The sequence below is a fragment of the Amblyraja radiata genome, chromosome 8 (genome assembly GCF_010909765.2).
Source record: "Amblyraja radiata isolate CabotCenter1 chromosome 8, sAmbRad1.1.pri, whole genome shotgun sequence".
NCBI lineage: Eukaryota > Metazoa > Chordata > Chondrichthyes > Rajiformes > Rajidae > Amblyraja > Amblyraja radiata.
This window is the reverse complement of record NC_045963.1, coordinates 26279401-26423579: the sequence shown is the minus strand read 5'-3', so window position 1 is coordinate 26423579 and position 144179 is coordinate 26279401. Positions and strand designations below refer to the sequence as shown.

Genomic DNA, 144179 nt, shown 5'->3' with positions numbered 1-144179 from the left:
ATGGGTGGACAGCCCCGGGGAGTGACAGGGGAAGAGACTAACCCGCGCGGCACTGACTGGCAGGAGAAGAGATCGATCTGCGCGTGCGCAGTTTTTAAGATTTTTAAACCTCGCTAACTTTTAGGACATTCAACCGATCGGAAAGAAACCTGGTGCAATCGCAGCACATGAGAAAGGTGAGTGAACTGGCAAAAAATCATAGCGCTATCGCGAACCATTTTTGCGCAAATAGAAAGACCACCGAACCGGAAGATAACAAGATCAGAGTTTTAGTTATGTTTAGATAAATGTTGCCTGACCCATTGAGTTACTCCAGCGCTTTGTGCATTTTATGTAAACCAGCATCTACAGTTTGTGTAGGAATGAACTGTAGATACTGGTTCATACCGAAGGTAAACACAAAATCCTGTAGTCAAATCAGCGGGTCATGCAGTATCTTTGGAGAAAGGGAATAGGTGATGTTTCGGGTCGAACAGGTTTGAAGAATGGTTCCGACCCGAAACATCACCTATTCCCTTTCTCCAGGGATGCTGCCTGACCCGCTGAGCTTGTTAGGATGCTGAGCTGAGTTGGATGATCAGTCATGATCATATTGAATGGCGGTGTAGGCTCGAAGGGCCGAATGGCCTACTCCTGCACCTATTTTCTATGTTTCTATGTTATTAATATTTTGGTGAATTGATGCCTTTTAATGTATATTCAATAAATGATGCCTGGGTAAATGAGAATGACGTAGAAATTGGTTCATGTAACTGTTCCACACAACAAGCACCCAAGTTTCCAATATGTTGCATGCCATTTGTTCTCACTTTAACTTGTAATTAGAGCATCTGGTGAGACCCATGAACAGCTGTGATTCTTTTCATTAAGTATTTGCTGCTCATTCCAGTGAAAACCGATGTTCACTTCACTTTCAGGGATAGTGTTAATGGATTCATGGTAAGTTACGTCGCAAGAGTACTATCACAAAAGATGCCATAAAGTTATACAGCAAGGAAACAGGCCTTTTGGCATCAACTCATCTATACCGATTAAGATGACCCTTCTAAGCTACAGCCCCAATCTGAAGAAGTGTTCCAACCCAAAACTTCACCTATTTCTTTTCCCCAGAGATGCTGCCTGATCCACTGAGTTACTCCAGCACTTTGTGTCTATCTTTAATTTAAACTAGTATCAGTCCCTCCTGCCCCATCTCATTTGCCCGCGTTTGCCCCATATCCCTCTAAACTTTTCCTATCCATGTACCTGCCCAAGAGTCTTGTAAATGCGGTGAAAGACCCTGTCTAAATTATCTCCTCTAGCAGCTCGTTCCATTTACCCACCATCCTCTAAGTGTAAAAGTTGCCCCTCAGGTGCATTTAAATCTAGCCCCTCTCTCCTTAAACATATGTCCTCTTGTTTTTAGTTCCCTGGGTAAAAGACTGTGCATTCACCTTATCTATTCTATTCATGATTTTATACATCTCTAAAAGACCCCCCCGCAGCCTCCTGCACTCCATGGAATAAAGTCCTTGCCTGTCCAACTTCTCCCAAAATCTCAGCCCCTCCCCCCCCCCCCCCCCCCCCCCCCCCCCACCCCCACGTCCTGGTAACATTCCTCATAAATCTTATCTGCACACTTTCCAGCTTGGTGGCATATTTCCGATTGCCGAATGACCAACACTGAACCCAGAACTCCAAGTGTGAAGTGTGGCCTCACCATAGTCTTGTACAACTGAAACATAACGATCCATCTTCTATGTAGAAACAAGGAACTGCAGATGCTGATTTACTCAAAAAGACACAAAATGCTGGAGTAACTCAGCAGGTCAGGCAGCTCACCAACCTCTACAGATGTACCGTGCAAAGCATTGTATCGGGATGCATCACAGCATGGTTTGGGAACAGCTCCATCCAGGACAGCAAGAAATTGCAGAGAATTATGTACGCAGCCCAAACCATCACACAAACCAAACTCCCTTCCATTTACTCCATTTACACTTCACACAGTTTTTGGCAAGGCCACTAGCATAATCAAGTCTCACCCTTCTTCTCCCCTCTCCCATCAGGCAAGAGGTGCAGAAGTTTGAAAATGCAAACCTCCAGATTCAGGGACAGTTTCTTCCCAGCTGTTATCAGACAACTGATCTATTTTATCAACAACTAGATAGTGGTCCTTAGCTCCTATCTACCTAATTGAAGATCCGTGGACTATCTTTAATCAGACTTTACCTTGCACTAAATGTTATTCCCTTTATCATGTGTCTATACCTGTGGACATTGTCTTTCTACTGACTGGTTAGCATGCAATAATAGTTTTTTTACTGTACAATAAACGAAACTAAAAAATACATGCTGTTAAAATTGTTTTTTGCATGCAAGTTCAGTACAGAACATTCTTTCGATAGTGATCCCAAAATCTCCAACTTTGATATTGAGGCTTAAGTAAAACCACTTCCATTGCGAAATGGGCAATGCTTACGGTCACGTAAAATAAGTGTTTGGCTAAAAATAATTTTGATTTCACCTCAGCATTGGACAAGGACAAAGACAAAGGACATTTATTGTCACATCCAGTGAAATTTTTAGTTACCATGCAACACACAAATAAGATAAACACACTATAGAATTTAACATAAAACATAAAACATCCCCCCACAGCGGAATCAACGTTTCCCACTGTGAGGGAAGGCAACAAAGTTCAGTCCTATTCCTTATGTTCACCTGTGGTCGGAGCCTATTGAGGCTTCCACAGTCGCCGCAACGGCAGTCGATGTTTCAGGCCCTCTCACCGGATGATGGAACTTCAGCGTCAGAAGAACAATCTCAGCGGCCTGGAGTTCCGAATCGGCCACTTCCTACCGGATACTCCGGCTCCCGAAATCCACAGGCCGAGCTGGGCGGAGCTGTCCTTGTTGAACTGTCCGTTGATTGCAAATGGAATCATGACCTTTTACAATACTGTAATGATGGGATGTGGAAAAGATCGAGGTCCCAGACCAACAATCATTTAACTGAAGGTAGTGCAGTGGTAGAGTTGTTACCTGACAGAGCCACAGACCCGGGTTCAATCCTGAGGACGGGAGCTGTCTTTACAGTGTCTGTATATTCTCATGGGTTTTGGCTATGTGCTCCGGTTTCCTTGCACATCCCAAAGACATGCAGGTTTGCAGGTTAATTGGCTTGATAAAATTGTCCCTGGTGTGTGTGTGCCAGTGATGGTGCTAGTGTGGGGGGAATCGTTGGTCGGCGCAGACTCAGTGGACTGAAGAGCCTGTTTCCGCGCTGTATCTCTAAATTAAACCAAAGTAGAAGCAAAGAACTGCAGATGCTGGTTTATACCCAAGATATACACAAAGTACATAACTCAGCTGGTCAGGCAGCATCTCCGGAGAAAAAGGTTGGCTGACATTTTTGGTCTGGACCCTTCTTCAGACTGAAAGTTGGTGGTGGAGGGGGGTGGGGGGTGGGGGGTGAAGAGCTAGAGGCGAGATTAGACCAGCACCAATTAGGGTTGGCCATAAATGACTTCAGGTAGGGTAGTGCCTGGTAGGCCCATTGTTGGCTAGGGTAGGTGTGATCTCAAGAGGGATACAATGTGGCCGACTGTGGAACTGGTTAAGTGACTAGGGTGGAGGAAGGGGGCAAGGGGGAGCGGAGGGGAGTATAAGTAGCATTGATTTAAAATTTGAGAACTCAACGTTCTTATTGCAGGGTGATAAGTTACCCAAGTGAAATGTGAGGTGCTGTTCTGCCAATTTGTGAGTGGCCTCACTCTGGGTTCCGTCAGGATAGAGGTAATAGAGATGGAAAGAACAGGCCAACGAAAAAGAAGTTGCAATCTTAAGGATATAAAGTGCAGAAAAAGATAAAATCAATCGTGTGACATTCAGGACGAAATAGTCTGACAACATTCAATATTTCAGAATACACACGGAGAATGGCTAATTATGGAGATATCGAACTTTTGCTGATGTTCATTTTCTCTGCTGTTGTGCTAATAAATGCCTGGCACCTTTTGGGAAAAGCCCAAGATTTACCCCCCTGTAGGTTTGCACTTTGGCACGTTGCATTTCCAAATGTACACGTCCCAACCTGCTGACTGATTCCAGTGGCAATGTTTGAGTCTGAATGTGGTGTAGCGTCCACTTGCAATGGGGAATCAGTTCACAGATTAAATCTGACCACTAGCCCACAGTGCCGCAGCTGGTAGGGCTGCTGCTTCACAGAGATCCGGGTTTGATCCCGACCTCGTGTGCTGTCAGTGTGGAGTTTGCACGTTACTCCTGTGACTACGAGTTTCTACCGGGTGCACCAGTTTCCTCCGACATCACAAAGACGTGCAGGTTTGGAGGTTATTTGTCCTCTGTAAATTATCTCTAGTGTGCCGCGGTGCGGATGTGAAAGTGGTAGTATGAACAAGTAATAGAAGTGGTATGATCAGGTGATCGATGGTCAGTTTGGGCCTGTTTTCATTCAGTTTCTCAAAACTAAGACCCATCATTTCTCTGGAGATTTTACAAGAAGAATACAGAAATGACATCTTTCATGAAAAATCATAAATCTCGTGGGCTCAAGACTCAGACCTGGAATGCTAACCAAGATGCTGCCTCACTTCCTGAGATTTTCCAACATTTTCAGACATGACTTTTAATTTTGTTTTTGCAGTAATCTTTTCATAGTGTTTAAGTGTGGGGCAGGCTTTTATTTTTACACAGAAGGTGGTGAGTGCCTGGAATGTACTACAGGGGTTGGTGGTGGAGGCAGATATGATAGTGGCATTTAAGAGACTTTTGGATAGGCACATGAACATACCTTGCAGGGAATGGAGGGATATGGATTATGTGCAGGCAGATAAGAGTTGGTCTTGTTTACTTGAAAGGGAAATTGAGGTCAAACCCAATGATGCTGGACATTGAGGGCAGAAACCAGAGGGAAACTACTCAAACAAGGGAAGGAATATAATCTGAAGAGGCCACATGAGTGGCAAGGGTATTTTCTCTAAAAAAAAGTCCAAACACTGCTGAGTATGACAGTCAGAAGGGTCACGATCCAAAACATCACCCATCCATGTTCTCCAGAGATGCTGCCTGACCTGCTGAGTTACTCCAGCACTTTGTGTCCCTGGAGTATGACACTGTAAATTGTATAGACATTCAGAATGCATGGAGAGTTTTTGTTTTGTATATATTTTTAATTTTGAATAAAGTTTAGTTTTGAAATTAAAAACAATTGTTACTCATGCGAAGCATCTTCGATCAAGATGCAGGAGCCAGTCACTCCAATGTCTCCATGAGTATGCTAATGTGCCATCATGCAAAAATGACAATGTAATTCACCCCTCTAATCACCCCATCACCAAATTACCCAAAACATCACCTGTACATGTTTAAGAAGGAATTGCAGCTGCTGGAAAATCGAAGGTAGACAAAAGTGCTGGAGAAACTCAGCGGGTGCAGCAGCATCTATGGAGCGAAGGAAATAGGCAATGTTTCGGGCCAAAACCCTTCTTCAGACTGATGTGGGTGGGGGGGGGGGGGGAGAAGAAAGAAGAAAGGAAGAGGATGAGCCCGAGGGCTGAGGGAGAGCTGAGAAGGAGAGGAGACAGCAAGGGCTACCGGAAATTGGAGAAGTCAATGTTTATGCCGCCAGGGTGCAAACTGCCCAAGCGGAATATGTGTTGCTCCTCCAATTTCCGGTGGTGCTCACTCTGGCCATGGAGGAGGCCCAGGACAGAAAGGTCGGATTCGGAATGGGAGGGGAGAGTTGAAGTGCTGAGCCACCGGGAGATCAGGTTGGTTAATGCGGACCGAGCGGAGGTGTTCGGCGAAACGATCGCCAAGCCTACGCTTGGTCTCACCGATGTAGATCAGCTGACATCTAGAGCAGCGGATGCAATAGGTTGGAGGAGATGCAGGTAAACCTCTGTCGCACCTGGAACGACTGCTTGGGTCCTTGAATAGAGTCGAGGGGGGAGGTAAAGCGACAAGTGTAGCATCTTTTGCGGTTGCAAGGGAAAGTGCCCGGGGAGGGGGTGGTACGGGAGGGAAGGGAAGAATTGACCAGGGAGTTACGGAGGGAGCGGTCTTTGCAGAAGGCAGACAGGGGGGGAGATGGGAAGATGTAGCGAGTGGTGGGGTCACGTTGGAGGTGGCAAAAATGACGGAGGACTAGTTGTTGTATGTGACGGCTAGTGGGGTGAAAGGTGAGGACTAGGGGGACTCTGCCCTTGTTACGAGTGGGGGGATGGGGAGAGAGAGCAGTGTTATGGGGTATTGAAGAGACTAGTGAGAGCCTCATCTATAGTAGGGGAGGGGAACCCCCGTTCCCTGAAGAATGAGGACATTTCCGATGCCCTTGTGTGGAACACCTCATCCCGGGCGCAGATGCAGCCTAGACGGAGGAATTGGGAGTAGGGGATGGAGTCCTTACATATGACATTGCCCAGGCTTTCATCCGACCAGGATGCATCATGAGCAAGGGGGGCCTACTACTATCTATTACTCCAGCATTTTGTGTCTACCTTCGATTTAAACCAGCATCTGCAGTTCTTCCCTCCAAAATTCTATGTTCAATACTCTAACAGATGAAGGCTAATGTGCCAAAAGCCTTTTTGACAACCCCTATCAACCTGTGATAGGGTCATGGGCCTGTTTCCATGCTGCATATTTCAATCAATCAATGTTAGCTCACACTGCAATCTGTATTTTTAGCTCTCATGATTCTATAGACAACACTTATTTTTTAATTGAAAATGATTTAAAAAAATGACAACCAATTTAAAGAACCTTTATATTGTATATGAATTAAATATCTATATGATTGATTTAATCTTAATTACACTTTCATTTTCTCCAGCTCTTGAATTACAACCATTTCAAATTTCCACATTTAACATTTATAGTGCCGCCTAATCTTCTTGTCTGCATTCACCAGATTGCCTCACTTTCTTTGGAATATATCGAATCAGGGTAGATGTTCAGATGACAGATCAAACCAATCCTTTTTTTTCGCAATAATCAGAAGAATATAAGAAATTTAAACAGAAATAGACCATTCAGCCCTTCTGCTCTATCATTTAATTTGTTCATCTTTTACCTCGGCATCACTAACCCCAATATCATTTATTTTCTTAATGTCTAAAAACCTATCAATCAGTCGCTTGATCAAAAGGCATGGGAATTTGTATCTTGGAATAATGGTACTTGAATAAATTGTTTTGAAAGGTGCAATTTTGCACAATATTGTAATTAAACATATGAATTGACAAAGTTTAGTTAACATTTCAATCAATCAAAATCAAATATCAAAACTTTGTGATGCAAAATAGTTAAATAACTGACATTTTACAGACTTTTTTCCACCCACAGATTTGGGCTATTCAATAAACTTAATTTTTGAATTCAAACGCAATATAGTCAGAGAATTCCCAATAAAAGTTGGGAGGTCATGTTGCAGTTAGACACGACATTGGTGAGGCCGCATGTAGAATATTGTGTTCAGTTCTGGGAACCATGTACTAGGAAAGACGTTGTCAAGCTGGAAAGGGCGCAGAGCAGATTTACGAGGATGTTGTCAGAGCGGCTGAGCTATAGGGAGATATTGAGCAGGTTTGGACTATTCCTTGGAGCGCATGAGAATGAGTGGTGATCTTATAGAGGTGCACAAAATCATAAGAGGAATAGATCAGGTAGACGCAGTCTCTTGCCCAGAGTAGGGGGATTGAGAACCAGAGGACATAGGTTTAAGGTGAGGGGGGAAAGATTTCATAGGAGTGTTTAATAAGGAACTGCAGATGCTGGAAAACCGAAGGTACACAAAAATGCTGGAGAAACTCAGCGGGTGCAGCAACATCTGTGGAGTGAAGGAAATTTCCTTCGCTCCATAGATGCTGCTGCACCCGCTGAATTTCTCCAGCATTTTTGTGTACCTAAGATTTTATAGGAACCTGAGCAGTAACTTTTCACACAGAGAGTGGTGGGTGTATGGAACAAGCTGATAGAGGAGATAGTTGAGACAGGTACTATTGCAACGTTTTAGAAATAATTAGACAGGTACAAGTTTAGAGGGATATGGGGCAATAGGACAAGTTTAGAGGGATATGGGGCAAACACAGGCAGGTGGGACTAGAGTGTAGATAGGACATGTTAGTCGGTGTGGGTAAGTTGGGCCGAAGGACCTGATTCTGCACCATGTGATTCTATGACTATAACTTCAAGCTGAACAACTTATTCTCTGTTTGCAGGCCCGACAATTTGAAATTTGAGTCTGTAATGTTGAAATGAATATGCCAGGTAGCAAGCAACCAAAATGATTAATGCAGAGGAAAAAATAATTCAGGAGCCGTGGACTTAATTAATATGTCAGTCTGGTCATTAACAGCATGGTTGGGTGTCAGAAAATGTCGTTGAACAATCCAAAGTACCAAGTATAAAGAATATTTAGTTCAGTTCCTCAAGATAAGTGAGGCTGGTGAGCTGTGGAATGGAATTCATTACTTGCTTCTCTCAGTGTCAGGAATGTTTGAGATCACATTAAGTGCACAAACAAGGAGCAACCCTCAGTGATCTGACCAATTTCACCATTGCACCCACGTCAATACACACCACTTTTCCTCTATGGCATTAAATAGAATCAGTAATTAATCCTTGATTTAGTTTAGTGTAGATTTTGTTTAGTTTGATTCAATTTACCCGGGCCAAAACTCCTCAACTGGCCCACTGGCTGGGCTTTGTGTGCAGTCCAGCACCCGTGCCAACTCTTCTTTCACCCAGCCACGGCCTAGTCGGTCAACGAATTGCCGTTGGGAATTTGTCCCTTATTTTGACCATTTGTCCCTTATTTGGGAGTGAGAAAGTTGGCAACCCCACCTTTCAGTCTTCTCCATTCCAAGGAAAACAAACCCAGTCAATACAGACACATGAAACTGCATATGCTGGTTTACAAAAAAAGGCACAAAGTGCTGGAGTAAGTCAGCAGATCGGGCGTGTCAGGACCTTTGCCAGTCTGTTCATGTACACCAGAGAAGCTGCCTGACCTGCTGAGCTACCCAGAGTTACTCCAGCATTTTGTTTCTTTTCTTCCATTCTATCCAGTCTCCCATCATAACTGAAACATCCATCCCACTAAACATCCTGGTGAATCTCGGCTGCTCACTCTCGGAACATCCTTCCCATCCTCAGGTGAGCAGAACTGCAAACAATATTTTATTCAGCTGTACCTGCTCATATCCTCTGTCCCAGCAAATAAAGACCAGCACCCTATGTACCTTCTTCACCACCTACTCTATCTGTGCTGCCAGCCTCAGGGTTCTCTACTTGTACACCAATATCTCTCTGTGCTTCAACATCCCCTGAGACTGACCATTCATTGTGTATGGACGTCAAGGAGTTTAGATAAATGGCTTCCAGAATAACAAGCAAGTTCAGCATTTGGTGTCCTGAAGGAAGAGCCGTAGGGTTCTTGCACACGGCCTTGATTCAGGGCCTCCTCAGTGGCTCAGTGAGCTGCCCCAGGGCTATGGGCAGTAGAACCACCCCCCCCCCCCCCCCCCCCCCCCCCCCCCCCCACGCAAACCCCATTCACATTTGAGATGAGGTTGGGTAAGCTCTGACTATTCCTTGTAGGTGAATAAGGAGTGAAGTGTTTTGGTGTATATCATGAGGAGAATAGACAGATTATTTTACCTGGAGTGGGGAAATCAAGAACCAGAGGACATGGGTTCGAGGTGAGGGTGAATTTTTTTAAATGAACCTAATGGGCAACCCTTTCACACAGAGGGTGGTGGGTCAGTCGAGCTATCCAGTATGTAGCTCAGTATAGCTAGCTATCTAGCTATCCAGTATGTAGGTCAGTCGTTAGCTACCTAGCTATCCACTATGTCACCCTCTCTCATCCTCTCTTTCTCCTCATTTCCCCATCCCCTCTCCTCCCCCTCTCTTTCCCCCCTCCCTCTCTCCTCTCTCTCTCATTTCCCTAACTTCCCCTTTCCTCACCTCCACACGTCCCCCCCTCTCTCCTCCCCACAGAGTCGGATGGCTTGGAGTGAAGACGATGAGCTGCTTCAGGTGTTGAGGCAACAGAGAGACTGGGTCAGGCAGCAGCTCAGGTACGGACACCTCTGATACTCTGGAGCGCTGCTGGCTACGTTATTTGATCGTGGCCCGGGTGAGATTAAAGAGGGCGGTCACGGTGGCGCAGCGGTAGAGCTGCTGCCTCACGGTGCCAGAGACCCGGGTTCCATCCCGACCATGGGTGCTGTCTGTACGGAGTTTGCACGTTTTCTCCCCGCGTGGGTGGGTTTTCTCCCCTGCGTGGGTTTTCTCCGGGCACTCCGGTTTCCTCCCACACTCCAAAGACATGCGTACAGTTTGTAGGCTAATTTAGTTTAGAGATACAGCGCGGAAATAGGCCCTTTCGGCCCACTGGGTACGTGCCGACCAGCGATTCCCGGACATTAACACTATCCTCCCCCCACCTCCCTTTCTCCCCCCAAGCCAATTAACCTACAAACCTGTACCTCTTTGGAGCGTGGGAGGAAACCGAAGATCTCAGAGAAAACCCATCAGGCCCTGGAGATTTATCAGCCTTCATTCCCATCAGTCTACCCAACACCATTTCCTGCCTAATGTGGATTTCCTTCAGTTCCTCCGTCACCCCAGATCCTCTGGCCACGAGTACATCAGGAAGATTGTTTGTGTCCTCCATAGTGAAGATGGATCCAAAGTACCTGTTCAACTCACCTGTCATTTCCTTGTTCCCCATAATAAATTCACCTTTTTCAGTCTTCAAGGGTCCAACTTTGGTCTAAGCTTTTACTATCCTCCTTTATAATCTTGGCTAGCTTACCTTCGTACCTCATCTTTTCTCCCCGTATGCCTTTTTAGTTATCTTCTGTTACTCTTTAAACATTACCCAATCCTCTTGCTTCCCGCTCATCTTTGCTATGTTGTACTTCTTCTCTTTTATTTTTATACTGTCCCTGACTTCCCTTGTCAGCCACGGTCGCCCCTTACTCCCCCTTGGAATCTTTCTTACTCTTTGGAATGAACTGATCCTGCACCTTCTGTATTGTTCCCAGAAATACCTGCCATTGTTGTTCCACTGTCATCCCTGCGAGGGTATCTTTCCAGTCAACTTTGGCCAGCTCCTCCCTCAAGGCTCCATAGTTCCCTTTATTCAACTGTAACACTGACACCGCCGATTTACCCTTCTCCCTCGCAAATTGTTGTTTAAAACTTACCATATTATGGTCACTACCTCCTAATGGCTCCTTAACCTCAAGTTCCCTTATCAAATCCAGTTCATTACACATCACTAAATCCAGAATTGCCTTCTCCCTGGGAGGCTCCAGTACAAGCTGCTCTAGGAATCCATCACGGAGGCACTCCACAAACTCCATTTCTTGTGGTCCAGCACCAACCTGATTTTCCCAGTCTACCTGCATGTTGAAATCTCCCATAACAACCGTAGCATTAACCGTAGTACAGCAGCAGCAGCAGAAGTCAAACGCTCCCGCTGCAATTTCAAAGACGGACCGTCAGGTAAGTGAACAGAAGTCGGCTTTCCTTACCGAAAAAGAGCCGGCTGTCTTCTCTTGCAGAATGTCCACACTCAAGACAAGACTTTCGAAGAAATCTGCCCCCCGTCCAACTCCGCAAGAGGAGAAGGGGGGGCAGCAACAGGCGGTAGGAGCGCTATCCGGGCGCTCCGCTATCCCCGACACCGAGCCGAGTCCAGCTCCGCTAACGCCTGAACAGCGGGCTGGAGGCAAAGCCAAACGGAAGAGCAACCGGCCGGTGGCATCCGACTCGTCGGACGGGGACGTCTCTCCACCCAGGAGGGGGAGGGACAGCCGCCTGAGCCGCATGGAGCGGCTCTTGGAGCAGGTGCTCCAGCAAGGTGCACCCCAGGAGGGGAGCTCTTGCAGAGGGAGGTCAGGCACTCCCTCTACAGTGCCTCCTGCACTGTCCATTGCATCCTCCTTTCCAGAGGATAGCTTTGGGGACCAGGACTGGGCTGGTCCAGAACAAGGGGTTATGGCTGAAGATTTCGGGAGTATGCAGGGGGTGCAGGAGCAGGAACAGCTGCTTGGTGTAGTGGGCCGCTACGTGTCAAAACCCCGTGCAGGGGAACCGCTAGAGGCAGCCAAATCTGGGGACACATTGGGGCAACCATCCGGCACCACGAGCTAAAGCTGCAGCGGATACTCCGACTATTGACAGCAGGCATCACTTCGTTTGCTCATTCTATAAACAACACCGAGATGACCACCAATCAACAGGATACACTCGCGTTGTTGTGTAACACGCAGTTTGAAATTAATAACCTGCGGAAAGAAATCATCAAACCTGCCATCAATCCTCGATTTGCCGGGCTGTGTAAAACACCAGCCGATGAGCCAGACAGGCTGCTCTTCGGGAAAGACCTACCTAAACGCATGAAGGACATGACCGAGGCCTCAAGAACTCAAGGCCTCATGAAGGCAGGGTATAAAACGAGCAAACTGAAAACACACACCACCAAGTGGCAGCACCCCGCCGCATCCACCAGTAAACATCTGGTGAAAGCTCGGGGTCCACTTACTTTCACCGTAAGTCTTTTTTAGACCAGGGCCCAGAGCGGACCCCATGGAAAATGCGCCAACCCCCAACAAACACGCCACATCAGACACCTCGCAAGCCTCGTCCGACCAAAGGGAATCAGAGGAAATACCCGTAACCATGGAGGTAGGTGGGTCTGGTTCCTATCAACTTTTGGGAGGTGGAGGCTTAATACTAACAGGAGGTAGATTGCACCAGTTTAAAGCAGCATGGGAGTCTATCACGAGTGATCAGTATATACTCAATGGCATTAGTGGATACAAAATACAGTTTATATCAGGTAACTTGCCACCAGTTCAGCATTTACCCCAAAGGGTATTCTCCCTCTCAGTAAAAGAGAGACGAGAAGGACAAGTTGAACTGATGACACTAGTTACAAAGGGTATCATTGAAAAAACAAAACATGAACCCTTGGAATTTGTATCAAACATATTCACTAAAACCAAAAAAGATGGTGGATGTCGCATAATCATTGACTCAACATCCCTAAATATGTTTGTTGAGTATATACATTTCAAAATGGAGACATATGTTACTGCCAAACAACTGAATTCCAAAGGACACTTCATGGCAAGCATTTATCTTAAAGATGCTTACTATCTAGTACCCATATACAAGGATCATCGCAGATACCTAAAATTTATCTGGATGGTACAAAGCATTGCCCTATGGGCTAACTTCAGCCCCAAGATTATTCACCAAAATATTGAACCCAGCCATGGCAATACTAAGAAAACAAAAACATATTGTCATGGCATATCTGGATGATATTCTGATAGTAGGGAAAATGATGGAATTGGCTGTGGCAGCAGTATCAGCTACAAAACAGCTCCTCGAAACTCTGGGGTTCGTCCTACGTCCAGATAAATCTAAGTTGAAGCCATCCACTATCATGGACTACCTGGGCTTCACAATTAACTCAGTGCAGATGACTGTTACCTTGCCAAAGGCAAAAATGGTTGAATTAGCACAATCATGCAACAATTTAATGATCAACGAGCGACCAACTATTCGACAAGTAGCAAGAGTAATTGGGGAAATGGTAGCAGCATTTCCGGCTACACAATTCGGACCTTTGCACTATCAAAAAATTTACAGAGAGCAAAGGTACAGGCAATAAAACGACATACAGGTCACTATGATCGTGTCATGAACTTACCCACTGAAGCAATATCAGAGCTACAGTGGTGGGCAGAAAACGTTTGGCATAGTTTCAGCCCTATCTTTATCACTAACCCTACTTTAGTTACTCAAACAGATGCCAGTGCTCAAGGCTGGGGAGCGACTAACTCCATATCCAGCACAGGTGGTAGATGGACTAACCTAGAGTCATCATTACTACTTACACTGGGCATTAACTATCTAGAGATGTTGGGCGCCTTTTATGGTTTAATAGCATATGTATCTAATATGCAGCACTTGCATGTTCGGTTACAAATTGATAAATACTACGGTGATGGCTTATATTAACCATATGGGTGGCATAAAATCATTATCATGCGACAAATTGGTCAACATGATTTGGCAATGGTGTGTCGAAAGACATATTTGGCTATCAGCTACTTACCTACCAGGTAAGCTAAACACCCATGCCATGAGAAAATTAAACGCCTGGGTTGCAAGTTTGAACAGACCTTACCTGGAACTGGGATTGTCCAAACAAACCATCACCATGTCGGCATCCCTTCGAACATCCACCAAGAGGCAGTACTTAACCAGCATCAAAAAAGGGAGAAGTACTGCCAGGAAACAGAGACAACATACGCAACAGCTACAGCCACCAACATACTGGAGTTCCTGGCCTATCTACACCACGATGCAGGGATCAGCTACAGTGCCATCAACACAGCGCAGAGTGCTCTTTCTGCTTATCTCAAACCAGCGCCAGGACAACAGGCGATGGGATCCCATCCACTGGTGGTAAAACTGATGAAGGGCATTTACAATATCAAGCCCTAAGCCCAGGTATACCCATATTGGGATATCAGTGTGGTCCTGACATATCTCAGGGAATGGCCACCAGCCAGATCCCCCGGCCTCGAGCAAGCTACACTAAAGACGCTCATGTTGATGGCACTTGTATCCGCTCAGAGGGTCCAGTCACTACTCCTATTGCGACTGGACAACATGATCACAGCTCCAGACCAGATCTGTCGTTATCCAGCGACTGATCAAACAGAGCAGACCAGGAACACCTAATCCAGTCGTGGCTTACCCACCAGAACCACGGTTATGTGCCATGACCCACCTACTATCCTACATAGACACAACCAAAATATTCGATGGAGATGAAAAGCCTTGTGGGTCAGTCACAAAAACCTTATGGTCGGGTGACGAGCCAAACCATTGCGAGATGGCTCAAGCAGGTGCTAGAAACTGCTGGGATAAACACTAACATGTACAAATTTTATTCCACCAGGACAGCATCCATGTTGACGGCTAAAGAATGGACATGCCTATAGACCACATCCTGGCTACAGCAGGATGGTGGGGGGGGAAAAGACCGTTCAGAAATTTTATAATAAGCCGTTGGCAAAACCTGGTTTATTTGCAGTAAAGATTTACGAACTGCAAATATTTAATTTAAGCCCAGGGGAGCAACTTAATTCTTTGTTGTTATTGTTTAAAAAATACCATTGTGTTTTTCTACAAATAGACTCATTGGTTGATTACGATAACACTTCCTCCCTCAAGAACTTCGGCAGTGAGTGAAATGAAACTGTTACACGGTTTGAAATCACAGAGCTTTGAAATCTTCACGTAGTCACTCACGTGACTCCGAAGTAAAATAGTAAGATTAAACGAGAACTTACCAGTTTGAAGTTTGATCTGTATTTTATGAGGAGTTACGATGAGGGATTACGTGCCCTCCGCTCCCACCCTCATTATATGGATCAAACTAATAAATTGATGTCTCCTTATCTTTACTATGTTTACTTCAAATAACTGTGTCTATCTGTGATTCCACACCGCTGCTTGGAAGTATGCCGCGCCTGCGCACTGAGCGGGTTCTTCACGTAATCCCTCATCGTAACTCCTCATAAAATACAGATCAAACTTCAAACTGGTAAGTTCTCGTTTAATCTTACTATTTTAACTCGCACCCTATATCCAGGCTACTGTTTGGGGGCCAGTGGATGTCACATTCGGGTCTTTTTACCTTTACATTTCCTTAGTTCTATCCATACTGATTTAATTTAGTATAATTTAGTGTAGTTTAATATACTTTATTGTCACATGTACCGAGGTATAGTGAAAAGCTTTTTGTTGTGTGCTAACCAGTCAGCAGAAAAACAAAACATTATTACAATCGAGCCATTTACAGTGTATAGATACAAGGGAATAACGTTTAGTGCATGGTAAAGCCAGCAATGGTCAATCAAGGATAGTCCGAGGGTTACCAAAGAGGTAGATAGTAGTTCAGCACTGCTCTCTGGTTGTGGTTGGATGGTTCCGTTGCCTGATAACAGTTGGGAAGAAACTGTCCCTGAATCTGGAGGTGTGCGTTTTCACACTTCTTAGTTTAGAGATACAGCACTGAAACAGGCCCTTCGGCCCACCGGGTCCGCGCCGACCAGCGATCCCCGCACATTAACACTATCCTACACCCACTTGGGACAATTTTTCCATTACCAAGCCAATTAACCCACAAACCTGTACTTCTTTGGAGTGTGGAGGGAAACCAAATATCTGGGAGAAAACCCATGAAGCCACGGGGAGAACGTACAAACTCAGTATAGACAGCACCCGTAGTCGGGATCGAACCCGGGTCTCCAGTGCTGCAAATGCTGTAAGGCAGCAACTGTACCGCTGCGCCACCGTGACCGCCCGGTCACCGATATCTTTTGCCTGATGGAAGAAGGGCGAAGAGGGAGTGGCCAGGGTGCGACTTGTCTTTTGATTATGATGCTGGCCTTGCCGAGGCAGCATGCGGTGTAAATTGAGTCAATAGAAGGAAGGTTGGTTTAGGCTGCGTCCACAATTAGCTGCAATTTCTTGCAGTCTTGGATGGAGCTGTTCCCAAACCAAGCTGAGATGCATCCTGATAAAATGGTGCATCTGTAGTGGTTGATGAGAATTATACGGGACATGCCAAACTTCCTAAGCCTTCTAAGGAAGTAGAGGTGTTGGTGTGCTTTCTTGTCCGTTGCTTCAATCAATATGTGTGGTCGTGGGGAAATTGTGGGTGATAATGACTCCTAGGAATTTGAAGCTTTCAACCATCTCTACTTCGGCACCATCTTTACAAGCTGGGGTATGTGTGCACCACTTCACTTCCTGAAGTCGATTACCATCTCCTTTGTCTTGCTGACGTTGAGAGAAAGGTTGTTGTCTCGATGCCAGGACACGAGATTCTCGATCTCCTTCCTAGACTCCGTCTCATCATTATTTGATATCTGGTCCACAATTGTCTGCAAATTTGAAAATTGAATTAGATTTGTACATGGCTGCTTAGTCGCGGGTGTACAAGAAGCGGGCTGAGAACGGGGAGCACCCTGTTGAGGATTATCGGCGAGGATAATTTGTCCCTTATCTTCACTGATTGGGGTCTGTTGGTCAGGAAGTCGAAGATCCAGTTGCAGAGAAGAATGCTGGCACTAAGTCCCGCGAGTATGGTGATAAGCTTGGATGGCGTAATAAATAGCATTAAAGGCTGAGCTGTAGTCTATGACTAGGAGTCTGATGAAGGTGTCTCTCTTATCCAGGTGTTCTAGGGATGAGGGTACACAAAAATGCTGGAGAAACTCAGCGGGTGCAGCAGCCTCTATAGAGCGAAGGAAATAGGTAACGTTTCAGGCCGAAACAACTTCTTCAGACTGATAGGGGGTGGCGGGGAGAAGGAAGGAAAAAGGAGGAGGAGAAGCCCGAGGGCTGGGGGATGGGAGGAGACAGCGCGAGGGCTGAGGAAAGGGGAGGAGACAGCAAGGGCTAACAAAATTGGGAGAATTCGATGTTCATGCCCGCAGGATGCAGACTCCCCAAGCAAAATATGAGGTGCTGTTCCTCCAATTTCCAGTGTTGCTCACTCTGGCAATGGAGGAGACCCAGGACAGAGAGGTCGGATTGGGAATGGGAGGGGGAGTTGAAGTGCTGAGCCACCGGGAGGTCAGGTAGGTTCTTGCGGACCGTGCGGAGGTGTTCGGCGAAGCGATCGCCCAACCTCCGCTTAGTCTCACCGATGTAGATCAGCTGACATCTAGAGCAGCGGATGCAGTAGATGAGGTTGGAGGAGATACATGTGAACCTCTGTCGCACCTAGAACGACTGCTTGGGTCCTTGAATGGAGTCGAGGGGGGAGGTAAAGGGACAGGTGTTGCATTTCTTGCGGTTGCAACGGAAAGTGCCCGAGGAAAGGGTGGTACAGGAGGGAAGGGAAGAATTGACAAGGGAGATGCGGAGGGAGCGATCTTTGCGGAAGGCAGACATGGGGGGAGATGGGAAGATGTGGCGAGTGATGGGGTCATGTTGGAGGTGGTGAAAATGACGGAGGATTATTTGTTGTATGTGACGGCTGGTGGGGTGAAAGGTGAGGACTAGGGGGACTCTGCCCTTGATGCGAGTGCAGGGATGGGGAGAGAGAGCAGTGTTGCGGGGTATGGAAGAGACCCTGGTGCGAGCCTCATCTATGGCGGAGGAGGGGAATCCCCGTTCCCTGAAGAATTAAGACATTTCACATGCCCTGGTGTGGAACGCCTCATCCTGGGAGCAGATGCGGCGTAGGCGGAGGACTGGGAGTAGGGGATGGAGTCCTTACAGGAAGCAGGGTGGGAAGAAGTGTAGTCCAGATAGCCATGGGAGTCAGTGGGTTTATAGTGGATGTCGGTCAGAATGAGTTCTAGGGATGAGTGCAGGGCTGGGATGATGGCATCGTCCATGGACCTGTTGTGGTGGTAGGTGAATTGCAGTGTGTCAAGGCCACTGGGTAGACTGGATTTAATGCATTCCATGGTTAAGGCTGCTGGGTAGACTGGGGTCAAGGCCGCTAGGTAGACTGGGGTCAAGACCGCTAGGACGCTTCAGTTGCCTGACAACAGCTGGGAAGAAACTATCCCTCAATCTGCAGGTGTGCTTTTGCAAACCTCTGTATCTCTTGCCTGAAGGGAGAGGGGAGAAGATGGAGTGACAGGGGCGAGGCTGGTCCTTGATTACGCTGGTGACCTTGCCGAGGCAGCGTGAGGTGTAGATAGAGTCAATGGAAGGGAGGTTAGTTTGCGTGATGGACTGGGCTGTGTCCACAACTCTCTGCAATTTCTTGCGGTCGTGGTTGGAACTGTTTCCAAACCATGCTGTGATGCATCCCAATAAAAAATGATAGTCTCTCTGTTAGATTACTGGACTGCATGTTTGCATCAGCTTCCACAAAACGAGACCTGGCTTCTCTCTACTTGATCCCACTCCCACACAAGTCTGGCTGCAAATAGATGGCACAGGAATAGGAATTCATGCCTGTGGTATCCATGGCCACAATCATAGCTATCAGCATTAGCAGTGATACCGAGAGGATACAGCCATCTCCAAACTTCCCTGTTAGCAGATGGGGCTGAGGAAGAGGAGGCTCTCAATAAAGAAAGAGCAAGAAATCCATGGACAGGCTCGCATAATCAGGAAATCCTCACTCAAGCTTATCCGAGTCATTAGTCCTGGAAATGATGACCTAAGTGTGATGGAATCCATTTCTTAACTCACCATAGAACCAATGACAAGGCAAAACAATATAAAAATGGAATCAGCGTATATCATTACTGGTGATTGAAAGAAATGCAGGCGTGCACCCATTCACGCTAATTCTATGTCATCACATTTCCACACCAAGGGTAATTTTACAGAGGCCAATTAACCTACAAACCCACGTGTCTTTGGGATGTGGGTGAAAACCGGAAACCCACACGGTCACAGAGAGAACATGCAAATTCCACGCACCCGAGGTCTATCTAAGATCAATGGTTTCTTTATTACCACTTACACCAATGTATAGTGAGATTTTCTTTTTGCACCCAGATCAGTGGGATTATTGCCTGACATAAATACAATCCCTGGTCCCTGTCGCCGTGAGACGGCAGCTCCACCAGCCGGGATATCTTCACATTTTTACACAATTACGATCCCATAGATTTCTGTTCACACAATAGACTTGGAAACAAACAGCCATTACAATTCAGGTTTGGCAGCACTGCCGGTGAGATCCCACATTGTATCTCGAGTCTTGAGGTGGTCCTGGAACACAGCTGAAGAATCATCTCCAGCGCTACATTAGCGCCTCTACTGAGAAAGATTATTGGCAACATTTTAACAATAATGATAGGTTTTACTGTAACATAGTGGAAGATCCCAGTGATATTCTCCATGCATCAAATCACCACTGGTTTCATAACTGTAAGGTATGAAGTTACATACAGAAAACACACTGCTTCAAGTGACTCTACCCACAGTGATCTGGGTAGAAGCGCCATCTGCCTATCAACCTATCCCCCCCCTGCCATTACCTGTAACCACCTATCACTTGTAGATACTGGTTTATATCAAAGATAAAACTGCAGATGCTGGTTTATATCAAGGAAAGACACAAAGTGCTAGAATAACTCAGCAGGTCTGGAAACATCTCTGGAGACAAAGGATAGGTGATGCTTGTGACTCTCTGAAGAAAGGTCCCAACTAAAAATGTCATCCATCCTTTTTCTCCAGAGATGCTGCCTGACTTGCTGTGTTACTCCAGCACCTTGTGTCAATCCACCTAATCCACGAAATATCATCTGTCCATTTCCTCCACAGATGCTGCTTGACCTGCTGAGTTTCTTGAGCACGTTGTGCTTTGCTCAAGATTCCAATTTCTGTATTTCCTTGTGTCCACAGCAAGTGTCAGTCAGGGTTACAGGGCAGGTGGAAAATGGCTGCAGGGTCTTCGGGTGGGGAGGTAGGACAAGAAACAGAGAGAGACGGAGCGCGACGGAGGGGGGGGGGGAGATGGAGGGAGACAGAGGGAGACAGGGAGAGACAGGAAGAGACGAGGAGAGACGAGGAGAGACAGGGAGACAGAGAGACAGAGAGACAGGTGAAAGATCTGGTGAGCCCAAATATTGCTCATAAATTCCTTAGCTCTAGGAGCAGAATAAGCCCATCACGTTTACTCTGCTATTCAATCATGAGTTATCTTTCCCTCTGAACCCCATTCTCCTGCCTTCTCCCCATAACCCCTGACACGAGGAGAGACGAGGAGAGACAGGGAGACAGGGAGACAGAGAGACAGAGAGACAGAGAGACAGGTGAAAGATCTGGTGAGCCCAAATATTGCTCATAAATTCCTAAGCACTAGGAGTAGAATAAGCCCATCACGTTTACTCTGCTATTCAATCATGAGTTATCTTTCCCTCTGAACCCCATTCTCCTGCCTTCTCCCCATAACCCCTGACACCTAATCAGAGAACATTTGCTGGAAATGAGCCAATGTCCCTCACAGTGGGATAGGGAAGGCTCTTTTTATTCCTCTCGATAAGTGTGCCGTTTTGGAAGTATCATTGAGAACATTGTCAAATAATAACATTGAACATGATTATTACTGCTACAAGTGTAGGAAGTACTGCACTAAATGTTGTGTTCACCTACTATTATTAGATTAGATTAGATTATTGTCATGTACACCAAGGTGCAGTGAATTTACTAATTCACACAATGCTGACAGAGTAATCTGGTGATAAATACAACAATAAATATAATGACAAAACAGCAGAAAGGGACAAGATTGTTGTGCAAAATCTGAGCAGTGCAAAAGAATATTAAAGTACAACAAGGGAATAACCAGATAAAGTAGGAAAAAGAGAGATTATCTGAGAAAGGTTGCTTGGCCCACTAAGAATGTTTCTCAACAGGTCACATTTAAATGAGGGGCAAGATTTAATAGGAACCTGAGGGGCAACGTCTTCACACACAGGATGGTGGGTATATGGAACCGGTTACCAGAGGAAGTAGTTGAGGAAGCGTTTAAAAGAAACTTGGCCATATGGATAGGAAAGGTTTAGTAAGGTATGGGTCAAACAAAGACAATGGAATCAGCTTAGATGGGGCATCTTGGTCAGCATGGACGAGTTGGAAGAGGGGGCCTGTTTTCATGCTATATGGCTCTGTGACATACAAATTGCATGGTCATAAATACATTGGCAAAAGCTAATTCCATGCACTGTTTCTCTGTCCAAGGGGACTTATCCAACAAACCACATGAGTCTTCACCAGCAAGTGAGAATTCCATTCCCCAGTGGAAATGCTCCGCTTCTTCTGTGATTCTGCACAGAATGTATTCCAATTATAAATCAAAATGACATAGATTTGTCAAATGGGTTATAAGACGTTTAAATTAGAGGAAAAAAACATGCAGCAGCTAATAGGACAAATGTGCTTGGACACACTTAAAACCACAAGATTCATTTTGATTCATCTTATTCATAATGTGTGTTGGTATGAATTACATGCTGATAACCTGGTTTATAGTCATTTTGCTTTTGAAACCATTTATCAAGCCATCTGTTTGAGTTTGAGTTTGAGTTTTAGAGATACAGCGTGGAAACAGGCCCATCAGCCAACTGAGTCCATGCCGGCCAGCATTAACCCGGTACACTAACACTATCCTACACACTAGGGACAATTTACAGAAGCCAATTAACCTACACATCTGCACATCTTTGGAATGTGGGAGGAAACCCGAGCACCCGGAGAAATCCCATGCAGTCACAGGAAGAATGTACAAACTTCGTACAGACAGCACACGTAGTCAGGATCGAACCTGGTCTCTGGCGCTATAAGGCAGCAGCTCTACCCCTGCACCACTGTGTCACCTATCTGTTGTGGGAATGTACCTCAGGAAAATGTTTCCATTTCATTTGTTCACAGGACATGGATATCATTAGCAAGACCAGCAGTTACTATCTATCGCCAAACGTCCCACATAAACCACAAAATGTGAGAGCAACAGCAGGTCAGCCAGCATCTGTCGGGGGGAATGAACAGGCGATGTTTTGGGTCGGGACCCTTCTTCAAACTCTGTCTGTCTGTCTGTCTGTCTGTCTGTGTGTGCGCGTGTCTGTCTCTCTGTGTGCGCATATCTGTGTCTGTGTGCGAGTGTCTGTCTGTCTGTTTGCGTGTCTGTCTGTCTCTGTGCGCTTGTATGTCTCTGTGCGCGTGTCTGTCTGTCTGTATGTGTGTCTGTGCGTGTGCGCGTGTTTGTGTGTGTGCGCGTGTCTGTGCGTGTGCGCGTGTTTGTGTGTGTGCGCACACTAAAGGGCTTTTCTGAACAACCTTCCAAGTGAGAAAAAATAGAAACCACTAAACAATCGCAGGAACAAACGTGCCACGGCCACGGTGGTGCAGGATAGAGTTGCTGCCTTACAACGCCGGCGACCCGGGTTCGATCCTGACTACAGGTGCTGTCTGTACGGAGTTTGTACGTTCTCCCCATGACCGCGTGGGTTTTCTCAGAGATCTTCAGTTTCCTCCCGCATTCCAAAGATGTACAGGTATGTAGGTTAATTGGCTTGGTGTATGAGTAAATTTTCCCGAGTGTGTGTAGGGTAGTGTTAATGTGCGGGGATCGCTGGTCGGTGCGGCTCGGTGGGCCGAAGGGCCTGTTTCCGCGGTGTATCTCTAAACTAAAACAGAAATACAAGCATGGAAATCATTTTTATTACCATGCCAACTTCAGAAAGAAAAAACATCCAAAATTAAGTGTCCTCCTATTGCAGCCATGATATTTCATTTCTTTCATGTGGTGGTTACATTCAGAGTCATCTGTCTCATCCGTGCCGGGAATGGAATATGCACTGAACACGCAACTTTGAACAAAATACAAGAGACTGCAATAAATACAAATATCTCTTCCTTGATAGGCAAAAGGAACAACTGGATAATCTAGCACTGCCCTCCCTTATCATCCAAGGTCGCCAACCAGGTTTTGCAAGTTATAAATTATCTTACGGTGCCGATGGTGATGCATTCCCATTTCTGGAAGAGTGATACAATTTTCCGACATCCACTGCTTGAAAAAGATTTTCATGACTTTATTTACAAAAACCTGGATCTCATTCTTGGACCAATCTATCTGGACTCCCAACCAGCAGAAACAGTTTATCTCTTCCTCCCCTACAACCTCCTCTTAAAACTATAAACGCTTCTATCAAATGACCATGCACAAGGAGAACTGCAGATGCTGGCTTACAAAACAAAAAGACACAAAGTGCTGGACTAATGCCCCTGTCCCACTTAGGAAACCTGAACGGAAACCTCGGGAGACTTTGTGCCCCACCCAAGGTTTCCGTGCGGTTCCCGGAGGTTAGAGGTGGTTTGCCGGAGGTTGCAGGTAGTGGAAGCAGGTAGAGAGACTGACAAAAACCTCCGGGAACCGCACGGAAACCTTGGGTGGGGCGCAAAGTCTCCAGAGGTTTCCGTTCAGGTTTCCCAAGTGGGACAGGGGCATAACTCAGCGGGTCAGGCATCTTCGATGATCCAATGATACTTTATTGTCACAGGTACCTAGGTACAGTGAAATGCTTTGCTTTGCATACAACCCGATAAAATCATATAGCAGACCTCACCCAGGCTGTACACAAGAATCGCCACGTTTCTGGAGCTGACAAAGTTACAAACGTTCACCAAACAGTCTCTGGAGAACATGGATAGAAATTTTAGTTTAGTTGATTGTCACGTGTACCGATGTACAGTGAAAAACTTTTGTTGCGTACTAACCAATCAGCAGAAAGACAATACATGGTTACAATCAATCCTTTTACAGTGTATAGATACATGATAAGGGAATAGCGTTTAGTGCAAGATAAAGCTAGCAAAGTCCAATCAAGGATAGCCCGAGGGTCATCAAAGAGGTAGATAGTAGTTCAGCACTACTTGTGGTAGGATGATTCAGTTGCTTGATAACAGCTGGGAAGAAACTGTCCCTGAATCTGGTGGTGTGTGTTTTCACACTTCTATACCTTTTTCCTGATGGGGGAGGGGAGGAGGGAGTGGGTAGGGTGCGACTCATCCTTGATTATGCTGCTGGCCTTGCCGCGTGAGGTATAAATAGAGTCAACAGAAGGGAGGTTGGTTTGTGTGATGGTCTGGGCTGCGTCCACAATTCGCTGCAATTTCTTGTGGTCCTGGATGGAGCTGTTCCCAAACCAAGCTGTGATACATCCTGATAAAATGCTTTCTATGGTGCATCTGTAGAAGTTGGTAAGAGTTGTAGGGGACGTGCCAAACTTCCTGAGCCTTCTATGGAAGTAGAGGCGTTGGTGTACCTTCTTGGTCACTGCTTCAATATGGGTGGTCCAGGAGAAGTTGTTGGTGATAATGACTCCTTGGATTTTGAGGTTTTCGACCATCTCTACTTCGGCACCGTCAATGCAAACTAGGGTATGTGCACCGCTTTGTTTCTTAAAGTCGATCACCATCTCCTTTGTCTTGCTGACGTTGAGAGAAAGGTTGTTGTCTCGACACCAGGACACAAGGTTCTCAATCTCCTTCCTGTACTCTGTCTCATCATTATTTGATATCCGGCCCACAATGGTGGTGTTGTCTGCGATGGGGGACTTCTTCAAAGTAGGAAGACATTAAGGACATTTCGCAGTGGGGCAGTAAAATGTAGACACATAGAACTTTAGACAGTGGCTTACCATCTTAGTCTAAGTTTAGGTTTATTATTGTCACGTGGAATAAAGTACATTGAAAATTGTATCTGAAGGAATGCATCCAAACATTCCATAATTTTGCCTCATACTTTTATCTTTAAGAGTCCACGTACCAGACAAAGATTCTTCTACCAGCTGCATCAACTGATAACATTGCAACCACAGCAGCAGCTCAGGTTTCATTGAACCAAATAAGGGATTCACAAACATTCCATGATCAGGATTAAAATCAGTCTGAAGAAGGGTTTCGGCCCGAAACGTTACCTATCTCCTTCGCTCCATAGATGCTGTTGCACCCGCTGAGTTTCTCCAGCATTTTTGTGTACCTTAAAATTAAAGCTACCCTGTGGCTGCTAAAATACCTCAATGATACTTTACCTACTATTTAGGTACAGTGAAATTCTTTGTTTTTGCACGAATAAGATGGGAGTCATGGCAGAATCAGAATAATACTTTATTTGCCAAGTAAGTACAACATAAAAAGGAATTTCATTTGCCAAGTCAGTCATACAAATAAAAAGCAACAGAACACCCAAAACACACTTTAACATGAACATCCACCATAGTCACTCCTACACATTTCTCTCTGTGATGGAAGGCAAAATAAAGTTCAAGTCCCTTCCCTTTGTTAGCCCACGGTCGGGGGCCTCGAGCCCTCCGTTGACGGGACGATCTTGACTCCCGTAGCCGGCGGCGTTCGGGCCCTCTGCGTCGAGGCAATCAGCTCCTGCATCGGGAGGAATATCAGCTCCCACATGCCGGCAAGGGATCAGCTCCGATGTCAACTCCACGCCCCGCGGTGGGGCTCACGACAGTCCGAGGAGGCCTCCAGCTCCATCGATAGAAGGCCGCAGAGTGCCCGGAGAATGTGATCCGAAAATTAATCACATCTCCGGCGAGGTAAGAATTTGACAAAAAAAATCCCTGATCCCCTACCCCTTCCCCCCATATAATAAAAACCGGAGAACATAAAAACAAACTTTTAACAAACACTAAAAAAAATTTAAAAAGATGAAAACACGAACAGACTGCCGGCGGAGCAGCCATCGTACGGCGCCCCTGGTGTTCTTGATATGGTAATTTGCAGTCAAAAGTTCAATAGGTGAAGCTAGTGTGTTTTTTTTAAAAGTTTAATTACATCTTGAATGAGAGAAGCTTGAATTATGTATAAAAGCAGAGGGAATTGGGGATGTGGGTTTATGACATTTTAAAGCAGTAATTCAAATTGAACACGCTGCCGGGGGGTGGTGGTTGAAACAGATATGTCAGATATATTTAAAAGACTTTTGGATAGGCATGTGGATATGCAGGGAATGGAGGGACATGGGTCATTTGCAGGAAGATAAGTGATGTTCTTGGCATCATGGTCGGCACTGACATGGAAGGCTGAAGGGACTATTCTTGGGCTGCAGTTTAGACTTTAGAGATACAGCACCGAATCAGGCCCTTCGGCCCACCGTTTGCACGCTGCCCTGCGATCACCCCGTACACCTGCACCATCCCACACACCAGGGAGAATTTACAATTTACAGAAGCCAATGAACCTACAAACCTGCACGTCTTTGAAGTGTGGGAGGAAAGCGGAGCATCCGGAGTAAACCAACACGGTCATAGGGCAGACGTACAAACTCCATACAGACATGAATGAATGAATACTTTATTGTCACACGTGACAAGTCACAGCAAAATTCTTTGCTTGCATACCTAAAGTGTGCTATAGTTGCCGGATAAAGGGCTCTTACAAAGTTACAAAGTATCTCACACCAGGTTCATCTTTGTTCTCCACCCTTCCCCCTCCTCCTTGCAATCCCCCCATGCCGGGTCCTCCATTGTTCTTGCCCCCCCCCCCCTCATGGCGATCCCCCCACGTCGGGTCCTCCTTTGTTCCTCCCCCGGGCAGCGGCATCCTCACTCCCATGGGATCCGTCCTCATCCGCCGCTCAGCGCCCTTATCAACCCCAACATCGACCTTTACACTATTGCTGCCGGGTCCCCACTTGACTCCTCCGTTGAGCCACGTCAGGCCCCAGCCCAGGCTTCGTCAACTTGCAAAGCTCCACCTCCGACCCTCTGACAGCACCCGTAGTGGTTTCTGGCACTGTCGGCTGCAACTCTACCGCTGCGCCATGAGATGGTACTGTTCTACGTTCTAGTTTTAGTTTAGTTTAAGAGATACAGCGTGGAAACTGGCCCTTCGGCCCACTGAGTGCACGCCAACCAGTTCTATGTGCTCTTTAGAGTTTCTTTTTTTATAAGAACAATACCAGAGCTAGTTGACTACTTGAAATAATATCAGAGCCAGTTAATTACTTTATAGGATTGGTAGGAAATACTTGATAGGAAATTAAATTTAACATCTTTTGCAAAAGTAACCTTAGAGTTGTACTGTAGCAACATTTCACAGTGTCAGTTGATGGCCATCACACCTCGTGCCAACAAGGTTTTGGATTCAAGTGGCAGAGCACAGACTCTGGCACATAATCAAGGCTCATGCCTGAGTGAGGAAGTCCTGCTCTACTGGAAATGCCAACTTTGAGATCAAACATTAAACCAGAGACCCGTGTTCCTTCTGACACGACGCAAGAGAATTTCTGAAGCAGTGTTACAGAGTTCTTCCGGTGATCTGATTAATATCATTCTGAAAGTCTGGTCATTATCATCGTTAATGTTGTGCAGTACTGTAATTCTTTGCCTCTCTGTGACTACTCTTATAGAATCATACAGTATGAAAACAAGCCCTTCAGCCCAACTGGCCCACACCGACCAACGTGTCTCGCCTGCCTGCGTTCTGCCTTCGTCTGGGCCATATCCATCTAAACCAATTCCATCAATGTAACTGTCTAAATGATTCTTAAACGTTGTGACAGTATTTCACTGACCGCAAATCATTTTGGCTGTGTTAAAGGATGAAAGCTACTCCATAAATATAATTTTTTTTCCTTGCGATTCAATTTTTTTTAACAAGACAAGCTGAAGAAGGGTCTTACTCCCTAAAATTCCTCTCAAGCCAACACATCCATCCATCCATCAATATCACGCCTTGCTCGATTCCAAGTGCAATCCTTAAAAGCACTCCTGAAATAAAATGACATTGCAAATTAACAGTTAGAAAGTTTCTGCTCGTTATCAGCACAAATTGTCCTATAAGTGCATTTTAGGAATAACCAGATTATTGTCAAGTCACACTTATCAGTCCATTTGCAGTGCAGAGACAGTTCTTATCACATGAATACTTTCTCCCAGAGAAGCAGCATTAAACTCAAGGAATCTGCAGATACAAGCAATGGATATCATTAAAATAAACAAATTCAACATCACGTTTCCAAATTGAAATTGCAGAGAATTGCGGACGCAGCTTAGACCATTACAGAAAGCAACATCCCTTCCATTAACTCCATCTACACCTTGCGCTGCCTCAGCAAGGTCAGCAGCATAATCAAGGACGTGTCACACCCTGGTCACCTTCTCTTCTCCCCTTTCCCATCAGGCAAGAGGCAGAAAAGTGCAAAATCGCACACCTCAGATTCAGGGACAGTTTCGTCCTAGCTGTTATCAGGCAACTGAGCCATCCTACCAACAAGTAGAGAGCAGTCCAGAACTACCATCTACCTCATCGGAGATCTTTAATTTGACTTTATCCTGCACTAAATGCTATTGACATTATTACCTTTATCATGTATCTATACACTGCGGATTGCTCAATTGTGAGCATGCGTTGTTTTTGCACTGACTGGATAGCATGCAACAAAAGCTTTTCACTGTACCTCAATACTCATTACAACAAACTAAACTAAATATTTACAATATTGAAATTCTAATTTAAAATATTAGTTTTATGTCACAACTTCTTTTTAAATATTCAGGCTTCCAACTACTCATTGGGATATATGGTAGTATATATCAGCTAGTATTAATTTAAATATTAACTACTTTAAAAATGGACAAGTATTTCTTTGCAATAACCATAATACAATTTCTTACATATAACAAAAGCTTCACAATTCAACACACTATTCCCATTTGTGATAAACAATTTTCCATATTTTATCAATTTATTTCCTTTAATAAGACAACGCAAACGGGTTTAGCAATTTTAGTAATGGGATTAGTCAAAGCAATAATTTTTATCCTGATCCACTGAAATACCAGTGGTGGCAGACCAAATGCCTGCCCCTCTTTAATGAGGTGTCAATTATTCTCATCTCAGTAAACATGTTCTCTTTTAGTTTAATTTAGAAGTACAGTGTGGAAACAGGCCCTTCGGCCCACCGGGTCCGTGCCAACCAGCGATCCCGGTATACTATCATCATCTTACGGACTACGGACAATTTACAATTCTTACCAAAACCAATTAACCTGCAAACCTGAACATCTTTGCAATGTGGGAGGAAATCGGAGCATCGGGAGAAAACCCAAGCGAGGTGTCACGGAGGAGGTACAAACAGCACCCAGCACCTGAAGATAGGATCGAACACGGGTCTCTGGCGCTGTAAAACAGCAACTCTACCGCTGCACCACCGTGCCGCCAGTGTTTCTCCTATTGCCCACACTTCTGGCTTCTTCTCTTCTTCATTCAAGGCTCTCTTCAGCTTTTTCAGTATTCTCTCCTCCACCGTACCAGTTTGCTTTGACCACGACTAATCAACCTTCTAATGACGTCTATTGGATTTAGCACCCGCCCTCTGCAATCCCGTATTTGATAATAGATGGCGAAAAATCAATTAAAGCATATTTGCTCAGAACAAAGAGTCAATAACATGTGCATCGTTATTTGTGATTTTAATCTAAGAGTGTACGGATATTTAGTCGTATTATTTCTGAGCGTTTTATAAAGGTTCTGATCAGATGGAAAAGGTGTCACAGTGAATCTCTTGTCGACAGGATTTTTGTTAACACTAAATTAATACATCAAAACAAACTGACTGGTGATAATATCGCTGCAGGAAATGGACTTCAACTGTAGCTAAACAGGGTTGATTGGGTAAAACAAAGGCAGAGTGGAGTTACTGTAACATCTTGGCAGGCTATTAAAACACATAATTGCATGATAAATATGTAACGAGTTTTTGACTGCTTTCCTGCTTCAAATACGGCTGCATATATGAAAATTAAAAAAAAACACTGCAGATGTTGGAAATCAGAAATAAAAACTGAAAATACTACAAAGACCTAGCAGATCAGGCAGCGACTGTGGAGACAGAAACCGTGCTAACATTTCAGTTCGGAGATCTTTGCCAAGACTTGGAGGGGAAATATATTCGTTTTAAAGTACAGAGAAGGTTGGGGAGATGGGCAGGACAGAGAGAAAATCTGCGATAGGGTGAAGTTAGGGTTGGCATGGGAATAAAATGGAAAAATAAAATAATCTCTCAACAAAAATACCAGGAGGATCACAATTCATCTTTATATCTTAATGCATCTTTTAATGCAATTGTACCAAACATTCCCTGCTCTGAAGTAGATCCTGCGACAATAAAACAAAATTAATTAATGAGTCTTGCCTCTTTTAAGAAAAGCATCTGAATTGTTTTAATTTAAAATGAAGAAAAGTTGGTCAATTAGTTAATGGGGTAACCAGAAGAAGAAAAATTGAAGATAATCTATGAGGAGGATGATAAGAGATTAAGAATGCAGACAAAATGGTTCAATGGCTCTTTATTGTTGCACACGCACTGCACAGTGAAATTCTTTTTGTACAGCTTACACATGCACGTCATCATATTTTGGTGCCATTTACACCAAAAAAAAGTCCAGTCCACGTACTGGATATAATGGAGCACCCCCGACCCAGGTAAGCCCCAGACTGCTGTAGGGCCTCCTCCGCAACCCGTGAACCAACGTCTCTCTCCTCCCGCCTTTGTGTAAAAGAATGCGAAAGGGTGCAAACTGCAGAACTGGACAACATGCCTAGCTCAGACTGTGCGGATATAGAGAAAAAAAACTGAGCCAATATCATAGACAAATAAATTACAACATAAATCATCAGTTCTGATGCAGACAGAGAAAGCTAGTTACCTGAAGGATTTGATATTGAATACCAAAGGCTGCAAGATGCCCAGTTGGAAAATAAGGTACTATTTCTAAAACATACGCTGAGTATCATTATAACTAAAGACCAGTGACATATGGATCAACGTGAGGATAGACACAAAATGCTGCGATAACTCTGTGGGTCAGGCAGCATCTCTGGAGAACAAGGATTGGGTCGGTACCCTTCTTCAGACTGAAAGTAGAGAAGAGAACTGGAGGTAAGAAAAGGTAACTGAAAGTAGATGTTGATTTGGTTTAAAGCTTTTATCTTCAAGGCAGCATTCCCAACGTTTGTTATATTAAGGGAATGGCAATGTTTTATCCATGACAATGATATGTATCATAAACACTCCACATAGAAATCGAGGAGTAAGTACTTAACATTGCATCCAGTTATTCATTCAAATTTGCAGAACTATCATGAGAAATTACTTTTATTTGTAATATAAATATTGGTTAAAACATATCAGTGGAAGCAAGAAACCTTGAGATGTCAGGGAACTGAGACAAGGTTTCCTCACCCCAAATCTCAAGAGTCATATGCCCTGAAATAGATCAATGAAATTCTTACTTGCACCAGTTTGGGTGGTTAAGAACCCAATAGCATGAACATTAATAAACCCAATTTTAGGTAACTTCTACAGACACCTTCCTTCCCCCTCCATTTATCCCCCCCACCCTTACTTCCCACGCCCCCCCCCCCCCTGTCCTGCCCATCTCCCCAACCTTCTCTGTACTTTAAAACAAATGTTTCCCCTCCAAGTCTTGGCAAAGATCTCCGAACTGAAATGTTAAGGTGGAAAAGATTTAATAGGAACCTGAGGGGTAGCTTTTACCACACAAATGGCGATGGGTGTATGGAGGTGGTAGTTGAGGAACTATCGCAATGTTTATGAAACATTTAGACATGGATGGGACAGGTTTAGAAGGAAATGGGACAAACACAGGCAGGTGGGACTCGTGTAGATGGACGCAAAATGCTGGAGTAACTCAGTGGGACAGGCAGCATCTCTGGAGAGAATGGGTGACGTTTCGGGTCGAGACCCTTCTTTAGACTGATGTCAGGGGAGTGGGCGGGACAAATAATGTAGTCGGAGACAGTAAGATTGGTGGGAGAACTGGGAAGGGGGAGGGGATAGAGAGGGAAAGAAAGGGCTATTTGGAGTTAGAGAAGTCAATGTTCATACTGCCCAAGCGAAATATAAGGTGCTGTACCTCCAATTTGCGCTGGGCCTCATTCCTCCTCTTATCTTCTAGTTTTTATTCCCCTCCCTCACACTCATTCTGAAAAAAGATCTCGACCCAAAACATCACTTATCCATGTTCTCCAGAGATACAGCTTGACCTACTGAGTTACTCCAGCACTTTGTGTCTATCTTTGATGTAAACATAGTACTCAGTAGATAACATAATACACAACAAGTAGTTAAATAAATTTAAAAAAAGACATAGTGCAAAAACAAAACAAAACAAAACCCAAAGTCCCTAGTGCAATCAAGGTAGTTCACAGTTCGGAGTTTAGTTGGAGTACGTAGTGTTCAATAGCCTGATGGTTGTTGGGAAGAAGCTGCTCCTGAACCTGGAGATTGCAGTTCTCACTCCTCTCTCAGCTTGAAAACAAGCATGAGCTTAGAGGAAATCTCGTTCAATCATTTGCTTTTCATTTGGAATTTTGTGAAGGAAGGCAACTCAATTCTTCATCCTTTGGCACACTTATATCATCAAATATTACTATAAACAACCTGAGCACAATCAGCTGAGTTCACTTGCATTTTCATGTGTTCAATCCACTAGCACCATTTGAATTGAACTTCTAAATGGAACACAGTTGGAGAAAACCTTGCTTAACAAAAAGGATCCATTCAAATGGTCACAATTTGTAGGAGATGAATTAGGCCATTTGGCCCATCACGTTGACTCCGCCATTCAATAATGGCTGATCTATCTTTCCCTCTCAATCCCATTCTTCTGCCTTCTCTCATAACTCCTGACACCCTAACTAATGAAGAATCTGTCACTCGCTACCTTCAAAATATCCATTGACTTGGCCTTCACAGCCATCCGTGGCAATGAATGCCAAAGATTCACCACCCTCTGACGAAAGAGATTCCTTCTCATCTGCTTTGTAAAGGTATGTCTTTTTATTCTGAGGCTATGACATCTAGTCCTAGACTCTCCCACTAGTGGAAACATCCTCTCCACATCCATTCTATCCAGGCCTTTCACAATCCAGTAAGTTTCAATGAGGTCCGCCCTCATCCTTTTAAACTGACAGCAAACCTGTTACACACCAAGTTGAATGCAAAACTCATGTGTCATCGCCCGTATGTTTCCAAGGGCACTGGTGGAAGTTTTCAATTGAGAGAATTTGCAGATTCCTACTCCCCTAATGGCAAAATGTAATAGATGTTCACCTTAGAGGCAAAGAGTCACTCAGCATGGAAACATGCCCTTCAGCCCAAATTGCCCACAGCGACCAGCGTGTCCCATCTACACTAGTCCCCCCAGCCTGCGGGAAATATTCTATCAATGTACCTGTCTGAATGTTTACGTTTAATGGGTGATGATTATTTTACAAATACAAAGCATGGGCAATTTTAAACAGTAACAATTTCAATTTTAAATTGTATTGCATTCAGTGTGTACTTATCAATGCCAAAGGAATGCATAGGAAGGAACTGCAGATGCTGGTTTAAACCGACAATAGACCCAAAATGCTGGAGTAACTCAGCGGGATCTCTACAGAGAAAGGAATGGGTGACTGAAGAAGGGTCTGGACCCGAAACGTTACCCATTCCTTCTCTCCAGAGATGCTCCAGCATTTTGTGTCTACCAAAGGAATGCATATTAGAGTGTTTTGGCAAGAGAAATAAAAAAAGCACTGTAAGTAAAATTTATTCAGATTTCAGGACATTTTAAAAGCTTTCACGTGGTTAATGTATAAGGATATAAAGAATGGTAAAGCATGTTGAAAGATTGTAATATACACTTGCAGATGCCCCTTCATTTTAGGCTTTGCAGTTTACCACATTGACACGATTTACAGATTAATAGATCGGTATGAAAACTTCAAACACCGAAAGCTGGTGTTTCTGGTGTTTACCCCTGCTAGATTATTTCTGCCTCTCCTCTGAAGCAATACCAATGATGTTCACGTAACTAAAACAACGGTTTATCTCTGCTGCGCACAGTTTTCATGAGGCCCAAACACACACAGCAGAGATCTCGGTGGTTTTATTTCCCTTTTTTTGCCTTTTGGCTCAAGGTCATTTCACCAAAGTTTGGGTGAAATCTCTGCAGGTGTCACCTGTGCCAAAGCCCTCATGAGCTAACTCGACAAAAAAATTCCCTGTTTGTGTGGGCTAATTGCTGCCAAATATTGCAGTGCTGGCAATGCCAGACGCCCGGCAGATGACGAAAACTTCCAGCTCGGTGTGACACCATCATAATCTTGTTCGCTTCCCTACTTTTACGGGTTCCTTGTTCAACCTGACCTTTTGGAAACTTTATAAATATCCAAATGCAAAACACCGGAGGACCTGTTTAAAAAGACACTTGCGCATAGCACGTCTGGTCCCAGATTGTGGATACCCGCGCTTTACAACTCTCTGCTGTTCAATCCTCAATTTTACATCTTGGATTGTAAATCACAGAATGTAAATTGCATTATTTTTTTGACGATTGTGCATTTTTTTGCAACGCGAGCAGTATTTAGATTGGACGCGTAAAATACAACGGCGGTTCTGCACTCCCCGATATATGTTCTGCGAAAATTAACTGCATCAACGAGCAAAGGAGACCAAACATTAAATGGATCGGTCGTTACAATTGGTTTGCAAGACAGATGTTTGCAGTGAGTAAGGGAAGGAGGAGGGGGAAGGTGGGGGACGAGGCAACTGCATTGCTTTTCAACTGGGCAATCGTGGGCATAGACGGTGACTGTATGTGTCTTCTGCAACATGAAACATGCTCGTTAGAGCAGAGCTGAGGAGCAACGGTTTACCTCTGTGCTTCTGACACAACCCAGATCACCGCAGGCATTCCCTGACAGATTTCTGGAATTACGGCATTCCCACCAACTCTTCCACTGGTGTGTATGTGTGAGTGTGTGTTTGCATCGAGGATGAGAGGACAGTTAAAATAATACCGACACAAACTCCTGCCATTGACAAAAATCAAATTACAGACACATTGGCTTCGAGTCACACATGATCCGCACAACGGGACATTAAAGGTGGCTTCACTTCAATTTAGCTCTTTTTATTTGGTCACCCCAAACATTTTTTTTCTCCTACAAAAAAAATGTAGCGGGCAGTAAAAAATAGCCGAGCAAATTAATTGAATATGAAATCACTGCAAACAGAGCGAACAGCGTGCATTTGGCGTCAGCGCATCAGTAAGTGCAGTACAACACTAATACCATTGATTCAAATGCGGCTAATATAAATCCACGCGTGGAAGGTAGGAGGAAGGGTAGAAGGTGTTATTATTTAGTGCACGGATAAAGGGTCTGGGGGAAATGAAATTAATGATCAACTGGGTTACTTACAGTCCGCAAGAACTGGATTTCGTCCTCTCCCTCCCCCGCCTCAGCCATGACTGCAGGTTCCGGGAGCCCGCTGCCCGTCCCCTCGATTTCACACACGGGCTCCTTCTCAAGCGCAGAGCAGAGCTGCAAATCCTCTGCGCGCTCCCTGCCGCTCCGGGGATCGCCGCCTGTGCGCGTGCACGGCAGCCGACGCGCGTGTCCGCTCGTGGGCGTGCGCGCGCTCTACCTTTCCCCCTCTCTCTCGCCCCCCTCCCCCTCCCCCTCCCCCTCTCTTTTTCCCCTTCACTCTCCCCTTCCCTTTCTTTCCTCCCCCCATCTCTCTCCACCTCCCTCTCTCTCTTACCTCTCTCTCTTCCCCTCTCTCTTTCCCCTTCACTCTCCCCTTCCCTTTCTTCCCCCCCTCTCTCCACCCTCTCTCTCTCTTACCTCTCTCTCTTTCCCCTTCACTCTCCCCTTCCCTTTCTTTCCTCCCCCCTCTCTCTCCACCTCCCTCTCTCTCTTACCTCTCTCTCTTTCCCCTTCACTCTCCCCTTCCCTTTCTTTCCTCCCCCTCTCTCTCCACCTCCCTCTCTCTTACCTCTCTCTCTTTCCCCTTCACTCTCCCCTTCCCTTTCTTTCCTCCCCCCTCCCTCTCTTCCCCTATCCCCCTCTCTCCCCTCCCTCCCACTCTCTTCACTCTCCCCCCACCTCCACCATCTCCCCACTCTCTCCCCCTCTTTCCCCCATCCCCCTCTCTCCCCCACCTCTCATTCCCCACCCCCTCTCCCACACTTCCTCCCCTTTCTACCCTCCCACCTCCTCTGTCTCTCTCACTGTATTTTTTAAAGTTTTGTCACAATGTAAACCTGTGTGGTGCAAGTACTGTGCCGAACCGTGGAGAGGAGAGACCTGCAGCGCAGGTAGGTAGAAGTCCTTGTGAACCACCGCAGGTCCTGACATTGAATCATGGTATCAACACACACACACACACACACACACACACAATGTGCTGCAGTAACTCAGCAGATCTTCCAGAGATGTTGCCTGACCCGCTGAGTTACTCCAACACTTTGTGCCTATCTGCAGATCCATGTTTATCCATTGAATCTTGGCATCATGTTCAGTACAGACATTGCGGGCTGAAGGGCCTGTTACTGTTTAATGTAGACACAAGGAACTGCAGATGCAGGAATCTTGTGTAGAACACGATTTAATCTGACTGAAGATGGGTCCTGACCAGAAACATTGCCTACCCATGTTCTCCAGAGAAGCTTCCTGACCCGTTGAATTACTCCAGCACTTTCTGTACTGTTCTATGTTCTATGAATAACATGCCCTTGTTAGAGGGGTGAAAGGGGGCTGGAGGGAAGGGTGTGGAGTTAATATTGCAACTAGATTGTTTAGTTTAGTTTAGAGATACAGCGTGGAAACAGGCCCTTCGCCCACCAAGTCCATGCCAAACAGTGATCACCCGTACACTATTTCTCTGTTACACACTAGTGACAATTTACAGAAGCTAATTAACCTACACGTCTTTGGAATATGGGAGGAAACCGGAGCACCAGGGAAAACCCATATGGTCACAGAGAGAACATACAAACTCCATAGAGATAGCACCCGAGGTCAAGATTGAAACCGGGTCTCTGGCATTGAAAGACAGCAGCTCTACCGCTGCGCCAATGTATCACCCCAAATAGATCGATCTGAATATCTGAGTCTCCTGCACTTCGGAGTAGAGAATTCCAAGGTTCTATTTCCCTCCAATTCAAGATATTGCTCCACAATTCAGCCTAAAATGACAGTTTACTTATTCTGACAATGATCTCTGGTTTCTGAAGAATGTTCCAGAACACAATCGTCGCCAATCTATTCCTTCCACAGACGCTACCTGACTCGCTGAGTTACTGTGTAGGAAGGAACTGTAGGTTTATACCAAAGATAGACACAAAATGCTGGAGTGACTCAGCGGGTCAGAGAGCATCTCTGGAGAAAAAGAATAGGTGATGTTTTGGGTCAGTACCCTTCTTCAGACTTTAGTCTGAAGATGAATTCTGACCCATAAAGTCACCTACTCTTTTTCACCTGAGATATTGCCTGACCCACTGAGTTACTCCAGCAATTTGTGTCTATCTGCTGAGTTGCTCCAGCACTTTGTGTTTTGCTCAGGATTTCAGTATCTGCAGTTCCTTGTGTCTCCAGTAAGAATTCTGTAAAGAGTAGGAAGGAATTGCAGATGCTGGTTTTCACCAAAGATAGTCACAAAATGCTGGCGTGCCTGTCCCGCTGTTACTCCAGCATTTTGTGTCTATCTAAGAATTCTGCAAACGTCAATGGGATTGTCCCTCATCCAACTGCAGAATATACCCAATTTCTCATCATATGGCAAATCTACCATCTCTGGAAGTAATCCTTGGCAAAACTGTACACTATTCTCCGGGTCTGTCCCATCAAGGCACTGAATACAGCCAAACCCCATGTTACAGCAATTTGGGGAAAAGGGAGATTCATCCTTACGAAATTCATAAATCACTCCCAAGAAATCTGAGACACGGAATAAATGTTCCTTCTCATGGAATTTACAGTTCACATTTCTTGATACATACACAAACAATGTGTCTTTGCGTTGGGAAAAATACCCATTGCAATGGAGGCCTGATGTTGCAAGTAATTCATATTAATGTAAATCCTTTTTGTTCTGTAACACTTTGTTAAAACAGCTTTGAAAAAACAAACACTCATTACAGCAGTGAGAAAAATGTCTGGCCATTTTGTGTTGGGTGCACATTAACCACTTCATGCTACCTTAGCAAGACCACCATCATAATCAGGAACAGGTCTCACCTCTTCTCTCCTCTCCCATCAGGTCAGATGTACAAAAGTGTGAAAACGCACACCTCCAGATTCAGGGACAGTTTCTTCCAAGCTGCTATCAGGCAACTGAACCATCCTATCACCAACTAGAGAACAGTCCTGACCTTCCTCATTGAAGACCCTTGGACTATCTTTAATTGGACTTTACCGGGCTTTATCGTGAACTAAACATTATTCCCTTTATCGTGTATCTGTACACGGTGGATGGCTTGATTGTAATCATGTAACAAAAAAGCTTTTCACTGTACCTCAGTACACGTGACCGTAAACTAAACTAATCTACATTCAATGTGTATTTGTCCAGGAAAACGTAAACTAAATTAACGTACATTTTAACTACGTATTACAAAAGCCTACCTATTTATTATTATTCATATTTATCATAAAATGTTGGTGTATATGTCCATAATATATGAATGTTTGTAAAAATCTTTCCATGTCTTTGCCTACAATGTCCAGGAAAAGCTCAACTGAATTAACTTGAACTTTAACTAAATATTAGAAAGCCTATCTCTTTATTCTTATTCACAATAATCAAAACATTCTTGGGGATTTGTGTCTGCACTAGAAGACAATGACTTATGGGTTTACTGTATTCACAAGTGTTTATGCTTAAACATTGCTGACACAATCCTTTGTACATAGTTTCACAGGTCACATGTATCCTTGTTGGACTGGTCTTGTATACCTCCTAGTGGCTGTTTGGAATGTGGCATAAGCAATTGGGATCGGCTGACCTAACGTGTCCTGAAGAGGATACCAGAATATATTGTGGGGATTAAAATAAGGCATAAAGACAATGATGATTCAATGACTTTGGACAAAGGACAATGACTTTGGACTTTGAATAATGGAGCCAATAATGGCGGCACCAGCATGCGCAGTATGCAAAGCGTATTTCACTGTTGTTACATTTGGTGACAATAAAGCTGTTGAATGGTTCAATGTTTTTTTTTATTGTTACGTGTACCTAGGTACAGTGAAAAACATTTTTGGCATACACATCAGTGCAATTGTTGCCATACATAAAGACAATCCCCAATTAAGTACCCCATTCATGGAAACAACCCACTGTGCCACATGCAATAGTCACCAAATTTCCGTGCCCTTTTACAGTCCAAGCTGCAGCTGGCCATAAAGGCCTGTTGCAGCCATCACCTCATTCAGATCGCCAGCGAGCCATGATTTCTCTTGTCTCCGGGCTTTCAGCCTTCATGCCTCAGAAAGCGCCTCCTGCAGCCGACCTTGCATGCGCAGAAGGCTAGACCACCCCCCCCCCCGCTGACTCTCTCATCCTTCGTTCGGGAGCGAGCAAGAGACGAGCCTTGGACCCATTGTCACCATGACTGCACAAGTTCAATTATCTCAGCTTTAGTGTTTAAGTCTTGGTCTTAACTTCTAATCAAGACAAACCATTTTGCTGTGTGAATTGATTGAAAGATACACAACATGGAAACGGGAGTTTCAGCCCACCGAGTCACCATCACCCATCGATCACTTGTTCACAATAGTTGTGCGTTATCCCAATTTTGTACCCACTCCCTACATACTAGGGGCAATTTACAGAGGTCAATTAATCTACAAACCCGCACATCTTTGGGATGTGGGAGGAAACCAGTGCACCTGGAGAGCAGGTGGGGTCAGGATTGAACCCGTGTGTCTGGTACTGTCAGGCAGCAGCTCTACCAGCTGGGCCTCTGCACCACTGGGCCACTGCACCATAATAATAGTCTTAAAGGACAAGTTGCTATCGAAATTGTCCTGATTTAAGAACAAAACACAAAGTGCTGGAGGATCTCAGCTGCTCAGGCACATCTGGATGCAATAGACAGGCGACATTTTAGGTCGGGACCCTTCTTAAAATTGATGAGTGGTCCTGATCCAAAATGTTGTCTATCCATTCCCTCTACAGATGTTGCCTGACCTGCTGGGTTTCTCCAGCACTTTGTGTTTTGCTCAAGATTCCACCATCTGCAGTTCCTTTGTGTCTCTGATTTTAAGAACACCTGGTTTCCAAAAGTCACAGGGAGAAGGTGCAAACTCCATGCAGACAGCACGAGGTCAGGATTGAACTTGGGTCTCTGGCACTGTAAAGCAACAACTCTACCGCTGCGCCAATGTGTCGTCCCGGCGCGCCTGCTCCAACGATAGAATCCAACATTATGACTAAGAAATGACCAGTGATCTTCCACCACCATTCTTTGACCAGCAAATTAGCATTTGAGCAAGAATCCAGACTTTCTTAAAGTAGTTTTCTGCAGCTCAATGTGGAACTGCTGGCATTCCTCACAAAACTGTTACTTTGCTACAAAATAGGCACAAAATAGTAAAACATGAATGTCAGCAGGAAAGAGAACAATTTAATTTATATCTTGTGATTCACAGGACATCCAAAGTTCTTCGCAGTTAAGGGCCTGTCCCACATAGGTGACTTTTTAGGCGAGTGCAGGAGACTCTGCGCTCGCTTCATGATCGCCACCTGGTCGCCACATGTTCGCTGGTGGTCTCTGGTGAGTCTCCTTCATAGTTGCGAGGAGTTCCCGCATTCTGGGAACTAGTTGCGGCCTCAGAATGGTCGCCGCAAATTTTTCAACATGAAAGAAAATCGATAATCCTGTAGTTGTAGTGGGGTCGCCATGTAGTTATGGGTAGTCGTAGGTAGTTTTAGTTAATCGCCTTTGCTGACCGGGCATTTTCGTTGGTTCATTGGGGGGAAAAAACGTAAGCACAAGTTTTCAGAACCAAGGGTAACCAAGGGTAATGTTAAATGTCCTCCAAGCTTCACAGTTGTGTATCTCTGTCTTATTAAAACTTGTCTGGCTTCTTAAAAGTGTCTCCACTCCTTCTCCCTCCCCTTTCCCCCTCCCCCTTCTCCCCTTCTCCATCCCGTCTCCCCCCTTTTCCCCTCCCCACCCTCTTTTAAAGGACTTACCGTACACTGTGCTAGCCATCCTATCCTTCCTGTTCATCGTGGTGTGTGTCTGTATCACCTTGGCTTTGTGAATTTCAGACAGTGCTCCCTCATGTTCCCTGGCCCCAGCGTTTGCAATGTGTGCGCGCGTGTGTGTGTGTGTGTTCCACTCTGACTTTTGAACCAAACACAGTCGGACCTAATAATGAAATTCTTACTTGCAGCAGCACAACAGATATATAAACATGTGTTCAAGAAGGAACTGCAGATGCTGGAAGATCGAAGGTACACAAAAATGCAGGAGAAACTCAGCAGGTGCAGCAGCATCTATGGAGCGAAGGAAATAGGCGACGTTTCGGGCAGAAACCCTTCTTCAGACTGATAGGGGGTGGGGGGGGGCGGAAAGGAAGGAAAAAGGGAGGAGGAGGAGCCCGAGGGCGGGGGGATGGGAGGAGACAGCTCGAGGGTTAAGGAAGGGGAGGAGACAGCAAGGGCTAGCAAAACTGGGAGAATTCAACGTTCATGCCATCGGGACGCAAACAACCCAGGCGGAATATGAGGTGCTGTTCCTCCAATTTCCAGTGTTGCTCACTCTGGCAATGGAGGAGACGCAGGACAGAGAGGTTGGATTGGGAATGGGAGGGGGAGTTGGAGTGCTGAGCCACCGGGAGTTCAGGTAGGTTATTGCGGACTATAAACATAAACATGGTATTCTGTAAAGCTCATAGTAAACAAAAAAAATGTTCTGTATATATTGAGCCAGAAACCAAACCATGGGAATTTCCAAACAATTGGACGGTAGTGTTAGTGTGTGGGGATCCCTGGTCGGTATGGAATCGGTGGGCCGAAGGACCTGTTTCCACGCTGTATGTCTCAACTAAACTAAACTGGGAAAACAGAATTCACCAAAGCATTTGAAAGGTCTTCTCTTTTAACCCAACGTGTGTCAATTTTAACAAGGTAATGAAACTGATTTTTCTCCAACAGATGGTTGGATTAAGTCATAATTTCACTCAGTGCAAAAGCAAACTTGCCTTCCTGCCAAGACTCTGCAGATGCATTCCATCTCGTCACCCATTATGGCCTTAGTCTCCAAGGAGATAGCAAAGGATCAATAATCACAATTGCTGCAAAATAGTGTAGATAATTGTGTTTTTCATGTTTGTTGCATAAGGACAATTTCAGCAGCTCCTGTTTTCAGTCGATGGTTGACCCACGACCTGGAATACATTCTGCACTCCGTCTTCTTTTCAATTACCGGGATAACAGGTGAATTTATTCACTGAGATATCACTCTGTTCCCTACCTCGTTGCCGCAACACAAATTGCCTTCTTATAAACTCTACATTGAGCATAAAACATACATAGAACATAGAGAAGTACAGGACACAGGGCGGCACTGCGGCACAGCAGTAGAGTTGCTGCCTAACAGGTTCAATCCTGACTACTGGTGTTGGCTGGACAGAGTTTGTATGTTCCCCCTGTGACCGCATGAGTTTTCTCCGGGTGCTCCGGTTTCCTCCCACGCTCCGAAGACGTGCAGGTTTGTAGGTTTACTAGCTTCAGTAAAAATGGTCCCGAGTGTGTTGGATAGAACTAGTGTATGGGTGATCGCCGGTTAGTGCGGACTCAGTGGGCCGAAGGGCCTGTTTCCAAGCTGTCTCTTTAAACTAAACTGAAAGATAGGATTAACAGGGCAGCACCGATTATATGATAGAAATCCAGCTGAACACTGGGGGATGTCAAGCTAGTGGATCTTTCAGAGTAATTTTCCAAGTGGCAGAGCACATCAGTAAGTGAAACCCCAGCTGACCTGAACAACCTTGACAACTCAAACCCAGGAAGTCTCTGGGAGATCTGACTGACAACATCCCTTAAAATGACCATTGGAGGCAGATTAACTCAGCCGACTGTGAGAAGTAGCAAATCTATCATCATCTAACTATATTACAGCCTGTGATATACCTTGTAAGTATTGATCACCAGTTAGAAACAAGGAACTGCAGGAGCTGGTTTACATTAAAAAAAAGTCCCAAGGAGCTAGCATTACTCAGCGGGCCAGGCAGCGACAATGGAGAACCAGGATAGGTGACGTGACAGGTCGGGTTTCTCCTTCCTCTGAACTACAATCAGCTTTCAGGGAGCGCCGGCAGAGGGCGCTGTGAACAAAGAGGGATCCGGTGGCGGGGTGGGGATAGAGGGGGTCAAAATCGAAGAGGGACCAACATGACTCTCACGAGTACTTTTGTCACATTGTTGGCACTGGAAATGTGGCGACTCTTTGTGTACTATTTGTATTGTATGCAAAAACAAAGAATTTCACTGTACCTAGGTACATGTGACAATAGAGGCTCCAAACGTGGGAGCCTGCGGACTTAACATCGTGGAGCTCGAGGTTCCTTGGTTAGGGATCGACTTCAGGAACTCCAAATGCAGGAGCTTCGACTGCCCCGACGCGGGACCTTCGATCACCGGCTGTGGGAGCTCAAGTTCAAGTTCAAGTGAGTTTATTGTCATGTGTCCCTGTATAGGACAATGAAATTCTTGCTTTGCTTCAGCACACAGAACATAGTAGGCATATTACTACAAAGATAAGTGTGTCCATATACCATAATATAAATATATACACACATGAATAAATAAACTGATAAAGTGCACATAACAGAAAATGGGTTCTTAATAATCAGAGTTTTGTCCGAGCCAGGTTTAATAGCCTGATGGCTGTGGGGAAGTAGCTATTCCTGAACCTGGTTGTTGCAGTCTTCTACCTGAAGATAGCAGGGAGATGAGTGTGTGGCCAGGATGGTGTGGGTCTTTGATGATACTGCCAGCCTTTTTGAGGCAGCGACTGCGATAAATCCCCTCGATGGAAGGAAGGTCAGAGCCGATGATGGACTGGGCAGTGTTTACTGCTTTTTGTAGTCTTTTCCTCTCCAGGACGCTCAAGTTGCCGAACCAAGCCACGATGCAACCGGTCAGCATGCTCTCTACTGTGCACCTGTAGAAGTTAGAGAGAGTCTTCCTTGACAAACCGACTCTCCGTAATCTTCTCAGGAAGTAGAGGCACTGATGAGCTTTCTTGATAATTGCATTAGTGTTCTCGGACCAGGAAAGATCTTCAGAGATGTGCACGCCCAGGAATTTGAAGCTCTTGACCCTTTCAACCATCGACCCATTGATATAAATGGGGCTGTGGGTCCCCCTCCTATTCCTTCCAAAGTCCACAATCAGTTCCTTGGTTTTGCTGGTGTTGAGGGCCAGGTTATTGCGCTGGCACCATATGGACAGTTGCTCGATCTCTCTTCTATACTCTGACTCATCCCCATCAGTGATACGTCCCACAACAGAGCTTCTATCGCCCCGACTGCGGATGGTTCGACTGCTCAGACCACAGGAGAAAAGGAGGGAAGAAGTGCGCTGTGGTGGATGTTTATGTTAATTTTTATGTAGTTGTGTGTCTTGTTGCTTTTTTGGTATGACTGTATGGCATATCCAATTCCTTGTATGTTTTTACATACTAGCCTAATAAATTAATTACAATTACAATAAATTACAATTAATTACAATTGAATCAGTCTGGAGAAGGGTCCCGACCCAAAACCTCACCTATCCATGTTCTCCAGAGATGCTGCGTGATCCGTTACTCCAACATTTTGTGCCTTTTGTTGATCACCATAAACCTGGCCTTCATTTCCCTTAGCCAACACCTTTACTTCTTCAATAAGGCATTGATCTTTCCTTGTCATTCAAAGGTATCTATTGGGGGAGGGTAGATAAGTTAAAGGAGCTATTCATAAATACTGCCATTAAAATCCCTTTCTCTTTTACATTTTTGGATGTAGTCTGTGGGAGATCGTGCATCTCTATTTTTATGTGAAGTATTTCCCATCCATCAGCAATGTATCCCCCACTCTCCACTTGGTCTCCGTTCCTCCCAGTGTGGATGGTGTTCTGTGTTAAACTACAAGGAAGGAGTGATCAGAATGATTGTTCAGGGTAGATAAATCATTTTAGTCTCCTACTATGATTTACGGTTCAGATATTTAATATATCTCAAAACAAGGTTGTGCATAAAAAAGACTTACTCTCAAATAAGATACAGTTGCGCAGCAGTAGAGTTACTGCCTCACAGTGCCAGTGACTCGAGTTCGATCCTGAATATGGGTGCTGCCTGTATGGAATTTGTACATTCTCCCTGTGATCCACATGGGTTTTCTCTGGGTTTCCTCACACATCCTAATGTGGATAGAATGGATGTGGAGAGGATGTTTTTATAGAGAGTCTAGAACTAAAGGTCATAGAATTAAAAGACGTTCTTTTAGGAAGGAGATGAGGAGAAATTTCTTTAGTCAGAGGGTGGTGAATCTGTGGAATACTTTGCCACAGAAGGTTGTGGAGTCGAAGTCAGTGGATATTTTTGAAGCAGAGATAGATTCTTGATTAGTGCGGTGTCAGAGGTTATGAGGAGAAGGCAGGGGATTGGGGTTAGGTGGGAGAGATAGATCAGCCATGATTGAATGGTGTAGACTTGATGGGCCGAATGGCCTAATTCTACTCCTATGACTTATGACCTTATGTAACGATAGATACCATTACAACATTTTCAAGGCATTTGGACAGGTACTTGAATATGAAAGGTTACCAAGTAAATTGGCCTAATACAGGCAAATGGGATGAGGCACCTTGGTCGGCATGGGTCAAGTCTGTTTCTATGCTGTACATTTCTATAATTCTATGATTAAAATGTTATTGCTGAACATAGTGAGTTCTTTAATAATAGAAGCACCACTTCTGCAACTAGTAAAGACATTTTAGGAGGAACAACTCCCCTTAATTGTTGCAGTGAACCAACTTTTTCTTGGCATTGGTTTATTATGGAATGTTTATTATAGAGTGTGGAAACAGGCCCTTCAGCCCACCGAGTCCACGCCGACCAGCGATCACCCCGTACACTAGCACTATCCTATACACTGGGGACAATATACAATTTTTACCAAAGCCAATTAACTTACAAACCTGAATGTCTTTGGAGTGTGGGAAGAAACCAGAGCAGCCAGAGAAAACCCATGTGGTCACAGGGAGAAAGTCAGTATAGACAGTATCTGTGGTCAGGATCAAAGCCGGGTTTCTGGTGCAGTAAGACATCGATTTTACCACTGTGCCATCGTGCCGCCACATGTTTTGTATAACATCTTTAACATACAAATCTATTTGAGGCCAGCTTTTGACCTTTACAAATTTTATTCATGTTCTGAATATACATGTCTGCAACATAATGCTTTCTGAGATCAATCAAATTGCCACTGACCAAAGTTCAAATAGTGATACCTGAAAAAAGTGCTGGATTGTAGTCCAATGAATATAGTTTTATATTAATTGATTTATATGAATATATTGATCTATATTCATTGATCCCTACAGATCAGGAAGCATCTCTGGAGGATATAGATGAACGGCATTTCGGGTTGAGTCCCTTCTTCAGACTAGAATAGCAACCAAAAGAGCCATCACCTTTGCTGCCTTGGAGGCAAATAACTTTCATCAACACACATTTACAAATGTATATATTACTGCATAAATTATAAACGAATACAGGTCCACCACCAATTTTCCAGAAACTGATAATCCAGCACCTCCTTTAATCCGGACAAAATTACAAGAGCGCATTTATGATCTCCAGGATTCCCCCCGAAAATGTAGCACCTAGGCTGGATGAAGCCACCATCTCGACCACCTTGGGTGTGCAACTTTTGAGAGAGACAGAGGCAGACAGAGAGAGAGAGTGATGCAGTGTGTCTGAGAGACAAAGAGAGAGAGAGAGAGAGAGAGAGAGAGAGAGAGAGAGAGAGAGAGAGAGAGAGAGAGAGAGAGAGAGAGAGAGGAGAGAGAGACGAGAGAGAGAGAGAGACAGACAGACAGAAAGAGAGATAAGAGAGAGAGCTATGTAATCACTGCTGCATTATATATGAATGATTCAGACATGATAATAATGAGAATGACCAGAAGCTCAAAGCACTGGCAGTCTGTGCTCATGGCCCTTCAGGCAAAGAAATGCTAATATGTGCAGGAATTTAAATGTGACAATTTTTCAAGAGACACATGAAAGAACTATGTATAATGCAGATATCCACTTATCTATATATTGAATGTGGTTATGTACGATGAGGGAGCCGTCTCCACTGAACCACACTCCTGACCCAAGTACCACAAAGAACTATTGAAAATTTTGCAACAATTACAATTTATATAGTACAATTAACATGTTGAATTGTCATAAGGCACTTTCCAGCTTTCTTTTCTCCCTACAATCAAATGGAAGATGGGTCCCGACCTGAAACCATGTTCTCCAGAGATGCTGCCTGACCCGCTGAGTTACTCCAGCATTTTGTGTCTATTATTTTCGGTGTAAACCAGCATCTGCAGCTCCTTCTTACACGTGTTTCATTGTCATATGAACAATGAAATTCTTACTCCCCGCCCCCACACCTCTACAATTAGTCTGAAGAAGGGTCTCGACCTGAGACCTCACCTATCCACAGTGGTGGACTGGGTCTAAAAACATTGGTTGCCAGGAGACAAAGGGGGCCCACTTGCCATCGGGCAAGCTGACACCCTGGCCAGTCCGCCACTGCCTATCCATGTTCTCCAGAGGTGCTGCCTGACCTGCTGAGTTTACTTTGTGTCCTTTTGACCAAAGATCCTACAACGAGCTACAGGATCTTTGCTTTTGACAACCTCTAGCAACTAGTTGCGGCGGCGTCTTCTGGGCAGCGGGGGGCGCTGCGGGTGGAGGTCCGGGTGCCGAGGGGCGACATCGCATGTGGCGGCGACCGGCAGATGTGCGGAGATTGAACGGTGAGGTGAGAGTTTCACACGCGGTGTGTGAGAGGCGGGGGGGCCGGGGACTGGGGGGCCGGGGACTGGGGGGCCGGGGACTGGGGGGCCGGGGACTGGGGGGCCGGGGACTGGGGGCCGGGGACTGGGGGCCGGGGGACTGGGGGCCGGGGGACTGGGGGCCGGGGGACTGGGGGCCGGGGGACTGGGGGCCGGGGGACTGGGGGCCGGGGGACTGGGGGCCGGGGGGCCGGTGCTCCTTTGTCAGCAGCAGCCGGGGCCGCCGTCCTGTCGGGACAGGGACAGGGACAGGGTCGGCGGCAACAGCCATTATTTAGCATGTGGTCCGGGGACAGGAGATGTGGGGGCTGGAGATGGGGTGGAGGCAGGGGAGACGGGGCTGGAGTTTGGGAGACAGGGGGATGGGGGGCTGAAGTTGGGAGACAGGGGGTTTGGAGATGGGGAGACAAGGGGGCTGGAGATGAATAGACAGGGGGACGTGGGGACTGGAGACAGGGGACTTGGTGGCTGGGGATAGGGGCAGGAATAGGGACTATAGAGCTGGGGACCAAAGATCGTAGATGACCTACTACGGCTTTTTCGCCGAGTGAACCATCTTGCTCTAGTATCTTTGCTGGGGACCGTGCACTGGGGTGGGGACTTGGGGGTGGGGGCAGGAGATGGGGCGGGGACAGGGACTGGGGCACATAAAGATCTTTTTTTTTTAATGTTTAGGTTATCCGGTTATTTTTGTGACTGCAAGCTAAAGATACAAAAGACTATGTTACAATGCACAATAGAGTATCATTACACCACTCTCAATGGTAGCGATTGCTTTGTCAATTTCATTGGTCGCACATGGTGTAACTGACAGCCTGTGTTTTTAAGAATCAATGATGTCTGGTTACTATGCGGAGGTTACATGCAAACCGTTTTTTTTTCCTAGACAAATTCTTATCAAGGCAGCTTTTTTTTCTGCCTTCTATAGTAACTTTCAAGGGTTCTCTTTTTCCCAATTGAAATTGCATTCTAACTAATTTAGCCCATATAGAGTCATACAGCGTGGAAGCAGGCCCTTCGGCTCACGCCGACCAACATACACTTGTCCCACCTGCCTGTATTTGGCCCATATCTCTCCTATCACTGTATCTAAAATCTTTCTTAAATGATCTCAACTATCTTCTGGCAGCTCATTACATATACCTATTGCCATCTACAAAAAAAGATTGCCCCTCAGTTTCCTGTTTAATCTTTTTCCGTCAAAGTTAAAAATGCGAATAGTTTTCCGTAATTCATCAATTGAGTTATATTTGATTTGCATTATGGAAACATATGCTTCAGCTGAACTACCTATACATTTAAATAACTGAATTAGCAGCCTGACTGGACCAGAATGGCTTTTGGAGAATTTAAGCTCAAGACATTAAGTAAATCTGGAAGCTGCTTGAAAATTTCATCCAACAACAGTGGAAAGAGAAATAATGGGAAAGATCCAATCAGAAATGGAAAGGTAGAAAGCAACTGAATTAGAAGGTAGAAAGCAAGTTAGTTTTAGGACATGGGAAAGACGAAAGTAAGTCTTTGTCGGCCATTTTTAGTTGAATAAGTGGATGTTGTTCGTTTCTAGAAGCCATTGTCAATCCAGTATTGAGAAAACGTGGCTAACGGCGACACAGCGGTAGAGTTGCTGCTTTACAGCGCCAGAGACCCTGGTTCGATCCTGACTACAGGTGCTGTCTGTACGTAGTTTCTATGTTTTCCCCATCGGGGTTCTCCTGTATCCTCCCACACTCCAAAGATAATTGGCTAATTGTAGGATAATTGGCTTTGGTAAAATTGTAAGTTGTCCCTAGGATAGATCTAGTGTACGGGATGATCGCTGGTCGGCACGGGTTCGGTTGGCCAAAGGGCCTGTTTCCCTGCTGTACCTCTAAACTTAAAGTCTAACATAAAGTCCTGTTAGTTACTTAACTTGTGAACTGGTGTCTAAATTTGAGTTGCTACAGCTTATTTGTCAGCTTATTTGACAGAGTGACAAACTGGAGCCAAGAGTTTAGAATCGTTATTAGAAGTGAAGTGGAAAACCCAGCACAAAGCTGTCGGGAGAGTCTGAGGATTTTAATTGGATGTCTCCTGAAAGTTGACAAATGGGTTCAACAAGGTTAAGAAATTGAATTCATGGGTATCTCTGAACAGAACAAATACTGGACATGGAAGTAGTGGCTATCTTCAGTGCATATTTGTAAAGAAGTGTTATCGACACACTGTGACTTTACTTCTTTATTACATTCATACTGTGGCATTACAGAGAGCACTAGCTGTACGTGGTCTGTCACGGAAACTAGAGAGCGATATGTGGGTGGGGAGGTTGTAATTATACTTGTGATATGGGGAGTGGTTAGTAGTGATGAGGTAACTATATTAAGGGTCACATGCATATGTCATCTACATCCTTCCCCTTGGAAACGAAAGACAAACAAAGTAGTGACAGGGCGACCACGTCTCATGCGCTGACAATCAAATGAGTAGAAATGGTTAAGCAAAATCGCCATAGCGGACAGGCGGCTTGACAACACGTCCCGACCGGGTTCGCATCTCGCCATCTCCCCTCCCTGCAGGAACAAGTGGAGGCAGTACGGCGACAGGTGCAGACGGCTGCACTGGAACAGGTGAGCCGGGCGGGGACGGAGAAGACAAGGGCAGAAGGGCATGAGGGGATGCGGGACTCGCAGAGGACTGCGCGCGGGCAGGTGAGGGAGGGTGAACCGGAGGAGGAGCGGACGGATAGAGCTGTGAGGGTAGAGACCGTGGCATGCGAGGAGCGATGGGCCGAGCATCGCCTGGAGGCTGAAATTTCAGCGGGGGAGCAAAAGGATCTGCTGGTGGTGGTCGCGGCTCGTTGACAAGCCGCAGATGTTGGCGGGACCGGCGGTAGATGGTTCCTGCATGGTCGACGAGATAGGACCGAGGCGACCCAGCAGTGGCGACTACGGTAGCGAGCCGGGAGTGACCGGTGGGGGTCTGCATGCGGACAACTTGACCGGGGAAAAGGCGCGGCAGGAGGCGGCAGGACTTGTCATGGGAGCGTTTCTGAACATCGCGCTTAAGGGCAATGCGCTCCTGAACAGCAGCGGGCTTGAGGACAGAGGGGACGAGTGAGCGCTGGGCCACCGGGATCGGTGGTCTGGTAGTGCGAGACATGAGCCGCTGAGCAGGGGAGCCCATGGCAGGGTCACGGGATATGTTGCGAAGGTTGAGGAGGGCTAGAAAGAAATCAGAGTTAGACAAACGACATTGTTCCAGTAAGTTCTTTGCACTGCGAACGGCGCGCTCGGCCAGACCGTTGCTTTGCGGGTACTCAGGGCTGCTGGTGTAGTGGCGGAAGTTCCAGCTGGTTGCGAAAGCCCGAAACTCGGAGCTCGTGAATTGGCTGCCGTTGTCCGACTGCAGGCTGGCCGGGGTGCCAAAGGTAGAGAAATGGCGGCGCAGCTTTTCGACAACGGCCGAAGAGGTGAGGGAATGCAGCTGGTCAACCTCGAACCAGTTGGAGTAGGAGTCGACTAGTACCAGGAAGTGTTTGCCTCGCCACTCGAAAATGTCAGTGGCAACCGCCATCCAGGGCAGTTCGGGTGTAGCCTGCTGCAGAAGCGGCTGTCGTTGCTGGTGGGGGGCGAGGCTGTTGCAGGTGGAACATGAAGAGACCCTCTCCCGGATGTATTGAGCCATACCAGGCCAGTAGAACTGGCTCTGGGCGTGAGACAAGGTGGCTTCGGCCCCAGGATGACCGTTATGAGCGGCCTGAAAATAGTGGTCGTGCAGAGCAGCAGGCACTACTACCTTGTGTCCTTTCACAATCACGCCGTCGTGGAGTACGAGCTCATCACGGACCAGGAAGTAGGGCACGGCGCCAGCCGGCAGAGCGGAACGACGGTCGGGCCAGCCCTGCTGGATGATGGCAGCAAGCTGTTGCAGGGCAGGATCATCGGCAGTGTGCTTGACCAGGGACTTCATCTGCTGTGAAGGGACAATATTGACATTGAGCACCATCAGGTCAGACATTTCATAGGGGTGGCGATCGGTGGATGTTAGCGGGGCGCGGGATAGCGTGTCGGCCACGAACATGTCTTTGCCTTTCCGGAAAACGACTTTGAAAGTGAAACGCTGGAGCTGCAGCATCATGCGCTGCAGGCGGGATGAGGCAACATGGATCGACTTATTGAGGATGGTGACAAGCGGCTGGTGATCTGTTTCGATGGTGAATGTGTTGCAGAGTATATAGTCCTCAAATTTTGAGTAGGCAAACACCACGGCCAGTAGCTCCTTCTCGATCTGTGCGTAGTGCTGTTCGGCAGGGGTCATGGTACGGGACGCATAGGAGACTGGCAGCTGCAGGCCGTCATGGAGCTGCAGGCAAGCGGCACCGAGCCCGAACTGAGAGGCGTCGCAGGTGATAATAATGGGACGTTGCAGGTCAAAAAATTTAAGTGTGGGGGTACTGATCAGCTTGGACTTAAGGATGTCGAAAGCTTTTTGGTGTTGAGGGAACCAAGCCCAGGCCGTGTCCTTCTTTATCAAATCCCTCAGGGGTGCACTCAGCTCGCTGAGGTCGGGGATGAACTTCCCCAGGTAGTTTACCATGCCCAGGAAACGTTGCAGGCTGGGCACATCAGTGGGTGATGACATCTCGGAGATGGCAGCCGTTTTCTGTGGGTCGGGTTTCAGCCCCGAGGCTGTGAATACATGTCCAACATATGTGACCTCGGGGACGCGGAATCGGCATTTCTTGGGGTTGAGTTTCAAGTTGATCTTCCGGGCCCGGTCTAGGACTTGGCGGAGGTTGAAATCGTGCTCAGCGGCATCCTTACCGTAGACCAGGATGTCGTCAACGATGATGGCAGACGGTAGACCGGCAAACAGTTGCTCCATTGTCCGTTGGAACACCTCGCTGGCAGAGTTGATTCCGAATGGCATTCGGAGGAACTTAAATCTGCCGAAGGGGGTGCTGAAAGTTGTCAGGTTGGAGGAATGCTCGTCAAGCGGTATCTGCCAGAAGGAGCTCTTGGCATCGAGGACAGAAAAGATTGTGGCCGGACTAACCTGTGCAGCGACGTCCTCTACTGTTCTCATGGGGTAGTGCGGGCGTTTGATGGCAAGGTTTAGGTCTTTGGGGTTGATGCAAATGCGTATTTCGCTTTTGTCCTTTTTCGCGGCAACAACCATGGTGGAGACCCACTTGGTGGGTTCGCTGACCGCCTTTAGGATGCCCATTTTTACCATGCTGTGCAGCGTCGATTCTACTTTGTCCCTCATGGCGAAGGAGACACGGTGTGGCGCACGGACCACTGGCACGACCTTGCGGTCGACGACAATCTTGTAGTTGTAGGGCAGCTTGCCCAGCTCGTCATCAAAGCGGTCAGGATATTCAGCCAACGGGTCCATTAGGGCTTGCACCTTGTGGATGTCACGGTGGAAAGAGACCAGGCCCAGGTCCTGGCATGCTTGGTTGCCCAACAGGGTAATGCAGTTGGAATCGAGAAGATAGAAAGTGAGGGGCCGAGAGGTGTCCAGTATCTTGCAGCGCAGAGTTGCCTTTCCCACAGGAACAAGCACCCCTCCCCCGTATGCATGCAAAGTGGAGTGATCAGAAGTAACTTGCTCATTAGTCCTAATCTTTTCGAAGAGGCCTGTTGACATAACATTCGCAACAGCTCCGGTATCTAACTTAGCGGTGAAGGTCGAGTTATTCACAGTTACATGAACTGAAGGGTCTGTTATCACTGCAGGTGCATCCAACACAGAAAAAATGCTGGTCTCCCCCTGAGAGGACCCAGATTCAGATACAGGGAAATCGTCGAGATGGTACTGGGAACCGAGCTCGCTATCAGTTTGCTCCAAGTTGTTTAACATACGCCTTGGAGCAGCAGGTGGCTTCCCACGGGAACGGCAGGCAGCAGAAAAATGGTTGAGTTTCTTGCAGTAATTGCACGTTTTGCCCAAAGCAGGGCATACATTGTACTGATGAGTGGCAAAGTTACAATTGGGGCACCTTTGCTGGGAACGTCCCCCGGGAGCAGTGCCGGACCTCGGGGGTCGTGGCGGGGTAGGGTTCTGTCGAGGGCGGGTAACGCTGGCAAAGTTAATGTCCTGATCAGCCGGTGACACTGCCGTAGTGACGGCTTCGGCTAAACGGCAGGCATGCATAGCCTCGTTGAAAGACAGGTCGGGCTTGCGCAAAAGTTCAGTCCTTAGCTTTTCATCGCGGAGACCGTAAACCAGAAGGTCCCTGGTCAGCTCCTCGGGGGTCAGCGTCTCAAGGCGGCACCGTCTGGCCAGGTGTAGCAGCGCAGCAACATAGTTCTCAGCAGATTCACCAGGGCGCTGACGCCGCCCGAACAGTTTGAAACGTTCTAAAATACAATTAGTTGGAATGTCGCAAATCGCGGTAAACTTAGCCAATAAACATACCGGGTCCCGAACAGATTCACCCACATCGTAGACGAAGAAGTCTGACCGTGCCAGGGCATCGGGACCAGCCAGGTTAAGGAGTAGAGAAGCTTGGACGGCTGGAGTAGCGGCAGGATGAGCGATTGTGACATAGTGGTCGAAGTCACGTTTAAAGACATCCCATCGATGGGCAATGTCTGCATCGAAAACGAGCACATCGTGTTTGCGGCAAGAATTGGCCATAACGAGGAAACAAGGAGGGGGTAACAGAAAACTGGGGCAAAATTAAATAAAAACCGATAAACATGAGGCGCAAGGGGTAAGAGTTTTGACACCATGTAAAGAAGTGTTATCGACACACTGTGACTTTACTTCTTTATTACATTCATACTGTGGCATTACAGAGAGCACTAGCTGTACGTGGTCTGTCACGGAAACTAGAGAGCGATATGTGGGTGGGGAGGTTGTAATTATACTTGTGATATGGGGAGTGGTTAGTAGTGATGAGGTAACTATATTAAGGGTCACATGCATATGTCATCTACAATTTTCTAGTTGCAAGAACAAACATCAAAACTGAGGGCTACACAGTTGTGCCGCTGATAGAGCTGCTGTCCTATAGTGTCAGAGACCCGGGTCCAATCCTTTGTTTTCCGTTGCTTTGCCATCTAAGGTTACAATAATATTGCTTACCAGCAAATCTATATTGGGGATATACAAATAGAAGTCATCAGTTGGTAAATAAGTCTTCAGTAAGTGTGTGCAGAGAGTGTGCCCAATTAACATGAACTCTGTTGATTCATTAATTTAAATTTGTCAACATAATTAAGCTGTCTGCACACAAGGCAGTTAATTGTGAAAATAGCAACTGTTTGCACGGAAATAGGCCCTTTAACCCTCTGTCTCATGCCAACCACTGCCCTTTTGTAGTAATCTACAGGGCGGCACAACTGACCCAGGTTTGGTCCTGATCCTGGGTGTTGTCTGCGGAGTTTGCACGTTCTCCCTACGACGGCTTGGGTTTCCCCCGTGCTCCGGTTTGTCTCCTATATCCGAAAAACGTGAAGGCCATTTCCCCCAGTGTGTAGAGAGCGGGATAGTTGGATAACGTAGAACTAGTGTGGTTAGGACCCTTCTTCAGACTGACAAACACCTGTGATTGCTGTGGATGCCATGCTGTATCTCAAGAGTGTTGCATTGTCACATGTCCAAAACAGAACAATGAAATTCTTACTTGCAGCAGCACAATAGAATATTTAAACATAGTACTCTGTACGCACGCATCTGTTCCTTCATTCCTTTCAAGGAATAATATGGAGGAACATATTTAATGCCTGTTCCTCCATTCTTTTCCAAGGCATGTGGCAGATATTAATATAGTTATACTTGACATAGCTGTGAATAATCTGTAAATGGCCAGAGTGGACAGGGCTAGCAATTGGGCAGGAAATTATGATATTTTAGAAGATGTGTCTCGGATACCTAGTATACCTGTCTACCCTGAGCAAATGAGTGGAGTTCAACAAAAAATATCTCAATGGGAAAACAGATTTCAGTTTGTGGGGGAGAGTTATGGCAAAAGGAATCAATGCAAAAAAAAGCTCTGGGCTCAGGAATCACTCGAGAGATGCATCCAGATATAAAAAGAAACAAATAAAGTAAATGAACCTATCTATAGATTGTTTTTTTTTTACAGTAGTTTGATAGGGGAGCTGCATATTCTTTCCAGAAAGAAGAAAGGATGTAGGATACAGTTATATCCATTTCGAGTTATACTTGTTTAGATTTTAGTTTGAAGATACAACGAGGAAACAGGCCCTTCTGCCCACTGAGTCCACGCCGACCAGCTATCACCGCATACGTTAGCACTATCTTGCATACATGGGACAATTTACAATTTTCACCAAAGCCAATTAACCTAGAAACCTGTATGTCTTTGGAATGTGGGAGGAAACCAGAGCACCCGGAGAAAACCCACACGGTCACAGGGAGAACATGCAAACTCCATACAGACTGCACCCGTAGTCAGGATCGAACCTGGGTCTCTGGCACAGTATGGCATCAACTCTACCGCTGCGCCACTGTGTTGCTAACATAAACAATAGATATCTGGTGACGATGTAAAAGCAGATCACATTTGTAGGGTGAAATTATTGCACATAATAAGTAGAGATATTTAAAAGTACCACAAGTACCACAAAATTGCAGCACTGTCCTTGGAAGCAATGAATGTAGAATAAATAACATTAAATAGTTATTGAAACATCCCCGATAAGTTAATGGCATTAATTAAGAATTAAGCCATTCGGCCCATCAAGTTTACTCCACCATTCAATCATGGCTGATCTAACTTTCTCTCTCAACCCCATTCTCCTGCCTTCTCCCCATAACCCCTGACACCTTTACTAATTAAGAATCTGTCAATCTTGGTTGACAATCTACAGACAAATCTGTACGTTTTTAACAAATTCCGTTCAGTTTAGTATTTGAACAATAATTGGAAATGTTTACAAATACGTAAGCATTGTAAAATAATGCTGTAACATAATGACACAACTTGATAAATTGACCTGATTCTTCCATCCATTCAGACCTATCAAATGGGTTAAGAAAAATTCTATTAAAGGACAACATTTTTCATCAGATTAAATGTGTTTTCCGGCAAAGTACTTCACAGTAGATTTGTTGCTTGCCATTGGAATAGATGAGTGCTCGAAAGATGCATTGTTGCTGTCATCTCACATCAAACCGAGCCTGTACTTGCTCACAAGGAACTGCGAGCACTGGTTTACAAAAAAAAGACACAACGTGCTGGAGTAACTCAGTGGGTCAAGCCACATCTCTGGAGAACATGGAAGAATCAAATACACAGGACAAGATGTTAAGAAGTCCCTTGTGCCAATAGGTGGGGAGCATTTCACGACATTCGCCGATGTCCGCCAGCATCCTCCAGTCACGGGCCCTGCATAGGTTTTCTTCTTCTGATCTGGTGGAAGGATGTTTAGATGTTTTCTGTCCTTCTCGGACAAAGGTTGTTGCTTGCTCTCGGAGGCAAGGAGTTGGTCGCACACCGCCTGTTCTCAAGGGCTGATGCCAGGCTTTTTAGTACCTGATTATGCCGCCACGTATATCTCCCTTGCGTGAGGCTGGTCTTGCAGCCTACCATGATGTGTTTGAGGGTCGCTGGAGTTGGGCAGAGGGCACAGGTTGGATCCACTGTGGAGGTTCTTTTGTGATGGAAGCACGTCATATGTCGCTCTGATGATGAAGCTGATCTTGCTTGCTGCCATTTCCCATAGTTCTTTCCAGCTGATCTTCCTCCGCTCCACACCTTCCCACTGCATCCATTGCCCCTGTTTGGCAAGAGAGACCGCCTTTGCACTTCTTGCGGCCTCCTCCTGTCGCCGCACCTCCCCGACCACCAATGTCCTCCGCTCTGATGTTGTGGCCTTTCTCCAAGTTGGTTTACTTGTCGTAAGGCCAAAGCCTCCTCTTCCCTGCTGGACTTGCCCCACGATGTCTTTGTGCTTCAGGGCTGATGAAGCTTGCTGTACTGCATCAGATGGTGTCCACTTCCGGCCAGTTACTAGGGGCGGCGCAACAGCACTGATGGTCTTGTCTCTAGAGTCCCTCAGTGTCATCTGGAGTCTTACTTTAGAACACTTGTATTCCTCTGTTAGACTAGTGAGAGGTAGTTCCAGAACCCCTTTGCCATATAGGCCGATGTTAGTTAGACATCGTGGGACCCCGAGCCATTTCTTCGCGTATGAAGTTATGGTTCGCTCCATCTTCTCCACAGTTATTGGGGCTTCATAAACGGTCAGTGGCCACATTGTCCGAGGAAGGAGTCCAAACTGTAGGCACCAGAGCTTCAGTTTCCCAGGCAGTAGGGTCTGATTGATGTTCTCCAGGCCGTTGACAATTTCTTGCCTTAGTTGTTGCACCTGCTCTTTGTCCTTGAGACTTGCGTTGTACCATCTGCCCAGGCTTTTAACTAGCTGCTCAGACACTGTTGGTATTGGGTCGTCACCGATGCAGAACCTTGTGTCTCTAAGCACCCCCTTGACTATGGAGATGCTTCGAGATTTACTTGGTTTGATTTTCATTCGGGCCCACTTGATGTTCTCCTGCAGCTTTCCAAGTAGCCGCATGGTGCATGCTGCAGTAGTGGTTAGTGTTGTCATGTCGTCCATGTATGCCCTGATGGGTGGCAGACGGAGCCCAGCCCTGGTTCGTTCACCGCCCACCACCCATTTTAAGGCCCTGATGATGACTTCCATGGCCATTGTAAAGGCCAAGGGTGAGACTGTGCAGCCTGCCATAATGCCTACTTCCAAGCGCTGCCGTGTTGTACTGAAGTCAGCTGTTGTGAAGCACAGCTGAAGGTCTTGGAAATAGTTCTTGACCAGTGTGGTGATGAGTTCTGGTACATGGAAAAAGGCAAAAGAGTCCCAAAGGAGTTCATGGGGAACTGAACCAAATGCATTGGCCAGATCGAGGAAGATCACATGTAGGTCTCTCTTGTCCTTCTTAGCTGCTTGGATCTGGTGCCAGATCATGCTTATATGCTTCCTGCTTTCTGTACTGATGTATCAATGTACTTGTTTGTTACCAGATAGGTGGACAGCCTTTGTGATAGAATGCTGAAAAACGTTGAGGAGACATATTGGCCGGAATTGGCTGATGTCTGACGCATCCTTTTCTTTAGGTATTAGCACGCCGCCGGCCCTTCGCCACGCCTTAGCTATTGTTTGCTTCTTCCACACCACCCTCATGAGCTTCCATAGAAAGCATAACACATCCGGTGCGTTCTTGTAGAGCTTGTATAGCACTCCGTTTGGCCCTGGAGCTGATGCTGCTCTTGCTCGCTGGACAGTGTTCTCTACTTCTTTCCATCTCGGAGGGCTGGTGTCCAGGTTGAATTCAGGTGGTTGAATAGGCGGGATGTCATGTGGGATGACTAACTGCTCATGCCTTTTCGTGTCTTGGGCCTTTTCCAGGTGTTCCTCCAATTCCCATTTTGATGTTTTCAAAGTTCCACTTTTTTCCTTTGCGAAGAGGTCTTTGATGAACTTGAAAGGGTCTTTGTAGAACCGTGTTCTTGTGTGTTCTTTCTTTTTGCGAAGTTTCCTCAAGTTCTCTGCTTTTCGCAAGGTTGCCAATCGGCTCTTGATGTCCTCTTGGAGAAGCATGAGACCTTCTCTGCGTCAGTTGCTTTTTTCCATTGCTTTTTCAACTCTCCTCTGATTAGCCTCTCAATCTCCTGCTGCCTCCTGGACTTGATTGGTGTTGGTAATTTCTTTCCACCTCTCCCTTTACTCACCCCAAACCGTTCTTCTCCATAGCTGTAGATTGTGTTGCCCATCCTTTCAAGCTTTTCCACTGCTGTGCCCACTTGTTGCTCCAAGATATGTATACGGTCACTGTTGACCGTCTCCCACTCTTTCTTTTCAACAGCTTTGGGCCATTTCACTCCAGGTTTGTGCCCTTTGATCTTTCCCTCCAATGGAGGTCTTTGTAGTTGTTGCGTGGGCTCCTCCACCGGCATTTCTGTGCTTATATCACCCTCTTCAGTGACATGGGTGCTGATGCTCTGCGAACCTTTGGTTTGAGTCCCGTCGCTGTGCTTCACTCGACTGATATGACTGGTTGCTTCGTATGCTTCGTAAGAAGTACTGGTCAATGCGAGGCCCATGTCTCTGCTCTCTCAAGCACTTTTTCTTCCCTTGGTGGATCTTCAAGCCCTTCACTGATGTTAGAAAAGAGACATTTTGGGTCTTGAGAAGGGTGCCGACCCGAAACGTCACCTATCCATGTTCTCCAAATATGCTTCCTGACCTGCTAAGAGACTTCAGCACTTTGTGTGGGGTTTTTTTGCAGAATAGATTCACAGGGATATTGCCAGGACTGGAATGCTTGATTGTGTGCAGAGGTTGGATAGGCTAGGGATTTTTATTTGCCTGGAGCATTGGAGGCTGAGGGGTAATTAGCATATGCAGTTCCCTGTGAGATAAGGATGTTGGAATTGTGAAATGTGAAGCCAGAGGAGGAAATCAATGTGGGAGGGAGCAGGGGGAAAGGAAAAGAGAGAAATGGGTGCGCATCCAAGGAAGGTGGGGGGTTTGTTTGTCAGTTAGTTACCTAAAATTGGAGAAATGAGGTGGGAGCATGTGGCGTCACTGGCAATGGAGGAGGTGCAGGACAGAGAGGTCAGTATGGTCCGTCTTGGTTTGCTAGATCTCCCTGCTGCTAGCCATTTTAACTCGCCCTCCCATTCCCACACTGACCTTTCTATCCTTGGACTCCTTCATTGCTAGAATGAGGGCACACGCAAACTGGAGGAGCAGCACTTCATATTCTGCTTGGGTGTTCAACGGAATGAACATTGAATTCCCTATTTTAGGTAGCTAACCAACAAACGCTCCTTACCTGACCCCACTTGGATGCACACCTTTTTTTTCCTTTCCCCTTCCTCCTGTCCCCTTCCACATATATTCCTTCCTCTGGTGTGCATTTTGCACCTTGTCTATCCTTATACTTTTCATCTGGCATTTCATCTCTGACCTGTGCTGAACCATCTGCCAATCAAAACCCCTCCTCATCTGTATCCACTTATTGCTTGCCAGACGCTGTCCAACCCCACCTCTCTTCCAGATTCTCCCCCCCCCCCCCCCCCCCCACTACAATCAGTCTGGGGAAGGGTCCTGATCCCAAACATTACCCCTTCTTTTTCACCAGAGATGCCGCCTGATTCACTGAGTTGCTGCAGCACTTTATGTCTATTGTTGGTATAAACCAGCTTCTGCAGTTCTTTGTGTCTATATCCTGACAAGTACTTGCTCATTTAGATCAATAACATCTGATTGCACCGTTTCAGATGAGACGAGGAAAGTTATTAATCCCCCAAAGAACATCTGAAAGTAGATTATCTTGTCACATTTCTGCTTCCGTTGTGCACCCGTCTCCAATTTCTCCTCTTACGCCAGTACACCAGAAGTACATCTCTGGCTGTAAAATGGTTTGGGATGGCTCTGAAGGGGACGGAAGTGTCTGAAGAAGGGTCTTGACCCGAAACATTTCTCCAGAGATGCTGCCTGACCCGGTTCATTACTCCAACACTTTGTATCTATCTGAAGGAGGCATTATTGGTGCTATGGAAATCCATGTCCTTTGAAATAAAAAGGATCTTTTAGAAAACAAACAACAAATTTAAGTTATTAAAAATCAAGTTGTCAGGCGAAGAACATGAACTAATTTTTCTTCTCCCCACTTGTTTTAGGAAAAGCAGGATGACTTCTTTAGCCTATCAGCTGAAGCGTTTGGCGCTCCCCCAAACTGATTCAAGTCTTTTCACTCGCAAAGAAGTAGCATCATTGTTGTTTGACTGCAAGGAAGCTGCTACTATTGACAGGGAAACTTTCTTTGCCATAGGTAAGTGCTGGATACATCTACATTGCCATTCCTCAGCATGTTTATCCTGGCAGTTGTTACCACTGTCATCAAACATGGCACAGATTATAGGTAGCACTTGCCAGTTTATCACTGTACTACAAATCCACCTGCAGCCTTTCTATATCTTGATATGTAGAGTTCATTTTATTCATGTTAAACATAGAACAGTACATCACAAGAATAGGCCATAGTGATACAGCATGGCAACAGGCCCTTCAGCCCAACTTGACCACGTCATCCAACATGCCCCATCTACACGAGTCCAACCAGCCTGCTTTTAGCCAATATCCCTTGAAACCTATCCTATCCATGTACCTGTCTAATTGTTTTTTTAAAGTTTGCGACAGTACCTGCCTCATCTTGCTCCCCCCCTGAGCAGCTTGTTCCACACACCCACCACCCTTTGTGTAAAAACGAAATTACCCCTCAGGTTAGGTTCCCATTAATTTTTCCAACCTATCCATAAAACTCTGTCCTCTGGTTTTCAAATCCTCTACTTTGGGCAAAGGATTCTGTGGGCTAAGTGTTCGGCTGGCGACCGGAAGGTGGCCGGTTCGAATCCCGCTTGGAGTGCATACTGTCGTTGTGTCCTTGGGCAAGACACTTCACCCACCTTTGCTTGTGTGTGAATGTGTGTGAGTGATTGGTGGTGGTCGGAGGGGCCGTAGGCGCAGAATGGCAGCCACGCTTCCGTCAGTCTGTCCCAGGGCAGCTGTGGCTACAGAAGTAGCTTACCACCACCGAGTGTGACTGAGGAGTGAATGAATAATGCGATGTAAAGCGCCTTGAGTATTAGAAAGGCGCTATATAAATCCCATCCATCATTATTATTATTATTCCTGATTTTGTACACTTCTATAAAATCACCCCTCATCCCCCTGTGCTCTGGGAATAAAACCCTAACCTGCTCAACCTTTCCCTGTAGCTCAGTCCAAGTCCTGGCAACATCCTGGTAAATCTTCTCTGAACCCCTTCAACATCTTCCCTCTCATCTGGTGACTGGGGGGGGGGAAAAGCTCAGAAAAGACGCCATAAGAGAGAGCGGGGTATCACGGGGGAGGGGGGCAGGAGACAGTGAGGGTGGGCCTGAGGAGAAGGGGTTGGAGCTGCGGGGCATTGCGATGGCGGTGCGTTTGGGGCTCACATCGGGCACTGGACGCTCTCCTCTGCCGGGATCAGGTTTTCTGTTTGGCGACATCTCCCACGCCGGGCCGGGCCGCTTCCGGTCCCTCCGAAAATTGTATCCGGTTGGAGACTTCCGCCGGCCACCAACAGCGTCCCTCAGCTCCAGTAAAGACGCGATGGCGCAGGAAGGGGCGAACCGTCCCGGGGAGTGACAGAAGAGAATAATCCGCGCGGTGCTGACTGGCAGGAGAGGAGAACAATCTGCGCACGCGTGGTTTTTAAGGTTTTTAAACATCGCTAACTTTTACAAAACTTGGTGCACTCGCAGCACAGGAGAATGGTGTGTTAGCTGGCGAAAAATCGTAGCGCTATCACGTACCGTTTTTGCACAAATTGAAAAAACGCATAAACCGGATGAACACAAGACCAGAGTTTTAGTTATGTACTAGACCAAGTGCAGACCCGTTGGGTCTGTTTCCCCAACGGCGTTTTGCAGGGGGGGGGGGGGGAGGGGGGGCTGCGGCATCAAACTCATATTAACCAACCCCCAAACACACAGGTGGGGGGAGGGAGGGGGGATGTGAAGAGGGGAGGGAGGGGAGAGGAGGTGGAGGAAATGGGACAGATTTGGGAGGGAAAGGAGAGCGGGGTAGGGGGTGAGAGAGGGGGATGGGGAGATAGATGTGGTGGAGGGGGAGGATGGGAGGTAGGGAAGGAGGGAGGGAGGGGGAGAGGGGTGGGGAGAGAGGGGAAAGAGTGGAGAGGGAGGTGGAGAGGGGTAGGGGGAGTGATGGAAGAGGGACAGAGGGGTAGGAGGAAGGGGGTGGCGTAGAGAGGGAAGGGGGGTGGGGGAGAGAGGGATGGGTGGGAGAGGGGTTTCGGAGAGGGAAACATAGAACCATTGAAATTAAGTGCAGGAGTAGGCCATTCGGCCCTTCGAGCCTGCACCACCATTCAATATGATCGTGGCTGATCATCCAACTCAGTATCCTGTACCTGCCTTCTCTCCATACCCCCTGATCCCTTTAGCCACAAGGACCACATCTAACTCCCTCTTAAATACAGCCAATGAACAGGCCTCAACTACCTTCTGTGCCAGTGAATTCCAGAGATTCACCACTCTCTGTGTTAAAAATGTTTTTCTCATCTCGGTCCTAAAAGATTTACCCCTTATCCTTAAACTGTGACCCCTTGTTTTTGACTTCCCCAACATCTGGAACAATCTTCCTGCATCTAGCCTGTCCAACCCCTTAAGAATTTTGTAAGTTTCTATAAGATACCCCCTCAATCTTTTAAATTCTAGCATGTACAAGCCGAGTCTATCCAGTCTTTCGTCATATGAAAGTCCTGACATCCCAGGAATCAGTCTGGTGAACCTTCTCTGTACTCCCTCTATGGCAACGATGTATTTGAACATTGGGCATTGTGACATCACACGATGGAACGTTCACCAGGGGCTGGGGCTGGTGCTGCTTCTATGGGTGAGAAGCCAGTTTAGTTGTGAAATATTGGGGGGGGGGGGGGGTGGGTTAGGATTTGATTAAAAACGTGCACTTAAACACGACGACCAATGGCAAACCCGTTGGGTCTGATCCCCCAACGCAGCCGTTCCCTACCCGTAGCCCCCACTGGGGGGGGGGGGTGGGGGGCGGGCGCCTCACACACACTAACCACCCCCACACACAGAGTTGGAAAAGTGCATAAAGACCGTTCCCTACCTGTAGCCCCCAGGGGAGATTTGGTCGTCGAAGTCGGGTCCCTGCCGTCTTAAAATATCGTATCTTGAAGTCGTCGAAGTCGGGTCCGTCTCGGCAACGCGTGGGGGGGGTGGTGGGGGGGTTAGCGGTGCGGCATCACACACACGAAGCTTCGACACACACAGAGCCTTAAAAGTGTAAATGCCCGACCTCTTTTCCGTTTTTCTCTAATTTAATTAAGATGTGCAGGTGGTGTTCTTATCGAGGTTCAGGGGTGAATGACGTAAATATTTTCACACAATATGGGAACATCTCATGTTGTCTTGAAGGCTCCTCGGCCCACATCTGACTCTCTGTACTGTCACTATGGCAACGATGTCTATGAGCACTGGGCATTGTGACATCACACGATGGAACGTTCACCATTGGCTTGGGCTCCTGCATAGGCATATGTAAATGAATCCATTCCGATTGGACATATGTGAAGATTGGGCATTGTGACATCACACGATGGAACGCTCAGCAGGGGCTGGTGCTGGTGAAGGTTCTGTGGGTGTGAAGCCAGTTTAGTTTTGAAATATTGGGGGGGGGGGGGGGGTTAGGATTTGATTAAAAACGTACACTTAAACACGTCGAAATGTAATGAGGAACGGATACTTAGAAAGAAAAGAGAAATCTCTACCAAAATGGAAAAGATGTCGGCGATTCAGCGTTCCCCCTTATCCTTAAACTTTGACCCCTTGTTCTGGTCTTCCCCAACATCCGGAACAATCTTCCTGCATCTAGCCTGTCCAACCCCTTAAGAATTTTAAACGTCTCTATAAGATACCCCCTCAATCTTCTAAAATCTAGCGATTACAAGGCGAGTCTATCCAGTCTTTCTTCATATGAAAGTTCTGACATAACAGGAATCAGTCTGGTGAACCTTCTCTGTACTCCCTCTCTATGGCAACGATGTCTTTGAGCATTGGGCATTGTGACATCACACGATGGAACGTTCACCATTGGCTTGGGCTCCTGCATAGGCATATGTAAATTGATCCATTCCGATTGGACATATGTGAAGATTGGGCATTGTGACATCACACGATGGAACGTTCAGCAGGGGCTGGGGCTGGTGAAGGTTCTGTGGGTGTGAAGCCAGTTTAGTTTTGAAATATTGGGGGGGGGGGGGGAAGGATTTGATTAAAAACGTGTACTTAAACACGACGGAATGTAATGAGGAGCGGATACTTAGAAAGAAAAGTGAAATCTCTACCGAAATGGAAAAGATGTCGGCGATTCTGCGTCCAGTTTCGGAGTTGCAGGGAATCAATGGAAGAAATGTGACAGCCGGACGGAGTTCCGTTTCGGAATTTTGGGCGAGAGTTTTATATATTAACTAGACCAAGTGCAGACCCGTTGGGTCTGTTTCCCCAACGGCGTTTTGCAGGGGGGGGGGGGGGGAGGGGGGGCTGCGGCATCAAACTCATATTAACCAACCCCCAAACACACAGGTGGGTGGAGGGAGGGGGGATGTGAAGAGGGGAGGGAGGGGAGAGGAGGTGGAGGAAATGGGACAGATTTGGGAGGGAAAGGAGAGCGGGGTAGGGGGTGAGAGAGGGGGATGGGGAGATAGATGTGGTGGAGGGGGAGGATGGGGAGGTAGGGAAGGAGGGAGGGAGGGGGAGAGGGGTGGGGGAGAGAGGGGAAAGAGTGGAGAGGGAGGTGGAGAGGGGTAGGGGGAGTGATGGAAGAGGGACAGAGGGGTAGGAGGAAGGGGGTGGCGTAGAGAGGGAAGGGGGGTGGGGGAGAGAGGGATGGGTGGGAGAGGGGTTTCGGAGAGGGAAACATAGAACCATTGAAATTAAGTGCAGGAGTAGGCCATTCGGCCCTTCGAGCCTGCACCACCATTCAATATGATCGTGGCTGATCATCCAACTCAGTATCCTGTACCTGCCTTCTCTCCATACCCCCTGATCCCTTTAGCCACAAGGACCACATCTAACTCCCTCTTAAATACAGCCAATGAACAGGCCTCAACTACCTTCTGTGCCAGTGAATTCCAGAGATTCACCACTCTCTGTGTTAAAAATGTTTTTCTCATCTCGGTCCTAAAAGATTTACCCCTTATCCTTAAACTGTGACCCCTTGTTCTGGACTTCCCCAACATCTGGAACAATCTTCCTGCATCTAGCCTGTCCAACCCCTTAAGAATTTTGTAAGTTTCTATAAGATACCCCCTCAATCTTTTAAATTCTAGCATGTACAAGCCGAGTCTATCCAGTCTTTCGTCATATGAAAGTCCTGACATCCCAGGAATCAGTCTGGTGAACCTTCTCTGTACTCCCTCTATGGCAACGATGTATTTGAACATTGGGCATTGTGACATCACACGATGGAACGTTCACCAGGGGCTGGGGCTGGTGCTGCTTCTATGGGTGAGAAGCCAGTTTAGTTGTGAAATATTGGGGGGGGGGGGGTGGGTTAGGATTGATTAAAAACGTGCACTTAAACACGACGACCAATGGCAAACCCGTTGGGTCTGATCCCCCAACGCAGCCGTTCCCTACCCGTAGCCCCCACTGGGGGGGGGGGGGTGGGGGGGGGGCGCCTCACACACACTAACCACCCCCACACACAGAGTTGGAAAAGTGCATAAAGACCGTTCCCTACCTGTAGCCCCCAGGGGAGATTTGGTCGTCGAAGTCGGGTCCCTGCCGTCTTAAAATATCGTATCTTGAAGTCGTCGAAGTCGGGTCCGTCTCGGCAACGCGTGGGGGGGGTGGTGGGGGGGTTAGCGGTGCGGCATCACACACACGAAGCTTCGACACACACAGAGCCTTAAAAGTGTAAATGCCCGACCTCTTTTCCGTTTTTCTCTAATTTAATTAAGATGTGCAGGTGGTGTTCTTATCGAGGTTCAGGGGTGAATGACGTAAATATTTTCACACAATATGGGAACATCTCATGTTGTCTTGAAGGCTCCTCGGCCCACATCTGACTCTCTGTACTGTCACTATGGCAACGATGTCTATGAGCACTGGGCATTGTGACATCACACGATGGAACGTTCACCATTGGCTGGGGCTCCTGCATAGGCATATGTAAATGAATCCATTCCGATTGGACATATGTGAAGATTGGGCATTGTGACATCACACGATGGAACGTTCAGCAGGGGCTGGGGCTGGTGAAGGTTCTGTGGGTGTGAAGCCAGTTTAGTTTTGAAATATTGGGGGGGGGGGGGGGGTTAGGATTTGATTAAAAACGTACACTTAAACACGTCGAAATGTAATGAGGAACGGATACTTAGAAAGAAAAGAGAAATCTCTACCAAAATGGAAAAGATGTCGGCGATTCAGCGTTCCCCCTTATCCTTAAACTTTGACCCCTTGTTCTGGTCTTCCCCAACATCCGGAACAATCTTCCTGCATCTAGCCTGTCCAACCCCTTAAGAATTTTAAACGTCTCTATAAGATACCCCCTCAATCTTCTAAAATCTAGCGATTACAAGGCGAGTCTATCCAGTCTTTCTTCATATGAAAGTTCTGACATAACAGGAATCAGCCTGGTGAACCTTCTCTGTACTCCCTCTCTATGGCAACGATGTCTTTGAGCATTGGGCATTGTGACATCACACGATGGAACGTTCACCATGGGCTGGGGCTCCTGCATAGGCATATGTAAATGGATCCATTCCGATTGGACATATGTGAAGATTGGGCATTGTGACATCACACGATGGAACGTTCAGCAGGGGCTGGGGCTGGTGAAGGTTCTGTGGGTGTGAAGCCAGTTTAGTTTTGAAATATTGGGGGGGGGGGGGGAAGGATTTGATTAAAAACGTGTACTTAAACACGACGGAATGTAATGAGGAGCGGATACTTAGAAAGAAAAGTGAAATCTCTACCGAAATGGAAAAGATGTCGGCGATTCTGCGTCCAGTTTCGGAGTTGCAGGGAATCAATGGAAGAAATGTGACAGCCGGACGGAGTTCCGTTTCGGAATTTTGGGCGAGAGTTTTATATATTAACTAGACCAAGTGCAGACCCGTTGGGTCTGTTTCCCCAACGGCGTTTTGCAGGGGGGGGGGGGGGAGGGGGGGCTGCGGCATCAAACTCATATTAACCAACCCCCAAACACACAGGTGGGGGGAGGGAGGGGGGATGTGAAGAGGGGAGGGAGGGGAGAGGAGGTGGAGGAAATGGGACAGATTTGGGAGGGAAAGGAGAGCGGGGTAGGGGGTGAGAGAGGGGGATGGGGAGATAGATGTGGTGGAGGGGGAGGATGGGGAGGTAGGGAAGGAGGGAGGGAGGGGGAGAGGGGTGGGGGAGAGAGGGGAAAGAGTGGAGAGGGAGGTGGAGAGGGGTAGGGGGAGTGATGGAAGAGGGACAGAGGGGTAGGAGGAAGGGGGTGGCGTAGAGAGGGAAGGGGGGTGGGGGAGAGAGGGATGGGTGGGAGAGGGGTTTCGGAGAGGGAAACATAGAACCATTGAAATTAAGTGCAGGAGTAGGCCATTCGGCCCTTCGAGCCTGCACCACCATTCAATATGATCGTGGCTGATCATCCAACTCAGTATCCTGTACCTGCCTTCTCTCCATACCCCCTGATCCCTTTAGCCACAAGGACCACATCTAACTCCCTCTTAAATACAGCCAATGAACAGGCCTCAACTACCTTCTGTGCCAGTGAATTCCAGAGATTCACCACTCTCTGTGTTAAAAATGTTTTTCTCATCTCGGTCCTAAAAGATTTACCCCTTATCCTTAAACTGTGACCCCCTTGTTCTGGACTTCCCCAACATCTGGAACAATCTTCCTGCATCTAGCCTGTCCAACCCCTTAAGAATTTTGTAAGTTTCTATAAGATACCCCCTCAATCTTTTAAATTCTAGCATGTACAAGCCGAGTCTATCCAGTCTTTCGTCATATGAAAGTCCTGACATCCCAGGAATCAGTCTGGTGAACCTTCTCTGTACTCCCTCTATGGCAACGATGTATTTGAACATTGGGCATTGTGACATCACACGATGGAACGTTCACCAGGGGCTGGGGCTGGTGCTGCTTCTATGGGTGAGAAGCCAGTTTAGTTGTGAAATATTGGGGGGGGGGGGTGGGTTAGGATTTGATTAAAAACGTGCACTTAAACACGACGACCAATGGCAAACCCATTGGGTCTGATCCCCCAATGCAGCCGTTCCCTACCCGTAGCCCCCACTGGGGGGGGGGGGGTGGGGGGCGGGCGCCTCACACACACTAACCACCCCCACACACAGAGTTGGAAAAGTGCATAAAGACCGTTCCCTACCTGTAGCCCCCAGGGGAGATTTGGTCGTCGAAGTCGGGTCCCTGCCGTCTTAAAATATCGTATCTTGAAGTCGTCGAAGTCGGGTCCGTCTCGGCAACGCGTGGGGGGGGGGTGGTGGGGGGGTTAGCGGTGCGGCATCACACACACGAAGCTTCGACACACACAGAGCCTTAAAAGTGTAAATGCCCGACCTCTTTTCCGTTTTTCTCTAATTTAATTAAGATGTGCAGGTGGTGTTCTTATCGAGGTTCAGGGGTGAATGACGTAAATATTTTCACACAATATGGGAACATCTCATGTTGTCTTGAAGGCTCCTCGGCCCACATCTGACTCTCTGTACTGTCACTATGGCAACGATGTCTATGAGCACTGGGCATTGTGACATCACACGATGGAATGTTCACCATTGGCTGGGGCTCCTGCATAGGCATATGTAAATGGATCCATTCCGATTGGACATATGTGAAGATTGGGCATTGTGACATCACACGATGGAACGCTCAGCAGGGGCTGGTGCTGGTGAAGGTTCTGTGGGTGTGAAGCCAGTTTAGTTTTGAAATATTGGGGGGGGGGGGGGGTTAGGATTTGATTAAAAACGTACACTTAAACACGTCGAAATGTAATGAGGAACGGATACTTAGAAAGAAAAGAGAAATCTCTACCAAAATGGAAAAGATGTCGGCGATTCAGCGTTCCCCCTTATCCTTAAACTTTGACCCCTTGTTCTGGTCTTCCCCAACATCCGGAACAATCTTCCTGCATCTAGCCTGTCCAACCCCTTAAGAATTTTAAACGTCTCTATAAGATACCCCCTCAATCTTCTAAAATCTAGCGATTACAAGGCGAGTCTATCCAGTCTTTCTTCATATGAAAGTTCTGACATAACAGGAATCAGCCTGGTGAACCTTCTCTGTACTCCCTCTCTATGGCAACGATGTCTTTGAGCATTGGGCATTGTGACATCACACGATGGAACGTTCACCATTGGCTTGGGCTCCTGCATAGGCATATGTAAATGGATCCATTCCGATTGGACATATGTGAAGATTGGGCATTGTGACATCACACGATGGAACGTTCAGCAGGGGCTGGGGCTGGTGAAGGTTCTGTGGGTGTGAAGCCAGTTTAGTTTTGAAATATTGGGGGGGGGGGGGGAAGGATTTGATTAAAAACGTGTACTTAAACACGACGGAATGTAATGAGGAGCGGATACTTTGAAAGAAAAGTGAAATCTCTACCGAAATGGAAAAGATGTCGGCGATTCTGCGTCCAGTTTCGGAGTTGCAGGGAATCAATGGAAGAAATGTGACAGCCGGACGGAGTTCCGTTTCGGAATTTTGGGCGAGAGTTTTATATATTAATAGATAGATAGATAGATAGATAGATAGATAGTTTCTGAGGTTCGTGATGTGGAAGTATGTGGAATTAAAGGAAATCAAAGTGACAGAAGTGAAAGCATCCTGTATTAATGGCCATATCTTATTAATTAAGATGGTCATTAACACAGGATGCTTTCACTTCTGTCACTATATTAACTATTTTCCTTAATGCTATTGAGTTTAATAACCTCTTCTGTTTCCTTAAGTTATTTAAATAGTTGCCATAAGCAATTTTGTAAAGAGTGGAAAATATAGCACAAAAGTGTGACGCCTATTACTATTTTTAATTGGATTGAAATAAGTAGGAAGCTATGTCATATTGTGCCCCTGTATTTATTTAATCATTCTTTCCAACACTCTTTTCTTCAATCACAGGATGTACTGGTCTAGAGGAACTTGTAGGAATTGATCCATCTTTTGAAGAGTTCCAGTCCACACTCTTCAGCCAAGCTGCCAAAGGTCTTGAGCGTAGTGTCCAGACTAAAGAAGTGAATGCCCGGCTCGATGAGAATATAACTAGTTTTCTAATACATTTATCTCCATTCTTCATGCTCAAGCCTGCCCAGAAATGTCTTGAATGGCTTATTCACAGGTAACTTGAGTAACATTGTTCTGATTTATAATTTAGACAACCATTTTGTTTTAGAGATAGTGTAGAAACAGGCCCTCCGAGTCTGCGCTGACCAGCGATGCCCATACAGGAGCACTATCCTACGTATGAGGGACAATTTACAATTTGCAGAAGCCAATTAACCTATAAATCTGTACATCATTGGAGTGTGGGAGGAAACTGGAGCTCCCGAGAAATCTCTCGTGGTCACAAAAAGAACGTACAAACTCTGTGTTGAACCTGGGTCTCTAGCGCTGTAAGGCAGCAACTCTACCGCTGTTGAACCCGGGTCCCTAGCGCCACTGTGCCACCCCAAACAAGTGGACTAAAAGTTTGTGTCATAGAGTCTTACAGCGTGGAATTGGCCCCTATGGACCAACTTGCCCACACCGGCCAACATGTCCCATCTACACTAGTCCCATCTGCCTGTATTTGGCCCATATCCCGCTAAATCTGTCCTGTCGATGTACCTGTCCAAATGTCTCTTAAACATTGCGATAGTACCTGCCTAACCTACCTCCTCTGGCAGTTTGTTCCATACACCCACCACCCTTTGCGTGAAAAAGTTCCCTCGGGTTCCTATTAAATCTTTCTCCACTCACCTTAAATCTATGTCCTCTGGTTCTCGATTTCCCCCACTCTGGGCAAAAGACTGTGTGCGCCTACCCGATTTATTCCTCATGATTTGAACACCTCTATGAGATCACCCCTCATCCTCCTGCGCTCCAAGGAATGGAGTCCTAGCCTGGTCAACCTCTCTCTATTGTTAAAGCTCTTGGAATATCCTCGTAAATCTTCTTTGCACCCTTTCCAGCTTGAGAACATCTTTACAATAACATGGTGCCCAAAACCTAACACATTAACTTGGGTTAAGAAATGGAGACCTTTGGCCATCTCATCTCTTGATGGTGCAACCAAATCATGAAATAGCAGGAATAGGAATGTGCTATTTGGCCCTTGATAGCTTCTTTGTTTATCAAGATCATGGGCAATGTTTTACCTCAACAATCCCCATATAGAGTCATACAGGAGCAAACACTTCAACCCACCACATCTGCACTGACAACCTACCAAGCATTCATTTACTTTCTTCCTCCATGTTTTATTCACGCCTCATTCTCCTCAGCTGTCCTCAAATTTTACTTGTCACCCATAGATTAAGGGCAAGTTACAATGGTCAATGTCCCCACCTAGCTGCAAGACTTTGGGATGTGGCCAAAACCAATCTCCCAGAGGAATCTCACACGGTGACAACGAGAACATGCAAACTCCATGCAGACAGCTTCCAAGGGCCACACTGAATCTGGGTGTCTGGAACTGTGTGGAGCTGGCTTTCCTTAGTTGTGCCGCTGTGCCATGCAAAGCTGCTAAGCCCTCTCAGGTAGGGACTTCCAAAAAGCACCAATCTGCATTTGTCCTAAGTTACCTTTTTTTCTGAAACCATGATTCATGGTCTCATCATTCAGGAGAAACGTGCTCCCAGCATTCAGCCTATCCAGCTCTAGGAAGTTTGTAAGTTTTAATGAGACCCCTTTGTATTCTTCTAAACTAGAGTTTATAGGCCTAGTCTACCCATGCTTTCCTTAATAATAATAATAATACATTTTATTTGTGGGCGCCTTTCAAAAGTCTCAAGGACACCTTACAGAGATTAACAAGAATAATAAAACATATAATCGGAATAAAATAAGTAATAAAGACATCACCAAAACGCAAATTAAAAACAGAATTCAATCCAAAGACAAAAAATCAAAAACACAATGTGAAGAGAGAGCAGCGGCAGCTAAAGCGCGCCAGCGACCACTCTCCCTTCCGACAGCCATCTTGGACACAGACTAACATGTTTACTTACACACAAAACAGCAAACTGCCATATCTAGAACCATTTGCTGCAATAACTCTATGCCAAGTGTATGCATGTTTTGGTAAGGAGAACAAAGCTCTGCATAATGCACGAGAAGCAACATACTCAAAGTTTACATGGTATTTCTACATAAAAATCACTCCATACATTAACACTATCCTACACACCAGGCACAATTATACTGAAGCCAATTAACCTACAAACCCAGAGAGAACCCACGCATCACAGGGAGAACTCCGTGCCGACGGCAACCGCAATCAGGATAGAACCCAGGTCTCTGGTGCTGTAAACAGCAACTCTACCGCTGCACTACTGTTCATCCCTATCTTTATATTATCTTTATGTTTGAAAAGTGTAAAAGCTCACTGTACTGCAGAGTGTCAGTGGAGAGAGAGATATCTCCAGAAGTTCTGCTCATGTTATAGATACATACAACACAGAAACTGGCCAGTCTGATCAGTTTGAAGAAGGGTCTCGGCCCGAAACGTCACCCATTCCTTCAGAGATACTAAAGGACTCCAGAGATACTACCTCACCCGCTGAGTTACTCCAGCATTTTGTGTCTACCTTCGATTTAAGCCAGCATCTGCAGTTCTTTTTTACACACAAACTGGCCCTTCAACCCAATTTGCCCATGTCGACCGAAATGCGCCATCTATGCTTGTCCCACCTGCCTGTGTTTGGCTCATGTCCCTCTAAACCTTTTCTATCCATGTGCCTATCCAAATGTCTTTTCAATGTTGAATAAAGGCCTTTTTACATCTACCAATTTCAATCTCCAGAGGCTTAGTCACCATCACAACAGTGTGCATCTATTTTTCCAGGTTTCATATCCATCTGTATAACCAGGACAGTTTGATTGGCTGCATTCTTCCCTTTCATGAGACCAAAGTGTTTGTGAGGACCATTCAACTTCTTAAACTCAACGACCCAACTCATCGATGGAACTGGCTACGTTGCATACAGGTAGATAATGTTCAAACAGTTAATCAAAGCTAGGGTTTGCAAATCTTTGGTCTAATGAATCATACTTGTAAAATCTGTACCATTTTGCCGACGCAAAAGGAGCTGTTGGTGGACCTCATCAGTTTAGGCAGCATCTGTGTTTTAGTTTAGTACAGCGCGGAAACAGACCCTTCAGCCCGAAGAGTGGAGATAGTAACCAAGATTGGAGGTGATGAGTGGAGAAGACGAAAGGGTGCAAAGGGTGGAATTTGACAAAGATGAGTGAAATACAGAACCAGAGGGAGGGATGGTGGGTAGAAGGGAGAGCGGGAAGAAAAATGGGTCACCGGGAACAAGTAGAGGTAGTTGCAGATTGAGGAAGAGAAAGAGTCTATGTGACAGGAGTGTTGGAGGGGGGGGGGGGGGGGGTGAGGAAGGAAAGTTGTCTGTCGAGGGGATGGGGGGAAACTGGCATGATGAGGAGGGAGGGGTGGGGTGACCCAAAAATGAAGAATTCAGTGTTTGTGCCATTGTGTTGTAGGTTACCATTTTGTTGGTGGCCTGGCTCTGACAGTGGAAGAGACTGAGGATGGACAAGTTGTTATGGGAAGGGGAATTTAAATGGCTAGAAATCAGGGAACTCCTCCGTGAACAGAGCACATGAGTTTGGCCATGCAGACGCCTGGTCCACGCTTGGTCTCAGTGATGTAGAGGAGGCTACATCGAGATCACCTATGCTGCAGTTGATAAGTTTGGAGGATGTGCATGTCTCAGCTGGAAGGAGTTTCGGTTGGGTTGAATGGGTTTGAGGGAGGTGGCCTGGGGACAGTTGTTACACTTCCTGCGTTTGCTGGGGAAGGTAACGGGCAAGAGAGAGGGGTGTGCGTATCAACATGTCATGGTGAGAGTGGTCTCTGCAGAAAGCAAAGTGAGGGGGAGGGGAAGATGTGACTGGTGGTGGGATTGCGTCAGGGAATGATATGGATGTGGAGGCCAGTGTTGTGAAAGCTCTGTGCCTGTGCTGTGGGGAGGGGAGAGCAAAACGGAAACTGAGGAGGTCTCCACCCGAAGCCAAACCTGTTGATCTTCTGGGATGTGGGAGGAATCCGGAGCACACAGAAAAACCCATGTGGTCACAGGGTACAAACTCTATACAGACAGCACCGTAGTCAGGATCGAACCCAGGTCTCTGGTGCTGTAAAGTAGCAGCTCTACCGCTACGCTACTGCACCACACGCTGTGCTGCCCTTGGGCTGCGTGGAGTTTGCACGTTCTCTCTGTGACCCTGTAGCTCCGGTTTCCTCCCATATGCCAAAGATGTGTGGGTCTGTAGGTTAATTGCCCCTACTGTGTCGGGAGTGGATGCAGACAACAGTTTGATAACAGAACTAGTGTGAACAGGTGATCGCTGGTTGGCGTGGGCTGCAGGGCCTGCTTCCATGCATGCTGTATCTTTCAATCTATTAATAAAATGTTGCATATCTCATTGTTCTACAGAAACCTGGTGTCCCATTGGCAAGAAGCACTTTAATCACGCATTGTTACAAAGATCTGGACTTTATGGATTTTATCTGTAATCTGGTAACCAAGACAGTCAAGGTTTGTATGTGCTAAACAAATTCAAATTTTCATCTTTTTTGCTCCTGAAATTTACTTTGAATATTATTCTCCATAATAACTTTTCATGCAAACATAGTGAGTGATGGCAAAAGTACCATCAAATATAAAACAAATAACTCTTACTATTCTGCATGGCTTGCACCTGAATTGTAGAGATCGAGTGTTTTGGTGGAGGTTGGGTAAGTGAAGAGATCAAGAAATCTTTGTTGCTGTGTTTAAGAAGGAACTGCAGATGCTGGAAAATCGAAGGTACACAAAAATGCTGGAGAAACTCAGTGGTTGCAGCAGCATCTATGGAGCGAAGGAAATAGGCAACGTTTCGGCCCGAAACATTGCCTATTTCCTTCGCTCCATAGATGCTGCTGCACCCGCTGAGTTTCTCCAGCATTTTTGTGAATCTTTGTTGCTGGTCTTGATGTCTCATAGAAGGGAAGAGAATAAGTCCCTATGATTGCCTTTGCTGCCTGTATTTGCTGCTGGTATTTGGATATTGAGAACAGCGGGCACAGACCAGACTGGTGTGTGATGTCCTTCACCAATAACGAGTCTGGCTGTTCTCTGTCTGGTCTTCCAAATGAAGAACAGCAGAAGTTTAAGGACTAGAGCCATGGAGAAAAATTACGCATTTTGGATGTTAAATCACAAATCTAATTTCAAGTAATCTTAACAATGATTTATTTTGTCTTTTTCTCCAGGCACACGCTGATTATCCCAACAGTGTAGCGCAGTTGAGAGTTCTGTTTTCTTTTTATGCATCCACGATTGTTGCAGCATTGAGTGCAGTGGATAAAGTAACTGACCCCATTGTCGCCAAGTTGCTGCCATATATCCAGAAGGTAACGTATTTTGCATGTGGATGAAGTTAATGTAAGTGAGAGACATTGGTTTCCATCTGACGAGTTGGAAGGAATGCAGGGAAGATTAACAAGGATAATGCCAAGTTTTGAGGTCCTGAGGTGGAGGGAGAGGTTGAGTAGGCGAGGACTGTATTCCTTGGAGCACAGGAGGCTGAGGGGAGATCTTACAGAGGTGTATAAGATCACGTGGAGAAGATATAGGGTATATGAACAGAGTCTTTAACCCAGAGTAGGGGGGGGGGATCAAGAACCAGGGGCCAAGGGTTTAAGATGAGGGGAAATATTTGTTAGGAACCTGAGGGACAGAGGGTGGTGGATTCATGGAACAATCTGCCAGAGGAGGTAGTTGAGGCAGGTATTATAACAACATCTAAAAGACAGGTACAGGTGCACAACCTTTTATCCGAAAGCCTTGGGACCAGACACTTTTCGTAATTTGGAATTTTTCGGCGTTCGGAATGGAAGATTTTTAGCGTAGATTTTAACGGCTGGCTCAGTGGTAGAGTGCTCGGCTCATATCCGCGAGTTTGCGCTTCGATCCCGGCAGTTACTCGATCACGAGTTTGAGTCTTCTGTGTAGTTTTTTCTTGCAGAATAGGAGAGAATAGGGAGGGTTAGGCTGGGATCATTCTCTGCGAGATGATCTTAGTGCGGGAGACGTGTAGGAGAGGTGTACTGACTGTGTGGGCAGAACTTTGGAAGTGATTGCCCACCATTCTCAAAAGCCGCTGTGTCTCCCTGTCCCTCCAACTCCAGAGGAATCCGCTCCCCGATGGGCCGCTACGGCGACAAGTTGCAGCCCGAACTGCGCCACCCCAAGAACAAGACGTACCTTGCACACCATCAGCTTCTGCCCCTACAGGGAGCGTGTTCCTCTGGAGTTGGAACGGGGCGGGGCTGCTGCTGGCTGTGGGTCTCTGGGATCTCCGTGCTTGCAGTGGGCCTGGGGGTCGGTATCCCGTTGGTCCTGACGTCTCCGGTGACTGGCACTGACCTGCTGGCATCGCCGACGTGAAGACAGTGCAAAGCCCCCGCGCCGGTGCAATGGGCGGGGAGCTGGAGAGGGGAGGGAAGGGGTCACACACATGGCCAGGAAACAGAGGGGTGTAGGTGGGGTGAAACTGAAGGGAGCGACAATCTGCTGCTGCCTGCCCGCTGAGTTAAAAAGTTCCCACGCAAGACTCATGATACACTGTATTGTGAGTCTACCGTGGGAACTTTTTAACTCAGCGGGCAGGCAGCAGCAGATTGTCAATTATTAACCCTCCCGCGCAATATACCCTCACCTTCTCTTTTATGAATGGGGATTTAGTTCCCCTTTCTTCGAGGACCGACCGGAGGTTCCGCTGTCACCTCTGCGGGCTGCCCTCGGTGAACGTCTTCAAGGACCATTTTTCAAGGACCGAAAAAATGTCCGCTATTCGGAGCTTTTCGTTATTTGGAACTTCGGATAAAAGGTTGTGCACCTGTACAAAGTTTAGAGGGATATGGACCAAACGCTGGCAGGTGGGACTGGTGTAGATGGAACATCTCGGTTATCATGGGCAAGTTAGATTAGATTAGATTAGATTATTTAATGACCACACAGTCAAGCTGGTGGAATTCAGGTTCAGTACAGGATGTTACAAGGTAGGCTGATTCCCGTCAAACATAACATAAAACACAACATCATACAATATACAGTACATGCATGGGGAGGATATGTGCTGTTATCATAGTGTGTTCAGAATTCGGATTGCGTGTGGGTAAAAACTGTTTTTAAATCGAGATGTCTTGGCGGACAGTGAGCTGTAGCGCCTTCCTGATGGCAGCAGGTGGAAGATGTGGTGAGCTGGGTGGGAGGGATCAGAGATGATTTTCTTCACCCTTGACACAGACCGTTTGTGATGGAGTGATTCTATTGATGGAAGGGGAGTGCTGATGATTTTGGATGCTTTGTTAACTATGCGTTGTAATTTATTACGGGAGTGAGTGTCTAAACTGCTGAACCAGACTGTAATTGATGAAGTGAGCATGCTTTGGATGATGGCTGTGTAGAATTTGATTAGGAGGTGTTTCCTTACTCTAAACTTCTTGAGCTGGCGGAGGAAGAAGAGTCTCTGGTTGGCTTTTTTGTAGATGTGATTTGAATTGATTTTCCATTTGAGGTTATTGCTTATGTGAGTGCCTAGAAATTTGTATGAGTCAGTGGTGGATATGGGTTCGCCTGAGATGAGTAGGGGGGTCTTAGGTTGTGCCTTACGTCTGAAATCAATGATGAGTTCGTGTGTTTTTGATGTGTTGAGTGCCTGTTTCCGTGCTGTATGACACTAACGTGAAATGTTTAAGAATTTAGATTGCTTACTACTTAATCTTGCCCATATCTTTGTATTGAAGAAGTTCACAAATATAGTGTTAATTCAACAAAATGTGGATAGGACAATTACATGGATAGGTTGATAGCTGTTGTTCCTTAGATCACCCAATAATTGAGGTCAGGTATATGAGATAACAGTCCATGTCTCATTGTATACTCTGGTTGTTCACTTATAATTTTTGGTGCCCAGCACTGCCACCTTGGCTCAGCCTTGTTTGATGTACGTTGGGCAATGTGCTTTTCTTCTCATTTTGTAGGGACTGAAATCCTCATTGGCGGATTATCGAGCAGCTACCTACATGATAATCTCTCAACTTGCTGTGAAAGTTATTTTAGAGTCTTCTCTGGTAAACACTTTGGCTCAGCAACTCAGCAGAGCGCTTGTGAAGATCCCAATTCTGATACGAGAGGGCTTAAGTTGCCTGATTATTTTACTGCAGCATCAAAAGACTGAACATATTAGTCAGAAGTAAGTGATTTGTTGCTTTCATTTCAATATGAAATGCTTAGCAATGTTCTGTTATTTTAATTTATTGTGCTAGTGGTGTATGATTCCGCAGAATAACAATTTTCAAATACTATTATTTGAGCAAAAAATATATTTTAGAGCAGTGCATATTGCAATACTTCCTGAGGTGTGCTCAGAACACATACATTTTCAGACTATTGTTAACGATGTGCAACATTAGTAACTGAAATAAACTTTTTGTGAAACAGCTAGATTATTATTGACATCTTTTTGAGAAAATATCAATCAGAATGTTACATTTCTCAATAAGCTGGTTACTGCTGCATTAAAAAAAATGTCTGAACATTCATTGCTTTCTTTGCTCAACTTCAGACTCTATCCTCATAACTTGCCATTTATCCAGTTCCTCATGTACAATAATTTTCTATATAACCTTTAAGTTTACTGCAGCATATTTGGGTAACTGATGGTGAAGTAATCTACCCACTTTTACTTGGTCACTTGCGTGCTCTATTTGCTGCTTGGTCCACTTGCCCAACTACCATATTTTTCTTGTCTTTTCACTAAAGTGAGTTTTGTTTGGGTGAGTGAGACACGCATGATAAGAATTTTAGATGCTCCATTGGCTTATCTTGATGGTCTTTATTTTGCAGGACCTTTGATAACCTCTGTAACGTCCCTGGCCTTATCGCAAATCTTCAAGAGATTGATGCTCGGTATAAAGTTTGTCCTCTGCTCCAACATCTTCTCCCTAATTTGATCCGTTCCATTAGCATGGGTATGTAAATACACTCATTCTTGGTTGCATGCACATGTAGACATAATAAAATCATATAGACATCACATTCATTTGATATATTCATGTGATATATTGGTTATTACTGGAATTAGTGGTTGGGTTTAGTTTATTATTATTGTGTGAACTGAGGTACATGTAAATCTTTAGTTGCATATGATCCAGGCAGAAAAAAGACTATGCATTAATACAATCAAACCGCCCGCAGTGCACAGATAAAGGATAATGAGTGCGATATTCAGTGCAAGATATAACATTGGAGTCTGATTAATGATAGATAGAAGGTCTCTGGTGAGGTAGATGCAAAGTCATAAGGAATCGGAGTACTATTAGGCCATTCGGCCCATTAAGTCTACTCTGCCATTCAATCATCGCTGATCTATCTCTCCCTCCTAACCCCATTTTCTTGCCTTCTCTCCATAACTTCTGACATCTGTACTGATCAAGAATCTATCTATACCATAAAATTATCCACTGGACCTCTACAGCCTTCTGTGGCAAAGAATTCCACAGATTCACCACTCTCTGACTAAAGAAATTTCCCCTCATCTCCTTCCTGAACTTCTCTTCTTTCGTGTGGCGTGCATAGCCTAAAGTTGTAGGACCTTGTTCTATTTGATCTTCTGTTTGTGCACGTGGAGTTGATTGCATTAGTCGAAACAGGGCGGACCACGTGAAGGTTGGAATCTTCCACCCCATCCTTCCTAAACGAATATCCTTTAATTCTGAGGCTATGACTTCTTGACTCTCCCACTAATGGAAACATCCTCTCCACATTCACTCTATCCAGGACTTTCACTATTCTGCATGTTTCAATGAGCCCCCCCCCCCCCCCATTCTTCTAAACTCCAGCGAGTACAGGCCCAGTGCCAACAGGACTGCATTCCAGCTGATGAGAGTTGCCTGATAACAGCTGGGAAGAAACTTCCTAAATCTGGGGGTATGCATTTTCAAAACTACTGTACCTCTTGCCTGATGGGGGAGGGATGAAGAGAAGAGGGAGTGACTGAGGTGAGACTGGTCCTTGATTATGCTGGCGGGCTTGCCGAGGCAGTATGAAGTGTAGATGGACTCAATACAGCGTTAAGTGTAGATGGAGGCAAGTTTGCGATGGTCTGAACTACGTCCACAACTCCGACCAGGACTGTTAATCTGAAACCTTGACTTTGAATGCCACCACAGTAGTGGGATAATTTAAGTTGATGCAGTTCCACCTTTATTTATTTCTGTTACGGCAACTGTAAAATGGTCATTGTTAACATCATTAAAAAGTACCTGTGTCACTTGGAAGGAAATCCTTCAATTGTCTGAAATTTGCCTGCAGGCCCTCAACCCCTTCTCTATTTAGGTCATTGATACCAGTGTGGGCCACAACCTCCAGACGATCATCCTCTCTTTTCCATCTTCCTCCCGAATATTCTTCAGTGTCTTGTAGATTTCCTTTGACCTGGCCCCAGGGAGGCAACGCGCCGAATTAGAATTGCATCTGCACATACCTGCTCCCATAACTATATAATACCCAATAACCAATGCTCTCTTAATATAGAAACATAGAAAATAGGTGCAGGAGTAGGCCATTCTGCCCTTCGAGCCTGCACCGCCATTCAAAATGATCATGGCTGATCATCCAACTCAGTATCCTGTACCTGCCTTCTCTCCATACCCCCTGATCCCTTTAGCCACAAGGGCCACATCTAACTCCCTCTTAAATATAGCCAATGAACTGGCCTCAACTACCTTCTGTGGCAGAGAATTCCAGAGATTCACCACTCTCTGTGTGGAAAATGTTTTTTCTCATCTCAGTCCTAAAAGATTTCCCCCTTATCCTTAAACTGTGACCCCTTGTTCTGGACTTCCCCAACATCGGGAACAATCTTCCTGCATCTAGCCTGTCCAACCCCTTAAGAATTTTGTAACTTTCTATAAGATCCCCCCTCAAACTTCTAAATTCTAGCGAGTACAAGCCGAGTCTATCCAGTCTTTCTTAGTATGAAAGTCCTGACATCCCAGGAATTAGCCTGGTGAACCTTCTCTGTACTCCCTCTACGGCAAGAATGTCTTTCCTCAGATGAGGAGACCAAAACTGTACGCAATACTCCAGGTGTGGTCTCACCAAGACCCTGTACAACTGCAGTAGAACCTCCCTGCTCCTATACTCAAATCCTTTTGCTATGAATGCTAACATACCATTCGCTTTCTTCACTGCCTGCTGCACCTGCATGCCTACTTTCAATGACTGGTGTACCATGACACCCAGGTCTCGTTGCATCTCCCCTTTTTCCAATCGGCCACCATTCAGATAATAGTCTACTTTCCTGTTTTTGCCACCAGTGGATAACCTCACATTTATCCACATTATACTGCATCTGCCATGCATTTGCCCACTCACCCAGCCTATCCAAGTCACCTTGCAGCCTCCTAGCATCGTCCTCACAGCTAACACTGCCCCCCAGCTTCGTGTCATCCGCAAACTTGGAGATGTTGCATTCAATTCCCTCGTCCAAATCATTAATATATATTGTAAATAGCTGGGGTCCCAGCACTGAGCATTGCGGTACCCCACTAGTCACTGCCTGCCATTCTGAAAAGGACCCGTTTACTCTAACTCTTTGCTTTCTGTCTGCCAGCCAGTTCTCTATCCACATCAATACTGAACCCACAATACCGTGTGGTTTAAGTTTGTATACTAATCTCTTATGTGGGACCTTGTCGAAAGCCTTCTGAAAGTCCAGATATAACACATCCACTGGTTCTCCCTTATCCACTCTACTAGAAGACCTTTCCTCTTCCCCTGTTTACACCTAGTACATCCATGGTCCATGGGGTTATTCCCACCTAATAGATGCGAGTTGGCTGACTTCAATTAACCATTTCTAACTGGGTGCCAAGCTGGCCGCTCATGTTGTACTTTTGCTGCATGCTTGCCATCGCAAATAAGCCTTAATGGTTAAGAAAATCTTAATGCTTGAATTAAACAAAGCAAACATTTGAGAATTGGAAGAGTAAAAGACTGTGGACAGCACGGTGGTGCAACAGTATGGTTACTGCCTTACTGCGCCAGAGACCCGGGTTCGATCCTGACTACGGGTGCTGTCTGCACGGAGTTTGTATGTTTTCCCTGTGACCATGAGGGTTTCCTACAGGTACTCTGGTTTCCTCCCACATTCCAAAGATGTGTAGGTTGTAGGTTAATTGGCTTCTATAAAATGTTCCAACTGTAGGATTAACTAGTGTATGGGTGATTGCTGGTCAGTGCGGATGCAGTGGGCCAAAGGGCCTGTTTCCACACTGTATTTCTAAAGTAAACTAAGCTAAACATGACGTAATGAAGCTTTTCGTCAGTTTTACAATAAAATGCCAGGACCAACATATGAACGTTCTATCCTCTGCTGCCAACATCTTCTCTGCTGCCAACATCTAGCTGTAATAATTAACCTGTGAACTCACCACAATTCAATATAAATAATGTCACTTGAAGCTTGAAACTACTAATAACTGAATGTCAGACTCGCTTACTAAAAAATCTTTCTTGCTGGCATGAATTTGATTAAATTATTTTGTTTTCTTTGTTGATACAGCCGAAAGGGAGGAGGACCAAGGTCCTGGTTCCCAAACACATCTCCAACTGTTGGAAGCGATACTTCAGAATATTACCCTGGAGAACAACTTGGATCAAACTGTAGCCAAGTAAATATTAATAACATTTTGATTGCTTATATTTTTGCAATGAAATTCCTTGCAATTGACTTGGCTACTTATTTGTTAATCTGATTTTTTTTTTCTCTCAGATTTTTTTGTTCTCTTCTAAGATATGATTCCCCACTTAATATTTGTAGGAAAGCAGTTGTAGTGTATTTCATTGGAAAAAATAAGTTGAACATGTACATTTCCTCAAATCAAACCGACATCATTTGATGGTCTCGACCCGAAACGTCGCCCCTTCCTTCTCTCCAGAGATGCTGCCTCTCCGGCTGAGATACTCCAGCTTTTTGTGTCTTATCTTCGATTTAAACCAGCATCTGCAGTTCCTTCTTGCACATCATTTGATTGCCTGCTCATGCATGATGTGGCAAAACATCACTGCTTTTAGATACTGGCTTTTCCCACAAAAATCTAAACCTTCATATCCCAAAGTGCTTGAATCACTCAGTGAGACAGGCAGCATCTTTGGGGAGAAGGAATGGGTTACGTTTCGGGTCAAGGCCTTTCTTCAGACTAAGAGTCAGGGGAGAGGGCGTCTGGAGATATGGAAGGGTAAGGTGTGAAAATGACAGATCAAAGCAGTGATATTAAGGAAATATAAAATGGTTCATTGTTAGCTGCGGAAGGTGACAAGGAGGCATACAATCAGTAAAATTAATAAGAAGGACAGTGAAACTAGACGGACAACTAGGATGGGAGAAGTACAGAGGGAAAGCAAGGGTTACTTGAAGTTGGAGAAATCAATATACCGCTGGGTTGTAAGCTGCCCATGCGAAATATGAGGTGCTGTTCCTTCAATTTGCATTGGGCCTCACTCTGACAGTGCAGGAGGCCCAGGACAGAAAGGTCAGTATGGGAATGGGAGGGTGAGTTAAATGGTTGTACAGATATGCCAAGTAGTACGGATTTTCCGTATTTTGTACGGATATGCGATAAGAATCCTGATGTACGATTTTTATGTTGTTAAATACGGAGTTCAGTTCAGTCTGAAGAAGGGTCTTAACCAGAAACGTCACCATTCCTTCTCTCCAGAGTCGCTGCCTGACCCGCTCCAGGTTTAAACAGAGCGTTGTCAGTTTAATGTGTGGGAATTTAAACAAAGAGCTGTCGGCTGGAGCGCTGTGGGATCTAAATAAAGAGGTACTGGCTGGAACGCTATGGGCTTTAAACACAGCGCTACAGGCTTTACACATAGCGGTATGGCCACAGTGCTATGGGTCACAGACTGTTCAGGAACATTTTTGTATAACAATGAGTCTTTGGAATTCTCTTGAGCCTTTGATTATTTTTCAGGCAGAGGTAGAATTCTGGATAAGCCTAGTGGTGAAAGGTTACCAGTGGGATTGCAGCTACATTGGGATTGGCCTTGATTTTACAGAATGGTGGGTGGGCTCAAGGGGGAGAGAGAGTGGTGGAGAGAGGTAGAGGATGGAGAGTGGAGGGAGAAGGAGGGAGGGCGAAGGAAAGAAAATTATGCATTCTTGTTTGCAGAAGGGTTTCGACCCGAAACGTTGCCTATTTTCTTCGCTCCATAGATGCTGCTTCAACCGCTGAGTTTCTCCAGCATTTTTGTCTACCGATGCATTCTTTTATGCATTTTGGGTATGACCGCACATAACATTTTTTTTTTAAATCAGCAAAATGGCACTGCGTTAAAATACTAATTTCCTCAGCAAAATAGTGATTTTCAGGTACTAGAATACTGAGATGCTCTGACAAAACTTGGCAGCTCTGGTTATATCAACTGAGAGATTGCGTAGGCTTAGGCGGACTGAAAGGGGCTGAACACTTTAACTCCCAGTCCCATTCGGGTCGAGAGTCGAAACATCACCCATTCCCTCTCTCCAGATGCTGCCTATCTCGCTGAGGTACTCCAGCATTTTATGTTGATCTTCAGTGTAAACTGGCATCTCCAGGTCCTTTCTACACATATCCTAGTATCACTTTACCCTTTTGTCATCTCTTACGCTCACTTATCCGATCACATATTTCTGATTGTTACTCATTCCCCACATTAAATAAAATTTTAAAAATCCTTTATTAAACATAGAATGAAAATGATGCTGGCTTAATGCCTGATAATAATGCTTATGTTCTGAACCGTGCACAATTAAAACTAAATATTCTTAATTGTAAGTATTAAACAGATTTCCCAGTGAAACTAATTTAAAACAATGAAATAAATAACAATTATTATAATTATGCATTGTATAAATTTAAACCAAATATTGCAAACTAAGTATTAAGGAGAAATATTTTACAATGAATACTTCGTGAATTTTGTTTTGTGTTAGGGGAGATTAGCTGGTTCAGAATAAAACTAACACTCAAATCTTGTGTTAACAAGTGATAGATTATCTGCATCAAATTCTTTGGAGTAGATTTGCCATGTGATAAATGTGCTGAATAATGTGTTATTGCAACTGTTAAACACACATATCATCCGCAAGGACCTGTAGCCAGCAATCTTTGGTAAGGTTTTATATAGATAAATATCTAGCTGTAGTTCTGCAGAGTTTTATTGCTATGGTTCATTTATCTTTGTTGTTGATTCAGCTCATGCAACATCTGAATTGTTTTCCAGCCTGCTTCTTGAGGAGTATATTTCTCATTCGACGCAGGATATTGATCCTGACAGTCTTTCTGCATTAAATCAGAAAACTATGCCCTTGGTCAGACTTCTGGAAACAAGGTAAACTCAGCTTGCAATCCAACTATATGTGCAGGCACTCAAAAGACAAGTATGTGTGGCACCTTTGCAAGCTAAAGGCACTTGTGTGTTGTAAAGTCATGGATGTATCTGCCTTTAAAGAATCCAAGCTTTGACTGCAAAATGATGGCACAGTTTGTTTTTGGAGAAAAGGCTGCAATGCATGTCCACTCTCAGCTGCATTGCTTCACAAATATGCTGCCATACTTCACCCATTTGTTAGCAGAGAAAAGATTAGGACTTGCCAATGAAGGACCACTTCAAAACAGCCTGAGGTCTTAGGACTAGATGGTTTAAAGGAAAGGATGCATATTCCCAAAAGCTAAATTTGTTTATGGTTCAATGCTTCTTTATTGTCACATTTGCACTGAACAATGAAATTCTTGCACCTGTTGCTCTATTTTGGCAACATTTACCAAAGAAAAAGTCCAAAGTCCTGCTCTGTCGCCCTTGAGGTTTTAATGCACGCCAAAGGAACAGAAGTAGGCCTTTCTGCCCATTGAGTCTACTCCGCCGTTTCCCTCTCAACCCCATTCTCCTGCCTTCTCCCCATAACCATTGACATCCTCACTATTGTAATAACACTACTGTATTACATTTGCTCAGCTGGAAACCAAAATACACATTTGCTTTTTAAAATCAATTTTATTAACTACTCCTATTTAAGTCTTTTGTAAATTTCAATATAGGTACCCCAAGGCTTACGAATTTTCATTGGGAAGACAACTGAATAGACTTACAAGCCAGAGAGAGCAAGATGTTTTCAACCGGTTTATTGCTCTGTCTTTGAGCAGTGCTAAGCATCAGGTAAAATTGACGTTAATGCTTGGGGATCTGGCCGTGCCTTTAAAAATCTGTTTTGCGATAAATGTAGATTATTTTGGCACAATTTGAAGGTATAAACCGTATTGTATTGTATTGTAGCTGATGATCATGGCTCCTTAGAATTAAAATTACTTGTAAGTGAAACGATCCGTGTTTTTAATCTGATCTCATTGCATCATAGAAACTAATACTGCCCTTTTTAAAAAGATATTGCTTTTGAGAATTTGCCGTAGAAGAAGACATGTGCTTGGTTTACCATAAGCATTTCTGTGGCTTCTATGGAAAGTACTGCTACACCTTCCAAAGCTGCAATAGGTTTGCACAGTTGTTTATCTTTTTAATAAGGGTCCTATTTCATGTCACTTTTTTTATTGGTACTTTTAACTTTTAGAGATACAGTGCGGAAACACTCCCTTCAACCCACCAAGTCCGCGCCAACCAGCGATCATCCCGTACACTAACACTATCCTACACGCTCGGGACAATTTACAATTTTACCAAAGCCAATTAACCTACAAACCTGTACGCCTTTGGCGTGTGGGAGGAAACACAAGCGGTTATGGGGAAAACGTACAAACTCCGTAAAGACAACACCTGTAGTTAGGAACAAACACGGGTTTCTGCCACTGTATGGCAGCAACTCTACCGCAGCACCACTGTACTGCCCTTGTCACATAAATGTTACATAGATGGAAATATTTCTTAACTGTTCACTTCTCTCATTCACCCTTGCTCTCTGACATCTACACAGGTACACTGGGTAATATGTCAGCGTCTGACCTCAAATTTGACCCAGTATCACCCTGCAGGACAATTTGGAGGAGGAATTGAAGTTTATACATTTTTTGCAATCGGAGTGTAAACTTAGATTGAAATGATGTGGGTTGTTGCAGAGGAATCCTTTTTTTTTTCCCATACGGAGATCCCTTTGTAACTGACTTGATGCTACAACTGAACGCCACTTAAACTCCAACTTTACAAACTCTAGTTTTCTTGCTTCATCAGAAGTAATTAGTCTTGCTGTCCTCCCAAGGACTTTCCAATTATGAAATTTATTGGGGACGTATCTTCCACCCCATCCCCCACTTTCAGTCTGAAGAAGGGTCCCAACCCGAAATGTCACCCATCCTTTTTCTCCAGAGATGTTGCCTGACCTGCTGAGTTACTCCAGCACTTTGTGTCTTTCCCTGTGGCTATGTCTGTTTCTAGTACCAAAATGTGTTGCTTGTAAATGATGGTGGCACCCTTCACCCTGCCAGGAGAAGGAAGGACTTGCACTTTCTTCCTTGCTCTAACAGTGTAAACATTTTAAACACCTAAATGCCACATCTTGATTTCCCTTGTATTTCCTTTGACCAAACTGCGAACTGCACTCTGGGTCTTCATTCTTCCCCACCAGTGGTGCCCCACTAATGTGTGGGTTAAAGTTGCAAAATCCAGGTATCGGGGCAGATAATGTGGGTTGGGAGTGAGTAGTGCATTGTCCTAGCTGCAGTCTTAAAAGTGCACGTCTTGTCTGGCCCTTGAAATGGGAATAAATTCTAATTGCTAACTGCACACTGACAGCACAGGAGGTCAGGATTGAACCCAGGTCTCTGGATCTGAGATGGTTGCACTTTGAGAGGAATTATTATGCTGTTTAGGTTGCCTGGGGATAGGCTATCAAAATGCCTCAGTAACATGAAGGGCCTTTGATTTTGTTCAGTTTGTTTAGCCTCGTCATACAACATAGAAATAGGTCCTTTGGCCCAACTTGCCCACACCGACCATCATGTCCCATCAACACTAGTCTCGTCTGCGTGAGTTTGGCCCATATCCCTCTAATCTTGTTCTATCCATGTACCTGACTAATTGTTTTTTAAACGTGACAGTCCCTGCCTTAACTACCTCCTCTGGCAGCTTATTCCTTACACACACATACTTTTGTGTGAAAAGGTTTCCCCTCAGATTCCTATTAAAACTTTGCCATTTCACCGTAAACATATGTCCTCTGGTTCTTGATTCCCCCAATTTGGGCAAGAGACTCTGTGCGTCTACCTGATCTATTTCTCTCATGGTTTTATACACCTCTATAAGATCATCCCTCATCCTCATGCACTCGAGCCTGCTCAACCACTCCCTATAGCTCAGACCCTGGCAACATCCCTGTAAATCTTCTCTGTACCCTTTCCAATTCGATAACATCTTTCCTAACACATTGCCCAGAACTGAACACAATACTCTAAATGCGGCCTCATATATCTGCAACATATCCTCCCAACTTCTATACTCAATGCTCTGACTGATGAAGCCCGATTTACCAAAAGCTTTTTTGACCACCTTATCTATCTGTGATGTCACCTTCAAGGAACTATGTATTTGCACTCCTATTGTCATCTGTAATCAGGGTTATAGAGGGGAAGATGAATATGGTTCTTCCTCTCTATAGCTGTCAATTGACTTGCTGGAGGAGCATTAGAAGGGCTCATAATGCTTTACAGTTGTCTTTGCATACAATGTTTTTACTTTTGTAAGTACAAGGTCATTTAAGTTTGGGGCCTATGGAATCATGTACCAGAAAAGTCAATGACTTTGGGGGAAGAAATTAAAAATCATTTTATTAACTCCTAATTAACCTTCACTATTTTAGTTATTAACAGATTCTGACACATCGTTATTGCTGAGTCTCAATCACCCACAGCCTAACGTTCGAAGATTTGCCATGGAGCACTTAAAGGAGATCATTAAAACCTCTCAGGTAATGCAAGGTTTACTAACTCCTGTTCAGCCATACTATCAGCATCCCAGCCTCTGAATCAGCAGCTCGTGGTTCATGTTGCGTGGCACAAAAATGTTGGTTTAATACTTCACTGAAGAGAGCTGCATTGTGAGGTGAAGCATTGAACAGAGATGCTGGAGCTGAGATGTTGTACTACCAAGCGCATTACTGTGGTGCCCATTTTCGGTTGCTTAAGATTAAGATATTAAAATGCCTCGGTCAATAGTTGACAGAGAATATCTTGATTTTAAACCCTTGATTTTAGTTCAACATGTGTAGAATGGAACTGCAGATGCTGGTTTATACCGAAGATAGACACAAAATGCTGGTGTAACTTGGAGAGTCAGGATGCAGCCCTGGAGAAAAGGTAGAGGTAACGTTTCAGTCTGAAGAAGGGTTCCGAGCCGAAACATCACCTATTCCTTTTCCCCAGTTGCTGCCTGACCCGCTGAGTTACTCCAGCATTTTGTGTCTTTTTGATTTTAATTTAGTTTGTTTTTCTGAGTTATAGGTGTGTTTTGAGATGTTTGAGTTTTCTCTCACCAGTGAATGTAAATGATCCCACGGCACTCTTTGAAAGGAGAGAAAGGACGATATCCTTGATTTCCTGCCCACTTGAAAACGACTTAATTGTCAGTATAACGATTGGGAATGTCCTACAAGTTAAATTAAAGACACTTAAAAGAAATGCAGAGCGTTTGGGAAGGGATGGGTTTCCACTTCATTTTTTAATCACATTTCATCTTGAGACTTTTAAACTTTGGAGATAGAGCGCAGAAACAGGCACTAAAGCCCACCGAGCCCGCGCCAACCAGCAATTCCCTCGTACACTAGCACTATCCTACACACTAGGGACCATTTACAATTTTACCAAAGAGAATTAACCTACAAACCTGTCTATTTGGAGTGTGGGAGGAAACTGGAGCATCCGGAGAAAACGCACATGGTCACAAGGAGAGCGTACAAACTCCTGATCCTAGTCAGGATTGAACCCAGGTCTCTGGTGCTGTAAGGCAGTAACTCTACCGCTGTACTATTGTACTCTTTTGTGTACCGCTGCGTTATGTACATTATTCATGTATGTTTTCACAGTACCTGTATGTCATGATTAGAGGGTGTAGCTCAATTTCCTTTCTTTTAAAAAAGAAAGGGTCTTTTTTTAAATAATCTTTGCGAAATATGTGGAGGCTTCAGGGCAGGTTTTGCAAAAAATTCACAAATTCTTCCAGCAATAGGTGATTTAAGTGAAGTGGATAGACGGGAGATGCTGGAGTTATTCTCCTTAGAACAGATGAGATTGGGATGTTATCTGATAGCGATATTTATAATCTTGAATGATATGGTTTGCAAATGTAGAGAGAAAGTGCTCCTATCGACAGCAGTCAAGAACAAAGATATAATTTTTTACACAGTCAATGCACTGTCAGAGTAGTATTGGAGGCAATTTTCAGGGCTAATTGGAGTGGAGTACTGGGTGGATTGCTCTTACATGGAAATGGGAGTTAGAACGACTAGCCAAACAGACTCCTCTGCTGTAAGCATACTATCATGATCTTTCATAATTGAAATTTAATCTCCCTAAATCCTGCTTCATTTAAGTAATGTGGTTTTATAATTTGTAAACCCAAGAGAAGAAATTGGCAAAATTTCTGTTAATTATTTTTGCATTTTGTTTGCACACCAATAATGGATTTCATAATAAGCTTGTTTTTCAGGCAGCAGCTCAATAGTGGTGTCAGCATATTAAAGGTTGTCAAATGTATTACCATAGACATTGGATTATTACTGATGGTCACCAGCTATTTGATTATGGAATTATTAATCTGTAAACTTCTTTTAAAGGAGGGATATGATAATACTTTTCTGAAGGAAAGTATTTTGGAAAGGATAAAAGATGACAGTCCAGAAGTAGTTCTTGCTGCTCTACAAGCCCTGAAGGTGAGTTGAGTATCTGTTCCGGTAACTGCTTACTATTTTGAGATACAGCAATAAACAGGGCTTTTGGGCCTTGCATCCCCTGTGAGCTATCCTCTAGTTGGTCACCTTCTTGCCTACTACACCACCTTGTACACAAGGGGGGGATCTTATAGAAACTTACAAAATTCTTCGGGGGTTGGCCAGGCTAGATCCAGGAAGATTGTTCCCAATGTTGGGGAAGTCCAGGACAAGGGGTCACAGTTTAAGGATAAAGGGGAAATCCTTTAGGACCGAGATGAGAAAAACATTTTTCACGCAGAGAGTGGTGAGTCTCTGGAACTCTCTGCCACAGAAGGTAGTTGAGGCCAATTCATTGGCTATATTTAAGAGGGAGTTAGATGTGGCCCTTGTGGCTAAAGGGACCAGGGGGTATGGAGAGAAGGCAGGTACAGGATACTGAGTTGGATGATCAGCCATGATCATATTGAATGGCGGTGCAGGCTCGAAGGGCCGAATGGCCTACTTCTGCACCTATTTTCTAGGTTTCAATGTAAGATGTTAAACTTTGGTGTACCTGCTTTTCTAAAGGAGACCACTTCACTCCTTGGTAAAACAGTAGGGGAATTGTTCCTGACGTTCTACCCATTATTTAACTCAATGGTTCAATAGTTCTTTATTGTCATGCGTGCGCAGCATGGTGACATCCTTTTACACAATCCACAGATGCACACTTGGCATATTTTTACGCTGTTTACAAAGCAAAATAAAAACTCCACATAACTCCAATGCTCATCATTTTGGGTCATCTAGCAGAATGAATGTTATTTTAAACTTGGATGGGAGTAAAACGTCATCAACAGAAGTCAGTTGTATTAAACACTTGTTTATGTCTCAGAAGAATTTCCATTTCTGAAGATAACTTGCCTCAATGCAAATGAGCATTTGACAAATTAACTTGCAGAGTATATACAAATTATATTTCTGGTGCAACACTTCAAAGTGCTGTTCTTTATTGTTGGTGCAAAATAAACTTGGACTCATACACAATTTACTTCAGAGATACAGCGTGGAAACAAGCCCTTCTGCCCGCCGAGTCCACACCGACCAGCAATCACCCGTACACTAGTTCTATCCTAAACACTGGGGACAATGTATGGAAGCCAATTAACCTACAAACCTGTACATCTTTGGAGTGTGGGAGGCAATCGGTGCACCCGGAGAAAACCCACGCGGTCACATGGGGAACGTACAAACACTATACAGACAGCACCCGTCGTCAGGATCCAACCCGGATCGCTGCCGCTGTAAGGCAGCAGCTCTGCCGCTACGCCACAGTGCAGCCCAAAAGGGTACAGATACCCTTTGCTTAATTGTTCACAGTTAATAACAGTAATTCAAAAACAACTACTTTTGTCATTCAGACCACCTCGAGCAGAATTTCAACACCAATGATTCATTACCAATCAACTTTGGTTGATAATGGCAGCTGTAGTCCAATGCTTCTGTCTAATGAAGAGCTAAGATCTTGCATAATAGAGAATTCACTATACCGTAGGATTAAACGCAATTTTTCTCTTTTCCTAGGCTTTCTCGAGCCAGCTTGGTCAAGAAGAGACAGTTTCATCTCTTCTGTCACTGCTTCAACGTGCCGACCTTTCTGAGAATGAATACTGGTGGGTATAATTCTAGGGACAAGGGTGTTTGGTTTAAATAGTGTATAGATTATTAAAATATTTAAAAATAATGAGATTTTATACTTCTCGCTCTTTTCAACTTTTTAGTCATTAGAGATACAGCACGTAAAAGGTCCTTCAGCCCATCGAGTCTATGCTGATCACCAATCACCCATATACTAGCACTATCCTGCACACAAGGGAAAATTTACAATTGTATGTCAGAAACTACTGTTTCCGCTTGAAATAAGCATCAATTGAATCCTATAAATTGTCTCATAGCTGCTTGAAATCATGTGGGTTTAGTTTAGCGATACAGTGCGGAAACAGGCCCGTCGGCTCACTGAGTCTGTGCCGACCAGCTATCCCTGCAGACCAACACTATCCTGCACACTAGGAACAATTTACAATTTTACCAAAGTTTTTTGGTGTGGGAAAAAAAGGGAGCACCTGGAGAAAACCCACTTGGTCACAGGGAGAAACGTACAAACTCCATACAGACAGCACACACAGTCAGGATCGAACCCAGCAGCTTTACCACTACACCACTGTGCCACCCCAAACCGTTTTCTCCCCGTTGTGAAGGAACTGTCTGAATAAGTACATTTCAATAGATAATACGTACCACTAAGAAGGCTATTCATGTTTGCTCAGCTTTGACTGAGGATAATTGAACTTTGCTTTATCCCACCCTCATACTTCGCAACAGTCACAAAATATGGGCCAGGAGCTAAAACATGAATCCTATCTCCTCATCCCCACCACAGTGGTTCCTGTCACATTAACCCATTCTCTGCTGGTGATCTAATGAAAGCTTTGTGATGTACCTTATAAGTTTAGAGTGAGCATAAATAGATCTGTAATAGTTTAATTTATTGTCACGTGTACAGAGGTACAGTGAAAAGATTTTGTTGCATGCTAGCCAGTCAGCGGAAAGACAATGCATGATTATAACTGTGCCATCCACAGTGTACAGATAACGTTTCGTGCAAGATAAAATCCAGTAAAGTTTGATGAAAGGTAGTCCAAGCCAAGGATCTCCAATAGGGGAGGGGGGGGGGGCCTCAGGGCCACTCTAGTTGTTGATAGGATGGTTCAGTTGCCTGATAACAGCTGGGAAGAAACTGTCTCTGAATCTGGAATTGTGTGTTTTCACACTTCTGTACCTCCTGTCTGATGGGTGAGGAGAGAAGAGGTGACTGGGGTGAAACTCATCCTTTATTATGCTGCTGGCCTTGCCGAGGCAGCGTGAGGTGTCAATGGAAGGGAGGATGGTTTGTTGGTTGATCTGGGCAACGTCCACAATACCCAGTAATTTTTTGCGGTCGATGAAGTTGTTCCCAAACCAAGCTGTGATTCATCCCGATAAAAAGCTTTCTATGCTACATCTGCAGAGGTTTGTGAAAGTTGTTGGGGACATGCCAAACTTCCTAAGCCTTCTAAAGAAGCAGAGGCATTGGTAAGAGAGCTGTGAACTTCAAGTTGTTACATTTGGGAGGGATATGGTTGCAGCACTTTAACCTGATGCTGGACATTGGAGCGTTCAATGCAGTGAATGAATAGGACTTATAGGGCCTGTCCCACTGACTCGACATTTCAGCGACTGTCTTCGACCTTCAAGCTCGAGAGCACTAGCCTGAAAAACCTTGAGTTGGATCGAGTGTCAGCGATAATACCGCGAGCCGGATCGACCGTCCACACACACGCTCGCACACAAACACACACAGCATTTTTTAATGTGGAAAAAAATGCAGCGACCTAGCTGAGGCCTCGAGTATGCGGGGACTACTCTTGAGCATGAAGGGGAGTTACAAAGACCTCCTAGGACCTCACGTCGACCATGCTGCGAGTATGAGTCGAGGGCAAACTCTTCTAAACTCGCGAATTAGTTCGCCGCAGTGGGACAGGCCCTTTACAATGAACGACATGCTACACAAGATCGCCACCCGATGGGCAAAGAAGACATTGCATTTATTGTTAAACTGATTGGCATGAAGATGTTGCTTCATTGCCTTTCTAGAAATCACACAGATTTATTGTATGTGTTTTGCTTAAATATTAATTGCCATTTCAACTTCCTGCTCTGTAATTGCTCCTAGGTATGTTATTCTTGAAGAGGCAGTAAATTTTCTAAGCGTGGCAGATCTGCTTCAAGGGAATGAAAAGCTGACACAGCTGGTATGGATGGAACTGTTGCCTTACACGCTGCTGACCAACCCAGCAAAACAATCAGTTGAGCTGAAAATAACAAAGTTTATTGTTAATTCGGAGCTCTGCTCCATGAATCCACTGCTTCGCAACTGGCCTGCAGGTAAAAGTTGTCCCCTTGCCCTTAATTACCTCAAACAACTATCATTTTGAAACTATGAAATAATCATCTCAAACTTTTTGATCTGTGTTGAGGTATGATTGGGGATTTATTCCAGTCACACACTACAGAATGCCGATATTATTTGTAACATGGAGCAATTTTTTTTTCTGAAATACTGAAACTTGTTGCCAGGTATAATTTTAGTTTTAGTTTTGAGATACAGTGTGGAAACAGGCCCCTTTGGGCTACTGAGTCCCCGCCGACCAGCGATCTCCATACACTAACATCTCCGCACACTAATACTATCCGACACACACACACACTAGGGACAATGTACATTTTACTTACCAAATCAGAAGGAAACTGGACTGCCTGGAGAAAATCCACGCAGGTCACTGGAAGAACGTACAAACTCCGTACAGACAGCACCCGTAGTCAGGATCGAACCAGGGGCTCTGGCTCTGCAAGGCTGCGCCACCGTGCTGCCCTAATTATGTATAGTTGTTCAGTGCTCACGTCAGTATTGTGTACTTCATGACGAATGTGAGCGGCTGTATTCTTGAGCAGTAGATCATTTCATGCCTTCATTATGTCATCCCTTCAGGCCCCATTTGCATTCCAGTGCTTTGGTGTTTAAGCATCTCTGATTAAATATGCAGCTTGCAACATCCACAAGGGTATCCTATTAAGAATGAGAGCATTTTGTTTCATTGGGTCTTTCAACCCACATGTGAGGCTGGTTTAAGAAAGATACCTATCGGATCAAGGGGAGAGTGGCTAATTGATTCCAACATTATCTCTAAGCTGTGAAGTAATGGGTAATGTTTCAGGTTTGATTGCCTGTAAGGCTGTTACCTGTGGAGTTCCCTGGTGTTCAGTACTTAGTTGCTTTTCGTTTGTCTGGTGAGTTGAGCAAGAAATTGATGAACAGAGTTCCAGAGATAGAGTCATACAGCATGGAAACAGGCCCTTCAGCTCAACTTGTTAATGCTGACCAAGCTTCCCTATCTACACTAGTCCCACGTCCACATTTGGCCTATGAATCTCAAAATCTTTCCTATCCATGTACCTGACAAAATGCCTTTTAAATGTTATGATGGAGCATGGAAACAGATTGTTTTTATACACAGTGCAAGGGCAGTTGGGTCTCTGTCGCTGCATCCACCATTTGGAAGTGAGAATGAAGATTAAATGTTTTAGCTGGATTTTCTTAAGAGTACACATGATAAACTACATTATATCCTCTGCTTTTCTAATGGGTAAAATGGTCCACAGATCTGGAACTGCTATGTATATTTTAAGCTATTTGTTGTCCATTCATCCAGATCTATACATGTAATGGTATTTAAATGAGTAAATATACATGCTCCTGGGAATTGGTAATTTTATGGGTGATTGTATGGAGGATTTGCTCACTGCAAATTTCAATGTGTCCATTTACATATAGGTAAAATAGATTACTGATCTTTATATTTGCTTCACATGATTGAGGCGTTTTTCTTGCTTTTGTTACTACTTGTGCTTTGGCTCTGCTTGAAGCTAAACAACTTGTGTTAACAGTACTTGAAGAATTATTGGAGAGCTGTGACACGAGGGAAATTGTTGGCGAAGCAAACCAGAAAATGATTCAGCTCCTGGTGAATAACTTGTGCTCGATGGAGCCTTCTGAGCGGACTCAAATGGTGAGAGAAGTAACCCTTAAAAATAATCTTGGTGGTACAATGTGTAAAAACACAATTTTTACAGTGAAGAGTGAACATGTCTGTGAAAAATGTAAAGCGTAAGGCTCGTGGCTAATGCAAAGAAGTAATTACATGTGATATAATAGTTTAGTTTAGAGATACAGCATGGAAGCAGGCCCTTCGGCCCACCGAGTCCAAGCCAACCATGGATCACCCTTTCGTACTAGTTCTATGTTATCCCACATTCTCATTCACTCCCCACATATTGTGGGGCAATTTACAGAGGCCAATTAATCTACAAACCCACACATTTTTGGGATGTGGGAGAAAACCGGAAAGCTGCAGGTCTCCTTGTGACCTGCAGAAAACCCAAGCAGTCACAGGGAGAATGTGCAAACTCCACACAGACAGCACCTGAGATCAGGATTGAACCCGGGCCTCTGGCACTGTGAGGCAGCAGCTCTACCGGCAGCGGCACAGTAATATTGCAAGAGAGGTTTATGAATCTTGTACCTCACAACAATCTCGGATTGGGCATAGAAAATATTTATGTTTATGCAATGCATTTCTGATCAGAAAATAAAATAACCACCAATTTCATTGCCAACAAGGACACTTGTGTGACAAGCTTACAACCTGACTTAAAAAAAAAAAAGGTTACATTGACCAATGGTTAAAGAAAAACATCATTGTTTGAAGGGTCTGTTCATTTGCTGTACTGTTCCATGTTCTATGAAGCAACAAAGGTGATTTAAGTTCTAATGACTTCCTGATACTGAACAGATATTAAAAAAAAGGGAAAATTATCTTAGTGAGCAGTGATAATCACTTCTGAGAATTTTTACGATAATAATTGCTTTGATTGCAGATAAGGAACATTCTGCAAATCATCGAAAGGGAACCCTCAAACCTGAAGCAGAAGCTGACCTCTGTTGTACTGAGTTTTGCTTTGGTCCAGACCTTGGAGATGCAGACAAGTCCAGAAAATTTGCAACATGCTTTACAAATGTACGCTGTTCTGGAGATAAGACTGAAGAAACTAGTTGCAAAAAGCAAAGACAGGGTAAGAGTCTTTAATGTTTTGGGTGCTGTAGCTTTATAATATTTAAAACAGATGGTGGCAATAATTTATTCCTAAATTTAGTCTGAATTTTTTTAATGTTTTTTTCCTTGTTGGGCCAACCTTTGTGCCACAAGTTTCTTTGGAGCTTCTCCAGTTGGCTGTTGTAACAAAAAGTTGGTTAAAATCCATTTGTGCATTTTATCTAGGATTGCTGCAGGGTTGTTGCATCAATTTCCACTCCAGTGCAGTTCCATGTAAACCCTCCCAGATTAGGGGAATCATGAACCAATGCACATAGTCTTATGGTGAGAGGGAAAAGATTGCATATGAACCTGGGGGGTAACCGTTTTACTCAGAGGGCTATAAATCTGCTCTGTTCAACAAGCAAAAGATAGACTATTTGGTGTTTGTTTTGTTTCTCTTCGCTTCCCAATTTCCCTGGTATTTATAACATGACTGGTACGTTTTGACAGAATAATCGCTTGGACGCCCATTTGCTAAAAGGTGCAAGAATCTAAATTTAAGTGGCATCTCTCGTCAACTTCATTGGCATCAGTATCCTATGTCCTCACGAAAAGAGTTTGAAACCAACCAGATGTATGAAATTCATCCAAGGATATTTCGTCTATTTTTACTTGCAGCGCGGATCTAAGTTACTAAACAAATTGTCCTCACCAATTGTATCCCTTTTGTGGTACCCTCCAGAATCTTGTATTATAGAGTACATCTTTAGGTTTATAACATTAATCTTTCATTAATCCCAATCTTTTATGTGAAAATCTCTGACAGAGTGCAATTAAATTATTGGAATATGTATTATAGTGTAAAAAAAGCAGATACTGTTCCTGTTAACATATTTGAGCTAACCCCATTATTGTCACTTGGCACTAATTTACTCTAGAATACTTTTGAATATGTTTAGTTTAGTTGAGAGATACAACATGGAAACAATAGAAACAAGGAACTGCAGATGCAGGTTTATACCAAAGATAGACACAAAATGCTGGAGTAACTCAACGGGTCAGGCAGCATCTGCGAAGGAAACGGATGGGTGACGTTTAGGGTTTGGATCCTTCTTCTGACTTCTTCAGTCTGAAGAAGAGTCCCGACCCGAAACGTCATCCATCCTTTTTCTCCGAGATGCTGCCTGACCCGCTGAGTTACTCCAGCTCTGTGTCTATCATCAGCACGGAAACAGGCTTTTCGATCCATTGAGTCACAATCGATCATCCATTTACACTAGTTCTTTGTGATTCCACTTTCACATCCAATCCCTACACTAGGGGCAATTTACAGAGGCCAATTAACCTACAAACTCATGCGTCTTCTGCACGTGGGAGGAAACCGGAGCACCTAGAGGAAACCCACGAGGTCACAGGAAGAACGTAGAAACTCCATGGAGACTCCATCCGTGGACAGAATTGAACCCGGGTTTCTGGCACTGTAAGGCAGCTACTCAAACATTGTGCCACTGTGCCAAAAAATTCTGTTCATGTAAATGTACTTCACCTAGCAGCTGAAGACATTTTTGAATTGGATTTATAACCCTATTTCAACAAAAGGCTGTCTGAAAATTGAGGGATTTGTGTCTTTTTCTCTTTAGATGAATAACGATAGTATTCCAAGGGGAATCTTGGATGATTGATTCTAATCATACTCTGGACAGAAAATTTCCTACTCTTCATGGAAAAAATCAGTAGGTTGAAATTGTCAATATGAGCATAATCCTTTTACTCATTCAATATTACAGAACCCTTTGCAAAAGTGGCATCTTCATTCTATTGAAGGGAACATGGTACCGATAGATCTGGTGACTGAGTATGTGGAGAATATGAAGACTGACGATGGTGGGAGGATGGAAGCTGGATTTCTACTCATTTTGTTGCTGAGAAACTTAATCATGGCTTTCAAACCACCTGAATCGCTAAAAGGTGTGTGTGGTATTTTGTTTCAATGTAAACACTTTTACCATCACTGCATATTCAGATTTTAGGCAGGGGCATTTTGCAGGCCTTACTAATTTCTTAAAATATTAAAATGGAAACCCATCAAGTGGAAGTATTTCTGCTAAAATTTGTGTATTGGATTTGCATTTTCTCAAAATTTCAGCCAAAGTTTAAAGGTGATGTGCATGACAAGTTTTTTTTTTTACACAGAGTGGGAGTGCCTGGAATGTGCTGCCAGGTGTGGTCAGAATGGAAACGGGTCTCTCATCCTAACCTGCCCAGGCCGACCATGCCCCATCTAGTCTAGTCCCACTTTACTGCATTTGGCCCATATCCCTCTAAACCTCTCCTAACCATGTACCTGCCCAAATGCCTTTTAATTATTATTATAGTACTGGTGGTGATGGAGGAAGATACAACAGTAGCATTTAAGATCCTTTCAGATAGGCACGTGGATATGCATGGAATGAAGGGATATGGATCACATGCAGTCAGAGGAGAATAGTTTAATCTGGCTTCATATTCAGCACAGACATTGTGGGTTTAAGGACTTTTTCCCATGCTGTAGTGCTCTATGTGCCATGTTTGCTTGCAGATAATGTGAACAATATTTTTTATCTACCCAATTATACTAGGGTGTAGCAAACATTTAAACATTAATTCAGCACAGGGGAACATCAACTGCTCTATGTTTGTAAATGTAAATAAGGTTAGGGGACTCTTATACAGCAGTTACATTTTCACTGGCAATCAATAGATTATGAAGTTTTAGAATGATTAGCTGAAATAACATTTCAGAGCAGCACAGTTGCGCAGCGGTGGTGTTGCTGCCTTACCGCGGCTACGGATGCTGTCTGTACGGAGTTTGTATGTTCTTCCTGTGACTACGTAGGCTTTCTCTGGGTGTTCCGGTTTCCTCCCACATTACAAAGACGTGCAGGTTTACAGGTTAATTGACTTCAGTGAATTGTAAATTATCCCCAGTTTTTTGGATAGTGCTGGTCAACGCAGGCTTGGTGGGCAGAACGGCCTGTTTCCATGTGTATCTCGAGTCTTAAAATCTAAAAGCTGCATCAGCAGATTTATAAATTACAACACTACAGCACTTGTATGATTTGCTTCACTCAGATTTACTATATAATATTTAACCATTTTCCCTCAGCAACATTCCAATAGTTATATTGAGGCCTGTCGTTTGTTAGGACAAGCAAGAGCTTGGTATTGTCCATGGCTGCTGTATTTCCAGCATAGTTGCAAGAGGAACTGAAATGTGATCTGCCCATTTCTGACTCGCCACAAAAAGGTTATTGAAGTAGCACATGGAGATGATGGGGCTATGGAGATAGTGACTGCTTGATACTTGACCCTTGGATTCTTCCCCCGTCATGTACAATTTGAACCAGTGAGAGTTTTTCCAAGAAATATAAGTTTCAATCCAGTGTCACCTTGATCTCAAATGCAGCTGCTTTCACCATGCCTTAAGGTCATTTCTTTCCCTGTTCAAATAGATTTAGCTCAGAAGCCAAGAACTGCAGATGCTGGAATCTTGAGCAAAACAAGTGCTGGAGGAACTCAACGGATCAGGCAGCATCTTTGGAGGGAATGGAGAGGCAAAGTTTTGGGTCAGAAGCCGCCTTCGTCCAACCTGAAACTTTGTCCATTCTCTCTACAGATGCTGCCTGGCCTGCTAAGGTTGTCCAGCACTTTGGGGAACTCTAGTTGTCCAACTGCTCAGTTTCACTATTTGCATCCACTTGGTATCACTTTTTCCACAGCACACAGTGGACCATTGTGAGCTCCATTTTCCTTGATCATTGTTGCTGGTTTTGATTTGTTCTTTTCATACCTTTCATTCATTTGTTCTTTATACATTGTCATACCTCTAATTTACCTCTCCCCTGACTCTTAATCTGAAGAAGGGTCTCGATCTGAAACATCACTTATTTCTTTTCTCCATAAATGCTGCCTGGCCCGCTGAGTTACTCCAGCATTTTGTGTCTAACTTTGGGGATTTAGTTGAGATCCATTTTGCAACTTCATTGGCATGACCATTTGGCTGGCATTCTTAACCTTTCTTTCTTGTGATCTTTTCAGAAGAGTCCTGGTGGAACCCTGAAAGTTTGGATGAACAAAGCTGCAATTATCTTCATCTTCTCATTGATATGTTTGATCTTCTTGCAAGTGGTACAAGTGAAGGAAGCCTCGTCATAAGCTTCAGGATTCTCTTGCAGTTTCTGGTTCAGGTGAATAGATATTTCATCCATGCCATTAATTTAACTACAGGGATAAACATGAAAGAAGGCATAACAATAGTGAAAACATAAGTTTGTTAAATGCGTTAGGGTTAGAATCTTACAACACAGAAATAGGCCTTTGGTCCACTGAGTCCTTGATGCCCATCAACCACCTACATCCACTAATCCTACATTTTATCTCCCCCCCCCCCCCCCCTTCTCATCATTTCCCCATAGATTCTACCCCTCACCCACACACTGTGGTGAAATTACTGAGGCCAATTAACCAACTGACCTGCAATTTTTTGGGATGTAGGTGGAAACCAGAGTACCTGGGCGAACATTCAAACTCCACAGCCAGTAATCCGAGGTCTCAAACCCGAGTCTCCAGATGTGTGAGACATTGGCTCTACTCACTGTGCTGCAGTTTGCTGGATTCAGAATTCAGTTTGCTAACCATCACAGCATGGACCACATATAGTTTCCACTCACATATCCAGGCAAAGCCATCATTCCCTCATTTTAATTGTGTATTCTTGCATTTTTTTTACCAATCAAAAGAAGTTTAGTTAAAGCTTAGTTCAGATGGAAACTTTAGATTTAGAATTTCACTTAATTGAAAGTACAATACAATTTGTTTGTGCACTTATAGACCATGTAATTTTGGTGGGTGCACAGTCATGAGTAATTGCATCTATTTGAGTTAGAAAAGTAATGAAATGTTTAGTTTAGAGATACAGCGTGGAAACAGGCCCTTCGGCCCACTGAGTCCATGCTGACCAGGGATTCTCGCACGTTAACACTATCCTATACAAACTGGGGAATTTACAATTATACCAAGCCAATTAATCTACAAACCTGTACGTCTTTGGAGTGTGGGAGGAACCCAGTGAAAACCCATGCAGGTCACGGGGAGAACGTACAAACTTTGTACAGACAATCTAGATCGAAACCGGGTCTCTGGCGCTGTAAGTCAGCAACTCTACCTCTGCGCTACCGTGACACCCTAGATATTCTGTTTTGGCAAATATTTATATTTCTTCCTAATGTTTAATTTCATTTGCGTATAATAAAATAGGCAGAATTACAAACCAGATGAAATATGTCAATTTGCCAACAGGTTTAAAAAAAAAAGGTTGAATAATTTGATTTAATTTGGATTTGACCATATATAATCCCTACCTGAATTTGATCAATATTTTTGAGGTTTATATCAATCAACAATTGTATGAAAGCAGATTTGAACAAAATATATTTATCATATATCTGTTTTACTAAAACTCCTTTTGTTTCTATAATTTATGAAAATTGCAGATTCATCTGCGAGAACCTAATCATCTCTTCAAGTTCTTGTCACTTCTGTGGACCTATAATTATAACCTTGGTGACCAGTTGAACAGACCAGTTGGTGTGATACTACAGACCAGAGCTCTTTATGTGGGCTGCGCGCTACTTGATTCTGCAGGGAATGAATTTCTGTCATCGCCAGGTATTAATTTCCTGATCCATTCCATTAAACACTTGTAAGCCTGAAAAACATTATAATGCCAATTTATTACTGAATTGTGTTTGTTTTCCCAGTGGTGGTATCCTTAGTCATTACTCTGGGCAGCCCTGTGAGGGAGGTGCGTCGGGCAGCAATTGCCTGTCTGCAGAGATTTGCAAAAGTACCGGGGTCCGCATTTCATGTGGTTGTTAACAGTCTTGTTAATATGGCAGAAGAAATCATTGCGGATCCCACACATTTAAGTCAGGTAAGAAAGGGTGCTCTTTTTTAAATTCATAATTTTGGGCAATTAATCTTTTTAAATTATATTTGTGTAGAGTTGTGCGTAACGTCACAATGATGTTGTTTAATTAATCAACCGAAACTGTTGATATTAGTAACAAGTAGGCAATTTAACAAATAAATGTATCTTTCTCTTTCTTTTTGAAAGACCCAGGGAAATCTTCCTAATGGTTATGTAAGCTAAGTTTTAATGTGTATCAGAGGCAACCGCTTGTTGCTACCTGTGCTGTTTCCAGATACAGTATGGTTTATTACTCCATTGTGTCATTTATCCAGGCTCTTGGCACATTATTTGAGGAAGTTTTAACACCCAGTGGACCAGCAAGGTCACAGCGCACAAAGCTGAAGCAAGATCTTGAGAATTTTCTGCAATATTTTGGAGATCGTGGACAACCATCATATATCACACGTAATTTGCTGAAAGCATTTGAACAAGTGAATGGAGAGGTCAGTTTAGTTATTTTTTGGTACAATGTGAGTAAATAGCATTAGAAAATAGTTTTTATTAAATTGTTAATTTAGTCAAATTAGTATTAGAATTTAATTACATAATTAATTTTAAAATGCTTATCTCACAAGGATCTCTGGTAACTCCATGATTGTATGATGTCAAACATTCTTGTACAATCATGTCGGTTCATACAGCAAGAAATGTCTCTTATTGTAAAGTTCTTCAGAGTTCAGCACTTTACCACGTACCAACAAATCTCCTGCACCCGTCTGTTCATTTGTTAAGCAGAGGTGTATTTATTTCACAACTAAAAGGAAAGTTGTCGGTTCATAAGATCATAAGATGTAGGAGCAGAATTCGGCCCCAGAATTCGAGTCTGCTCCACCATTCGATTATGGCAGATCTATTCATTCTCCTGCCTTCTCATCTTGCTTGGCATGGTCCACTGACCTGCATGGATTTGGCTTAGTACGATATTCAAAACTCATCTGGACCTTGTGCAACAAAGCGTAGTGTTTTCAGTGGTACCTTGTAGTGGGACTAGTTTGAAGGTGACTTAAATTTGCATCAATATCAATGCTTCATTAATTCTCTTGGACAATCATAAGTAATGGATAAACACTGAATCACCAACAGCGACTCTTATTCAATTCTGTGGCCAGTTGCATGTGAAGTAATAACAGTAAGCGTTGATAGTTTTATTGTTGTTTAATTTTGAAGTTTTTGTCATGTACTATTTTAATTTTATAGTGAATTACTTTTCAGATGGTTCTCTCCAGCTTGTTACCCTTAATGGAGAGACTGCTCGGAACAGAACCTGACGTTCTCCTCAAAGATGAAGCCCTTCTGCTGCACATGGCTCTCGCAAAGTACAACGAACAATCTGCGACTTTACTGGCAAAAAATCCCCAAAGTCTGGATCTGTTCATCAATGTATTCCATAATTCCAAGGAAGTGTACAGAGGCTTACCAGCACTGCAGATCACTGCATTCGGACAGGTATTTTGTGTTGTGAACATTGAGGGAAAGCACAGGATTCTATTCCGACATTTCAACAAGAGCGATGATTTTTCTTCAGTGGAATCTAGTTAAAGACTATACATGAAGTTTGAATACCATCGTGAAAGGTGGAACATTCAAAGTAATTTATAAAAACCTTAAATGGGATAGCTTGTGTCAGTAATAACCTTGAAACCTATTTGGATCAGATGTTCGAAGGACAGAAATTGGCCATACGGCCCATCAAGTCTACTCTGCCATTCAATCCTGGCTGATCTATCTTTCCCTCTCAACCCCATTCTCCTGCCTTTTCCCCATAACCCCTGACACCCTTACTTACACAAATGTCTTTCATGGAAAGAACTGTTATTCTGACTCTCGACCCTTAATTTCCAACTTAAATAGCCTATCAGGCCACTGAATTATGGGGCCAGATCTGAATAGACAATTTCATCTGCGGGGAATTAATTGTTTAAATTGATTTAAAAAATTTGTCTGAAACTTAACGTCAATTTCTAAATTTCTGCAGGAAAATTATGGAAATGTTGAATTAAGTTTCTTACTATTTTTAAGTGCGTGACTATTACAACTATGGCACCAAGATTTGCCTTTAATTAAGAGGTTTTATTTAATTTATCTTCTCTAGATCACAAAACGGTTCTTTGCAGCACTGCTTGATGTGAACATACAGCAGAGATTACTGGGAGTGCTATTTGACCTGCTTGTGCAAACTAAAAACCCAGTCTGTGCACAAGCAATAAGCAGTATTTTCAAGGCGGTGAGTGAAGGCAGCTTTGAAATGTCCATTCTTTTTGGTTTATACTTACAGTGAGATTTATGTAATAAAATTGTTGCTTGGTTTTGGTTTGGAACTTTATGAAGGAGAGTGTAAAGTGTGTAATTCAGTGTTGTGATGCGATTAACTGTCTGGCACTTTTGATGATACAACGTATTGTGATTCAAAATTTGTAATATGCGTTACCTATCACAAGACTTTTGGCTGAATTTATCGTTTAGCTGGCAAACTGCCTGAGCTTGTCTGGCATAGTCTTCCATTGAGATGCCTGCTCCCAGCTGATAGACAAGGCCCATCCGAATATAACACGCAGATGCATTCCCACAAATGTCTCGTCGTGCAGTGCGGTTTTGCCCGCACGTTTACCATCCAGCATTGCTGTCATTGACATAGAACATAGAACACAGGCCCTTTGGCCCACAATATCTGTGCCGAACATGATGATTCACAGCCACACACCGTTAGCGCCCTTTCAGCTTGTGGTGGGGGGGGGGGATATACCTCTTCCACAGTCTGAGGTCTCACCGGATAGGTTCAGGACTTACCTGGACTTAACTTGTCTGCACATCTGGACGCCCGCAGCAGCGACTGCGGAGGGTTGTGGACCCGACCACGGGGGGAAATGGAGGAGGACTAACCAAATTTTGTGCCTGCCACCACATTGATGAATGCTGTGGTGGATGTTTGTGTTAAATTAGTATTGTGTGGTTTTTTTTTAATTGTACCGCTGCTGGCAAATTCATTTCACTGCACTTTATGTGCACGTGACGAATAAAACGGGCATGACTAGACTTGATAGCGTGCGACTATCTCACAACTGTTCACTGGAAGTGCTGTTCCCAGGACAGATCTGCGTGATGTTTGCAGGGGGCTCGTCTACCTTAGTGGATTGAGTGACTGCTGTGCACTATATCTTAGCGAGACAAAACTCGCCCCTTCTTCACCTGACAGCACCACTTCTCACTTCACTGGATGGACTGCATTGCATCCTTGGGCGAGGTTAGGGGTGGAGGGGTTTGCTTCCTAATCAACACATCGTGGTGCTCGGACATTTGGTGAGCACCTGTTCCCCGTAGCTGCAGTATCAAACAGTCAAATACCGTCCCCACTACCTCGAGTCATCGGATCATACAGCGTGGAAACCGGCCCTTCAGCCCAACTTGCCCAAGCCGACCAATATGCCCCATCTACACTAATCCACCTGCCTGCGTTTGGCCCATATCCCTCTAAATCTGTCCTATCCATGTACCTGTCCAAATGTTTCTTAAACGTTGCGATAGTACCCGCCTCAACTACCTCCTCCTGCAGCTCATTCCATACATCCACCACACTTTCTGTGAAAAGTTACCCCTCGGGTTCCTATTAAATCTTTCCCTCCTAAGTTTAAACCTATGTCCTCTGGTTCTTGGTTCCCCTATTCTGGGCAAGCGACTGTGCACCGACCTGATCTATTCCTCTCATGATTTAGTACTCCTCTATAAGATCACCCCCTTATCTTTCTGTGTTCCAAGGAAGAGAGTCTTAACCTGCTCAACCTCTCACAATAGCTCAGGCCTTCGGATCCTGGCAACATCCTCGTAAATCTTCTGCACACTTTCCAGCCTGACATTTTCCTATAACATGGTCCGTGTTATAGACCAAACGTAATACGCTAAATGTGGCCTCACCAACGTCTTATATACTGCAACATGATGTCCCAACTTCTATACTCAGTATTGTGTTAAAGAAGGAACTGCAGATGCTGGAAGTTCGAAGGTACACAAAATTGCTGGAGAAACTCAGCGGGTGCAGCAGCATCTATGGAGCGAAGGAAATAGGCGACGTTTCGGGCCGAAACCCTTCTTCAGACTGAGAAACCCTTCTTCTATACTCAGTACCCTGACTGATAAAAGTCAATGCTCCAAAAGCCTTTTGGTACAAAGGGACAAAGGCATGTAATGTTCACTATGTTTACAGTGTTGGCCTGTTGATCTCCCAACAGATAAAATATTGTATATTTTGTACACAGAGATGAGTTTTGTTCTATCTTAATTTGGATTTGGATTATTCATATATCATTTTATTATCAATATATTATTTTGTCTCTTTTAGGATGTAAATTTAAAGTAAAAATGCAAAATCTTGCTCGCAGTTACTTTTTTAATTTTTGTACGGTGCAGATTGTGATTGATGCAGAGCAAGTTGCCAGGGAGCTCGTACCTTTGGAAAAATCTCAAAGTCGTGCGACCATTCAACAGACCAGAAGGCAGAAAATGCTGCAGCAAAGGTTGGTTCCCAATGAGGGTATTTTTGGGGTGTTGCTTAATTTATAACAATTCTCACCACATTGGCCCTCCTTCATGTCCCACTTAACTTTTAAGTTAATTCCACTGTTCCTTATCACCCTCCCTGATCCCAGTGTCTATTGACTTGTCATTGTACTGGGTGACTGGGCAGCTTCAGCTCGAAGGGAGAGACAATTCAAAGTAGCAACAGTGTCCATTGAAGAAATTTTGGCTAATGTCTAAAATAACTTTTACCAATAAAATAAACACCATGGAAACAACATTTTAGCTTCCATGTTCTGTAAATTAGTTTAAAGTATGGATACAGCATGGAAACGGGTCCTTCAGCCCACTGAGTCCACACCAATCACCGTACACTAGTTCTATCCCACACACTGGGGACAATTTTACAGAAGCCAATTAACCTACAAACCTGCACATCTATGGAATATGGGAAGAAACACAGCCGGAGAAAATCCACACAGTCACAGGGAGAATGTATAAACTCCCTACAGACAGCACCCACAGTCAGGATCAAGCCCAGGTCTCGAGCTGCAAGGCAGCTGCTCTGCCTCTGCGCCACTGTGTTTTTAGAGTTTAGAGATACAGTGTGGAAACAGGCCCTTTGGCCCACCGAGTCAGCGCCGACCAGCAATCACCCCGTACATCCTCTCCTGCACACTAAGGACAATTTACAATGTTTTCCGAAGCCAATTAACCTACAAACCTGTATGTCTTTGGAGTGTGGGAGGAAACCGGAGCACCCGGAAAAATCCCATGCAGGTCACGGGGAGAAGGTACAAACTCCTTACAGACAGCACCTGTGGTCAGGATTGAACCCGGGTCTCTGGCACTGTAAGACAGCAACTCGCCACCGTTCTGCCCCTGTATATTTTGCATGCTTTAATAAGTTTGGAATATATAATCTCACTTTACTTAATCTCTCTGTGTGAGAGAGCATCCCGTTCCCCCAGTGGAGACGTGCATAATTTCTGTGGTAATCTGAAATTCTTTGTTGCAAAATTCGAACGCAACTCAATTGTTGCGCCATGCTCCCAGAATTGTGGCATATTACATGGAGAAATTTGCTTCCTCATCATTAACTTCACTGTTAAAATTTGAGTGGACTTCATGTTGGAATTGGGTGGGGGAATGGGGTACTGATTGGGGATGATCAGCCATGATCACATTGAATGGCGGTGCTGGCTCGAAGGGCCGAATGGGCTACTCTTGCAACTATTGTCTAGTGTCTATTGTAATTAATAAATTAACCAGACCCTTCTTCCCTTTTGTGGAATTCATCAGAACTGAATTTCACATATTAGAATGGGGAAAGGTTCTCCACAGTCTACCTTCTACAAACTCTTCAAAATTCATTGCCATTGCTTTTCACTTTGTGTGTTTTCTTTTAAAGGAAAGCGCAAGACACGCCAAATTTGGAACCTATTTCTTTAACGGGTAACATTAACTGGCAGAGAGTCACCCTCATCCTGGAGTTGTTGCAGCACAAGAAGAAACTCAAAAAACCCCAGGTTCTCGTTCCTAGCCTTTTCAGCCTTCTGTCCAGGTATGAGTGCCAAATTATTCAGAGTCGGAGAAAATTAAAACAACCCCCTCCTGTTGTTACTGAAATGAACAACTGCTGTTGTCGGCTGGAGCATGGTTAAGATCATAGAGTCATAGAGCGTGGATACAGGCCCTACAGCCCAACTTGCCCGTACCGACTAACATGTCCCATCTACACTAGTCCCACCTGCCTGTGTTTGGCCCATATCCCTCTAAAATTATCTTAACTGGGGTTCCATACAAGGAATGGCCAGGTAGTTTGAACAATTTACCCTTCCTTGCTTGTTAACGTTCAGGAAATGGTTGGTGAGGCAAGTTTAAAAGGAGAAAACTGGAATCTTCACCAAGGTATAATGTATCATCTTCAAAGTATCCTTAGATCTCACACGCACTATGATATAAACGGAGATAAAATGTAATGAGTTGCTTAGAAAATAGGTGCAGGAGGAGGCCATTCGGCCCTTCGAGCCAGCACCGCCATTCACTGTGATCATGGCTGATCGTCCCCAATCAATAACCCGTGCCTGCCTTCTCCCCATATCCCTTGATTCCACTAGCCCTTAGAGCTCGATCTAACTCTCTCTTAAATTTGACGACAGATGGCACAATGGGCTAAGTGTTCGGCTGGCAACCGGAAGGTAGCTGGTTCGAATCCCGCTTGGAGTGCATACTGTCGTTGTGTCCTTGGGCAAGACACTTCACCCACCTTTGCCTGTGTGTGTCCTTGGGCAAGACACTTCACCCACCTTTGCCTGTGTGTGTGTATGTAATTATGTGAAGCACTTTGGGGTCAATGCAAGTTGACTAAAAATGTGCTATATAAATAAAGAAATTTAATTTTAATTTAAATCCATCCAGTGATTTGGCCTCACTGCCCTCTGTGGCAGGGAATTGGAGGGGACGACCAGCCATGATCACAATGAATGGCGGTGCTGGCTCGAAGGGCCGAATGGCCTCCTCCTGCACCTATTTTCTATTTTCTAAGCAACTCATTACATTTTATCTCCTTTCTGAAGCCAAAGTTTTTGTGTGAAGTGCTGAAGACCCCGTGGTTATAGAATCCAACAACAGGGAGGGAGTTTTTTTCATTCATTCTTTGACAATGTACATCTGGGAAGGCCAGCCTTTATGTCTCATCCCTCATTCATCTCTAGAAGGTAATATTTGGTCAATATCTTGAACTGCCACTTTGCATGTGGTGAAGAGACTTACACATTTCTGTTTAATAAAGCAGTTCCTGTGTATAGAAAACCAACAAAGTACATCATTTTATATCCACGTCAAGGTGATGAATGGTTTGGATCTGGACTAATGCAGTGAAAATTACTTACTCTAGTACTAATATCTAATTTATTTAGAACAACAAAATAAGAATTTTGCCAGATTTTATATTCTGAAACTTATGTCATTTGGGAACGCAAAGTGCTGGGGTAACTCAGTCGGTCAGTAGCATCCCTGGAGAACATGGATGGATGATGTTTCAGGTCGGGTCCCTTCTTCAGACTTTAGAGACTTTGGAAACAGGCCCTTTTGCCTACTGAATCCTCGCTGACTAGCAATCTTCCCGTACACTAACACTATCCCACATACTAGGGGCAATTTACAATTTTACCAAAGCTAATTAACCTACAAATCTGTACGTCTTTGGAATGTAGGAGGAAACCGGAGCACCAGGAGAAAAACCACGTAGTCACAGGGAGAACGTACAAACTCCATACAGTCAGCACCCATAGTCACGATCAAACCCAGGTGTCTGGCGCTGTGAGGCAGCAACTCTACTGCTGTGCCACTGTGCTGCCCTGATGGGGATTGATTTGGGGTTTGTGTGACCATTCTTGACAAGGGTCGAGGATTTCTTTAGTGGAGTCTGGAGATGATGGTCCATTCTATATTTATGTGTGTGAAAATGGAAAGTCAATTATTTTGATTGTGACTGAGAACTAATAGACAATAATTGTCATTACTTAGGTGTCTGGATCCTGCATTGTCTGAGCAGAGCAGTCTGGAGTACACGAAGCAGCTGATCCTCAATTGTTTACTGAACCTCTGCCAGAAGCTGTCACCCGATGGTTCCAAGATAAGCAATGGTATGCAGTTTGAAATTATTCCTCTGCGATGTTCGTATATTTTGAGGTTCATTGTAGTTTGAATTAATTCTTGTTAGCTCCATGGCAAAGGTATCAAAAACGAGCGGGGATCGAAATGTGTTTTATATTGAGAGTGGTTGTGTTCGGGAATGTGCTGCCGGATACAATCAAAGACGGTGATTATATCCGATTTCTCACACTGTCAGAGTGAGGAATTGGTTACCATTTAAGAGACACCTAGACAGCCACGAATACAAAATGCATAGAAGGCTATAGACCAAATACAGGCAAATGGGATTAGTAGATGCGAGCAAAACGTTTAGTGTGGACGTGATGGACCAAAGGACCTGTTTCTGTACATACAACTCTATGACTAGTTTTAAACAAAGAGTGTAAAATCAAAATAATTTAGACTTTAGCGATACAGCGAGGAAAAAGGCCCCATCAGCCCACCACGTCCACGCCGACCAGCGATCACCCCATATACTAATGCCCCTGTCCCACTTAGGAAACCTGAACGGAAACACCTCTGGAGACTTTGCGCCCCACCCAAGGTTTCCTTGCGGTTCCCGGAGGTTTTTGTCAGTCTCCCTAATGGTCGAAAGTGGTTTCCGCTTCTTCTATGTTCTGGCGATTATTTCAAAAAATTCAAAACCGGCCGCGACTAAAAATAGTTTGCCATTTTAAAAATCGGTAATTTTTTAGTCGAAGCCGGTTGCGATGCTAGTTGAAGGTGGTTGCTGGAGGTTGCAGGTAGTGGAAGGTAAGACCTCCCTGGTGGAATAAAACTGGGTGAAAAAAAGGTCTTACTTTCCACTACCCTAAGTGTCTTTTGTAAATATTTTTCATCATTTTCCAAATATTACGGGGGCTGCATAAATACTTGTTGCAAGATCCTAAATAGCAATGTTTTCAACTTTGATTTTACAGATGTTCTCGATGAAGAGAAGTTTAATGTGGAGCTGATTGTTCAATGTGTCAGGGGGTCAAATATGCCTCAGACCCATCATCATGCATTGCTACTCCTGGGTGCTGCTGCCGGAATGTTCCCTGTAAGTTTAACCAGCATCAGTTTATTGTCAAAGGATGTTGCCGTCGGATCATTTTGAAATGGCTGTGAGGTAAAAGATAACCAAAATTATATTAAATAATGAAGCATATAGGACGAGCCGCCTGCAGATGATGATTAATCTGAAATAAAAACACAAAACATGTAAATATTCAACAGGTCAGCAGCATTTTGTGGAGGGAGAAAAAGTCAACATTTTAGACAGATGAGCCTCTCTTCTCTCTCAGACGTGGCCTGACCTTATGAATATTACAGTGGTGTTGGCTGCTGATAGTCATTTCAGCAATGGTGTCTTTGATGCCTAACACTGTTGTGAGCCAGAGTGTTAGGGTTTGGCAACACAGGGGGCAGAGATGGGTTTAGCAAGCATTGGAGTTGGATGTCTTGGAACCTTTGCACTTTATGCATTAAATCTAGTAAAAAGAAAAGTCATGAAATACAGAAGTGCAAGTTCCCACAATTAAAACCTTTCATTTTATGGTTTTGTTAAGTGTCCTTTTCTGAGTTCTAACTCGCGAAATGTTTTAGTTTAGTTTCATGATCCAGCACGGAAACTGACCCTTTGGCCCCCAGAGTCCATGCCGACCCATACACTAGTTCTGTCCTATATATTAGGGATAATTTACTGAAGCCAATTAACATGTGGAAGGAAACCAGAGCACCCAGAGAAAATTCACGCGGTCACAAGGAGATCGTACAAACTACACATAAACCACCTGTAGTCAGCGTTGGGTGCTGTAAGGCAACAACTGGACTGCTCTGCCAATGTGCCTTTCATACATTTGTTACCCACCAGATTTATGAACTACTTTAACCATTTATAGTCAGAGGGTTATACAGCGTGGAAACTGGCCCTTCGGCCCAACTTGTCCATCATGTCCCATCTACACTAGTCCCATGAGCCAGCGTTTGGCCCATATCCCTCTAAACGTTCAGTTTTGCTTCAAGTGCTCATAAATCCATTATTGCGACAACATTAAGCAGTTTGTGTTTTTGAGGTATTTGTGACGTTATTTTCCAGGACAAGGTTCTCCACAATATCATGCCCATATTCACCTTCATGGGTGCCAATGTGATGCGACTGGATGACAGCTACAGTTTCCAGGTCATAAACAAGACAGTTCAGACCGTCATCCCCGCACTTATTCGGGTACGTTATAGTAGTTATTACTGTTTGAGAGCGTAAACAAATCTCGGCAATATATTACTAATAAGTATTTACCTAATGTCGTGTTGAGTGAATGCCATTTTCTTGAGCTATTTATACTTATCTACTTTAAAAATCTGCAGCCTCATTTTGTACATGGTCAGTGTTGCAAACTGCAAAATGTTTAATGCGACTCCTTACAGACATTATACATCTTGATCTCTGGGTGGGATTAGGGGGATGATAAGAATAATATTTTTAAAATGTAGGGCATTCAGCCTCACAAAGCTGTTGTGCCATTCAACATGGCATTACAACAACCTTAATATCAATTTCCTGCCCCTTCCCCATATTCCTTAATTCCACTAATTTTTCACGATCTATTCATTTTGGGCCTGAATAAGCTCAGTGAAGCGGCAGAGCCATCCAGCACAGGGAATTCCAAAGATTGCTCTTCAGTCCCTTTTGTGCATTCTGCTCACCCTAATTCCTTTTTTGCAGGCTGACAATGAAGGCCCTGCAGAAATCAAACAGAATATGGGAAATGTGGTAACAAAAATCATCCGGGTGTTTGTGGATGCCATGCCACATGTCCCTGAACACCGGCGAGTGCCCGTCCTTTCTACGCTCATTGACACAGTGAGTGCGGAGCGCTTTCTCTGGGCCCTCCTGATGCTGCTGTTTGAACAACACGTAACCAAGAATGCTTCTTCAGCAACCAATGGTGAAAAGGTAAAGGTGGGTGTATTTAACACTGGACAGATGAAAGCAGGAATCGGCACTTGGACAGTTGGGTGCTATTAATCTAGAGGGGGTTAAAGGAGCAGATTTGTGGTAGAATCACTATGGTGGGGTTATACTGAAGGACACACAGTGTCAAGAGTGTTTATTGTCATATGTCCCTAACTGAACAATGAAATTCTTACTTGCAACAGCACAGCAGAATATGTACACATCGTGCTCTGTAAACAATATAATAAATGAAAAAAAATGTTCAGCATATGTTCACATATGTACACACATACATACATACATACATACATACATACATACATACATACGTACATACATACCAATAATAGTGCAAAAAGATAAAACCAATTTCCCCAAGTCGGAATGTAGTTCAGAGCTTTTTTGGAGGTTGTAGTATTTAATAGCCTGATGGTTGTAGGGAAGAAGCTGTTTTTGAACCTAGATATTACAGCTTTCAGGTGTCTATGCAGGCAGCAACTCTGGAGAACATGTATAGGTGACGTTTCAGACTCGAGATGTACTCCAGAGATGCAGCCAAACCTGATGAGTCAATCGAGTTCTTGGTGTCCATTTGTGTAAACCTGCATCTGCAATTCCTTGTTCTAACATAGGGTTGTACTATAGGCCTTCCAATAGCCAGCGAGGGATAGAAGAACAAATACATAAACTGGTAGCAATGTGGAACACAAACTGTTGGTCTTCTGATAATTCAAGACACTCATGAGATGCACCATGAATAATTCAATTGGAAACCTGCAGAATTTGGCCATCAAGCAATATTTGTTTGCTTTTTTTTTTAACATTTGCAAAATATCTACAACACAGTTGTACTCATACTATATCTGAACACCTTTTAATGATAGTTTGGATATCAGAGAAAGATGAATTCAGCCAGTATGACACTTTGAATGCATGCTCCAGTGAAAACAGTTGCCTATGTTTGCACCCTGCCCTGTACCAGATAGATGAATGATTGTAGATCTACTTCTGGGACTAGCATGCAGAGAGTCGCCTGGGTTTGGTGCCATCTTGGTACAGGGACTGTTCCTTCCCAGCTGTTATCGGACAACTGAACCATCCTATCACCAACTAGAGAGTGGTTCTGACCTACCATCTACCTCACTGGAGACCCTAGAAATATCTTTAATTGCATTTTACTAGACTTTATCCTGCACTAAACATGCAACTTTATCCTGTTTTTGCACACTGTGGACGGCTTAATTATAATCATGTTTAGTCTTTCCGCTGCCTGGATAGCATGCAACAGAAAAGCTTTTCAGTTTACCTCCATACACGTGACAATAATAAACTAAACAAAACTAGATGGCATATCTTTTTTTAAATAATAATTTGCAAAAAGTCTATCTCCTCATAACAAAAGTCTGTGGTTTCTATGGTAACAGGAAGCTGTTTTGGAAAGGGATGTTGAATTCTGGATCACTGTTGGCTGCGAGTTTACTGTTCGGGAACAGCTCCAGAGCTTCATCAACATTTTGCGTTACTTAGCCAAGCTCCCTGAAGACAAAGAAGAAAGTAAGTAGTACACGACTTGTTCTTAACTTCAGATAATGTCCCAATCAATAAAAGACAACCCTGTTTAACAGTGGTTAAATTGCAGTGTCACTTTAGAAGAAATATGGCGTGTGTGTTGCGCCAGGACAGCATGTTCAAAATATTCATGTTCTATCTGCACGAGAAGGAAAACATTTTTCAAAACATTTTTGGATTCCATGTTATAAAATAAATTTTGTAAAACAGTCCCTGCTTTTATTTTCAAGCAAGTTCTCTATTAAACGTTTGTTCATTCTGGCTTTGCAGATTCTTGCTGCTGTACCTGTACCTATAAGGAGAGATTGGGCAAGTTAGGACTTCATTCCTTGGAGCACAGGAGGCTAGGGTGTTATCTTATAGAGGTGTGTAAAATCAAGAGGGAAATTGATATGGTGAATGCACAGTGTCTTTTACCTAGGGTAAGGGTATCAAGAACCAGAGTACATGGGTTTATGGTGAGAAGGGAAAGATTTAATAGAAACCTGAGGGGTAATCTTTTCACAGATGGCGATGGGTATATGGAACAAGCTATCAGAGGAGGTGGTTGAGGCAGGTACAATTATATTGTTTATAAGACCGCTTTAGGGGTGGTGCAATGGTAGAGTTGCTGCCTCACAGAGCCAGAGACCCCAGTTCAATCTTGACTGCGGGTACTCTCTGTACGGAGTTTGCGCATTCTCCCTGTGACCGCGTGGGTTTTCTCTGGGTACTCAGGTTTGTAGGTTAATTGGCTTCTGTAAAAATATGTAAATTGTCCCTAGTGGGTCGGATAGTGCAAATATACAGGGTGATCACTGGTCAGTGCAGACTCGGTGGGCTGTAGGGCTTGTTTCCGTGCTGTATTTCTAAAGTCTAAAGTAAAGACACTTGGACTGGGACATGGATAAGAACAGTTTTGAGGGATATTGATCAAATGCAGGCAAGTGGGACTAGCTTAGGTTGGTCGGCATGGACAGGTTGGGCCAAAGGGCCCCGTTTCTATGCTGTATGACTATGATCACTTTGTCACCATGTTCTTGGTGTTTTGTATGAATATTATAAATTCTAACCTGAAAATGTGAAGAGAAAAACATTTCTGTTTTATGATTAAATTGCCATATCACAACCGATTTAGTACGGAGGGCATATCTTGCTTTAAAATGTTCTTTGCCTTTTTTTTAAATAATACCGAATATCACAGCAGTCTAAATATCATGCCATTGAGTGCTTGCTCATTGGAGCTTCTGTAGAAGTAGCATTAATATCTGCCTGATATCTGTAGTTTCCAATGCTTATCCATTAATGTAGCAATCAGGCAATAAACAGTCTTGTAAATTGAATTTTAGATTTATCTATCCTGCATTCTATCGATATATTGGATTGGTTCACAGATTAAGAATGCATTACAATGTAGGTAATTTTATTTTGGGGTAGAATTAATTCATCCTCTTTGTGGTTTGTGTATTATTAAATGAGTCACAAATGTATCATTTCCCATCAAAGTTGAAGGTAACCATAGAAGTGGCATTATAACATAAATGTTATATGCTTTTTCATATGACCCTAACTTGCTAACATTTCCTGTTAAGGCACAAAGTGCTGGAGTAACACAACAAGTCAGGCAGCATCTCTGGGGAAGTCAAAATGTTGAAACAAGGAACTGCAGATGCTGGTATACACAAAATGACGCAAAGTACTGGAGTAACTCAGCGACTCGGGCAGCATCTCCAGGAAACGTGGATAGGTGATGTTTTGAGGATCCGACCCTTCAGACTAAGCCTGAAAATGCCTAAACAGGATGCAAACTAAATATTTCTTGTTTAGAGTTTGCATTCAGTTCAAGCATTTTCTGGAAAGTCTTCCAGAAACCTGCTAAATCAACTTAATTTTGCCACAGCTGTTTTTCCAGTTATATACTAATCTGATTTTTGTTTTTGTTTCATATATAACCGTAACACTATTAGAGTTCCTTACCTATTCATTTTTGATTAATGGAGACCCTTCCCCATTATTTTCTGGAAATTCATTTAGAAACAACCAAAGAACAGAGAAAAGCAAACATAACTAAGAACAAGACGAGGAAGGCAAATGAAGTGGAATCACTGTTCAACGTGGACACTCACACAGCCAAAGAGCTGCGGCATTTAAAATTTCTTTCCGTCTCGTTTATGGCTCAGCATCTCGCCTCCAACAGTTTTATTGGAAAGGTATATTTTGTTTCAAATTAAATGACGATGGGAATCTTTTTATGATTATACATTAGCAATTTGTATATCTTGAAAAGTAGAGTTTTTAATATTGAAGATCTTGAATGGAATCCAATTGTCAAAATATATTGTGCAGTTCGATTTTTAACTTACATTTCAGTTCAATTAACCATCACCAGCCCACAACAAGGAATTTTCCCTTGTAGAAACAATAAACTGCAGATGCTGGTTTATTCCAAAGATAGACATAAAGTGCTGGATTAAATCAACAGGTCAGGCAGCATCTCTGGAGAAAAAGCACAGGTTACATTTTGGGGCAGGACCGGAAACGTTACCCGTCCTTTTTCTCCAAAGATGCTGCCTGACCCGCTGAGTTACTCCAGCACTTTGTGTCTACCTATGGAATTCTCCCATCTCCTTTGTCCTATCCCACCACCAACAAAAGCATTGTCAGTAAAGGATAACTATTAGTTATTAGTTTACCTGTCTCATCGTTTCGCACTCCTCCAGCAAACCTCTGGAATCGATTTCAATTTGCAACATTGTTTGCCTTTTCATCTGATCCCTTTTCTCCTTCCCTCCCCAATAAGCCTTTCACTCCCCACTGTTGCTGGTTGGGCTCCCGGTCATATCCACCGTACATTTAGTTTTTATCTTGGATATTCGGTGCCCAGTGTATGTCGGGTCTACATTTCTGTTTCAAGGCATGTCTGCTTTTATTCCAAGGGAATTTGTATCAAGGTCACTTATTCAGGTACAGAATATTTAGCTAATTTAAAAAAAAAAAAATGCTGTCAATCTGATCTATTAAGGATAATAGTCCATAAAAGAAATAAGTCAAACCAAATTCCTGCAGTATGATGGTGCTCGTGAAAAAATATTACAATAAAATTTACACTGTAGGAATGTGGCTTGATTTCAGTGTATGAGAAAGGTAGGAATGGAGGTGGGAGGGCAATGAGGGAAAAGAATGGATTGAAAAACAAATTATGGAGAATTTAAATGCCGCATTGACCAATTTGTCGAATAGCTGTTTGTATTGTGGATTCAATGCAAGTGTGGTTCTAGGAAAATCCTGTTAACAAATGTTACGTATGCTCACTATCACCTTTTATATCAGGTTGCAGATTGTAATACCTCTGAAGAAGAGTCACTGCAGATGCTTCAACAAAGGTAGCCAATTCTTTTGCAATTTTTGGGAACAGATAAAAATGAATGGTCTGGCTTAGATATTTTACTAGATTCAGTGATGCTCTCAATTTCTTTGTCTGAAATTAACTGATTTGCTTCGACTGCTCAATATTTGCAAAATCACCAACAGCACCTAGTAACCCGAGTTGGATATCAAGACTTTTACACTTGTTCTCATGTACTTATTAGATGAGCATTCTGTTAGCAATTCAATATAATCAAGCCTGATTTGAGTATTTTAGTTTGCACTCTGAAATGAATGTCCACATTGTTACAAATGTTACACTCAAACTTCACCACTTGCTTTCAATGTCCTGCTTGTAAATCAGGGAAATAGTATAGTATGCATGCTTAGTATGGCTGACCAGTCTGACCGCTGTTAGCTTTTGGATGGTGGAACATTGAAACAGGCCAGTGCTTGCTTGGGCTTCATCACAAGTCGGTCATGTAATTCCCACTTGCATTTCTCCCAGTAGATCATGCGACCTGCTGGTCACAAACCGTATGTTTATTTTACTGCTGCAATTGAACATGAAATTTAAGCAGGTTGGCTCTCCATCTTCCTATTTCAATGAGTTGTCAGGCCTATTGGCAGTCAGCCAAATTGTAGAAACAACAAACTGCAGATGCTAGTTTATACCTAAGATAGACACAAAGTGCTGGAGTAACTCAGTGGGTCAGGCAACATCTCTGGAGGATAAGGATTAGTGACGTTTCAGGTCAGGATGCTTCTTCTGACCCTAAATGTCGCCTATCCTTTTTCTCCAGAGATGCTGCCTGTCCTGCTGAGTTACTTCAGCACTTTGTATCTATCTTCAGCCTATTGGCATTGTTCGCTACACACACACACACACACACCCTGCAAACAAGATTATAAACAGACTGAAGTCTGAGCTCAATCCATTAATCATCAACAATAATATACGCATGTGATTATAGAAAGCTTGAATCAAATAGCAGAATAATGCAATGTAAACATGTCTGAGACTCAAATATATTATTATGCTAAATTTGGACATATTGGAACCGCCGCCCTGACAGCTGGTAAAAGGTACTTTGTTTTATTCATGCACGTAATTGCAAAGACACCCTAGAAATCTTTAGACCTTAGAGATACAACCCAGAAACAAGCTCTTCGGCCCACCGAGCCCACGCTGACCAGTGATAACCTCATGCACTAGCACTATCCTACACACGAGGGACAATTGACGATTTTTACTTAAGCCAATTAACCTACAAACTTGTACGTCTTTGAAATGTGGGAGGATACTGGACCACCCGGAGAAAACCCACGCGGTCACAGGGAGAACATACAAACTCCATACAGACAGCAATCGTAGTCGGGATCGAATCCAGGTCTCTGGCGCTGTAAGGCAGCAATCCTACCGCTGCCGACTGTGCTGCCCAGATGTGTTCACTTTGAAGATCATTACTTATTCTTGTACGTGGCATCCTCCGAATGTTCATTTGAACCGAAAACACTGATTCTGTTCAGGGGTGGTTGGTATCTAATCCATTGGTTGCCACAAATTTCTTACCAGTTGCCAAGATTTTTAGTCAAGAGAATACTAAATCTGTGTAAATCTTTTTTAATTGAAGGTACGTTATGTAAATAAGAATGGCACTGGTGAGACTGCATCTGAGTTGCTATGTACAGTGTTGGGTCCTGATTTAAAGAGGGATATTAGTTCATTGGAAGCAGTACAAGGATTTTCAGGCTGTTATTCATTAAATTGTACGAGATCCATCTCAGCTGTTTATAGAAGTGATCACGAAGCTCGATTGACAAGGGAAATGCCTAATCACCTTCATTCAGGCTGGGATAACATTGACACTGCATCCTGCCAAAGAAAGTATCTATCGAAGGTAAATAATGCAGGAATCTCAGTGCAGAAGTAGGATATCGTGTGCTCATTCCCATGGGACTAGCAATACATGATGTACAATTTTTGAAGTGTAAACCATGAGGGATAATCATCAAGATGCAACTAAACCTGTGTTATTTTCTGGTGTTCCTAAGTGCAATGTATCTGCTTTGTTTCCCTAGTTTACTGGAGGAGATTCTGTGCTACATTAATGTGGTCGCCCACAGTGTGGAGGAGAATGCAGATAATCCAACGGCTAAATTCTGGAGAGCTCTACTCAACCGGTCATACGATGTTCTGGATAAAGTAGGTTACCTTTAAATTCAGATGTGCTGACTTGCAGACTTTTTCAATAGTCTATTGTAGAACACAACTTAATAATACTGGAGTACCTCAGTAGGTCAGGCAGCATCTGTGGAGGACATGGACAGGACCCTTCTACAGACTGATTTTATGAGGGGGGTGAAGAGAAAGTGGGAAAAGAGGTGGGGGCTGGACAAAATGTGTAGGTAGGTACTGCAGATGCTGGTTTACACCAAAGATAGACACATCTATATTACTAAAAGTCTGTTCTTGACCGGTTTTGGCCATCTGTGCTGCGATTTCCGAGAGAACGCCGCCACCTATGGCCGTCATTTTTGGCCACCTTGCTCAGAGCCCCCCTCCGCCGTATGTGTGCCGAGGATTTTTCCCGTCGATGAAAAATGACAGAGATATTAATGATTTTACAAAATTCCCCATTCTCTCTGCTGCCCCTGCTGGTGGCAGGGGGGAGGGACTATAAAACCAGGAAGTGGTGTGCCTCAATCAGTGTCTGCAAGCTGGAGGAAGGCAGAGGGTCACGTTTCTCTGAGCTGTGAATAACACTGAACACATGTCTACTCAAATGTAACTGTCCTTAGTGGTTCTAAAACGCTTGCAGAATGTGTCTATTGGTTCTAAAATGTTTGCAAAAAAGTGTTTATTGGTTCTAAAATGTTTGCAAAAAGTGTCACTTTTGGTTCTACAATGCTTGCAGAATGTGTCTTTTTTGGTTCTAAAATGTTTTTTAGGTTCTACCCTCCCCCTTTCCTCTCCCCCCCCCGTCTTCCTCTCCCCCCCCCCCTCTCCTCTCCCCCCCCCCCTCTCCTCTCCCCCCCCCCTCTCCTCTCCTCTCCTCTCCCCCCCCTCTCCTCTTCCCCCCTCTCCTCTCCCCCCCTCTCCTCTTCCCCCCCTCTCCTCATTCCCCCCCTCTCCTCTCCCCCCCCCCTCTCCTCTTCCCCCCTCTCCTCTTCCCCCCTCTCCTCTCCCCCCTCGCCTCTCCCCCCTCCTCTCCCACCCCTCCTCCTCTCCCCCCCCTCCTCCTCATCCTCCCCCCCTCTCCTCTCCCACCCCTCCTCCTCTCCTCCCCCTTTCCTCTCCTCCCCTTTCCGCATCCTCCCCCCCTTTCCTCTCCTCCCCCCTCGATCCTCACCCCTCCTCTCCCACGCCCACTCCTACCCCCCACTCCTACCCCCACCTCCTACCCCCCTCTCCTACCACCCCCCCTCTCCTCTTCCCCCCCTCTCCGCTTCCCCTCCCCCTCTCCATCTTCCCTCCCTCTCCTCTCCCACCCTCCTCCTCTCCCCCCCCTCTCCTCCCCCCCTCCTCCTCACCCCCCTCGTCTCCCCCCCTCTCCTCCCCCCTCTCCTCCCCCCCCACTTTCCTCTCCTCCCCCCTCTCCTCTCCACCCCTCTCCGCTCCTCTCCCCACCTCACCCCTCCTCTCCCCCCTCCTCTCCCCCCCACTCCTCCCCCCCTCATCCTACCCCCTCTCCTACCCCCTCTCCTCCTCCCCCCCCTCTCCTCCTCCCCCCTCTCCTTTCCCCCCCCTCTCCTCTCCCCCCCCTCCCCTCTCTCTCTCTCCACTCTTTTTCTCCCCTCCATCCCCTCCCCCACCATTCCTCCCCTAAATCCCCTCCCCCCACACACCCCTACCTCCCTCCCTCCACCCTCCCTGCTCCCCACCTCTCCCCCTCCCCTCTCAGCACACCCTCTCTCTCCCCCTCTTTCCCCTCTCTCCTCCCTCTCTCCTCCCTCTCTCCTCCCTTCTCTCCTCCCTTCTCTCCCCCCTTCTCTCCCCCCTCTCTCCCCGCCATCCCCACCCTCCATCCCTCCCCTAAACCCCCTCCCCTCCACACCCCCTACCCTCTTCCCTCCACCTCAACCCCCTCTCAGCACCCCGTCTCTCTCCCCCTCACTCTCACCCTCTCTCTCTCTTCCCCTCCTCCCCCACCTTTCCCCCCTCACCCACCCTCCCTCTTATCCTCCTCTCCACCCCCTATCCCTCTTGCCCCTCTCTCTGTGTCTCTGTCTCTCTCTCTGTCTCTGCCCCTTCTCTCTCTGCCCTCACTCTCTACCCCCCCCCCCCCCCCTCTCTAGATGTGACTGCAAGTTGGGGGCTATGCGTCAGTAGATAAGGTGGTTATGGGGTAAAAGGAGCAAATTAATACTATTAATATAATATCAAGGGGGTAATTCGCGTGAGTGCGCGGGGGGGGGATAGTTAGTGTGTGTGACGCTGCATGCCGCCTCCCCCCCCCCCCCCCCCCCAACCGCACGTTGGGGGAACAGACCCAACGGGTCTGCACTTGGTCTAGTAAAATATAGATTTTTCTAAATTCAAGTAATCCTTGCATTCCCTCTCTCCACGTATCTTCCCCCACCCTAGTCCTATTAGATTCACTGCCGTCCTGCATAGTTTCACTGTTTGGATCCACTCGTTATCACCTTTTACACAACTAACAATGGACCATTGTGGGCTCCACCTTTCCTTGATCATCATTGCTGCCTTTGATTTGTTCTTTTCATACCTTTCATTCATTTGTTCTTTATACTTTTTCATACCTCTAGTTTCCCTCTCCCCTGGCTCTCAGTCCGAAGAGGGTCTCGACCCGAAAGATCACCCTGTTCCTTTTCTCCAGAAATGCTGCCTGACCCGCTGAGTTATTCTAGCATTTTGTGTCTATCTTGGGGGCGGGACAATGGCAAGTGATAATTGGATACAGCTGAGGGGGGATTTTGAGTGGCAGATGGGTCGACAGAGGCTAGTGATGAAAAGGAGTCAAATGGGGACCAAAGGAGACAAGAAGAAGATTTTAATGAATGCTTGGGTCTAGTACAATATTTCATACGATGCTTGCCTGTACACTTGGCCTTCTTCCCAGTTTCTTGACTGATCCTCATAGCTTGGTTCCTCTACGTAAAGGTTGCAACTTCTCGTGATGTTATATTTCAGTCAGATTACCATACATTATTCTGACTTCAGATAATATGGGCAACACGGTGGTACAACTGGTAGAGCTGCTGCCTCACAGCGCCAGAGACCCGGCTTCAATGCTGACCTTGGATGCTGGCTGCGTGGGGTTTGCACTTTCTTCCAGTGACAGTATGGGTTTCCTCCAGGTGCTCCAGTTACCCACCACACCCCAAAGACGTGCGGGTTTTATAGGTTAATTGGCCTCTGTAAATGTTCCCATACCGTGTAGGGAGTGGTTGAGAAAATGGGATAATAATGTGAATGGTCAGCGTCAACTTGGTGGGACAAAGCCTGTTTCAATGCTGTATCTCTAAATCAAACTAAATATTGTTCCAATCTGCTCATTGGTTCTTCATATGTCAATGATCTCTCAATCCTGAAGTCTAAAATCTATTCCATGTGGTCTGATCAAGCACAAAGTCACATGACTACACATTATTCCTCTACTCTACCTCATATCAAGAATGATTCTTAAGAATCCCAGCTCTAACCTGAACAGTGCTGTACTTTCAGATATGCCCATCCCTTGCCTGAGATAATAAACCCAAATTCTCAAGTGGACATAAGAGTCCAATAACACTATTCCAAGGAAAGTCTGAATAAGGGTCCCGACCCAAAACATTGCCTATCCATGTGCTCCAGGGATGATGCCTGACCCACTGAGTTTCTCCAGAATTTGTTGTCATCTCTAAGGAAAGGAAGTTTCTCTTGTCCTGACTGATATTCAGCCTGTCTTGGCCAGCCTCACACAAATAGGTCGCCAGCTACATTCTGTGCAGCACGTTGATGATTGAGTGGCTTGAGCTAGAGTAACAATTCTGATTTGGTCGCAACTAAGGATCCCTTCTTCCCTTGATACAGGTGAATGCGTTGCTCCCCACTGAAACGTTCATTCCAGTGATACGAGGACTGATGAGTAACCACTTGCCCTCTGTTAGACGTAAAGCCATGGACCTTCTCAATAATAAGCTCCAGCAGCACAAAGCAACGTGGCAGGAAAATCAGGTAAGGTTTTCATTTTGTTAATATGCAGAGTTTTATGTTTAAGCAGGCAGTCCATATAACGTGAAGTGCTGCTTTTGATTTGAGAAGATGATTTGTTGATTTGCCAGGACTCGAGGTCCTGAGCTATAGGGAAAGGTTGAGCAGGCTAGTACTCTATTCCTTGGAGAGGATGAGGATGAGGGGTGATCTTATAGAAGTGTGCAAAATCATGAGAAGAATAGGTTGGGTAAGCGCACAGATTCTCTTGTCCAGAGCAGGGGAATCGAGAACCCCTTCAATGTAAGTTTAAAGTGAGGGAAGAAAGATTTAATAGGAAACTGAGGGCTAACTTTTTCACACAAAAGTGTGAAACTCGTAAGGAATGAGATGCTGGAGGTGGTGGTTGAGGCATCAGATACTATCATAATGTTTCAGAAACATTTGGACAGGTACATTGATAGGATAGGTTTGGAGGGGTATAGGCAAACACAGGCAGGTGGAATTAGTGTAGATGGGACATGTTGGTCAATGTGGGCAAATTGGTCCAAGGGCCTGTTTCCATGCTGTATTACTCTATGACTGTAGCTCAACCTTTCCTCCAGTCAAGACAGACACAAAATGCTGTAGTAACTCAGCGTGTCAGGAAGCATATCTGGAGAAAAGGAATATGTGATGTTTCTAGTCGAGGCCCTTCTTCAGACTGAGAGTCGGGGGAAAGAGGAATGAGAGATATGGACGGTGCTTAGGAGAAATGAATTGAAGATATGCAAAAAGCAACGTTAATGAAGGAAATGTGGGGCACATAATAGGCCATTGTTGGCTGTGGGATAGGTGATGACGACTATACAGACAGAGGAACAACAGGATGACAGTAAAACTAACACGACGACTAGGGTGGGGGAGGGACGGAGAGAGAGGGGGTGCAAGGGTTACTTGAAGTTAGAGAAGTCAATATTCATACAGCTGGGTTGTAAGCTGCCCAAGCAAAATATAAAATGCTGTTCCTCCAATTTACGTTTGACCACACTCTGACAATGGAGGAGGCCCAGGACAGAAAGGTCAGTGTGGGAATGGGAAGGAGAGTTAAGGTGTTTAGCAACCGGGAGATCGCGTTGGCCAAGGTGGACTGAGTGGCTGAGTCTGCACTTGGTCTCACTGATATAATCAGAGTCCACACCTGGAATAGCGGATACAGAGGTGAGGTTGGAGGAGGTGCAAGTGAACCTCTGCCTCACCTGAAAGGACTGTCGGGGGAGGAGGTATAGGGACAGGTATTCATTCATCTTCTGGGGTTGCAGGGAAAGGTACCTGGGGAAATATCGGCGAGATCAAGCGCACTGTATCTCTAAAGTCTAACTAAATAAAAAGGAAAAAAATACAGGGATGCAGGAAAACTATTGGATAATGGGAGTAAGCTAACATCTTTTTCACAGTGTTTATTATTGCATGGGTCCTGACGGAGATACAGCAAAAATCTTCAGGATATGAATAGTCTCCTGTTGCGCAGTCACAGTAAAACCTTGAAATCGATCCGTGTCACATTGTCCTGTGATGCTGAATCAGGTCAGCCGAATTTAAACAGCCAAATGCAGACAGCTCATCCTTTTCAAGCTGCAGGCATAAACATCCTGGAGTCAAAGACAATCTTTCAACAAAAAAAAAACACACAATTTCTGTGTGAGCTAAATTGTTTGTTACAATCAAACAAATCCGTTGTGGAATTGATAAACCTGTGAATAAATGAAAATTAAGTCTAAGTATATTCAGAGAAAATATGAAAGACCCAGGAGTGTGCACATTGGTGCAATATGAAAGACACAAATACACACATCAGGACATTCAGCATCTGAATGAGAGTCCTGCTTTTCTCCAGTTGTTGATTGATTTGCTGTGTATTCCTCTACAGTTCCCAGTATCACTGTGGGAGAGGAATGGTCAGTTCATATTTCTTGCATGCAGACTGCATAATCTCAAAGTGTAGAAACAAGTGTGAGAATATGATGCTGGTTTCCAAAATGGACACAAAGTGCTGGAGTAACTCAACGGGTCAGGCAGCATCTCTGGAGAACATGGATAGGTGACGCTTTTGAGTTGGTTCTGAAAAAGGGTCCCGACCTGAAATGTCACCCATCCTGTCTGTCCTGTCCCCAATTGGAAAATGAGATGTTATTTCTCAAGCTTACCTTATCAGACTTTCTATTGACAATATTTATACAACTAACTCTTAATTTTTTTAAATCCCTTTGCATGTTCATTTATGTGAAATAATTTCTTAAATCCGGTTTCTCACCAGGTGAAGTTGCTTCTGAGCCTAATCGAGCAGCTTCTGAATATTGTCTGCTGTAAGGAAATAGAAGTGGAACAAGCCATTAACCGCCAGACAGCCCTCTTCAGCCTGAAACTCTTGTGCAGGTGTTTTGGTGCAGGTCACCAGGATTTCTTTGTTCCTGTGCTGGTGACTACCGTGGACCTAATAGCAGTGGATGGTGGAGAGGAGGAAAGGAATCTGATGGGCAATGCTCTACTTTGTATTGCTGAAGTTACCACTGCGCTCAAGGCACTGGCAATACCTCAGCTTCCCAGGTGTGAAAGTAACTCAATATTCATAATGACCACTCTTCAGAGCTATTGTCATTAACGTATCCTGAAATCTTGTATTTCATAAGTTCTCGGAGCAGAATTGGGTCATTCGGCCCATCAAGTCTACTCCGCCATTCAATCATGGCTGATATATCTTTCCCTCTCAACCCCATTCTCCTGCTTTCTCCCCATAGCCCCTGACACCCTTACAATTTGCACCGTAAAAATACCCATGACTTGACCTCCATTTGGCAATAGTCACCATCCTCTGACTAAAGAATGTCACTAATTTCTTGTGGCATGGTGCTAGATAAGTCACAGCAGATGTTGCCTTGTCAACACAGAAAATTTGTACTATGTTTAGTTTAGAGATATAGTATGGAAACAGGCATTGTGTCGAAGTTCCTGTGCTGTACTGTTCTATGTTCTAGTATGGTTATACAATATGGTTAACAGTGTAGATGCATCTCCCTTCATATCCCACGCATTCCCACCTTGTTTCCCATGTTGCCCTTTCAGTGAGTTGTAGTTGCTCAATTGATCTTGTTTATAGATCACCATGCATTATAAATGCTAAACCTTCATGAGAATGAATTTATTTTGTACAGGCTGATGCCAGGACTTCTGAAGACTTTGAAAAAGCAGAAATCTCTGCTGTCCAACGAGATTTATTTACTCAGTGCCGTTACAGCATTGCAGAGGGTCGCAGAAACACTGTCGCACTTCATCAGCCCTTACCTACTAGACGTTCTAATACAGGTAAGCTCAACAGCTATCTCCTGTCACATTATACCAAAGAAAGCATCTTATCTTGAAGTTTAAATAACCATGCAATGATACTTCCTTGTAGATCACCCAGTTGACCAACATTGCTGCAAAGGGAAACCACTCATCACAGCTTGATCTGCGTTTAACATCACTTCGAACTACATTGGCTACGAAGCTTGCTTCTCGGGTTCTGTTGCCATCAATTAGCAAGTGTTACGATAAACTTGCTGACACCAAGGAGGTGAGTATTTATCTCTGTCGAGATTTCTGCTTTATTTCCATTCTCTATTTGTTGGAAGTGAAGCAACATTTCTAAACCTGTAAACACTTTCTGCTTTGAATATTAAAACCTCTCGGTTATCGTTAGCTTGATAGTTTAGCCACTCAGCCATTGCTTGTACAGCTTTTGTTAAAATGAGTATTTTAAATGATAGCTGAGAAATATCTAACAGTATATTAAAAAAATCTAGCATTATTTATATATATTTTATATATCATAAACATATTTATTACCATCATAAACATTTATTACTCATGAACTATCATTGAGCTTGTTTTGAGTGGGTTTCTAAATGTTTTCAAAAGCTTATGAATAGTGAATATTCCTTTGTCTTTTTTTTTGCATAATCCTAATTTTTTTGGCAGCAGCTGTGACTTTATCATTGCCTTTTGCTGCACTAGAGGGTTTAATGTTTAACAGGGCAAAGTAGAAGCCACAGAAAGCCGCAGTCAGGCACAGATGGCAGCTTTTTATTGTTGGTTGATTCATTAATTGAAAAATACTGCACGGAAACAGGTCCTTCAGCCCACCGAGTCCACGCTGACCATTGATTGCCCGTTCACCCTAGTTCTATGTTATCTCACTTCGCTTCCACTCCCTACACCCGAGGAATAATTTTCAGAGGCCAATCAACCTACAAAACTCGCACATATATAATGTTTAAGAAGGAACTGCAGATGCTGGAAAATCGAAGGTGGACAAAAATGCTGGAGAAATTCAGTGGGTGAGGCAGCATCAATGGAGTGAAGGAAATAGGCAACGTTTCGGGCTGATGAAGAGTTTAGGCCCGAAATGTTGCCTAATTCCTTCGCTCCATAGTGGCTGCCTCACCCGCTGATTTTCCCCATCATTTTTGTCTACCTTATATAAGATGTGGGAGGGCACCCAGGTGAAACCCACGCGGTGACAGAGAGAACTTGCAAACTCTACACAGACAGCACTTGTGGTCAGGATCGAGCCCGGGTCACTGGCGCTGTGGCCGCTGTAAGAGTTGTTTCCTTACAGTGCCAGAGATGCGGGTTAGATCCTGACTGCGGGTATTGTCTGTGTGGAGTTTGCATGTTCTCCCTGCGACCCCGTGGGTTTTCTCTGGGTGCTCCTGTTTCCTCCCACACTCCACTCCAAAGAGGTAAATTGTCCCGAGTGTGTGTAGGATAGTGTTGATGTGCAGGGATCGCTGGTTAGTGCGGACTCGGTGGGCCAAAGGGCCTGTTTCCGCACTGCATCTCTACACTAAACTAAACTAAACCCACATGATTTCATGCAGCAATGAGACGATTTAAAAGATTCAATTGATGCTGTATTTTAAGTGTAAACAGAAGTAGTCTATGACATGTTGGTGTCTTCTCCAGAGTTGCCTGGGGCCACTTCTCGACATCCTAAAGGAACACATTTGTCACATGGAAAAGGAACAATTGACTTCCCATCAATCTGAACTCACATCATTCTTCCTGAAAGCTCTGGATTTCAGAGCTGGCCACTTGGAGGTAAGACACACAGAATAACACCTTATTTTCAAGATTACATGGTTTACAACAATTCAAATTAATATCTGAATGGAACTTTTTGAATTTGAGGAAAAGCAGCTCACGTACCACTTGGCATAATTCAAACTTTTTGTTAACCTACTGGGAATTGTACATCTGCTAGTTTGGGAGCAACCCTTGGTGCCTGGTAGTCATGATCAAACCCTATCCAATGTCCAAGGATACTTTATTGTCACATGTACCCAGGTACAGTGAAATTCCTAGTTTTTGCATACACCCCAGTAAAATCATACAGCAGACTTCACCTTGGCAGTACACAAAGAGTCACCACGTTGCTGAAGCCAACAGTTGCAAATCAGATTCAGATTCAACTTTAATTGTCATTGTCAGTGTACAGTACAGAGACAATGAAATGCAGTTAGCATCTCCCTGGAAGAGCGACATAGAATATGATTTCAATAAATAAATCTATTTACATGCATACAGTCATAGTATTTTTCCTGTGGGAGGAGTGTCGGGGGGGGGGGGGGTGATTGGCAGTCACCGAGGTACATTGTTGAGTAGTGTGACAGCCGCAGGGAAGAAGCTGTTCCTGGACCTGCTGGTCCGGCAACGGAGAGACCTGTAGCGTCTCCCGGATGGTGAGGTAAACAGTCCATGGTTGGGGTGAGAGCAGTTCTTGGCGATGCTGAGCGCCCTTCGCAGACAACACTTGCTTTGGACAGACTCAATGGAGGGGAGCGAGGTACCGGTGATGCGTTGGGCAATTTTCACCATCCTCTGCAGTGCTTTCCGGTCGGAGACAGAGCAGTTGCCATACCATACTGTGATACAGTTGGTAAGGATGCTCTCGATGGTGCAGCGGTAGAAGTTCACCAGAATCTGAGGAGACAGATGGACCTTCTTCAGTCTCCTCAGGAAGAAGAGACGCCGGTGAGCCTTCTTGACCAGATGTTCTTAGTAAAGTTTTATCTTCTCATGGTGGCGAACCAGGCTGCCGACGCACGTGGCTGCGGGCGACTCGTCGGGTCCTTCTTTATTTTCAGCGATCCACTGGGTCCTTCTTTGTATTCAGCAGCCTGCCAGGTCCGTCTTTGATCTCAGCAGACCCCCAGCGCTGGCTCCTTTGTTCTCAGCAGCTCCCCGCCGAGTCCCTCTTAGTTCTCAGCAACGCGACTGCCAGGTTGCTCATGGCCCGACGACTGTTCTACTGCCGCGCTACGCCAGACTTTAACGTTGTGGTTTTACCCGACACGGAGACAAACTTTGGTCCACTGATCTTCGAAATGAAGATGGTGCACATTTAAGATGTGAAGAATGGGTTTTAGGATTTTGTTTTTACACAAGAGATCCTCAGGACATGAGATATCTGATAAAGTGGATGGGGGCATGTCACAAAACCACTTTTCAAGGAATTGGATATATGTTTTAAAATATACAATTTTCATGTTTATAGGAGCAGAATTGGGTTATTCGGCCGATCGTCTACTCTGCCATTCAATCATGACTGATCTATCTTTTCCTCTCAACCCCATTCTCCTGCCTTCTCCCCATAGCCCCGACACCTGTACTTTTTAAGGAGTCATCGAACAATTCTACACCGAAACAGGCCCTACGGCCCACTTGTCCATGCCAACCAAGTTGCTGAACCGAGCCATCCACATGCCTGTGACTGACCCATAGCCATCACATTTTTTCCTGTCCATGTACTTGTCCAAACTTGTGTCCTCTGTTATTTTAACTCCCCCACCCCGGTGAAAAGACTGGTAGTTCACCTTATCTATGCCCCTCATGATTTTATAAGGCCACTCTTCAGCTTCAGGATCCAGCCTCTCTTTATAACTGGTCGTTCCAGTCCTTGTAAATTCTTTTAGCACCCTTTCCTGTTTAATGACACCATTTGTGTAGTTTAGTTTAGAGATACAGTGTAGAAACAGACCCTTCGCCCACCGAATGCAAGCCAACCATTAATAATAATAATAATGGATGGGATTTATATAGCGCCTTTCTAATACTCAAGGCGCTTTACATCGCATTATTCATTCACTCCTCAGTCACACTCGGTGGTGGTAAGCTACTTCTGTAGCCACAGCTGCCCTGGGGCAGACTGACGGAAGCGTGGCTGCCATTCTGCGCCTACGGCCCCTCCGACCACCACCAATCACTCACACACATTCACACACAGGCAAAGGTGGGTGAAGTGTCTTGCCCAAGGACACAACGACAGTATGCACTCCAAGCGGGATTCGAACCGGCTACCTTCAATCAATCAACCATTGATCACCAGCAGACTCGTTATCACGTTATCCCACATCCTACACACTAGGGGCAATTTATAGATGTCCATTAACCTACAAACCTGCTTGTCTTTGGATTGTGGAAGGAAACCGGAGCACCTGAGGAAACCCACGTGGTCACAGGGCGAGCGTACAAACTCTGCATAGATAAGGCCCTCCTCTAGTCAGGATCAAAACCAGGTTTCTGGTGCCGTGTGCTGCCCCTGTAACAGCTCTATACAATGCTCCAAATGGGGTCATACCCATACTATGTACAGCTGTAACATAACGTCCCAGCTTCTGTACTCAGTACCCCCACTGATAAAGACAGGCATGCCAAACTTCTTCTACACCACCCTGTCTACCTGTATCATCACTTTCATGGAACTATGTGTTTCGGTCTTTCTGTTCTACGACACTCCAGGACTAATAAGACGATGGATAACTCGGACTCATTGTAAGCATTGAGCTGAATGACTGTGCATCGGACATCTATAAATCATTGTTGCACAATGGGTATTTAACATCTTGGTCCTGCTGCCATTTTAATCAATTTTCCTCAATCGCGGCCATTAAAATTGATTATCAAGTCATTAATCTCATTGCTATTGTGGCATGTTGCTGCACAATAACAGTTGCATTTGCTTGTTGCATACGAAAATCTGTTTGCCATTTCATGCACTTTGAAATGTACCAATTTAATTCGCATTTAGCCTCAATTTGACAAATCAATTCCCAGGTATATAATCTGCTTTTGTGAGTCTTTTGTTTTACTACGACTGTTCTGCCATCTCCTAAATTTTTGGCATAATTTATAGTTTTTAAGGAGTTTGTATGGCCATTTCTGGCCAGACCTCAAAGTTTGCCGAGAAACCATTTGTTAATAATAATAATAATAATAATAACTTTATTTATAGAGCACTTTAAAAACAACCACTGTTGCAACAAAGTGCTGTACATGACTAATCATGAACAAAAAATTATTACAAGACAATAAAAACATTAAAAAAGAGAGTAAAAACAATAAAAAACATTAAAAACACTAAAACAGGAGCAAAGTCTCATGCAGGGTCAAAAGCCAAGGAATAGAAAAGTGTTTTAAGACTTGTTTTGAAGATGGACAGTGAGGGGGCCTGTCTGATGTGCAACGGCAGAGGTAATGAGGAACAGTTTCTTCCCAGTTGTGATCAGGCAACTGAACCATCCGATCAACAATTAAAGAGTGGTCCTGAGCTACCATCTACCTCACTGCAGACCCACGGACTATCTTTAATCAGACTTTACTGGACTTTATCTTACTATTAAACGTTATTCCTTTTATCCTGTATCTCTGCACTGTGGATGGCTCGATTGTAATGTGTATAGTATTTCCGCTGAATGGTTTAGCACTAAACTAATTTTAAGAGAACGTAGACAGGTTCGGACGGGACCCTTCTTTGGAATGACGGGTAATTCCATTCTCCTATTGGGTATTAGAGTGATAAAGGCACTTAGACATCCATACATACATGGCTATAATTGTGCATTACATGAACCACCTCTATTACTATTTTAAATGTACATACAAGGCCAACTTTCCTTCTATTTCTTCCTTTCTGTAGAATGACCTGGACAAAGTAGGTGAAATTGAGGGTCACGTCATCAATTGTCTCGTTGGCATGATAATGAAACTTTCGGAGGTTACTTTCAGACCCTTGTTCTTTAAGGTACGACAATAATATTCTGTAAACAATTCCACAGATGAATATCTGCAAATTATTTTTTTTAACCACCGACATATGATTTGCTTCTAATCAGCTGTTCGACTGGAGCAAGTCTGAGGGGTTCCCTACAGATCGATTGATTACATTTTACCGCTTAGCAGATAGCATTGCGGACAAGCTGAAAGGTTTATTCACCCTTTTTGCTGGGCAGCTGGTGAAGCCTTTCGCTGAAATTCTGAACCAGACCAACACAGCCAAGACAGGTAAAGTTGAAGTCGATTAACCTTTATTATTCAAGCCCCATATGTGGTAAGGGTCTTTCAGAAACATTAATCTCAGGGGAAAATTGTCATCAAAATATAAATGACAGCAAAAGACACATTGTGCTGGAGTAACTCAGCAGGTCAGGCAGCATCTCCGGAGAACATGGATAGGTGACGTTTCAGGGTGGGCCCCTTCTTCATACAGGTCTGACAACACCTATTTGTTCACAGGCAAATATGTTTGTCTAGTGTGATTGAGTTTAATTAATAAGATCGGGGCGGGGCAGCGGTGGAATTGCTGCCTTACAGCGCCAGAGACCTGGGTTTGATCCTGATTATGAGTGCTGTCTTTACGGAGTTTGTACGTTTTCCCTATGACCACGTGGGTTTTCTTCAGGTGCTCTGTTTTCCTCTCGAATTCCAAAGGCGTGCAGGTTTGTAGGTAATTGGCTTTGTTAAAAAAAAAAAAATCTCAGTGTGTGTAGTAGGATAGTGTTAGTGCATGGGGGTGATCGCTTTTTGATCAACTTTGACCCTGGGTTGGGGAATCAAAACCATAGGTTCAAGGTGACGGGCAAGATTTAATAGGAACCTGGGGGAGCAACTTTTTCACTCAAAGGGTAGTAGGCGTATAGAACAATCTGCCAGAGGAGAGAGTTTGGGCATATAATATAACAGCATTTAAAAGACAATTGGACAGGTACATAGATGGCAACGGTTTGGAGGGAAATGGGCCAAACAAGCAAATGGGACTTGCTTAGATGGGCATCTATGTCGATATGTACAAGTTGGGCCGAAGGGCTTGTTCCAGTGCTGTATGATTCTACGAATCTGTAACTGCAGAATTACTCGCACACTGCACTGTTTAATAAATCATCTTTTATTCTTCCAAAATAGATGAAAGTTTCTTTGACTCAGACAACAGCGCAACAAAATCATGCCTCTTGCTTCAGTTTGTCACTGACTGCATGCACAAAATCTTTCTCTTTGACACTCAGCAGTTTGTCAGCAAGGAAAGAACTGATACTCTCATGATGCCCTTGGTGGATCAGGTATGTAACTCTCATTCTGCCTGTCAAAGCTAGTTCCATTCATTTGCCAGCTTCATTAAACATGCAATTATGATCTTGCAACAACTTTATTTGGTTATTTTATCCCAACTATTGACGCAGAATGATGTGCACAGTTGTAAAGTATTCCTATTATAATGTTTAATCGAGTATTGGTGCGCAATTGTCGATAGAAGTGATTGCTTACTAATTTCACTGGCCAACTGCAGTGGAGGTAGTGATCGTTCTCTTAAGAGAATAGCGTTTGATTTGGGAGGTTACATGGAAACTGTTTGTCCTTTTTTTTGTTCCAAGACAGCACTTTTTCCACTTGTCAGGTAAACTTTATGTGGTTTCCCAGTTCATGATTAGAAATTGCATTATAATTAATTCAATCCATGTAATTCAAACAGTATTTCCTAATCTGTTAATTGTCCCTTGTCCAATACAGAAACGCACGATATAGCAGAACTGTAATTATTTATAATGGCTTGAAACTATTGCAGACTGCGAATAAATTCTGACATTTTGTAATCTTTGCAGCTGGAAAATATGCTTGGCGGTGAGGAGGAGTACAAGGATAGAGTGACCAAACATCTTATCCCATGTATCGCTCAGTTTTCTGTTGCCATTGGCGATGATTCCTTCTGGAAGCCACTGAATTACCAAATCTTGCTTAAAACAAGGCACAGCTCACCAAAGGTAAGCAGCAGGATTTGACAACAAAGATTCCCGTTTCCAAAAAGGCACTCTTAATCTGTGCTATTTACATTATCTGGTAATTATTATTGCTATTAGTTTATTAGTCCAGTCAAATCATATTATACATGAATACAACCAAGCCATTCACAAGTGCAACAGGTGGTGTAAAATGAAAAATACTAGAGTGCAGAATATAGTGTTATCGCATTACAATTGTAGAGGGGGAAAAAAAGTGTGACGTTTGCAAAGAGGCAGGTTGGGAGATCGGCTTATGGGTGGTCCGTTCAGTGGTCTGATAACTCTGTTATTGAATCTGGTGGTACATGCTTTTGAGCTTGGTATCATCTGCCAACATTATTGTCCATTCCCAGCCACACGTCCCGATTAATATCAAATTTTGCTGAGTATACCACTTAAGTTTTAAAGAACGTTTGGGGATGATCTGCTGCTAATCATATTTCATTGCAAATACCAACTTCGATACGGTTAGTGTTTGCTGGTGATCATATTTCCCACTTGGATGCTGAACCCCAAAGATGGATAAGGGCTCTGGTTCAATGCATGTGGAATTAGCGGTGCTTTTTCAAATTCTTGGGATATGGTTGTTCTTTATTACTCTTTCTTCCTTGCTGTAAAAGGCATTAACGTCCAAAACTGCAGTCTTTTATCTAGCATTTTAGTGAGGACATCAGTGAACAAGTTAGGTTTACTACAGCAGCTTTTATAGTCAGTTGTTTCTGAAGCTGATACTGAAATGACCAGATTTACTGATTTAGATTTCACAATTATGCAAACAATCTATTTTATGAAAAGAACAACAGGAGGTAAACATTTTACTTTGCAATCCCGAGGCTGCTGTTTGGGAACTTTCCTTCCTAATATGAGGAAGAGTATTGATGAGTTGGTTTGTGTTAGACTTCGATGCTCAATGCAGTTGATTGTTTTTCCTCTACTCTCTCCGTCCATATGCTTTTACAATTATAGCTGATCGTAAATGCATTAAGAGCTGCTGAAACACACACATTTATACAGTTTCTGCTTTCAGAAGAAGCCAGGGAAGTTAAGCTATGCTGGATTTGACTTATTTGAGATAATTGAGATGTTTTCCTGAGCTACTATAGAAAATGGGTGCAGGAGTAGGCCATTCGGCCCTTCGAGCCTGCACCGCCATTCAATATGATCATGGCTGATCATCCAACTCAGTATCCCGTACCTGCCTTCTCTCCATACCCCCTGATCCCTTTAGCCACAAGGGCCACATCTAACTCCCTCTTAAATATAGCCAATGAACTGGCCTCCACTATCTTCTGTGGCAGAGAATTCCACAGGTTCACCACTCTCTGTGTAAAAAATGATTTTCTCATCTCGGTCCTAAAAAGCTTCCCTCTTATCCTTATCTTGTAGGGGGCGCTGTCCTGTGCACGGCTGCCCAGCCAGCAGCTGTCTGTCTTCATCTTTTTATTTTTTATTCTAGTTAGTTAAGTGTTTTGTTTGGAGGTCTAGACTTTTTTATGTGGGGGAGAAGGGGGAAACTACCTTTTAGGGTCCCTACCTGGTCGGAGAGGCAGCTTTTCTCCGGGCTGCAGCTTCGACCCGTCCTCGCGGCCTACCTGCGGGCCTGGAGCGGCGTTTCCTGTCGGGGACCTTGGCTTCGGCGGTGGCACAGCGCTGGAGCGCTATCGCGGAGCGGGCGATGCCTTGCCCGGGTCGCCGTGCTGGAACTCCGGTGAGCTGAAGATCGCTGAGGAAAACATCGCGGAGCTGCGGGACTGTGGAGCGACCAGCTGCGGGCGGCGGCGCTGACTTAACACCGGGAGCCTGGGATCTGTAGATGAGATCGCCAGTTGTGGAGCTCCAACCGGCGCGGCCTTGTTGGCTTTGGAAGCCGCGGCCTCCAGTACGGAAGCGGCCATTCCAGGGTTCCCAAGCCGCTGAGAGGAATCTCCCGACGCCGGAGCAACATCACCCGGCGAGAACGGCCTGGAACATCGGGCCTCCGTAGAGGCAACTGTGGAGGCCTCAATAGGCCCGACTATGGGTGAACTGGGGTTGGGGACTGGACTTTGTGCCTTCCCTCATAATGGGAACCATTGTGGGGGGATGTTCTTTATGTTTAAAACTCTTATTAATGTTATGTCTGTATTCCTTCTTTATGTGCTGCAAAATGGCAAGAAGCATTTCACTTCACTACACCTAGGTGTATGTGAATGTGACCAATAAAATACCTTTGATACCTTTGAAACTGTGACCCCTTAAAAATATGGAACGCTTCACAAATTTGCGTGTCATCCTTGCGTAGGAATAATGATAATTATGCTCATTATGCTATCTATCCCTTTGGAGACCCTTGGACTATCTTTGATTGAACTTTACTGGATTTTATCTTGCACTGAACGTTATTCCCTTTATCATGTATCTAAACTATGGATGGCTCGATTGTAATTACGTATCGTCTTTCCGCTTCTTCTTGCATATGACGTGCACAGCCTATAGTTGTAGATCAAGTGGCATGAAAACACTACTATTTTCATGAAAACACATCTATTTATTTGTGCACGACGGTTGATGACAGGACAGCACATAACAAAAGCTTTTCACTGTACCTCAGTACATGTGACAATGAACTAAACTCTAACTCAGACATTGTTCCCAGATTGATATTTAATTAATTAAGTTTTGGGGGAAATCCATCATTTCAAAACAGCCTAGGTCATCAATGTGTGGTTTGAGCCTCCTGTTTTAAGGTGCTAGTATTTGTTTTACCTCATTGATGGTAGAAAGGGTTAAAATATTGCTTTTAATGTGCAGGTGAGGTTTTCTGCTCTCATTATGCTGTTGGAATTGGCTGGTAAACTCAAGGAGAACTACATGATGTTATTGCCTGAAACCATCCCCTTCTTGGCAGAACTGCTGGAAGGTAAGTACTGACGAACTAAAATCTTAATGCAAATATTAATATGTAATAAGAATTTCATAATTCTGTTCAGTATAAGTTTAGTTTAGAGATACAGCACAGAAACAGGCCCTTAGGCTCACCAACTCCAACACCGGCCAATAATCCCCGCACACTAACACTATCCGACACACACTCGGGACAATTTACAAAGTTCCCAAGCCAATTAACGTACAAACCTATTTGGCTTTGGAGTGTAGGAGGAAAGTGGAGATCCCAGGGAAAATCCACGCGGTCACAGGGTGAACGTACAAACTCCGTACAGACAAACCCAGGTCTATGACGCTGTAAGGCAGCAACTGTGCCGCCCCTGAGCTTAAATCGTGGTTGGCTTGGATGAGTTGGGCCAAACAGCCTGTTTCCATGCTGAGTGACTCTGTGACTTCTATCACATTTCCTCCACGCCTCCTTTGGTCCATGGAGAATAATCCCAGGCTTCCTTAGTTTCTTACCATTGAAATCCCTCTTGCTGTGGAACCACCGAGGAAATCTTTTCTGCATCATCTCTGGAATATTTACATGCTTCGGAAAGTGTGGTAACCAGAAATGAACACCGTTCATTAGTTATAGCCACCCCAGTGCTTTCTACTACCTAGGCATACCTTCTCTGCTTTTGCACACCATGCCTCTTTATTTTTGACTCGTTCCATTTCAGTGAGCGTTTTGAGTTCCACATTGTGTGCTTTGTGTTGCAGATGAATGCGAGGAAGTGGAGCACCACTGTCAGAAAGTGATCCAACAGCTGGAAGTCATTCTTGGAGAGCCACTGCAGAGCTATTTCTGAAACCCATGTTGTAGGAAGTTTTATAATTAGATGATGAATATTTTTTACGTGTAAAGTTTTGTATTAAGAATCACATGATTTACGCGGGTATTTAAAAGTACTGGCCCTACTCTTAATGCTGAAGTTGCAGAATGTTACCTTGTGCAAACCAACACTGATGATTTTTATTGTCGAAAGGGAAGGCAGATGCCCGTTCACACCGAAGATAGACATAAAGTGCTGGAGTAACTCAGCAGATCTGGCAGCATCTCTAGAAAAAGGAATAGTTGTCTGAAGAAAGGTCTCGACTCGAAACGTCACCCATTCCTTTTCTCCAGAGATGCAGCCTGATCCTCTGCGTTACTCTAGCATTTTGTGTCCATCTTCTGATGATTTTTCCCTGATTTCATTCAGATTGGATGTTGAATAGGCAGTTCTGTAGCCTGTTGCAATTATGTTGAATTTTCTAGCTCCTTGTTTTGAATTGAATACTTTATTGTCACATGTGACAAGTCACAGTGAAATGCTTTGCATGCACACCCAAGTCAGCCATAAAGTGCACTTACAAAGTAGCCCCGCACCAGGTCCCCCTCTCATAGCAGTCCCCCCAGGCCGGGTCCTCCTTTGTTCCTTCCCTCAGCGGCGGCGTCCTCACTTCCACATGTCTATTCTCACCCAACAGTATTAATAAATGTTTAAAAACACCTATCAATGCTTGTTATCATTGCATTCAAATAGCGTCATGGCCAGTGTATGACCTGCAACAAATTATCCAATTGATTTATCAATGCCTTTCATGAAAGCAATCAATGTCCAAATCTGGTTGTGGCTAACTCGTTTGGCAGCAGCAGGCTGGCTAAATTTGTGTTGTATTTAGAAGATTGTGGAGTTTGCATTCGCCCTACTTTGTAAACTGGGTTTCCTCTTTGTACACCAGTTCTCCTCCACATTCTCTTTACTTTAGAAATACAGCGTGGGAACAAGTCCCTCAGCCCACAGAGTCCATGTCGATCAGCAATCACGCCGTACACTAGCACTATCCTGCACATGGGACAATTTTACAATTTACATTAGCCAATTAACCTACAAAACTGCACATCTTTGGAGTGTGGGAGGAAATGAGAGCATCCAGAGAAAACCCACGAGGTCACAGGGAGAGTGTACAGACAGCATCCGGAGCCAGGATTGATCTTGGGTCTCTGGCGCTATAAGGCAGCAACTCTACTGGTGAGCTGCC

The 144179-nt window shown here is 44.6% G+C and overlaps 1 protein-coding gene and 1 long non-coding RNA gene across 4 annotated transcripts; both read left to right on the top strand.

The window, feature by feature from the left end:
• The first annotated feature begins 36669 nt into the window (after window positions 1-36669).
• Window positions 36670-39616, top strand: LOC116975746. Its single transcript, XR_004412743.1, has 2 exons — window positions 36670-36724; window positions 39321-39616. It is a non-coding gene; the product is annotated as an uncharacterized LOC116975746 (long non-coding RNA).
• An 8750-nt stretch (window positions 39617-48366) lies between these two features.
• Window positions 48367-143647, top strand: heatr1 (HEAT repeat containing 1). Of its 3 annotated transcripts, none has more exons than XM_033025455.1 (45): window positions 48367-48441; window positions 62144-62295; window positions 72182-72398; window positions 75105-75246; window positions 76723-76824; window positions 77541-77681; window positions 80316-80527; window positions 81181-81305; window positions 84902-85010; window positions 87610-87717; window positions 88425-88542; window positions 91190-91297; window positions 93161-93256; window positions 94820-94908; window positions 97008-97219; window positions 98780-98901; window positions 99770-99964; window positions 101715-101895; window positions 104005-104153; window positions 105459-105633; window positions 105726-105898; window positions 106210-106380; window positions 107150-107383; window positions 108030-108161; window positions 110339-110445; window positions 111858-112010; window positions 113978-114096; window positions 115027-115148; window positions 116187-116315; window positions 116814-117050; window positions 118469-118598; window positions 120627-120802; window positions 121923-121975; window positions 124041-124164; window positions 127996-128139; window positions 130412-130701; window positions 131307-131457; window positions 131549-131707; window positions 133099-133233; window positions 137111-137215; window positions 137307-137475; window positions 138373-138527; window positions 139068-139226; window positions 142035-142143; window positions 142875-143647. In XM_033025455.1, the coding sequence occupies exons 2-45, from the start codon at window positions 62154-62156 to the stop codon at window positions 142961-142963; spliced, it is 6468 nt and encodes a 2155-aa protein (XP_032881346.1). In that variant the 5' UTR covers window positions 48367-48441; window positions 62144-62153; the 3' UTR covers window positions 142964-143647. The 3 variants fall into 3 exon arrangements, with proteins under 3 accessions (XP_032881346.1, XP_032881348.1, XP_032881347.1); XM_033025457.1 differs by having other exon boundaries at window positions 48375-48446; window positions 116814-117044; XM_033025456.1 differs by having other exon boundaries at window positions 48375-48446.
• The last annotated feature ends 532 nt before the right edge of the window (window positions 143648-144179 follow it).

What these genes read in the sequence shown, in the direction of transcription:
- heatr1 (XM_033025455.1), top strand. Translation starts at nt 62,154, where the DNA reads ATGACTTCTTTAGCCTATCAGCTGAAGCGTTTGGCGCTCCCCCAAACT. An exon ending in GCTTCGCAACTGGCCTGCAG is followed by an intron (nt 97,220 to 98,779) that starts GTAAAAGTTGTC and finishes TTGTGTTAACAG; the next exon opens with TACTTGAAGAATTATTGGAG. An exon ending in TCATCCCCGCACTTATTCGG is followed by an intron (nt 116,316 to 116,813) that starts GTACGTTATAGT and finishes CCTTTTTTGCAG; the next exon opens with GCTGACAATGAAGGCCCTGC.